Source organism: Topomyia yanbarensis, chromosome 2 (assembly GCF_030247195.1).
Source record: "Topomyia yanbarensis strain Yona2022 chromosome 2, ASM3024719v1, whole genome shotgun sequence".
NCBI lineage: Eukaryota > Metazoa > Arthropoda > Insecta > Diptera > Culicidae > Topomyia > Topomyia yanbarensis.
In genome coordinates this window covers 359,220,158-359,364,336 of record NC_080671.1, presented here as the reverse complement: position 1 = coordinate 359,364,336, position 144,179 = coordinate 359,220,158, and the positions used below count along the sequence as shown (strand labels likewise).

The 144,179-nt window shown below is 39.8% G+C and overlaps 1 protein-coding gene across 1 annotated transcript; it reads left to right on the top strand.

Moving 5' to 3' along the window:
- Nucleotides 1–68,358: 68,358 nt before the first annotated feature.
- Nucleotides 68,359–140,749, top strand: LOC131680700 (uncharacterized). The gene is made up of 4 exons (XM_058961409.1): nucleotides 68,359–69,286; nucleotides 99,081–99,247; nucleotides 140,516–140,615; nucleotides 140,670–140,749. The coding sequence occupies exons 1-4, from the start codon at nucleotides 68,893–68,895 to the stop codon at nucleotides 140,747–140,749; spliced, it is 741 nt and encodes a 246-aa protein (XP_058817392.1). The 5' UTR covers nucleotides 68,359–68,892.
- The last annotated feature ends 3,430 nt before the right edge of the window (nucleotides 140,750–144,179 follow it).

Genomic DNA, 144,179 nt, shown 5'->3' with positions numbered 1-144,179 from the left:
TTACTTCGACTCGCAGGTCTAGATCACTAATTGTAAATCAAACATTCTTTGAATATATTGTACACTATCGACAATTCCAGAGGTCTCGAATGGCATTTTTCATAATTAAATGAATTTAATGAATATAAACGACGATAAAATTCTCGTGTTCATGATTGTGTGACGTCCCACTAATTAAATTATACCGTGCTATATAAAGTTCGACTGTACTCAATCGAACTTTATTCGCACAGCACACCGGTGACCAACTCGAGCGGTCGATCACCGAGGTCTATTGTCGACGCTGCACATTTGATGACGTGCAAGGCACATGGATACGGCGCAGCAAATTGTCACTCCAGGCGTCTAACGCTATGACCCTATGTACTATGTATCGATGTATGCATGGCAATCGTCATGCATATAAAAACTAAATATTGAATAAAATAATTCATTCTAAGTAAGACAAACTTACATGGCAGACCGTGGCTCGTATCCGAGCAGTGATTACCAGCGGCACGAACCCGCACTTGTACAGTAGATCCGCGAATCCTAACAGCTCGTTCCGTTCTCGCGTGTGTTAAGTGAAAATGGAGATCTAAAGACCCAACTGATTAGTAGTGATCGCACAGCAACTGCCAATAACTCCAGAAGAACTTATACAAATAAAAGTGAGGAGTTCCAGTGGTGGAAAATTCGTCCAGTGTGCTAAGAAAAGTAACCAAAAGAAAGAGAACTAGCCAAATTGTGAGATACGCCATTCCGTTAAACTACGACCAAGTGAATTTAGTGACCTGATGCTAAGTTACGACCAAGTGAACGAACCTTACTATTATCGAGAATGAGTACGTGACTATTAAGCATTAGCCAAGTTAACCGAGATTCAGCCGTCCGACCGCTACCCACTCAACCAGTGACAGTTAAAAAAATGGGGTCGCGTACAAGTAAAAATCCTACGGTAAGCGGAGATCCGCAAATAAATATAATAAATACGTTAGAGCAGCACGCGGTGTGGCAAGATGGCCAGGAGACTAAATATTGGATATTACTAACTATATGCAGTATACAATTAGCTTTTGTAATATACCAAGCCTACACGAAGTATGTGAAAAAAACAAGCTTTCAAAAAGGCGAGGAAATCGCTCGTCAACCTAAACCAGGTCTAACTCTTTAGGAATGGATAAATACGAACAATTAAAAATATTGAACACGAATATAAAAAAGTCTCAATATAACAAAATCACCAATGAAACACTCCAAACTAAACTAGAATTGAGCGAAAAACTTAAAACTTCAGTAGAGGAATACTTAGAAGAAAATTACGACCTGATAGAACCGCAAACATTCGCTAAAATCGCGAAAAATACACGTGAATGGAATAGAGAAATAAAAGAGATTCTCACACGAAAATTTAAAGACAACAAACCAAAAGACGAACTAAAGATGGTGTCTGTATTGGAAGTTATTAAAACAGCCTCATCGTTAATCCCTGAGTACGATGGCAGTGCTGATAAATTAAATGCAACAGTAGCGGCTATAAAAGCCCTATCGCCTATCATTAACAACGATAATCGCGCCGCTGCGATTAATGTGATTTTATCGAAATTCTCGAATAAAGCTATAGCAGCCGTCGGAGAAAACCCGGAAACTCTAGACGTTATAATAGAAAAACTTAATGAAAAATGCAGAAAGCAACAACAGCCTGAGGTTGTCCAAGCAAAATTAAATGCTTTGAGACAGACAAGTGACCTCAATAAATTCACTGACCAAGTCGAGAAATTAACACTAGACTTGCAGAAGTGCTATTTGGCTGAAAACATCCCCTTGGATGCAGCCGTTAGATTTGCAACAAAAGCAGGCATTAAAGCTTTGGCCAATGGAGTTCGAGATTCTGAAACCAGACTTCTGATAAAGGCAGGCAAATTTGAAAACTTGGATGCTGCCATTGGAAAAGTGCATGAGAATCAGCACGAGACTGAAGTCAGTGTATTGTACTTTAAAAACCACAATCAAGGAAATCCAAGAGGTAGAAATAACTACCGAGGCCGATCGAACAGAGGACAAGTCAACTCTTCCAGAGGCCGATCTAATATTTATAGTGGATATCAAAACCGCCCTTTCAATCAAAATAACTACAATTATCGGGGACACCAAAATGGAAATAGAGGCCGCGGAATCCAGAATCACCGCGGACAAAGTTACACACGGGGTGGAAATACTCGTCAACATAATCAAATATTTTACAACGATGCGGAAAACTGGCAAGGCCCTCAACAGCCACAGCAGCAGCAGAATCCACATGCTCAGCATGTTGGGGGTATAAGCAACCCGCAAGAACAACAACAGCAAACACAACAAGCAGTCCCATTATCCCAAATAAGGAACCATTGACCAGATACATTTTCAATATTCATACCAAACCAACTAATTTTATCAATTTAAAACCAAAAATTTCAAATTATACTTGTACATTTTTGATAGATACGGGAGCAGAGATATCGATTCTGAAACCCAATAAATTAAACCAAGACGAATTTATCACAATAACTGACAAATGCTTGATTACGGGAATAAACAATATCAAAACTGAAACTAAAGGTTCTATGACTACAGAACTGTATACTAGCGATGGTGTATCGCTATTACATAAATTTCATATAGTGAATGACGAATTTCCAATTCCGACAGATGGTATTTTAGGTCGAGACTTTCTCACCAAATATCATTGTAATATTGATTATGACACTTGGACATTAACATGCGCTACTAGCCTTGGTCCAATTGAAATAATAATTGAAGACACTTGTGAAGATACAATTGTCCTACCACCTCGCTGTGAGGTTTATAGACAAATAAATACGAAGAGCACCAAAGAAGATAACGTTTTACTGTCATGTGAAGTTCAACCCGGAGTATTTTGCGGAAACGCTATCGTTAATTCAGAACATGCAATAGCTAAATTCATTAACACAACAAATAAAGCAGTAATAATTGATAAAAATTTTACTAAACAGATAATCCCTCTACAACAATATATAATGTATACGTTCAAAGAGGTTGACCAGGAAAACCGAAATACAAATCTCATGAAAGAATTAAATATTGATGGTGTAAATGCTGAAGCCAAAGGCAAATTAATAGAATTATGCAAAAAATTTAATAATATTTTCTCTTTGCAAGGTGATATGCTAACCTGCAATAACTTTTATAAACAAAATATAAATATTACCGACAACACACCAGTATACATAAAAAACTACAGAACTCCTGAAGTTCACAGAGCTGAAATAACGAAACAAGTTAATGATTTACTCGAGAAAGGAATTATTCAAGACTCCACGTCACCTTATAACACACCAATTTTGTTAGTACCGAAAAAATCCAATACTAAAGATCAAAAGCATCGTTTAGTCTGTGATTTTCGTCAACTTAACAAAAAAATTATAGCCGACAAATTTCCTCTAACTAGAATAGATGATATTCTGGACCAACTTGGGAGAGCGAAATATTTTTCGACTCTTGATTTGATGTCAGGATTTCATCAAATCGAACTAGACAAAAACTCAAAAAAGTTAACAGCCTTCTCCACACATCAAGGGCATTATGAGTTTAACAGACTTCCATTTGGACTGTCAATCTCGCCCAATAGTTTTCAAAGGATGATGACTATAGCTTTAAGCGGTCTTCCTCCGGAATGTGCTTTTCTGTACATCGATGATATTATTGTCATTGGATGTTCTATTGACCACCATTTGAAAAATTTAGAAAGAGTGTTCACCAAACTCCAACAATTTAATCTCAAGCTAAATCCTGCTAAATGTCATTTCTTCTGTGCAGATGTTACTTATTTAGGACATCATATATCCGCCGAAGGAATTCAACCTGACAAGGAAAAATTCTCCGTGATTGAAAAATATCCGGTACCCCAAAATGCGGACGAAGTACGACGTTTTGTCGCATTTTGTAATTATTACAGAAGGTTCATACCTTACTTTTCTGATATAACCGCTCCATTGAATGCAATTCTGAAAAAGAATGCAGTCTTCAAGTGGAGTGAAGAGTGTAAAAATGCGTTTGAAAAATTAAAACAAGAGCTTATGTCACCAAGAATTTTACAATTTCCGGACTTCAATAAACAATTTATTTTAAGCACAGACGCATCTAAATTAGCATGCGGAGCTGTGTTATCTCAATTACATGGCGATGCTGAACTACCTGTTGCATACGCTAGTAGAATGTTCACCAAAGGAGAAAGTAATAAGTCTACTATAGAACAAGAATTAACAGCCATCCACTGGGCAATCAAACATTTTCGACCATATTTATATGGAAGACGCTTTTTAGTGAAAACTGATCACCGACCTCTTATATATTTATTTTCGATGAAAGAACCATCCTCCAAATTAACAAGGATGAGAACGGATTTAGAAGACTTCTCATTTGATATCGAATACGTGAAAGGCAAAAATAATACGGTACCTGATGCTCTTTCACGCGTAACTATCAATTCTGAAGTACTACTTGTCCTGCCAGTTCAAACTAGGTCTAGAACTGGGAAAATCGACCAAAACAAAATAACAGTTGATAATGCTACTGAGACTGATCACCTCAGGGCTTATGAATCTGTCAACAATATAGACGCTTTCAGTTTACCAAAATTGGTCTTTGAAATGCGCCATTCGATAATATCAATAAAAATCACATCAAAAACAAAGAAAAAAGAGTTAGCATCAGTGCAACTTACTTACAAAAAAAATGTTATAGATGTCCAAAATGCGTTAAAGCAAATAAATGAAATGGCCAAGAAAATGTCAATAAAGAAACTAGCGCTAGAATTAAGCAGCATTATATTCAAAAAAATGAACGTTCAAAAATTTAAAGAAAGCTGCAACGAAACATTAAAAGACGTCTGTATAATACTATATAAAAAAGCTGCAGTGATAAAAAATAAAATAGATATTCAAAACATCATAGCTGAAAACCACAATACTCTCTTGGGAGGACATGTAGGTATAAATAAACTATTGATGAAATTACGAAGAAACTATTATTGGACGAATATGAAGTCCACAATAACCAATTATGTCAAACAATGCATTCTATGTAAACAAAATAAACACAAAATGAAAACAAGTGAAAAATTTATTCACACAACAACACCTGCTAAAGTGTTCGATTTGATATCAATCGACACGGTAGGTCCATTTACCAAAACAAATAATGGAAATCGTTATGCACTCACTTTGCAATGCGATTTATCCAAATATGTAATTATCACACCTTTAGTGGATAAGCAAGCTATAACAGTAGCGAAAGCATTCATCGAAAGTTTTGTACTTATATACGGTTGTCCATCTGCAATAAAAACAGATATGGGAACTGAGTATAAGAATGAAATTTTTGAAAATGTATGTAAAATATTAAAAATAGATCATAACTTTGCAACTGCTTACCATCCTCAAACAGTTGGTAGCTTAGAACGAAATCATCGTTTTCTTAATGAATACTTAAGACATTTCATTAATGAAGAGCGCAATGATTGGGACTCATTTATTTCATACTATGCCTTTTGTTACAATACTTCACCCCATTCAGATATAAAATTTGCTCCTTTTGAACTTGTATTTGGAAAACCAGTTAACTTTCCATTATATTTGAAAAATGCAGACACTATAGATCCAGTCTACAATCATGAACATTATTATTCGGAACTAAAATTCAAAATTCAACAAACAGTTTCCAAAGCTCGAGGATTACTAAATAAAAACAAAGTTATGAGAATAAAAGATCAAGCCGATCAAACAAATCCATTAAATGTAAAAATTAACGACAAAGTTTGGTTAAAAATAGAGAACAGAAGGAAATTAGATCCAGTATATTCAGGTCCATTTATTATAAAAAACATCCTACATCCCAACATTGTAATAGAACATTGTGAGACAAAAGAAGAACAAACTGTGCATAAAAATAGAGTGATTAAATAACCACAAATCTAATTTTATTATGATTTGATAAGACTACTGTGGTTACCTTAAATTAACAAAATTAGAATAAGCCTAACCAGCAGCATGATACTAGCTCAAAAAAACAAGAAACTGAGTGAAACGGTAAAAACATTAAGCCTGCCAATGCGTATCATTAGTGGTAAGACCTTGAAAACAACTAAAACCTACAAAATATTATATACAGAAAATCATATATTTTCATCCTCGTAAAAGGAAGGGAACGATTGCATTACTTTCAGCACTTGCCGAGAAGTGCAAAATTTAATTATTTAGAAACAAAAAAAAAGTAAAAAAAAGAAGAAAAGAAGAAAAAATGGAAAAAAAATATTATAAAACTAAGATATGATTTTATAGGCATCTGGAGTGTATAAAATGATTTCACCTGAAGTCTCATCATTTTCTGTAGGGGATAGGTGTGACGTCCCACTAATTAAATTATACCGTGCTATATAAAGTTCGACTGTACTCAATCGAACTTTATTCGCACAGCACACCGGTGACCAACTCGAGCGGTCGATCACCGAGGTCTATTGTCGACGCTGCACATTTGATGACGTGCAAGGCACATGGATACGGCGCAGCAAATTGTCACTCCAGGCGTCTAACGCTATGACCCTATGTACTATGTATCGATGTATGCATGGCAATCGTCATGCATATAAAAACTAAATATTGAATAAAATAATTCATTCTAAGTAAGACAAACCTACAATTGAGAAAGGCACAATTGTACCGCTATGTGGATTAAAACAGGTTTTTACTTTTAACTATCGTAACGAAATACGTTGAAAACCGCTAATATGGCCAGATGAATTTTATATTCAGTATTACGCAATGAATCTGAAATATTAAACAGCATGTACATTCGTGAACCACATCTACACATAGCCAAACAAGCAACGATCAAGAAAGAAGAGAATACTGATTAGGGTATTGCGATTTTTTTAATTCTTACAGTCCTCCCTTTGACATTATGACAAATGTCAAAGTTAGCTCAGATGCCAAATTTCACATCATTTGAACAATTTTAGACCCCCGCTCATTTCGCTTGAAGTTTTTGCAATTGGTATGGTACTGCGGGAAAATATGGAGAAAAAATATATCAAATTCTATAACTTTCGAAGTGGCACTCAGAAAATTACAATTTATTCCACTTTTTCAAGGAAATAACCTTAGTATTCGAATGGAGACATTTGTGTTTCTCGAAAAATACGGGAAAGTGGGATACCAGGTCATTTTGTTCTCAAAAACTCCTATTTTTAATAATTTTTCTGCTCCGTGTTGCAAATCATACATATTTTGCAGTTTTTCTAATTTACAAATATCTCAGAAATTAAATGGAACCTTTGCGACCTTTTCCGAATACGAGAAGTTGGGGTTATAGGACCTTTAGTTATTCATATTATATTTTATCATTTTCTCGTGCATATATCTCTATTATTCTTCAATTAATTTTCATGAAATGTACCTTAGGGACCGTGTAAAGTTCTTAGGAATAATATAAAAATAGATTCGTTACCGGTAATATTCAGAAACATCATATTTTTTGACATTTAATTTCAATTCCACATTTTTATCATTGAATTGCACATATCAACTCCATTTAACAATTAATTATTATTTAGTGTACTACGTCTAGTATGAAACACGCTTAGATATTACATAAGAAAAGATTCGTTTCTGGAAAAATACGTGAAGTTGGGGTAAAACAACTTTTAATGAAAAAAAAGTGGTTTACAGAGTTAGTGTCAAAAAATTTCATGTTTCTGAATTTTACCGGTAAGCAATCTATTTTATTTTGTTCCTATGAATTTCTCACGTTCAATAAGGTATTTTTTTCTAAAATATTATTGAAGTATAACGGAGATATATGCACGAGAAAATGATAAATTTTTTGAACCATTCACTTCAAATTAAAACAATATGAATGACAAAAGGCCAAATATCTCCATTCAAATACTAAGGTGATTTTCTGTAAAAAGTGATATGAATTGTAATTTTTGAGTGCTACTTCAAAAGTTATAGCATTTACTATATTTTTCCTCCATAATTTCCTATAGAACCAATATCTAAAACTTCACGTGGACGTGGACGGGGGTGTAAAATTGTCCAAATGATGTGAAATTTTACATTTGTCACAGTATGAAAGAGAATTCATACATGAGTGATTTTTTGTAATGCCCTAATACTGATATACTCTCTCTCAATTATACGCACAACTGTTCAACGTTATAAGAATACGTAGATATGCAAGTATACGTGGATACATTCGTTGCTGTTTCTGTTTCCTCGTGATGTTTCTTCGGTGTCAATAGCGGCAATTTATTAGGTTGGGGTGAAGACTAGCGTTAAACTGAATTGTATTGTGATTCGTTCGGATTAAATTTGAATGAATGGTGAAAGCTCTGAAAATGATATATACGCGTCTCATAGTATTAGCATACCTGATTTGGCCCACTTCCCCCTCAATAAATAAATAATGTAAAAGTATATCATATGGGCAGACTTCCCATGAACATCAACAAGTTTGTACCTGTGTACACAATTTCGTGCACGCGTTCAACCTCAAACAAGCTTCGTTTCGATGTACAGGTTCGCCTCGAACATCGAACCCAAGCAAACGATGTACACACTCTAGTTCAAACATCCGTGTACGTACACCGGGTGCGTACACGAGAACGATTTGCACAAGGCAAAAAGAATCAACACAAGTCATGATGGGAGTGAGAAAGGGAAAATTGCAGTGCCACGAGCCTACCTACGTGTATGGGGTTCGGTTGTGCAGGCGAACATGTGCACGTGTTTTGGTACGAAATAGCGTATTCGAACTCGTACATAAAATGTGGGTTTGATATGAGTACATAACCAGAGCGAACATTGCGTACGATGTTTATTTGGGAAGACTGCATATGGGTCGTTCCGCGCAAAGTGATCAAGGCACGCGTAATCGACCGTTACGGATTTGAACCAATTTTGGAGGAATTGTTCAGCTAGGGTTAACATAGAAAAACCCACATTTGTGTGCCAATTGAACCTCCCCTCGGGCCATGGGAACACCCCCGTTATGACAAATTGGGAAAACCTTTGATTTTCTTTTGATTTATCTAAAATCAAACCGCAAGTTACTTTTTAAAGGAAATTGTTCAAGGAGTGTAGAAAAAAGTCGGTTTTCTATAGGAGAAAGGCAAACATATTATTTTTTTTGCGGCAGTGCTGCCAACTATGCGATTATTCCAGTTAAAGAATTTAAGCTCATTTTTCTCGCAATTCATATATTTTAATTTTGAACATTTTAATTCCATCGTGTTCCTTAGACATTATTACATAAAAATATTTATAATCTAAATATAATTTGAGCTTATCCTGAGATATACCGAAAAAACCCCAATTTCTCATATAAAATCGTAAGCACACATCGACAAAAATCTAACTGTAGAATACTGAGTTCACACATAATTTATCGTTAAGTATACGAGAAATGACGTTTTTGTTTTGCCTCTAGCAGATTAGGGTAGGTTTTTATGACCATTTGGAAATTTTCTCAAATTTTGTCGATGAAAAGGGAATTGTATATGGAGAAAACACAAGTTTTTACGTCAAAACAGTGTTTCTCGGGATTGGTTTAAATTATATTGACATTAGAAGTGATTTTTATGTGAAAATGTCTGAAGACCACGATAAAATTAGAATTTTCAAAATTAAAATATTTTTTTTTTATTTTTAATTATAGAGGTTTTGATTTTAGGGTCATTCGCCTTTTTCGGGTTAGAAAAGTCTCTTTTGGAAAAATCTCTAACCCTATGTGCGGCGTTGGGAATCGAACCCAGGTGAGCTAAGTACAAGACAATCGATTTACCAAGTATGCTATGCCCGCCCCTCGAAAAATTAAAATATTTGTATTGTTAGAAAAATTGACTTTTAATGTTTATCTGGAAAAATAGTTGGTAACACTTATGCCAAAAAATCAATACTTTTTCTAGACTCCTTGAACAATTTTCTTCTAAAAGTATCTTACGGTTTGATTTTAGAGTAAATAGAACCGGAGATATAACTTATATATATCATATAAGCAAAAGAAATGCAAGAGTTTTAAAAATTTATCAAAACAGGGGGTGCTCGACCCCGAAATGATTCAATTAACACAAAAATTTAGATTTCTTTATATTGGCCCTAGATGAATAATTGCTCCAAAATTGATTGAAATCTGTGAAGGACTTCAAGTTTTCATCTTTTTTTATCACTTCGCGCGGAATGACCAGTATTTTAATATATTTGAGATATAGGGGAACCCGGGGCTATTCGGACCTACCTAAGCAAATCGTCCTTTTAGGTGGATAAATGTGAAAGAATTTATCGGTCAAAGGTCCAAATTATTAGTTTGGTGCAATAAAAGTTCATTTGCGCCACTCCATGGAATCGCTAGGCGACGATTTGCAAAACTCTCCATGTTTCCATTCTTTTACAATGCAGGGGTAACTCAAAACGTATTTTTTTAAGATGGAATTATGTTTACATATGAAATATTTATTGGAGAAACTCCTTAATAAGCAAAAAAATAAATTTCGTTGCAAAACCTTAATCTGGTCATGATTGTCGATTGGCGCATCATGTAGTTTCTTTGTTGTGGTGTGTGCACAGGCCGCTGAACGGTGATTGATGGAATAGGGGGTCCGAATATCCCCATACGCTCATTTCGCAAAAAAAAAAATGGTGAGCGTCTTGAAAATATCTGTGTTTTCACCCAAACAAAAATCATTCCATAAAAAAGAAGCCTGAAGCTTTCCAAAACAGATACCTGTTATTTTTTTCACCGTTGCTTTAATCACGGTTTTACCATTATAATGATTTTTGTTTTGAAAATGGCAAAAAATGAAACACGTTGTTTCTAGAAAAAAACAAAGAATTAGAATTAGCTGCCAAAATTAATGTTTTTGAATGGCGGTTTCAAGAATATGTACGCTAGTCAGAAAGTCTTACTATTTTCGTAGAAATCGAGGGGGTCCGAATTACCCCTACGGTCTCAATAGCCCCGGTTTCCCTTATTGGTTTGTGTAACTTTAGCGAAGCCGTCATTGGCCATCACCGGTAGCCCGTTTACCCGATCAGAAACACATAACAGAAACATTTCAAAACTACATCTCGCACTGTTACTTGTTATAATTTTCTGTTATTTTAACTACTAACGAGACCAGATTTATGGCACAACTTACTACGATAATTGCATTCTGTTATAATCTTGTTATTTCATTCGGATCGGTTAGGGAGCCATGGACGCGTCTTGTGGAGCGTTAATCATCCCATTTTAGCCCTGTTTCTATTATCACCCTACCCATTTGAAGCCTTTAGTTGGAGCAGCGTCTGCAAACATAGTTCAATACATTGACTCAAATGGTAAGGCGATAATTGAGGCACTCGTTTCGAGTAATCAATGAGCTTAAACATAAGCATTTCACCGTTTCCAGTGTTATTAAATTAGGTTCCTAAACAATGAAATGGTGACCCTCCCTAATAGAGCCACTTTACCCTATCGAAAATATATTAAATTATGTATCCGACATACTTTCACATTAATAGCATTTTCTAATGCATAATTATCTCTCTAACAGATGTTCAGAGAGAATGCGTCTGTAAAGAAAATCGTTTAATCAGTAAGAATCAACATAATTGCGCGCCCGTATGCAGTAGCGTCTTTTGAAGCTTCCTCCTCGACCAACAAAAAAACACAAATGTATCCAGACATTACCCAATTAGTTGAGCTGGGGGAAACCTGTGTAAAGTTTAAACGATTTCTGTACAATTCTATTATAAGAAAGGTAAACACAATGAAACTAATCACAGCGAATGTAAAGACAATGAGACAAATCAACGAGAAACTCTCAACTGCAGAAGAAAAGTTTCCAGCAATCTCTTTGTAGAGTCTGAAATCGTTTGGAAGGAAATTTTCACTTAATAAAGTGCCACAAAACTCGTTACAACTTCTCATCACGTACAGTTAATTCCAATTATTTGTTTCTTTTCGATTGAGAATTACCGAAAATCACCCATTTTCACGTACCAACAATGTCTAGTACGATACTTTACTTTTCACCACCCACCCAACCCATCCGCAGCTCAAAATATTAAGCTGGCATGGGCAACGAATTCGTCTGAACCTCCGCGGTTCCTAGGGGCAACGTCGGTACGATGAAAACCAGCTGAAAGATCTTTCCAGGTGAATACCGAACAAGCCATGAACTTCAACCGGTAGCAGAAGAACAGAGCACACCCCCACGGATTCGTTCCCAGCACGGGTGAAGAAAATGAGCAAACCGTACTCATAGCATTATCGAGTTTCAAGATCATAAATCCTCATCACGTCAAAACAAAAGAAGGCGAATCGTGGAAAGGCGGCGTGGGAGGTTACAAAACGCAAAGGTAAGTTCGGCACAGGGTACCGCGGCGGTGCGCGAGCCGTCCAGCGTTGTTCAGCTTCAATGAGTGAGTGGGTTGTGTGTTTAGTGGCCTTTCACTTAGTAGCAGAAATCTGAGATGTTGAATTTTCCGTTTCGCTGATTCCGCGTGGGGCAGAAGAAGTTGGTCGTTAGGCAACCGTTATTATAGCTCATCTGTTGAGGGTTCCCGGGAAACTCCTTGAGCTGCAAACGAAACTAAAGGCACACGCCATACATAATTAAATTCATGGGCCAAACTTGGCTGTGCTTGCTGTCATGATGATTGAGTTATTTCGTTTCATATGTTATGATACAGGAGTAGTTTCTTGCGGTATTGGGGAAAGTATAATAGCATAAATCATTCATCGGTCAAAATCGTTTTGGTGTTGAATTTTATAACAGGCGTAATCGCAAAGAGTACACGCCCAAGGTGCTTAGAGTTCTAAGGTGATTCGTCTTTGGCAGTAACTAGGCGAGAAGTGAGGTAATCTTGCAACAGGCTACGGGGGAGAAAAATGACAGCAAATAACTGTGTGTGCAAACCAAAATCCAAGCAAACATATATCGAGATGTATGTAGATTCTTTACCGGTAACTATTAAACAATGTTGTTAGCTGGCGTTTGTGATTTTGGCTGATCGGCTTTTTTGATAATCGTATCACCTAGGAATAAAAGCTCCTTGTACACGACCCTGCAATATTGTTTAATTAAAAGATAGTTAATATTTGAGTTTTTAATTTGACACTAAGCCAACAGAATGCAAATGAAAAATCATCACCAACTAGAAGGACAATTTAAAAATTAATTAGATAATGAAAACTTCATTATCACTAAAAAGAACTTTATTTCCCAATTATTATGTGAAAATAGTTTCTTTTGAATGTTGACCATGACAGTATTTAAGGTGGTCCATTCGAGTGTGAAGAAGATCCACACACGCGGTAAGAATTGGCACTTGAACACAAACACCTTTCTGCAATCACACCTGTATAATTCAACACAAGCGGAGGTAGAGCGGAGCGGAAAGAGTGCCGGAACTGCTGTAGCTATTGGGGGAAGATGTCTTGACTTGTATAGGGCCGAAAAGAGCCGCGCCGTTCCCGGGACTTAAAATACTGACGAGTCCTACTCAAAGGTCCTCCTAAGGATCCTAGAACGGATGACAGTGGACCACAAGTCAGGAGCTGGACGAAAACCAGGAACAACGAGTAAAAAAGTTTTGGCTAAGATTCTGATTGAAAACGTATAACATGCAGAACATCCCAAATCAGGACGAACACCAGCAAAGTATTGTCAAAACGCGCGACCAAACACTCTACACGACCGAAGCTACTAACGAAAAACCGGATAAAGTTTATCTTTGGTACTGCGTCATCAATGATGAGACCAACATCAAAGTGAACATCAAGCAGTTGCTAAGACAGGAATATTTCACGGGTAAGGACTGCTGTGGATGACCGCTTCAAACGGAAGAAGCTGTCGAAATTCGCTGCGAAGTACCTGATTTGGCAGGCCATATGCACTTGGGGAAAACGTAGTGAACAATTCGTGGCCAAAAGCTCCATGAAATTTGAGAATTATAAAACTGTGTGTCTTCAAAAACTGATTTTGCCGCTCAGGGCGGCTGGCCCTGTAGTACTTTATTTTGCCGATAATAATCATGAGTCCAATTCTTGCTGTCTCCCTCTTAAAAGGCGCGAATGCCTCTCCCACGGCACGTTGATTGATCCCGATAATATCGATATCGTCCGCAAAGCCCAGGAGCAAGTGCGATCGTGTAATAGTACCCTCGAGCGCTATGTTGAACAGTGCATAATTCTACTGCAATCCATCCAAGGTTACGAAGGATGTCGAAATTTTATCCGCAACCCTTACACTTGATTTCGATCCATCCAGCGTTACACGAATCAGCCGTATTAGTTTCGTTGGAAAACCATGTTCTGGCATAATTTGTTATAATTCATTTCGTTTCATTGAATCGTACGCCGCACAGAGGAGTAACTAGAACAAATTCCTGGCCAATAACCAAAATATTTTTTTTTTGATTTACTATTTCGTTATATTTTTTACATACCTAAAAGCTTGCTGAATAACGTGGCAAAACTAGGAGCATGTCAAAAATTGTTAAAGATTTTTTGCATGGATGTAAAATGGTGCTATTTTAATTTTTAATCATTTTAATTATATATCCAGCAATATCGCTTCCTAGTGATAATGACTGTGTTAAGTAAGACAATATTATTGCAAACGTAGTTGAACACAGCCATTAGTATAACTTCAGCCCTAAAACTAACTGAAAGTATTAGTGTTGCTGTGCATTGCACCAACTTTAAAAAATACGTTTTTTAAACATTTTATTCCAAACTTGTATGACAAAAAAAGTTACATTATACGGTGAGATCCGGCAAAGTTGCTGAAGCAGTATTACAAAGCCAGATTCCAGCTATCCGAAAAACATAAGAACTCTTCCGATTTTGACCGATTCACAAATTCCAAGCGATTTGATAATATTGAATTTTTTAGTAATTTGAGGTACACCGAAATGCTGTAGGGCCAAATACTATGTTTTCAAAATGCATGTCTATGAAAATATGCTCAAGCGTCCCTTTTCTTCTCCCTTTTCCACTGATCAACTGTTTGTGCAAGTGGAAGAACAAATGTATTCACAAAGATCACCTCGAAATTACTAGTATTCGAAAGGATTTAGAAAATTGACCTCTGCACTGGTAGGTGGATAGATGCCAAATTGTTCTAAAAACTTGTTATTGTCTATTTTTGTTCATATTAAAGGATAATAAAAGCAATAGCAACAACAAATAATTTTGGCCAGGATTTGACCCCAGTTGCTCCTCTGTGCGCCGCCTTGAAATCTATGAACAGATAATGTGTCTGCAAGTTGTACTCCCGGAATTTATCGAGGATTTGTAAACTTTTGATCCGTCGTTGACCGATTCTCACGAAAACCGGCTTGGTATTCGCCGACGAAGGACTCCAATCCGATCTCAATCTATTGAACAGAAAACGGGACATGATTTTGTACTCCGAATTAAGAAGGGTTATCCCTCGGTAATTAGCGCACTCCAGTCTATGTCCTTTCTTAAAGAGGGGGCAAATGAAGCCGTCTAGCCAGCTAGCAGGCACTTCTTCTTCGTCCCATATTTTCGACATAATATGGTGTAGGACTTCATATAGTTGCTCAGTGCCGTGTTTGAGTAGTTCAGCCGGGAGCTGGTCCTTTCTTGCGATCCTTTAAAGTGGGATGAATGTTCAAAAAAAATTTGAACGTTCTAGATCTAGGTGAATTTTTTTTTTAAATCCGTAACTTTGAAGGTTTGACAACTTAGAGAAGTTTGTTAACATAGAACAGCGTATACCTTAACACAAAATTTTTAGTGATTAATTCTCATAGAGGTAATTATGGAGAATTGATTCTTCAAAAATAGTACGAGATTTGATGCCTACTGTAAAGTTGTTGATAATGTCATTTTAAACAATTTTGTTGAAAATTTGAAAGCTACATGAATGCAGTATATCGAGATATTTATAAATTGACAAAGTTCATGTTCCCAATCTGTCCCAGTGAAAACTCTTGTACTCCGATTAAATTTAATCCAAATTCTACTAGATCAGCGAAAAAAAACTAGCGCATAATTGTGCCATTTAGAATGCGAGCTGTTTGAATATTGAGATGTGTTATACATATTTCCTCATTTTACATGAGAAGTTCAATCTTTTAGAAGGATGCTTCTTTTAAAAATAATGGATAAGTCTATTCTCTAGTTACTAGGAAAACCAAATGATGGTTGTATTGAATTAGAGCGATCCAAATTGCTTCGGCGCCAGCTAAGTCATTTCGCAACACAGTTCACAGTGGCTCGGCTTAGAGCAAAAGGTGGACTAAAGTCAAAACATTGTCGTATCAGTACAAATAGGACGGTTATATGTAATTTTGATACGTTCAATTCGTTTTTGATATAAAAATTCATTGAAAATAAATGTTTACTATTCATTAGGGTGGCTCAAAAAATTTATCAAAACGGTTCATAAATTATTTGAAAAGTAACTGTTGTATTGTGCACGACATTCGTTTTTGATATTAAACCATGTTAGAAAGAAGAAATGGGTTACTCAAAAATAATTATTTATGTATAGGGGAGCCCGGGGCTATTCGGGCCTACTTAAGCAAATCGCCCTTTTAGGTGGATAGGAAAATTTACCGGTCAAAGGTCCTAATTGTTAGTTTGAAACCTCAGCTACATTTTGATGTCATAAAAGGTTCATTTTCACCACTCAATGGCAGCGCTAGGCGACGATTTGCAAACCTCTACGTTTTTCCATCCTTTTGCAATGTAGGGGTAATTCGGACCGTGATTTCTCTTTAATTTTTTTTTGCAATGGAATTACGTTTACCTATAAAATATTTATAAGAAAGACTTCTTAAGAAGCAAAAAAAATAAATTCCTTTACAAAAACTCAATATGGTATGTCACAGCTGTCGATTGGCGACCCATGTATTTTCTTTGCTGTGGCGTGTGCAATGGTGTGCGCAGCCGCAAGCCACTGAACGGTGGTTGATGGAATGGGGGGTCCGAATAGCCCCGTTCGCTCATTTCGCACAAATGTGTTGAGCGTCTCGAAAATATTTGCGTTTTCACCCAAACAAAAATCATTCCATAAAATAGGAGCCTCAAGCTTTCCAAAACACTTACCTTATATTTTTTTCACTTTTATTTGTTGCTTTAATCACGGTTTTTCCACTATAATGATTTTTGTTTTGAGAAAGGCAAAAAAAACTAAACACGTTGTATCTCCTTTCTACAAGGAACAAAGAATCAAATTCAGCTCCCAAAATTAATGTTTCAGAATAGCGGTTCCACGAATATGTACGATAGTCAGAAAGTCTTGCTATTTTCTGAGAAGTCGAGGGGTCCGAATTACCTCTACTGTCTTAATAGTCCCGGGTTCCCCTAATCGTTCAGAAAATTGTTTTATTCGTAATGTTCGTGTGCTGAATTTTTTAAAATATTAAATCATGTCCCCTCTCATTAGGGTGGCTCAATAACTGTTTTGTCGTAAGGTTTTATATTTTTTAGTAGTAATGATGGTGCACTGCATTCCTTTTTGATATTAAAACAATAGAAAAAACACTCATTAGGGAGGCTAAAAAAAGTTATTTTATCGATAAGGTTCTTAATTTTTTGTTGATTTTGGTATGCCGCATTTATTTTTGATATTCAAAAGAGTTAATATTAATCCCATTAGGGTTCTTTAAAATGATTGATATGTTTTAACGATTTAAACAGGATGATTCTAAATAACTTTGGAGCGTTGAATTCATTTTTAACGTAAATTGATAAGCAAAAATAATTTCACTAATCAGTAGTTTGGTTCACGCATAATGAATGTTTTGTGATAAAGTATTTCGGGGATGCCGTAAGTCTACCGGCATCCACTAGAAAAGTCTTGAAATGATTGTGGCTTCATATCCAATCGCATCACATGTGATTTATTCAAACAAATTTTATTTTATTTGGGTTATTCTGAATCGATTTATCTACAAAAGGTCGAGAAAACGATAATTTAAAGAGATACAGTTTGATTTCATGTTGATAAAAAATGCTTATGTTTATTAATATATTTAAAAAAAAATAAGCGTTCTGATTCTGATTCTAATGAAGATTCGTCCGATATGTTCTGCTTCATGGAATGGATACTATCAACATCTAAGTAATAACTCTTTCCACTCGGCTCCCCTCGTTTGTGCATTTGCAGAAACTTGACGGATTATCCTCTCAATATTATTTAAAAGCTGTGCATGTCGCCATGTCATTATTCTAGTTAAAAAATAATTATTGAAATTTTGTATCAATAAATATCACGCGTCTCCATTTTCAGTTTTTTTAAATTTTGATTGCTTATCATAAGTTTTTGCAAAACTTCCATGGGCTCACATGAAAGAACCTCTGGGAACTGCTCCCATGTCGTAAGAGGCGACTAACAACATGCTAGGAGTTCCTAGGCCGAGGTTTTGTTCCGTACCGAAGACTTAATCTGGGCGGACCTTAAGGTTTTCCATATTACCCTCTTTCCAGTCTGTATTTAGTGAATCACTGACATATACCTTTTCTGATTCGCCTTTCTTGATTGTGTACCAACGTTTTAAGTTTCTTCTGGCGGTTGTATATTAGCCGTAAATGACGAAATCTAATTCTACACTAAGTAACAGAATATATTAATATACCGGCACTTCCACGCCAAGGTTTAACTTCCAAAGCTTTGGCTTAAAAACCGTTTTTAAAAAATGGAAACTTTCATGCAGGAAATTTATTGAATTGGCCTAAGATGGAGCTGTCGAATTTCACAAAAAGCTTTTTATGTTGCAAGTGATCTGTAGTTGTGTTAAATTAGGTATTTTTCTATTATATTTGGAACCGTCTACCGACAAATCTACATTTACGAATACCTCCAAAAGTGACTTCTTGAGGTCTCATGAAGGCCTGACACTAGCTTTATGATACTTTTGCTTTTCTAAACAGTAATAAAAATCTCAACATTCAAGAACTTCACTTTGTCAGAAAATGTAGGGCCATCGGAAGCTAAAACTTCGTAAAATCGCACTCCTGGTCCTTTTTTCAGTGCAGTACTCTACGTCACTCGTTCAAATTTGCACCGCTCTTATGGTAGTCGGTATTTGCTAGTATTACTGTTCTCCCATCCATTCTGGTAGTCAAACGGTGGGATAGCAAAATTCTTACAAGTTTCCTATCTCATGCCTCCACGCGATTCTAAGTCTATTGATGACATTTGGTCCTTAGACCGCAGAATGAGAGGGTGCGAACAGAATGAGAGGGTGCGAACAGATCTAGTCGAGAAAACATTGCCGTAAAAATGAATAGTTGATCGGAAATTAGCCCCAATACGACTAATCTGACTAGTATCTATGAACACGGCTCAATACGTATTGAAAATTCGCCGCGTCTGTTTTTATGAACCTAATTTAAAGCTCCGTTATTGCTAACAAGCCCGTGCATCAGATTAACAATCCTTTATATTTCCCTTCAGTGTTCGGTATTATCGCTCGTATACTTGTATTCCACAAACAATCCGATATGGAAAATAAGAAATACTTTCCTTGATTTATAACATCTCGCGCTATTTTTGCCAGTATAATATGCTGTCACTTGGTAGTTTTCAAGCCAATAAATATATCGTAGAGAAGAAGTAGCGAGTTCTGTCCAAATACTGTTGCAATAAATAGTGATCCGGCCCATTACGCAGATAAGATTAGCTTTTCCAGGCAATACTCCCACGATCGGCTGTGTGGAGTTCAAATTGTTTTTGTTTAGGGAACATAGTATACTCTCGGTAGCCGGCTGCCCAGAGTTTAAAAATAACCAAAAACTAAACAAGATCATCTCTTTTTCGAGTGATCGTGCACTCGAAGACTAACTAAACAACTACCTAATAAAATATGCTTTACAGGTCGCATCGTTTGCTTGGAGCGAATCCTAGACCTGATACCCTTCCAAACCACCAACTCCGCGACACCTATGGAAGAGTCTGATGAATCGTCGTCCTTCCGTTAAGTAGGTGGAGCATCAACACTTCCTGTCTACCTTATCCTTTATCCTTCCCCGTGAACGATGGAGATGGGGGCGGCCGGCAATGATGGCTATCATGCTGTTGAGGTTTTAATATGGGTCGGATTGGTATGAATTCCTACTTACCACTTCCTAAGCAACTCTTATTAGATAATCAGCAGTCAAACATGATGAAGTCAGTGTGCAATCCGCCAAAATCATCGTCACAACGCAACGCAACGCAACGCAACGCAACTTCCATGGGCTCACATGAAAGAGAAAATTAAAAGCTTTTGAATGAGCACAGTGCGATAGCGGGCGTTCGTGGGAGTCCTAGCTGTTATGGCTTTAGAAGTTCGTGCTTCGTTAATTATCATGACAAACAGCTATTTTAACAATGAATAAACAAACTAGTAACTCATTTGTGGTGATTTTACGATGTAATTTAATCAAAGGAATAATTTCGCTGTAGTAACCTAAGTCATAGAAACAACTGTTTCTTCGCAAAACAATAATAACCGGATAAAGTTCCTATGAGCAAATTATGCAAAAACACTGGAGTTACATCCTTCTAAAAGCTGTGAAAAAATCATTTTTCATCCAAATAGCTAAACATCTAGCAAAATTGTCTCCGGTACACAAGCCAACACAAGAGAAATATCGATGAACATATCGCGTGACCTTCATTTCTGGACTTAAGTTTGGGCTCGTCCCACTGTACTCAGTTGAAATGGCTAACCCACTTTTTTTTGTACTCAGTTGGAATGGCTAACCCACATTTTTTTTCCGAAATCGACATTTTTGCATTTTTTGATAGTTGTAAGTAATACACGTGTACTGCTATTTAAGGATTTTGAATATAAATTTTAATTTTTTTGCTATTAGCAGTCAAAGCTGACAATGAAAGTAACCCCAGTACTATCTGGCGTCCAAAAGGGGCTAACCCCACATTGAGTCTTAACGAAATTCAAGTTTCTCGTTCGTTTTACGAGGTTTTAAGAAAAAGTAGTCAATCAATTCGCAATGAGTAAAAATTGTGTTGTAGCTCACATATCGGTGAACTCGATATAAAACTGCACGATATTTCAAAACCTGTAGGACCGACAAAATTAGTGTCTTCAGAAGGTATACTTATAATTACCTGATTAATTATAATTACTTTGCTGTAGACACCATCTTTCTACCTCGTTCCATTAAAAAAATGATAACAGCACCGCCCTAGCGACTGAATTCCGAACTAATGTAAAATGATCGAATGAAGCGCTAGATGTCACACAACAACTTTGCCAAAGACACCATAACTCTTAAACGAAAGATAAGGAAAGAATGTGTGAACTAAGGGTTAGCCCCTTTTGGACTCTAGGTACCCCGGGGTTAGCCCCCCGAATTACGAAAATGCTCGTAAATTGAAAATTAGTACATGTAATGTAATGTACATCTTATCTTCTAGACAATATGGGTCAATGAACTACTACTGTTAATTTGGAAATGCGGAAGTTTTTTCCATTTCCTGTAAAAAATACAAAATGTGGGTTAGCACCTTTTGAACGCCAGCCATTCAATATGTAGTAAAATTTTGTACGCAAAATTGATCGATCCACAAATGCAAATAGAGAATGGCTTCAGAAAACTATTTCATTCGCCTGGTGAAAGGGTCCATCGCACTTTATGTGTCCTACTAAAAATTTGGAGCATTGTATTCAGTAAGCTAAAGTTGAAAGAAAAATCAGAATGTTTCATATAAACGAAGATTTTCTCCTTAACTAGTGTTATCAATAATATTGACAAAGCTGACTCATTGGATAGAACAGTTGAGTTTTGTTGTCAATATATTTAGATGGCAGTTAACGTACTCTGTTTTCCATTTTACATCTCGATAAGCTTTTTTTTGATCAACATAAATCGAAGAGCTCGTTCAGGATTATCATTTCTCTATGATGTTCTGGTTAATTTAAGATCCATAGATGGGAAAAATTGTTTCGGTCATTAAATTTGCTTCCAGAAAGAACGCACTTAAACACATCTAATTCATTGCTTCGGCGAAGGGGTTGCTGGTTTCGATTACCTGTCATCGCTCATGAGATAAACAAGCAAGAGGTTTTCCAAGACATGACAAGTTTAACGACCACTCATCAATTTTGCATCCCGCGTCGACTGTGTGTCGGCTGGACGCAAAGCGAAACAACAATCTCGCTCGAGTGTCTACTCATCGGGGGGTGAAATCAGCACATCACAGCAGACTTTCCACATGCTCGCAGTATGTACATAGGTACCTACAACTGATCAAAAGAGACCGCAGGCATTCGCTTTTCCCGCCCGCATGCAGGTGATTACTCATTCGCCGCGCCTACTGCTTGCTTCACGTCGCTACCGACCACTGCAAATCAATCATTTTATAGCTGACGTTACAGGTTCAAGCCGAAATTGATTCCGTGCATTAACAGAGATTTCCGGTGTCAGCGATTCGCAACACACCGACTCGAGGGTAAACAAATGCCACTCCTCCGGGAAATAGCTTCTCGGATATGAATGACCACATGCCGGTCCGACCGCTACGTCGCAATGAGCCGGCAGATGTGCGTTTGTGTAGCGTATGTAGATACTAAACACGTAAGTTACCGGTGACCGAGTGCGAACAAAGTTTTTTTTTACTTTGTGCGGCGATTCGTTCACACTTTAACCGCAGAAATTAATTGGCACTGACAGCTCGATCGCAAACAGATGATACGGAAGGATTTGATTACCCCATAATCCAAGCGCGACGGCAGCATCCAAAACGGGCCCATAGCGTACCTGGGTAAAGCTTGGCGACAAGGCTCGCCGCAACGATAGTGAAAACAATACGAACCTTTACGGGCCCCTGACGTGAACAAAACAACTATTTAAATCGGTAGGATGCGAATGACTGACATTGTTGTCAGATAGTTACCGTATCGTGTTGGTGGAATGAAAAGAGAAAAAAGTGCTACGGAAGTACACGATAAACCCGAATGGTCTGAATGCCTTATTATTTCACTGGTAGAAATATTCTAAAGCAGAAGAAAAAGGAAATTATTGCTGAATTTTCTTCAGTTAGAATATGGACACAAGAAAACAGCGCTATCTTAAAGTTTGATGCAAGAAATGTTCAATAGTTATAGTGATGATATTATATGGTAATTACTGAAAAATAGGAACAGAAATATTCCGAATTGCATTTGATGAAATAGCGACCATTTATTGTCCTTAACCATTATGTTGGAAACCCTCAGCATCCTGTAAATCATCGAAAAATCTCATGCAAACTTCAGACACTATGGTCCGATAGCTAGACTTGATCGATTCGCTTCAAATTTGGACCAAGCACTCCTGGTGGCACTAGGAATCAATTCAATGGGGAGCCGATGATGGTATTTTTTCTTGTCACTCTAGTACCCATTCATGAACTGATAGCTTGAATAAAATTGCATTTCTAGGTGAGTCGAACAGTATTTTTATTCTATATATTACACGACTGACACCGAAATGAGTTTTACCGCCCATATGTATAGTATCGAGAAATTTTGATGATTCGCTTTGAAACCAATTTTGGAACTACAGAGTATGTTTCGAGAACCTTGGATTTTCGAATTAAGGTAAACGATTTGCGCCGGTTTGACATATTATCATGTACAGATATTCGCTTAAGAATCATTCCGAAATCTTGGTGAGCACAACCGCTTTCGAGTTCGAGGAAGTTTCTTTTAAACATGACGCTGTCTTTGTTTATCAAATTCAACGATTTTTTTTTTAATTTTAAAACTTTCACTAGTTATTTTTTGTGACAATATCATAAAATGGTCCAGTTAATTGACCGGTTTAACGACGAGATCTATTGCAATATGTCTTCTTTCTTTGGAGATATTCGTCGCTGGGTTTAGTTGAAAAGAAAACCGCGATTTTACGAGCAATTTTTAACAAGAAATTTACAAGCAATTATTAACAAGATATCCTCACACAGTAGTGAAATTTCACCAGCCGAATGCATTTCGTTAAAGTTAGCCAAGTTAGTCGTATGCCCCAAATTCATGTAAATATAGAATGTTAATATTACACTTTTCAAATAAAAAAAACTAATGCATAATACCTAACAATACATTTATACGTTTTATATTTTCATTTTAAGCTCTCAAGCTCTGCAACATACAGAAATTTTACATACAGCAAGAAGCATTTGGTTTTTTGACATTGAAAATGTCTTACTGAGGCAGGGTGTCATTCTAAAATCTAAAACAAAACGTTGTCACGTTTTTGCGTCACTATTTTGAACGCTAATAAATTTGTTATTTATGAACGGATTTCCGTCTGGTTTTCACCAAACAATTCGGAATTAACTGAAATTATGTTTTATTGCTATAGTATTTTTGTATTTCAATAGCACAGTATTGAAAAACAAGCAAAAATGAATAGATCTCGGAAAACGTGAAAACTCCCATACATCAGTCAACCTATCGCCGGCAGAGCCGTCAATAGGGGGCACCTTAGTGACTCAAACCAACACGAAAAGTTATAAATGTGCCGCGTACCTGTTTGAATCAGTTGTCGCTCTTTTGCCAGACAAGAAACATCGTGCCTATAGTGTCTCGTACGACAGATTTGAGCACCCAGCACACTACGCTTCTATGAATGACGTCATCCTCGACTATTTAAAGAATTCCTCGAGCGAATTCATTCTCTCGTCGAACGTCGGGCCGGAACAGCACTAGCAAACAGCCATGTTAACAATGCGCTGCGATGAATGCTGCATTTGATCACTGCTACCGCTGGGGGTGGGGACGACGACAGGTCTAGGCATCCAGCAGCCAAGCGCTCGTAATATCTCCTTTCCATGGCTCTGATCGGCTGATTCAAGAACATTTCAAGCCTATTAGATGTATTAAGAGGTTACACCACCGTAGAATTTCTTAAAAATCGAAAAAAAAAATTCGTCTAAAATATGCTTTAAAGTCTTGAAAAATGGGGTGGGTAAATATTCTCAAAGAGTTGTACTTTCAAATAAAGTACTAATTTTTTTCGATTGTTTGAAAAATGAAAAGGTATGTAACCCCTTAACAATACAATTGTATCCAAGTATTGAAAAATAAATTAGTTTAATGAACAAACATTAAGTTTTTGAACCAATGCATTAGCATTGGGGTACGGATGTTACATTTGTGACGATACCTTTTTTGTTTCGGTAAGTCTCCACAGTACACGAAAAATTTCTCACTCGTATCAGACGTAATCCTATCTTTGATGGTCTCAAGAATATAATCATTGAACTGAATAATATGCGAGATATTTAACATAGAGCTAGCAAATGCATCATTCTTTTTTATGAGCTGTTCCTCATGGCATATATTTTCTTCTTGAAAAACTACGCTATGAATGTAAGCAAGAACTAATCTAAGTTAATGTGTGTTATTGTTATTGTGGACCCAGAAAAAAATTTCGAAGGGGCCTGAAATTTCAATTTTGAAATGTTCATTGTACAATACGTAATACGTAATAGCTCTTTTATTGGCAATCAGTATTGATAGTCAAATTTGGTTTGGAATGAATTTGAGTTTCTAACGAATTTAAAATTTCTCAACAAGTACAAAAAATACGAGGAGAGTGCGGATCCCAAGAACCCTCCTCCTGGATCCGCCACTAGTCATGGGCAATTTATCTATTGGTCGTCGAGTCAGTCTGCTACTTTTATTTGAGCAGCAGAATAAAATGTTAAATTTGCTCAGCTTCCTGACTAATTCTACAACTTAAAAAAAAGTTCAAACATTCACACTTTTACCGCCCGAGGTCTTTGCCCCCTAAAAATAATTTTCGTTAAGCGGATAACGTGATAATTTATGCCTAACGTCCATTATACCAATCGTTCATAATGATTATCTTTAGTTATACGTAACGTGTATTATGCCTAACGCCCATTATACCTAACGTCTATTAGTCCCAACATCTTTATGCCTAATGTCCACTACGCCTAACGTACGTATACCAAACGTCCGTACTCCGACCGTATTAATGCATAATGGGGTACAGCCTTTCACAACCCCTTAACAATTGTCTGTACATTTTTTTGTCAGAAAAACGCATAAGCTTCTCTCATGGCAGCTCGACATAAACTACAAGGATCTTCCATAGAGAACCGAGCTGGTTGTTTTTTTTTTCTAGGAAACGTCACCCAGCTCAACTTTAGTTTTCGCAAATGGGTAGAATGATCGCCCAAATTTTGACATTTAAAGGATCTGGCTCGACTCTAAAGGTACTTGGGGAGACGGAATTAGATATCTGATAACTACAAACACTCAAATGATCTCTCCTCCCGTCTACTCATCCAATGGGAGGTTGTAGATCCACAGGTTCTTGAAAATTTTGAAAAGATTGTCGAGTTTCGAGCAAACCGCATGGAACAATGGGGACCTGGGACGGTGACTGTACACTGAAGTTTTTTTATGCTGGGGATACGTACCGCATAAAAAACGCATAACTTTGAAAATTCGCATAAAAAACCTCATAACTTTGAAAATCCGCATAAAAAACACATAAGGTGTGAAATATTTTTCAATATTAGGAGCGGCCATAGTACTCAAGGAAGAGCAAGGATTTGAAGTAAGAAAGTTTAGAAAAGCGTGGAGTAGGGTCATATGAGCAAGCTTAGGGTTTCCCGGCTACATAACTCTTTGTCTTCTGCAACGCAGGAGTCAGGATCAAGCGTAAAGTCACTTAATGACTTATGCTGTAGGAACCGTGACTCCCCGGAATCGCAAGACTGACCTCGGCACCTAACCGACCAGCATCGAGATAACGATTTCTAGGAAAATTTTAACGTCGGGAAATTTTTCCGTCAGAGTAGACTAGGCCCACCGCCGGGAACTAGTTCGAGTAGATCGGGAAGTAGCTCCGCAACTGAAAGTCACTCTCTACCCAGAATGGCAGGACCGACGTCGGCATCTGCCCGGGTAGCATCGGTTTCGGAAGATCTTCCACTGCCGGGGAACTTGAATCATCGGGGCACCAGTAAACCGGACGCAATCCTCCACCGGGAATCGCTGGACTGACCTCGGCATTTTGCCGGACTGCATCTAAGGAAGAATAACGCGTCCGTCAACGGTTGCGGGAGACATTCTTTCGTCGGGGAACTCTCCGCCGAGATAGGCTAGCTCCACCGTCAGGGACTACGCCGAGTAGCACCGAACGCGACAAACCACCAGGGTCGTCGGGGCACCAGTGAACCAGAAGCCATCCTCCCCCGGAATCGCAGGACTGACCTTGACACCTAACCGACTAGCATCGAGATAACGGTTTCGAGAGAAATTTCAACGTCGGGAAATTTCTCCGTTGGAGTAGGCTAGGCCCACCGCCGGGGACTAGTTACAGTAGATCGGGAAGTAGCACCGGCAAATGGTCGTTGGGGCGCCCGTGAACTGGAAATCACCCTCCACCCAGAATCGCAGGACCGACCTCGGCATCTGCCCAGGTAGCATCGGTCTCGGAAGATCTTCCACTGCTGGGGAACTCTTCGTCGGAGTAGGAAAGATCCACCGTCAGGGACTATTCCGAGGAGTCCGTAGTGAATCGCCGGCTTGAATCGTCGGGTCACCATTGAATCGGACGCAATGTTCCACCCAGAATCGCTGGACTGACCTCGACATTCTACCGAACTGCATCGAAGCATGAATAACGCGTCCGTCAACGATTGCGGGAGACATTTTTTCGTCGGGGAACTCTCCGCCGAGGTAGGCTAGCTCCACCGTCGGGGACTACGCCGAGTAGCACCGAACGCGACAAACCACCAGGGTCGTCGGGGCACCAGTGAACCGGAAGCCACCCTCCAACCGGAATCGCCGGATCGACCACGGCATCCAACTGGTCAACGTAGAGGAGGGCATGTAGAATGTTATGCCGTGCAGGACTGATATGGCGGTTATGAGACAAGCAAAATCTAGCACGACCAGCTAGACCTGGAATTAAGTGAAGTGCATTAGCACGCCTCCCCCGAAGTAGTCATTTCAAATGGGATCAGGCAAATGTCGGACTTCTTGGTGGAGTTTAGAGGAACAGGGTTCAGAGTTATCTTCTCTGTTCAGAGTCCCTCACTCTGGCACACGATGGACGAAATCGGAAGTATGGTCTAACTACTGAACGTATGCCAAATCGGCGTAAAAGCTTTACCACCAAATGAAAAAAATACACGCGCAGAGACTTTTTTCCGATCTCGCCGAACTGAGTAGAATGGTATAAGAGATTCGGCTCTGCAGGCCTTGGTTAAAAAGTTGAAATTCCGACCGATTGCATAACCTTTATTATGAGTAAGGTAAAAGGTTTTCAGTCATTTTCTGTTTTTATTTTCACTGACATCATGAATGCTTCTCATATCCTTAATCCAGACTAGTAATTAATAATCTAAAATAAAAATATGAACATTGTATGTCTTTTGTTTGAGCCTGTGCACTCACGAGGATCTATCTTTCGATAAAATTCGATAAAAATTAAAAGGAAGCTGCATACAAAGAATCCGCATAAAAAACCGCATAACTTTAAAAATCCGCAAAAAAATTGCATGAAAAAGACTTCAGTGTATTCCATTATCCCTAAGGCATCAACGAAAAAATGGTTCAAGAGATTGGATGTAAGTCAGGGTTTCATTCGTGTGTTGTCCAGATCTCACGTACAATCACCACATGTCCGATGCTCCTCTCTTGCATATTAAGCTTACTGCTCTTTGCTTTTATGGCGAGAGTTATCAAGACATCGAGCACGTTGCTTGGTCGTGTGCGGAATATCGTTGTGCTTGGTTCCTTTTAGATGATTCACTATAGTCCCCAGGAACACCACCCAAGGTTCCAGTTCGTGACAATCTACCATTTTTTGATAACGCCGATCTAGGAAAAGTAATCCGAACAATTTCGCAAGATTATAATTTCTTATTAAATTCAAAACTTTTTGAGCGACTTAATGAAATGTCACAAATAATCCTGTTAAGACAGATGTCTTCCGTTTAATTCCACTATAGAAACAATAATGAAAAACTTTTGCTTTTCACTATCAATCAGATACTAGTATTTCAACTACTACGTACAGTCTTCTTCAGTGTTCAATATCAATCTAAATAAAATTGCTATTTTGCCTTTTACACAGAAAACAGGTAGAACGATCGGTAGGTAACTAGATGCGTGAAGCTGATTGTTTTTTGTGTGCGGGTGTAGCTAGATCGATACCAGGACACGTGTTAGTGAACTCGGGTGATTTCGTAGTTATACTGCCTAAGCTCGACCCTCAATAACAAAAGACAAAGATTAAGCCCGTACGACATTAGGCTTGTTCTAATAACCCTGCCACTTCTAGTTTTCCGATCTGTTTACTTCACACCCTTGCTCTCACTTGAGTACTATGGCTCTAATTTTCATAACTTTCCCTACCCAGTAGTCTCTAGCTAATTGAATGTCGTGAAAATGTAAAACAGAAAATGTGACTAACATATTCGAAACAAAAAAGGAAAAAAGGTGTAGTTTGAAAAGCCATGAATATCCGTTACCTTGATCTCGATTGAGTAAAGACGAAGGGGACTGCTTGAAAATTTCCAAACTCTCAGCTACATCTAATTTCCAGGGATTGGAAATTTGTCGTTGAATCTTTATATCTTCGGCAGTTAGGTCGTGTATTTTTAAAAAAGGCGTGTTCCGCTACCTTAGATCTGAAGTGAAAAGGTACATTTTTATCAGATTCCCTAGAAGCTTTAGAAATTTCAGCGATGTGTTTTTTAAACCGGATTTCTAATGTTCTCTTGGTTATTGACCAATATAAACTTTATCACAATGAGAACATGCCATTATATCTTAGATTTGCAGACATATATTCCAGATTTGCTTGGTGTGTATTGGATCTTTTGTGGACCCAAGTACACTCAGGTTTTTTTACGCGGGGGATACAGGCCGCGTAAATGAAAACCACGTAAATTTCAAAATCCGTGTAAATGAAGACCGTTTAAATTTAAGAATCCGCATTAATGGGAGCCTCGTTAATGGATACCGCGTAAATTAAAAAATCCGCGTAAATGAAAACCGCGTAAATTTCAAAATCTGTGTAAAAACCGCGTACACAAAACCGTGTAAAAAAACCTGAGTGCATTGATTTTAGTTGGTAATTTCTACTACTGAGGAATTCTACGAAGGTCCGTCCGAAAATCTCTAAAATCGTGACCGACCATCTTAGATTCCGATAAAACTATACAGGTTCAACCGGCATGGAAGACTAAACATTTTCCACAGTCAATAAGATTATTTTGACTCAAGCGTAATTTTTTATAAGGACGTAAACGTTTCTACGTGCAATAATTTCATTTTTTTTTTGTTCGATTACACTATTTTGTACAGTGAAACTATCTGAGAACGAGTTACAGGTAATGAAAACTTCTGCACGAAAAAAAATATACGCTGAAAAAATGTTGTGTCATTTTTCACAAAAACAAAAATTTACGATAAAAATTTAAATTACAAAAAAAACAATTTTTATAACAATTTGAAAGCTATACAAAAACAACCAAAATATAATTCAACTATATAGTTTAATCATCAGATCCTATGGTTGAATCATATTTTGGTTGTTTTTGTATAGCTTTCAAAAGGTTTACAATATCGCCTTGATGTAAATGGGAAAGCTATAGGAAATGTTATGGACCTTACGAAAAACTAATTGTTGTCGATGGAGAAACGCGAATAACTTCTGAAAAGGTCGTAATAAAACAAAATAATTGTGTTGTTGAAACAAAATTTAAAATTTCTCGAGAACTACTGCATTTCAGAGCTTTTTTATTTAAAGTGGCGTTTAGAATCATATTCAAAAATAAAATTGTATTTTTGACTGCAAATAGCATGAATTATAAAAATTTGTCAAAAGTTGTTGTTAGGAAAACTTTTTTATTAACAGCTTCTCCACGATCACTGAAAAAGCTTGTTTTATGTCTTTAAAAGGATAAGCATGAGACTTTTGACAATTTGTGATGGGGTAACGCGAATAAATTTTAAAAAGGACATAATTACATGTTTTTGTTGGAGCAAAATTCCAAATATCTCGAAAACTATCGGATTTTGGAAGATATTTGTTAAATGCATTTTGATTTAAAATGATACTTAGAATTATATTCTGTAAAAAAATTACAGTTTTGTATGTCAATTAGCATGAAATTTAAAAACATGTTTAAAGTTATTGTTAGAAAAACTTTTCTGCTGATAATTTCTCCATCATGAAACCATATTCAAAATGTTTCCTTTCTTTTTAGGTTTTCGTTGACAAAATATAAAAAAATATAAAAAATGGGTTTTTTGTAATTTAAATTTTTATCATAAATTTTTGTTTTTGTGAAAAATGACAACATTTTTTTCAGTGTATATTTTTTCGTACAGAAGTATTCATTACCAGTAACTCGTTCTCAGATAGTTTTACTGTATAAAATAGTGTAATCGAACAAAAAAAAATTGAAATTATTGCACTTAGAAACGTCTACGTCCTTTTGAAAAATTGCTCTTGTATCAAAATATTGAAATTGCCAGAAAAAATCACGGAGATTCATAAACCGAACACAAATGTAAAGTTTCGTTCGAATCGACGATGGTCATATTTTGCGGTCGGCCGGTTTTCTGTTATTGTGAATTATTGATTGAATGGTTTGCTCTGGATACCTAATAACCCTACCTATTTCGAAAATAAATTCTGTTTCTTTAATTTTTGCTTCCTCCCCCAAAAGGTAAACTAAGCATTCTATGAACCATATGATGAAAAGTGCGATATGCTGATAAGAATGGTTTGAAGTATTTGGTATAATCCTTTCAGTATTCGTAGGATTCCCATATATTTCGAAAGCCAAGGACCCTCCCTCTCTCTTCACCAGGACATCCAGAAAGGTCAATGTATTATCTTTCTCTGCCTCATGTGTAAACTTAATATTTTTATGGATGTTGTTAATGACTTCCAACATTTGGGGTAAATTTTTTCGTTTGATGATACAGAAGATATCATCAACGTACCTCCACCAGCGTTCTGGTAACATACCTTTTTCTTTCAGACATTCCTCTAGATTTGCTAAGAATGGTTTTTATATCTGCACTGTAAAAAAATAATAAGCGCACGCATTTTAAGTTACCCCGGGTATCCCATTGAATAATGTAACGAAAGTGGCCGCTCTACCTTTCGCCATTATTCCAAAGATCGAAAAACTCTTCCGAATTAGAAAAAAACTGATTGCGATATTTTGTATTCTTCTTCTGATCTGTGGAAGACTAAACAGCAGTGTCGGATCCAGGAGGAGGGTCCTGGGGGTCCGGACCCCCCACCCCCCCAATTTTTTTTAACGTGTTGAGCAACTTTAAAATAGTTTCTATTTTATTTCGTTCTAAACTCAAAATTATTCCAAATCAGATTCAACCACCAGAAAATGATTTTAATTAAATGAAGCTATTACACATTACATATTCTACAACGAATATTTCAAAATAGAAATTTCGGACCCCCTCCGAATTTTTTTTCTAGATCCGCCACTGCTAAACAACCACGATTATCAATTTTTACCTATCGCATTTGAAATGATAACCTTAAGGATTGTTAAATTTATTGAGATTATATGATCATTTTACTTATCTGACAATATTACCGAACATATTGTGTGAAAGTAAACACAAGTCATGAATGTAGTTTCGTTTAACAATTTAAAATTTCATCAATTCGATTTAGCGCCATATTCGCGTGATGCCATAGTACTGCCAATAGTGGCAGGATGCCAGATTAGGGCAATCTTCTGATAATTATGATTTTCTCCTCGGGTGAATGACCTATAAGGTTAAAACCCGCCTTCAATAAAATCAATCAATCAATCAATTGATTTTCTCCTATCTTGAACTTACTCTGCTACGGTAAAAATTGACACTGAAATATCCTTGCCCAAGGAATTGGAGGGTTTGTCGTAAGTTTTGTCATCCATAATGATACAACTCAATTTGATGAGCAACTGCAGGTAGTTGAATGCAAATCACATGTAAAATGAATATTTTATTGATATTCTATATAAGAGAATAGAATTTTTGTTTTATTTTGGATTTTTTTTTATATCTTTATTTTAGAGGCTTTAAGGCTTGAGCTGGTTCACCTCTTTATTTTGGAATTGTTTTCACCAATAAAAATTCAAAATTTCATTTAGTTTTCAGTGACTATCTCAAGTCATCAGAATTAATTATTTTTGCATTCAACTTCAGCGTTAAGCAATTTATGAATGGTCTCTAACTGGATGGGGCAACTAGCACATGAACAGCGAAAAGAGAATTAAAATAAATTGTACTGGAACAATCATCACATTATTGAATTGAATATTTTCAAAACGCAGTAATTTTCTTCTCGTAAAACTTTTTTCTACGATGAAAATTACCCAGAAATTGACGCTAAATCCCCCATACCTCGCATTCCAATTTCGCCACCAATTACAGTAAGTGCTCAAGCGAGTGTCAAGTCTGCGATAAATCTCCACCTAGTGGATCCAGATTGGAGCTATTATCGCATTGATCGTAAATCGATAGCTTTGTTGGGAGCACGTTGCGAGTGCGACTTGTTACATCATCAATTTAATTTCCCTGCAGCGGCAGTAGCACCGAGATTGTACTTTAGAAATAGCTTGTTTCTGCACAAAAATAAACTAACATCAACAAACAGACATTCTTACGGTATGTCGCACAGAGGAGTAACCAGAACATCTGCATGGACAAAATCCAGAATACTTTTTTTTAATTTCAATTTTATTATATTTTATTAGCATACCTAAAGGCATACGCCATAATGTGCTAACATTAGGAGTGTAACATAGTTTGTTAAAGAATTTTTCAAGTTTGAAAAAATGAGATTCTAATCATTTTCCATTCGATATTCATATTACTTTCTAGTGATGGAAACTGTTATAAATGGGACAATATTATTACCAAGTTCATCATAACCTCAGCTAAAAATTACCTGAAAATAGTAGTGTTACTGCGTATTGAACCAATATAATTCCCTTTTTTACATCTTTTCTCAAATATAAGTGACAACATTTTTGTATCATACGGTGAGATACGACAAAGTTGTTGAAACCGAATTATACAATTCAAACTCATCCAATCTTGTCCGCCTCAGAAATTCCAAGCGATTTGAAAACTTTACGATTTTTGCTATGAGATAAAGTATCATATTTGAAAAATTGTATCTCTATGAATAAGCACACACACGCGTCCCTTCCCTTCTCCCCCTTCCGCTGATCATCTGTCTATGCCACAATCTGAATACATAAATGTATTCACACAGTTCACCTTGAAATTATTAGCATTAGATGGGATATAGAAAATCGAGCTCTACACGGGTTGGTACCCAAACTGGTTATTGGAGTTATCACCTGTTTTTAGTTCAAATATAAGACACCTTAACACCAATAGCAGCGGGAAATAATTTTGGCCAACATTCGACCCCAATTAACCTTCTGTGTAAAATGCGGCGGCAACGAAATTATATACAGCAAAGGAAGTAATTAGTCAAGATGCAAACAATTAATCGGTAGGCAATTGCGCCATTTTGCCAGTACTACGCGTTTTTAGATCGAGGAAAGCAAACTGTTTCAGAACGAATGAGTGGATTGACTTTCAGAACCATCATTCATTCAATTGATCGATATATTATGCAAGCAGATGTTGGATCCAGCATCTTTTTTCTATGTAATTTAGATGCGACAGTTCTTTTCCAACCCTAGTTGATTTAGTCCTAGTATTCAGATCACTCATCTGCCATGACAATTCCAACCAGTTACGAACCTGCATAAACTTGAATGTAAACGAATTTCTGGTTGATTCCACTCTGTCAAATCATGTCCACCCACATGTGTGTGTGACCGGAATATATTTGCGGGCGGCCAACAGAAACAATTTGCATAGTTCTTCACACTTTTGACGTGTATTTGTTACCCTGACCACAGTGGAAAAGTTCTATCAAAGCCCATCGTAGGAGTAGAGAGATTGAAATTGGAAAAACAATGTCACACTTACGACGTGTGGGTGGTTTCTTTTCTGTATCTACGTTGCTTGTTCGTCCAGTTGCGAATTTAAATCAAGTTCTGGACTTTAGAGGATACGGGATTTTTGCAGTTGCACTGTTTATGATAGATTGCTGACCAGTTCATGCTAGAATTATTCTATAGATATAAGCAACATCGAAATACGATGAATTGGTCTGTGTTAAGTCAGACCGGACTAAGTGACAATATATTGATTTCGAGAAAAAGTTTAAAGTTTGAAACGCACATCCTTTATGTTATAATTGGAAAATTATTTATAATTCTTGTTTATTGTTACACATTTCTAATCTGGCAAAAGTCGAGCGTAGCTGAAGAAATTCTCTATCCAGTGCTATCATTATCTCATTTTTTACGGTTTGGGGACATAGTCCAGTCTGACTTAACACCGACCAATTAGGGATTTGATAAACGCACAACGCAACCATGTCAAAACATAACAAGCGTTATAACTTATAACCAATAGTACAGCCTACTTGCTACCGTTACGTAATTTATGAATGGTCCCTTAAAATGCATGAAACGTCGAGATTTTATGTTATCCAGAAAATCATTTTTTAATTAAAATCCACTATTGGGACTTTGCTGATTTCACTACTTTTTTAGAACTCGAATAATAATTTCTTTTTGTGTATATAGTTGTCATGTCGTGTGAAATAAAAATGTGATATATACATTTGAAATTTTAATGAATATAAACAACGCAAAAATTCTCGTGCTCATGATTGAGAAAGGCACAATTGCACCGCTAGGTGGATTAAAACAGATTTTTTAGTTAAGAGACTTGTAGTGATTGATTGAAGACCAATAGATCAACTAAGATTTGGTTGGTAAATGACTGGGCAATGCGTAATATAGACCCGGTGGATCGCCACAGTGATCCTTAGCCTCTTGTCCAGTAACTCCTATCCCTACCTCCACGCGGTGCCAGATGGGGTACGAGTAACCATAGGAAAGATCGGGTAATCAACCCCGGTAGGACCATGGTCGTATGCTGACATGGAAGGGGGGCTCCTCTTTTCGGAGGGTGAGTCCATCCGAGCGTCTGTTCCCCATGTTAGGGGCGGCTCAAAACAGCGTCTGTTCTCCAAGTTAGGGGCGGCTAAAAAGTCATACGCGACAAAATAAGGAATACAAATGGAAACTCGGAACATGCAACTGCAGGTCACTCTGCATTCCAGCTTTCGACAGGATAATCTACGACGAACTCCAACCACGCAACTTTGAAGTCGTAGCACTGCAGAAACTTTGCTTGACAGGACAAAAAGCATGGAAAAACGGGCATCGGGTGGCTACTTTCTACCAGAACTGAGGCACCACCAACGAGCTGGGAACCGGCTTTGTAGTTCTGGGTAGGATGCGTCAACGCGTGATTGGATGGACTCCGATTAACGCAAGGATGTGTCAGCCTACTTTCTACTTCTGCCGCAGTCAGACGTACAATCGAGCCAAGTGAACAACAGGACACTCGATCTAGTGTGCATTGTCTCGAGAACAAAGGAAATATCGGATTATTCTTGTCACCATGAGTAAAGTTGACAAAAAGCTCTACTCCGACCAAACGCTGCGGTCGTTGACTTCAAATTTTGTTTAAAACGACCGAGTTTTAGTGAAGTGGAATACCTTCTGAAGGTAAAAATGCAACTTAGGCTTGCGGAAGTCTTGTACCTTCAGTATCATCATCTTCGCAATGTAGTGTTAGTACCATTCAACACGTTAGCACAAGCCGAGCGTTTCGTTTTGAAGAACAACTTAAAACACGTGGCTGAAAGTGACAACGTTGGAATTAAGATTCCCGTATATATTGAGAATGATTATAAAGATGTAAGGTTATATGACCTATCACCTCGTACACCTCCTGAGCCAATTGCAAAATGCTTGTCGCAATACGGAGAAGTAGAATCCGTTACACCTGATACTTGGCGAAACATCTTCCCGGGTACTCCAAATGGCGTTTTTGTAGTGAGGATGCAGGTTGGCCTATTCCCTCCTACTTGGCAATAAAACTCAAAACTCACGGAACTACAATTATGCAAACTACGCTATGCACCCATGAGAGGAAAACTCCTACGTGCAAGTATTGTAATCAGACAGCTCATCATGGACAACCTTGCGCGGAAGATGCAGAGGAAAATGCATCTCAATCGATTGCCAACTCATCTACGGCAAACCAACCTAAAACAGAGTTTTCAATACCAATGCCTGAACCACAAACGGTGTGCAAATTTGTGGCTGCTGTTCAGACCATAATGACAACCGCAAAAGAATCATCCAGCACCCCAAAAGCAACTGTAAGCAACATCGGCAACGAATGCAGTAACAATGACGACGGATTTACACTGATCAACAATAAGTGCAAGAAGCAAGGGAGAACATCTGATCCCGGACACCAAGCCAGCTTCAACCGGGACGTGAAAAACAAGAGAGAATTAAATGACCCCCCTGGCGCTATTTGCCAACAGACCTCGCGAAAGAAGGTAAAAAGTTGCGCGCACGAGATCCAATTAATTAATTCTTGTTTGTATTTTTATTTCTACATGTATTGTAAACGTATAAAAGATCCACGGCTCCGTTAAGCTACCGCTATGAGCCGTGTCAAATAAACGAATTATAAAAAAACGCAAGGATGTGTAATCAATGGCCGTTTCTTCAACTACAACATCATCAACGTACACTGCCCACACGATGGGAGACCCGACGACGAGAAGGAAGCGTTCTATGCGAAGCTGGAGGAGTTGTACGACGGCTGTTCGCAACGGGACGTGAAAATCGTCATCGGTGATATGAACGCTCAGGTAGGACGGGAGGTAATGTTTAGACCGGTAATCGCGCCAAACAGCTTGCACACCGTATCGAATGACAACGGCCAACGATGCGTGAACTTTGCAGCTTCCCATGGCATGGTAGTCCGAAGTACCTTCTTCCCCCGCAAAGATATCAACAAAGCCACCTGGAGATCACCTGACCAACGCACCGAAAACCAAATCGATCACGTTCTAATCGACGGGCGATTCTTCTCTGATATCACCAACGTTCGTACCTACCACAGTGCGAATATACATTCAGACCATTACCTAGTTGCAGTATGCATGCGCTCAAAACTGTCGACGATGTACAACACTCGTCGTAGTCGGACGCTAAGGCCCAACATCGCAAAACTTCGGGACGCTGGGGTTGACCAAAACTACGCACAGCGGATGGAAGCAGCACTACCCACGGAAGAACAGCTGGGCGCATCTACTCTTGAAGATGGCTGGAGGGAGATCCGTTCCGCCAATGGAAGTACTGCTATAGCGGCACTAGGTACAGCGATTCTGAATCGAGGAAACGACTGGATAGATGACAAATGTAAGCAGTTGATAGAGGAGAAGAATGCAGCACGGGCGAGGATGTTGCAGCACGGAACGAAACAGAATGTGGAGCGATACAAACAAGCACGGAACAGGCAAACCTCAGTCCTTCGGAGGAAGAAGCGCCAACAGGAGGAATGAGATCGCGAAGCGATGGAAAAACTGCACCGCGTAAACGACACACGAAAGTTCTACGAGAAGCTGAACAGTTCGCGCGAAGGCCACGTTCCGATATGTGCAGGGAGTTAGACGGCAACATTCTTACGAACGAGTGTGAGGTGATTGAGAGATGGAAGCAGTACTATGACGAGCACCTAAACGGTGAAGCAGCAGAGGACGAAGGCGGTATGGCAAGGGATCCTGGAGCACGCGCAGAAGACGATAGGCTGCCGTCCCCTGATCTCCAAAAAGTCAAGGAGGAGATCGGTCGGCTGAAAAATAACAATGCTGCCGGCGTAGATCAACTACCCAGCGAGCTGGGAGGAGAAGACTCTTCCGGAGGAGTGCATGGAGGGTGTCGCATGCCCAATCTACAAAAGGGTGACAAGTTGGATTGCTACAAGTACCGCGCGATCACACTACTTAGCGCCGCCTACAAGGTCCTCTCCCAAATTCTTTGCCGTCGATTGTCACCATTTGCAAGGGAGTTCGTGGGGCACTACCAAGCGGGATTCATGGGTTCCCGCGCCACCACGGACCAAATTCAGCAAGTTCTGCAGAAGTGCCACGAATATAGCGTGCCCACACAACATTTGTTCATCGATTTCAAATCGGCGTATGACGCAAGCGATCAAGCTGTGGCAGATAATGCACGAGTACGGTTTTCCGGATAAGCTAACACGATTAGTCAAAGCAACGATAGAACGGGTGATGTGCGTTGTTCGAGTATCAGGGACACTCTCGAGTCACTTTGAATCTCGAAGAGGTTTACGGCAAGGTGAAGGTCTATCGTGCCTGACAATGCTACCAGCAGAGAAATTCAGAGACGGATCGTGGCGGGAAATCGTGCCTACTTTGGATTCCGGAGGACGCTCCGGTTGAACAAAATTCGCCGCCGCACGAAGTTGATTATCTACAAAACGCTGATTAGACCGGTGGTCCTCTACGGCCGCGAGACCTGGACTATGCTCTTGGAGGACCAACGCATCCTTTCGAGTTTACGAACGAAAGGTGTTGCGTACCATCTATGGTGGCGTGCAGATAGAAGACGGAACGTGGCGCAGGTGAATGAACCATGAGTTGCATCAGCTGCTGGAAGAACCATCCATCGCGCATACCGCAAAAATAGGACATTTGCGGTGGGCTGGACACGTCGTAAGAATGTCGGGCGACGACCCGGTGAGGATGATTCTTGAGGGCGACCCCACAGGAACAAGAAGACAGGGCGCACAGCGAATAAGATGGATCGACCAGATAGAGGACGACCTGCGGACCCTTCGAAGACGGCTGGCGACAAGCAGCAATGGACCGAGTGGAGTGGAGACGGCTTCTGCATACAGCAAGAGACAACAAGGCTCTAGCCTGAACGGTAAGTAAGATCAACTAAAATCCCAAAACTCAAAAAATTCCACTAGTATCGGAGTATTCCTCGTACCCTAACAATTAGTGAAATAAATAATAGTTTTTTTTTACTACAAAATCGATGTTTTCAGCTCTAAAAATTGCATTTTTTAAAACAAAAATTTATGGAATTAATTACGATCAGTTGAAAAAGAAATAAGAAAATCAGTCCCGGAAGGCCTTATATGCAGTGGACTTCTCCGCGTACAGGTCTGAGCACTCTGTGTCCCACCATGGGGTGGGAGACAGTCCATTAGTGTTCGCGCTGGGTACTGGTTTAGTCTGAGCTATCTTTAGTACTCCTCCATAGGGGTTTTCTCGATATAGACAAATTATATTAAAATCGTGGAAGTTGATATTTCTATCGGAAGTTAACCAAGTTTCACATAGTGCGAAAGCATTACATTTTAAACTGATTAGTAAAAATTTCAAAGAATTGATTTTCGGGAGGATACATCTGCAGTTCCACTGTAAGACAGCGTTCGAATAGTTTGATAACTTAACCATCGAAGGATACGATCGCTGCAAGAAGGGGCAGTCAACTGCTTCAAAAATGTTTGCACTATAGGAAGAAACGTAGCAGAATGGTTTCAAGAGGATCGGTAACTTTGAAAGCTGTGAGAATTGGGTCCTCTATTTCAGAAAATTTCATTAGTCCATTATTAGACTGAGTGTCCCTAGAAGTGGTGGATACTCCTTATTAGAATTGAAATTTCCAAGTCTTGGAACAAGTTGCTTCGGCTTTAGGGTATCATTTCCGTTTGATTTATTAAATGTAGTTGACGCACCCTCAGGACTCCTTGGTACCCTTACGAGACAGTCTAGAAGAAGCTAGATTTTTCTTCTTCCTGAATTCGCTCGGGTTAACAAAATTCTTGCTCAACACAAGCTAAGGAATTTTTGAAAAGGACAGATGACGTAGCATTCTTTAGCTTTTCTGTATAAGAGCGCTTCGGACGATCCTTAAGGAAGCCCGCGCTGCTTATACGCAAGGTAGGATTTAAGACCATACGGAGGGACCCCGCAGTAAATACACTTTTCAGTTTCTCTAGCGCAAGCGTCATTCTCACACTCTCCCTCGCATTGGCCACATCGTTTCTTATCGCCACAATAGGTGGCTGTGTGGCCCAGCTGCTTGCAGGTGCTGCAGTTCATTACCCGCGGTACAAACAGGCGAACAGGTAAACGAACCTTTTCCAGGAAGACATAACTGAGAAAAGAATACCCGGTGAAAGTCACCCGATGCGAGTACGATAGAGAAGAAGTTGTCTTATTATCCGCAATTTTTGCTGAATTCAATTGCTTGCCTTCCAGAATCTTCACATGTTGAAATGAGGAATCCTTAAAACAACGAACCTCGTTCTTGAACAGGTCTTCGCATTTAAGACCCGGTTCGGCGACGATCCCATCGATCTCCACGGCCATACCTGGTACATATACTATGGAATGTTTCGTAAAACGCTCGCAGCAAGCAATCTGATTTGCCTGGTCGGGGCCATTCACGCTCCCGTGAGATTTCCAAAATATTCAGAGATTTCCAGTTTGGGACTGTCTGGATATTTTTATGCGAGGATAATTGATACAAAATTAGAGAAGGAAGTGATTTTGGGAACATCAGCTATATCCAATGGATCATCAGGGAGACTATCAACAAGATTTAATTTGTTCTCACCCTCGGCCATTTAGCCACGAAGTTATACAGGGAATAAAATATATGAAGCAGCGGTAAAATGGTAAATACGCAAAAAAAGAAAAAAAGCAAACTAATACTCCGCTTCGCCCGCGGCGTCCGTTCGTCTTCGCCGGATCGATTCACTGCACTAGCCGGCCACTGAGAAACAATGACTCTTGCTCAGGCAAAAGCTGACCTTCACTTTACTTGTTTTACTATACACAGCGAAAGCAAATGATCTGCTTCGATCAAAAGCTCGGGAACGAATGTGTACTCAGAGGTTGTTGGAATTAGATTCGTCACCAGTCAGACTTGTTTGCGCATTGCACAGTGGTCCGAATCCAGAATTTAGGATGACAAAAACATTTGTGACTAAACTGCTGGTTCTAGAGATTTCATGTCTTCGGAACAAATGATCTGTGTCAATTGGGGCATCTTTTGAGATGGGTAACATTAGGGTGGTCCTTATTGTTTGTACGATCTGAAAATTATTTTCGAAATAAGAAGAGTTAGAACAATGAAGTGTTCCGCAAAATTGTAGTACAACCTTTTTCAAGCAACTTTGCTGAGTACGTCATATTTATAACTTTAATGGTTTTAATTTTACAGCTATTAAAATGTTGTGTGATAGGGTATCCCTAACAAAATCAGTTTTTTCGTTAAAACTTTTTAAATAATTTTTTTCCGTCAATAGCGTCTTCACAAAACTTTTTGAGCTCATTGAGACAAATATTATTTGCATAGACATATTTGAGATGGCTCATTTATTTCAAAAGTTATGAGCATTTTTAGCAAAAAAACACAACCTTTTCAAATGTTGATATATTAAAATGGAGCAAGTGAAATTGATTTCTTCTTTTTGCATTCGATAGACCACAATTAATAGTATGTTTTATGCAAAAATCTGAGAGGTCATTTTTGTTTAACTCATTTTATTTTAGTTTGAATATTGAGAATATTACTACTATTTGTAGCACTAAAAGTAAAACGGTCAGTGTAACCTAGCAACTATTTTTAAAATAAGATCAGATAGATAAACAACATCTCAAATAAAACCTCTCGAGTGTGGCGAAGGGCCCGCTGAGTTGCTTCCGATGTATTTCGTTCCGCCTGAGCCGCGGAAAACCTTTCCAGCACTACGCCATAATGTGGCGAAGAGTCCGCTGAATTATTATTTTAGTCGCAGCCTTGGTAGAATCCATTTGGGAATCGGAAAACCTTCCCAGCACCCTGCTTAAGTGCGGCGAAAGGCCCATGCATGCTGTTAATTTGTCACGAGTAATCAAGATCCGGGTAGCATCCGGAAGATCTAGAAATCTGGAACATTATTTGACCTATTTTTCAACAAGATCATAGGGTCCGAAGTAAGCAGCAATTTTTAATACATCGTCAATATTGGCAACGCTGCTAAATTTACTTGAATGGTTTTCTCGAAACTTGCCGATAGACTTATTCCTCGTTTCTAATGTCTCAGTGAAAAGGTTTTAGAAACGAGGAATGAGTCTATCCACTAGTTTCGAGAAAACCATAGAAATAGAGAGAAAAATAAAAAAATAGCGTAGAATGGGGTCAAACAGGTACGGGTGTACAATAAGTATAGGCTAGTATATTTGCAATGTTATTGCAGAGGTAGCTCGTGTTGCGTGAATGCAGAGGTGCTCGTGTTGCGGTAGAGAGCATCGTTGACGACTATCATTTCGGCTGTTGCCGTGAAGCAGCTGTATTAGTTACGACGTCGTTTATGTTATCGCGTGTTGTTCTGCGGAAACGAATTGTCTTTCGTCCTCAGTACATTACATTTAATCAACGTAAAAAACATCAAGTGAGTTGTTTCTTACGTAAAAATTAATGTTGAACAAGAGTATTGTGTTGGTTTTTTGATATTTTTGTTTTTGAAAAAGATTCGGACATCAACATGGAACATACGCTACCAACAGGAAGAAAAGCATGCTTGACGATAGACGAACCAAGTACCAAAAGTTTATAAAGGGTTGGAGATAGAGGAACCAAGCGTACTCGTGATCGTAAATCATTCTCGTTGCTTCCAAATAGCCTGCAAAATCTTGGGCGTTTATTTTTGCTTTGCTATTGATAACGACGAGAATGATACCTAATCGTTCCAATAAATCTGCATTCAAACCCGTGATCTCACAAACTCCATTCAGCAAAAACTTTTCTTGTCGCGTTGCCATCATTAGAATTGCCTCCACTGGGTAATGGCTCATAAATTCGAAGGCTCGATCTTTTCTTTAACGATTTGTCGTCTTTCCAACACGCCACTTTGGTGTTTCCTTCTCAAAACGTCGTCATCGACCACCGATTCTTAACATTTCCTTTCGATCATGCCCATATGATCCTGCCTAGCTCTAGCTTTCCGTTTTAAGTTTACGAATGATTAACTTTAGAATACCTATCTGTTTTTCGATTTTAACATCTTTCGTTTCTCTTATTCATAAATTTTTCGAAAATAGCTAACAAAGTTGATACTGTAAATTAAAATATGTGTGACTAGGATGGCTAGCCAAACATCACACTACGTTCCCGCTGTTCAGATGGATTGATACACGACTACATTAGAAACAACAACTCAGTGGGCCCTTTGCCACACTCGGGCAGTTTTATTTAAGATTTTGTTTATCTATCTGATCTTATTTTAAAAATAGTTGCTAGGTTACACTGACCGTTTTACTTTTAATGCTACAAATAGTAGTAATATTCTCAATATTCAAACTAAAATAAAATGAGTTAAACAAAAATGACCTCTGAGATTTTTTCATAAAACATACTATCAATTGTGATCTTTTGAATGCAAAAAGAAGAGATCAATTTCACTTGCTCCATTTTAAGATATCAACATTTGAAAAGGTTGTGTTTTTCTGCTAAAAATGCTCATAACTTTTGAACTAAATGAGCTATCTCAAATATGTCTATATAAATAATATTAGTCTCAATGAGCACTAAAAGTTTTGTGAAGACGCTATTGACGGAAAAAAATTATTTAAAAAGTTATAACGAAAAAAACTGATTTTGTTAGGGATACCCTATCACACAATATTTTAATAGCTGTAAAATTAAAACCATTAAAGTTACAAATATGACGTGCTCAGCAAAGTTGCTTGAAAAAGGTTGTACTACAATTTTGCGGAACACTTCATTGTTCTATCTCTTCTTATTTCGAAAAAAAATTTCAGATCGTACAAACAATAAGGACCACCCTAATGTTACCCACCTCAATTGACATAGATTATTTGTTGCGAAGACATGAAATCTCTAGAACCAGTAGTTTAGTCACAAATGTTTTTGTCATCCTAAATTCTGGATTCGGACCACTGTGCTCAAAGAGGACCTACTAACTATTGGCAGGCGCATCACATGGTTTAACGAGTCAATAGTCGTGGAGATCTCGTTGTCATAGCCGACGGCGGTAAGCGAAGCAGCTGGGTACGTGGACGAGTGATCGAAATCCAGCCCGGAGCCGTTGGAAGAATAAAACGGGCCAGCGTGTAGACTACGGCAGGAACTATTAAACGACCAAGTTCAAATTTGGCTATCTTAGACGTAGAAGATTCTTGTAAAACAGGCGCTGGTACGCTACGTTACGGGGGGCGGAATGTTACCACCGACAATTTTGCCAGCACTGTCGACAAGTAGCTCTAAGATTCGAATAGGCAGTTCACTTACTAATGATACGCGAGTTAGAAGCTACTTATATATTACAAATGGTGAATTTAACTTATATAAATAATTTATATTTCGATGATAAAAATTTCTCTTTCGAAATTGTAAAAATGTGATTAAAGGTACGAATTTAAAAATAAGAGATCATTAAAATTAACATAAAAGGAGCTAGTTACAGAAATTACACGTGAAGACCCATCGTTATGTGTGAATCTAGCCTTACTCAGAGTAACTACACTAAAATTTTAAGATGAATTTATGACCTAGATATTAAATAATAATTACGCAATAAATTACAGCTTGAGCTGAAGTAGTGAATTATGTATTTCGTCTGCTAATCGAAGGTGTGGAAACCACCCCCTATTGCACGACAGCAAGAGAAAAACATATTTTTCCTGAGATTACTGTGTTATAAAAAAAAACTTCGAAACCAATTATTCCTTTGATCATAAATGAACTGGAAAAAGCTGCCCTGTAGCAACTTTCCAGAACAATCATACCAATTTCTTCCAGTGAAATGAGCCTCATTTGACAAAAAAAGACCAGCCAGTCTAGCAGATGTCGCTTTGATGTACTATGTCACCAGCTCACCAATGTGGGAATTTAATATGCGGATTCCAAGAAAATCTTGTCACCAAGGTTGCACGGAACACCAGCGGAATCGTTCGAGCAGTCTGCCGCCGATCAAAGAGCCATTTCCTAAGAAAACCTTCGTTCGACTGTCACCGGTAATGAACCCGCTCGATCTTGATTCGAGCTTTGTACCCCGCCCCAGATAAGAACAATTCAAGTGCAAGAGATTACATACTTTAACATAACATGGGCGGGTGTGCTTTGATCGTTCCATGCGCATAAATATTAATGAGCCACGCTGCAACGCTATTCAGGGATGAAATGAAAAATGTCCACACCCTTCAAATGGCTGGCTAACCAGTTAGGATGCATTCAAGCACGAAACTGGACCAGATGTTCCGGAACTGATACTATCATTACACTTTCCGCTCAGCTTGTTTGGGTGGAAAGAGGGGTGAACCTGGCGGCCTGCCTGGCGCGTTGGTGGATTTCTCCCGTGGGTAAGCATGGGACCGGAATCCCATTTGAAAAGGCGATGATTATGTGCATCATTACGTATGCATTTATTTTTTACGTAACGAGAAAGGTATTCTTCAAGGAAACCACCTACTCCACAGGGGGGAGGAGGCTTATTTCACTTTCCGTGAAAACTATTGGGTGCACCGAGTTTTCTCGTGTAGTCAGCATATCGTCGAGAAAGTAAGAGAAAAGAAACACTGTGAATGCCAAGCAAATCTCATAACCGGGCACTGAAGGATAAATATCCCAGGTCGTTTGTTGGCCGTCCGTACCTACCCGAGTCTGCTGGAGTGTATACACACAGGATACATTCCCGGAATAAGTTCCTTCCGAGTTGGTTCTACTTGCTACCGACGACGTTCAAGGCTGGGCGAGGCTTGGCTGTTGGGTTGGAGAGAAAAAAGAAAGAAATATATCATAGAGACCGTAAACTTTGTTTCAAGGTGCGGAAAACTCCAGCAACGGTAGTGAAATATGTTTTAGAGCTTCCATTCTGTTTGTTGAAACACATTCAGTCAAATAATATTCACGATTTAAAACTATTACTCAAATATATTTATCTTTCCTATCGATATATTGGTGTTCCACTTCGTTTTCCTCGAACGGGTTTGGCTAAAAAGTTTTTCTAAACATAGTTATATATTGCATGTTTAAATTGAATGCAGTTTTAGATGGTAGATATGTGAATTCTTGGATTCAGTAGCGTAGGCAATGATTATAATAAATAAATAATAGGGGAGAGTGTGGATAAATGAACCACTTTTTATCAGGCTCGTAGCCAGGATTTGTTTTCGGGAGAGGTTTAAAAAAAGAAAGCATTAATTAATTAATCCTGATGACTAGAGATAGTCACTGAAAGCTGAACGAAACTTTTTAAGGGTGAGAACACATCCAATACAAATGCAATAGAAACTAAGAGTTCCAAAAATATGTTCGCAGATTCATGACTGGCTATAATATGTTGTAGAAACATTCATTTTGAGTGTGATTTTTTTCATTTATTGACAACGCTAGAAAATTCCAAGTGTCCTAGAGGTATAGATAAGCTGACCAACTCTGACGAAAAAATCTGTACACCATACCGCAACGAAGCGAAATCGTTCACCACGCTCAGGCAAACTGTCCGCACAGTGTACGGATTTTTTCGTCAGAGTTGGTCAGCTTAGGTATAGACGACACCAAATTTGAAATAGAAGAAAAAATAAAAAACTGTCCCAGAACACTCCACTGCGAAGTTGCTCATCAAATCATGATGACGAACCTTACGACAAGGCTAACTTCCCCATTTTCCGGGACAGATACATTTCAGCGTTAAGTTCAAGTTTACCATCCCAAAGTAGGTTTATAAGGAAAAAATGTACAATTATCAATGAAATTTCTAATCTGTGTGGCTATTTGAAGATGTGGTGAAACAGTTCAACTGTGATCTGGCGTCCTGCCATTATTAACATTCGTGGCATTACGCACATTTGGTGCTGTATCATTTTAAAGATACTTAAAATTTAAATATGAAACAACATGGACAGGTGTACATTCATGGTATGTGTTCGGTAATATTGTCAGACAAATAACAAATTTAAGAAACCTTAATAATAACAACGAATTTAACTAACCCTTAAAGTTACCATTTCTACATGCGATTATTATTGTAGTTAGAGTAGTTTGATTATTCTAGTTCAGAAGAATTTCCCGATCCCTTGAACAATGTCATGTGTGTGACCTAACAATATTATTTTTCTCCATAGAAAATATCATACGTTGTTTAGTTTTAGACAATCTTGCAAAACCAGTTACATAATTTAGCTTGTATGCATTGTTTACAGAATTTTGTTTAATTTTTACCACGTCGATCTGTCTAGATGACTAAATTTTATAAGCAAGAAGTGGTGCTAGGTCTAAACACTGTGGCTAATGACTTCCGGTGTAGGATCAAGTATTCGTGATGTGAAACATTCGTTAAAATTTCTGCAGTCGCCTTTATTCAGTGCGTCCTTGTCAGTCGTTCAGTACTGATAACGGCCAACAAAGTGGAATACATATGTTTCAAATGCTGTTTTTGGGGTGATAATTCAGGAGAACCGCTAAACACGTTATAACATACAGTTTCCAATGCCATTATCTGAACCACAATATCATCTGTTCATGCAATAATGGCAAATGCAAAAGCTCCGTCTAGTACCTCAAAATCAACAACCATTACCATTAGTGCGGAAATTATTACCAAGGACGGAGTGAACCGCAAAAGCAAGAACCAAGAATGAATATCTAATCGCGAACATTTTTTTTACAATGGTGAATGCATTTACGCACTGACCCAGTACACGTGCTTAGTAGTTGCCAAGCTACCACACGGAAGTGTACTGGAGTGTCGGGCTCGACCAGGACTAAACTACCTTACGGGTAATACCGACTAAACTCCATTGGGCTCCGCCATCTTTCCCCCAGGAACTACCACCCGGCATCACTTCTGGGAGATGGCAGTACTTAATGTACTCACTCATTCTCGCTCACGCACGCACGCATACAGTATGAGGCTTACTTGGGGGCTCGCTCTGCCACCTCATGTGAGTCTTACTTGGGTGCTCACCCCTGCCGCCTCATGTGAGGCTTACTTGTGTGCTCACCTTTTACAAACCATGCGAGGCTGACATGGATGCTCACTCTATCACCTGATTCACTCTCAGTCATACCACTCTAGTACACCCTGTCACTCACCCTGGCATCCCATGTAGGACATTTTTCTAGGTTCCTACTTCTGATATGCCATGTGAGTCTGACTTGTGTGCTCACCTCTAGCATACCATGTGAGACTGACTTGGACGCTCACCCTACACTCCTCTGCCACGCCACGAGGTATCAATAGCGATAGGTACCAACATTCTACGCAACGACCTTCCCATCTCGGCATGGGCAGTCCATACATACGTTTATTCATTCACGCTTCTGCCACGCTTCGGTGTGACTACCGCGGTTGCCACCTGCTGCGCCACACTTGCCTCAGCATGAGCAGACCATTCGCTCACTTCTCCGTGCTCAACCCTTTCCGCTCTAACTAGCCAATCACAAGTTAGTCATGCTTGTCGTCTGCTACTCGGCGCGCCGACGTCGAAACGAGGACATACGAACAGTATGTGCTCCGCAGTTTCGTCAACACCTGGGCAGTCAGGGCAGACGGGGGCCTCGGCGTGCCTAAACCAGTGTAGGTACTGTCGGAAGCAGCCATGGCCTGACAGGAATTGTGTCAGATGGAAGTAAACTTCCCCATGAAGCCTACTCACGCAGCTAGATATGTTAAGTATCAGCAGGTGGGTCCACCTACCTTTTGAGGAGTTATCCTACTCGCGCTGCCATCTGGCGACCCAAGCCACCCTGGTACGCTCTCGGACTCCTCTAGTGCCACGCAGCTCAAAACACTCCTCGTTTTCCCGGATGACACGCATTGGTATCATGCTCGCTATCACGCAGGATGCATCGTGTGATACCGTGCGGTAGGCAGATATCACTCTGAGGCACATCAAGCGATAGGTGCTCTCCAGTTTCCAAAGGTAACTGGTTACCCCCAGTGCTCTCGCGCAGGACGGGCCGCCGCACCTAAGGATAGATGCGACAACGCCTGCCAGTAGCCTACGTCTACTGGCGCACGCCTCAGAGCTATTGGACATCATCATCGATAATGCCGCAACAGCCGTCGAAGCCCTCTTGCACGCATAGTCGACATGGCTGCCGAAGAATCTTCAGACTCCGCTTTAAAGTGATCACAACTTATCCCACTTGAATAACTGCATGTTGTACTGACTTGCGGTTGTTGACGATACCCACCTCCGTCTTACGTTTAGCGAGCTCCAGGCCTCTCGCGCTCATCCATTCCGCCACAGTGCGGATCGCGTGTGCTGTAATTCTACCTCAGGGATTGACTCCCCGTAGATCTCCATGGTTACGTCATCGGCGAAGCCGAAGAGCTTGACACCAGGAGGGAACTGTAGTGTCAGAACCCTGTCATACATAAGGTTCCATAATACTGGGCTCAGAATCGAGCCTTACGGAATTCCTGCGGTAATAGGAACGCTTCTCCGACCGGCATCGGTCTCGTATAGTAGTACACTGTTCTGGAAGTAGCTTTCCAAGATCCGGCACAGACCCACCGGCAGGCTAAGCCGGTGTAACGAGAGCGCGATGGCATCCCAGCTTGCATTGTTGAATGCGTTCTTCACATCAAGTGTCACTAACGCACATTATCGAATACCTCGCCTTTTCCGTTGGATCGCTATCTCGGCGGTCTTTACCACTGAGTTGATAGCGTCCACCGTTGACTTACGCTTTCGAAAACCAAACTGATTGCTTGACAGGCCGTCCGTGCCTTCTGAGTATGGGATTATCCTGTTGAGGATGATCCTCTCTTGCAGTTTGCCCGTCGTGTCGATCAGACAAATTGGTCTGTACGGCGATGGGTCGCCCGGCGGCTTCTACAACAGTACCAACTTCTGCCTTTTCCATCTATCGGGAAAACGGCACTCGTTAAGGCATCTCTGGTACCTCTTGGACCGGGAACCGTCCCGTTGTACAAATTGCCGCCATCCTAGACTCGTCCACCACCCAATTGCCGCTATCGGCATGGACGTTGTACAGGTTGGATAGGAGGGCGACATCTATCCTCGACTCCGAGATCGTCTGCCACAGCAGCTGCTGGGCAGACTGCCTCACCGAAGAGACACGAATGTCAACCCATAGCATGGTTAGAGTCTTATCGGCCTTCTCTCTTCCCATAGTAGCTCCTCCAAGGAAGGTGAAGGCCTCAGTTTGGGCGCCTTTATCGGCCTTCTCTCTTCTCGCCATCCGCCTGATCTAAGCGTCCTGTTCATGTCTTGCGACTTGAACAGCCTGGCGGAGCCCCAGCAGGTTCTGCTTCAGTTCCTTGCAGATGTTCTGCTTTCCACTTGTAAACTCGATGATATTATCGAGTTGCTTGACTACCACCCACATCGCGGGTAGTAGCCGCCGAGCGTGTTGATAGGGCTATCCCCTACTACCACTGAAGAGACTCTGGTGCTGTTGGTTGCAGCTACCGTCGCTCCGCTGTCCCCCCCCCGTCTGGGAGGAGACCTCGCCAAACTTTCTTTGGAAAAGGGGTTCACCACCTCCACCGCCAAACTCATGTTTACGGTGTTCTTAGTGTTTTCCGTTTTGTTCCTACGAATAGCTAGGGTCGCGAAAGTCAACCCTGTCAGAGCCCCGCTTGACAGGATAAGGGCAAAAATACTGTTGGTTGCGCCCTGGTGCCCCACATGCTCCGTGCACGGCTTGGTATTTGTCAACCCTTCGGATCCCAGCCCTTGTTTTACGTAGAGTTGGGGTTCGAAGTGTTGATTCCTCCCCTCCATTCATCCCTCGGCACGGGTCGCGTCACACCTTGCATTGGGGCATAATACTTACGGTTCGGGTTTTGAGGCCCGCCTGTTGGCACCCTCTCATTCCGATGCTACAACAGAAGGCTGTTAGCACCCAGCCAACGCCGGTCTAACGATCAAATGTTATCGATAGACTCACGTGAAGGCATGAGATATGAAACTTGTGAGTACGATGGTATCTCACCATTTGACAGCACAACTGTTTATAATCGCCTCTTACGACATGGGAAACAGAAACCCAGTGGGTCAATTCTTTAGAGAAATACTGCAAGAGATTTCAGCCACCACCGGATACCACACGGCGCGAACATCAAGAAGGCAAAGTGTACTACAACGAAAGAGAAATGAACGACTACCAAGATACGGTTGGAGAGGGGGTGGGTGTAGCGTAGTTGGTAGATCGATTCCCTTGTACGCAGCGCACCTGGGTTCGAGTCCCGACCTCGCACATAGGGTTAGAAATTTTTCATAAGGGATTTTTCTAACCCGAAGAGGCGAAAGACCTTAAGGTTAAAACCCCTATAATCGAAATAAAAAAAATACGGTTGGAGAGAAAAGAACATCTCCACGAGAAAAAGTCAGTCACGTGCACAAGTTCTGACCATTTACCATCAATAGTTGATTTTTAGTTATAATTTTTCCCACCATTGCTCCATTTAGTTAACGCATTACGCCGTTTCCTATATGCGGATTATAAAACGCAAATATTACCTAGAGTAAGAAAATCATATTTGCTGTATCGATTTTGTTGGCTATTTTCGGCAAATTTGAGACTAAGAGAAACGAAAGCAGGAGACTTGGGTGCAACGCCTAACTCCTACTCTGCAGAAGGCAAAGAATTCTTCACATTTCCTTTCGATCATGCCCATATGAGCCTGCCTAGTTCTAGTTTTCCGTTCTAAGTTTATAACTGATTCGCTCTAGAATACCTATCCGTCTTTCAATTTCATTGCTTTCGTTTCTCTTAGTCTCAAATTTGCCGAAAATAGCCAACAAAATCGATACAGTAGAACCTTGCGGCAATTAAAACATAGTAACAGTAACAAAGCAGATAAATCTACAAAGTTTGTAGCATATTTGACTACACAAATATTGATTTGGCAAGTCATGGACTTTTGGACAATGAAAATATTACTTACCTTATTTGAATTTTGTTCGACCGGAGCGTCCTCCGGAGTCTAAAGTAGGGACGATTTCCCGCCAACATCCGTCTCTGAATTTCTCTGCTGGTATCACTGTTGGCGGTTACCAGCAAGCCCATATACAGGAATTCGTCGACCATCTCCATTTCGTCACCGTCAATCCGAGAAGGGGAGGTTCACATTGTCGTCTTTAGAACTTCTTCCTCTCATCTATTTTGTCTACGAAACGTTGATGGCAAGTCCAATCCTGCTGGCTTCAGCTTTCAGTCTGATATATGTTTCCGACATCGCCTCAAAGTTCCGTGCCATTATGTCAATGTCGTCGGCGAAGCTAAGAAGCTGGACGGACTTCCTGAAGATCGTGCCACTCGGGTCTATCCCCGCTCTCCTTATTACACCTTCTAACGCAGCGTTGTACAGCAGGCACGATAGACCACCACCTAGCCGTAACCCTCTTCGAGATTCAAGGGGACTCGAGAGTGTCCCTGATACTCTAACAACGCACATCATCCGACCCATCATCGCTTTGACTAATCATGTTAGCTTATCCGAAAAACCGTACTCGTGCATTATCTGTCATAGCTGGTCATCGATTGTGTCATACGCCGATTTTAATTCAATGAACAAATTATTTGTGGTCACGTTGTATTCGCGGAACTACCGAACCTGCCGAATCGCGAATATTTGGTCAGTGGTGGCGCGGGAACCCATGAATCTCGCTTGGTAGTGCCCCACGAACTCCCTTACAAATGGTGACAATCGGCGGCAAAGAATTTGGGAGATGACCTTGTAGGCGGCGCTAAGTATCCAACCAACTAGTCACCCTTTTTGTAGATTGGGCAAACGACACCCTCCATCCACTCCTTCGGAGGAATCTCCTCATCACAAATTTTGGCGATTACCCAGTACAGCGCTCTAGCCACCACCGTATTTTAATAGCTCGCTGGGTAGTTGATGTACACCGGCAGCTTTGTTGTTTTTCAGCCGACCGATCTCCTCCTTGACTTCTCGAAGATCAGAGGCCGAAAAATATAGATTCCAACTATTTAATTTATTAAAGGAAGAATTTAAAAAAAATCGAATTTTGAAGAATTGATGTTGGTAAATATGTTTGGAAATAGTGACATATTGAAATTTACACAATTGCAACCTTTTGTTTAGTCAATTTTCAATGATCCAATAACGTTTAAGAAATCATATTTTTTCAACTGTTTGCTATATTTCATTAGAATAAAATTTAACTGTAATGTGTCCTTTAACAGGCCAACGAGGGTACCCGGGTACCCACAAATTGAAATGCTCATAATTATGGTTTCCTTCAACCGATTTGGACACTTTTAGATATTTTGGATGCAGAAACTCGTCCACTTTTTGAATCTATAAAACTGAACCGGATGAATGGATCTGGTTCTTGGTAATCCGGATTTTTCAGAGTAATATTCCAGTACTAGGGTATGATTTGTAAATTTTAATAATGTCTTAGCAATATGAGTATCAAAACTCTTCAAATTGTCTCGGAAGTCTGTTATTTGTTGTTACGGGACACTATGGCAGTTTGAAAAATGGAATTGGAATGGAATGGCCACTCACGGCCCCACAGGAACCTGCCCTGGAGTGTCCGTTCCGAGGTCAAATCACCAAACGGTTCCAAAACCACGAGATATAGCCTACTGATGCAATTCCAAGAATTTTGATACCCATATTGCTAGTATTCCATTGAAATTCACAAATAGTATCCCAGCACTGGAACATGCTCCGGAAATCCGGATTCCCGGGAACCGAATGATGTAACCCGATTCATTTTTATCAAGTCTAAAAGTGGATGAGTTCCTAAATCCAAAACACCAAACAGTATCAAAATCGGTTGGAAATTGCCTTAGTTATTGGTATTTCAGTTTTGTGGGTACCCGGGTACCCACGTCGGCCACTTAGTCACTCTCCTGAATTTCCAACTGCATAAAAACAATCCGTTCCTAAATACCTGAACAAAAATCATGATTTCGTGAACTAAACGATTAACGAAAATCGTGTCCAAGTTCCTAAAATTATGGAGAATAATTCTCCTATTCATGAAACTACATATGTTTTCAAAAAACTAGTTCGTGCAAAAATGTACATAGTATTGCATTGCAGTTTTTGGTTGGGTTACTATAGTTGTTTCCTGGGCATGTTAAGTTTTTGTTATGATATTTGTTCATGCTTTGGGAAACGAAGACGCTTAATTTTTACCCATATTTGGTTTGTAGTATATCAGCTAAAACGATGTTCATGATTTTGAGAACTTTGTCGCGACGTTACTGTGACATTTTATTCATTAGTCGGCGTTGGCATTGATCAACATACAGGAATCAAAAATGATTGCACAATATAGATCAACGTGTTAATCCCATGCATGTTGTTCCAACGACATTTTAATATCTTACATAGTTCTAATCAAGAGTATATACAACGAACGATCTTTTGGCAGGAAAAAACAGCTTATCCATTTGTGTTGGATTTGCAAACACTGCCCTCATATCGATAACAAAACACTCAAGTTGTTTGCATTTGTTTTCTTTCTTTCTGTATTTGACATGAGATGTTGGAGGTGAAATCAAACAGCAGGTCCAGTTAAAAAGTATCCAACCAACCAATTACAACCGTAATGTATGGTTTGGAAAATTTAGTTAGTTCTAAAAAATGATATGGCATTACGAATCGCAAGCCAAACAAAAGTCAAGTTTTTTTAATTTCTGTTGAATTCGGTGAAATTGATCAAATAAACATTGATGGATGCAATTAACGCTTTCTTCGTCGAAAATCTTTCCGTGTGGAATATACTGTAGACCGATAGACTATGTACAGAGAAATATGAAACTATTTGCAACTTTCAATATTGGAGATTGCAGCATTTGCTGAACTAAACCAACTTCAATCGAGCCTATTTAAGACTGAATCTAATAATCTAATTTATCTTGACTAGATAAAATATCGACGTGGAAAACAATTGAAATTGCTTCTACGAAGGGTAAAGATGTGGATTTATATCTCTTTCTTCCTGAAATTCTGCCCTGCAGCGGAATAATGAGCAAAACAAGTTTGTTTATAAAATTCTCTTTAGCCCTTTTGAAGAAATAATATTGAATTATGATAAGAAAATTTCCATCCAAAATCTTTTCAAGGCAAATTTCTGGCAAAACTTTAACATCAAAATTCCCTTAGTATTCATCATACTAATCAAAAATGTTGGAAACAACTTCACAGCAGGTAATAAAATAGGTGATTCTCGAAAATATCTGCTTAATACAGCTATCCTGTAGCTCCGAAATAGAAAAACCTGCTTTAATCCACCTAGCGGTGCAATTGTGCTATTCTCAATCATGAACACGAGAATGTTTGCGTTGGTTTTATTCATTAAAAGCTTTCAAATGCAAATATTACATTTTATTATTATACATGACATGACAAATATACAAGAAAAGAAATCATTATTCGAGTTCTATAATTTTGTAAAAGAAAAAAACAACCACGGTAATATTGAACTGGCAAAGTCCCAAAAAGTCGATTTTTATATAAAAAAAAATTTTCATTGTAACATAAAATCTTGACGTTTCATACATTTTAAAGATGTTTGGCATCAAAAATACGAATTCGATTTATGGGGTCCCCCCCTTGAAAAAATTTTTGAGTTCCGGCTTATATGGGAATTTCATATGTGACCGGACAGTTCAGTCTATATTTCCGGAACCATATAAGCGATCCGTGCGAAATTTGTTAGGCATCTGTGGGATAATATAGCTATCATTTGGGACTAAGTTTGTGAAAATCGGTCCAACCATTTCCGAGAAACTGATATGAGTTTGCTAGTTTTGAAAGATGGCCGCTTTTCTCGAGCACTTTCGGAACCTTCTATGGTGGTCAATGTAGTCAACGAAAGTTTGTTTGGCCATTGGTGACCTAGAACTGCAAATTTAAGTTGTTTAAGAGACATTTTAGCGAAATTTTTACCTTTTTTGCTTTCATCGGAGTATCGGTATGAATCACAACTTGCTATGTGATCGCACGCCACAACCCGTAACTCTGGAACCGGAAGTCGGTTCGGGATAAAGTTTAATAGCCATTTACGGGGACGCAACCTTTCACTTGAGACTAAGTTTGGTTGATTCGGTCTAGCCATCTCCGAGAAACCGATGTGACTGTTATTCTGAATTTGGATCCGCCGGGACTTCCGGAACCGATGATGGTGGCCAATGTGACCAAAAAGACTTTTAATGGCTGTTAGTGACCTAGTACTACAAATCGAAGCAGTTGTGGTCACATTTTGGAAAAGTTTTCACCATTATACATTCATTGCAGAATTTATTAAAATCGACATTTTCTACGTGATCGTATTCATCACCCTGTAATTCCAGAACCGGAAGTCGGATCCATTAGAAATTCAATAGCAGCCTATGGGAACGTTAGTCGGTTTTCAGAGCAATTGCAATACCTTTCTATTGAGAAAGGCAAAAAGGGCCGTTACACAATAACACGAAATCCCTCCCATGAGCGGCTGTAATAAATCGCACAGTCTTCAGTATTAGCTGTCAAGCAAATTGATTCGGGTACGGTTTTCTAATCTCTGGCTGCTTTTCAACTACGCTACAAAGCAATCTTTTCCAATCCCACAACAGCCCCTTTTCCCGCTGACGGAATCTCAGCAGAATAAATATTACCGAGAGACAATGGCAAAACAATCCAGTCTCGCCATCTCATGCCGAACGCCTGTGAAACGAAAATTGGGAAAGGTCTGCTGGTTAGAGTAAGGAAAAAAGATCCGACATATTATTTGTTAACCTCACTCAAATCGGGAGGAAGGAGGAAATAAAATATGAACTTTGTGTAAACAATGTGTCATTTGAGACTCTAGCTGTATTACAATCAACCCGAGGAAGTTTCATGATAACTCAATAAGGCACTCATCCGACGCGTGCATATAATGGACCATCCATTTTTAAATTGAATGTTTATTGTAGACAAACTAGTTCACATAAACAAACATGGTACCACACTATTTCATAGATAACAAGACGGACAGTGGTCTGCAACCCAGAGAAGACGATTAAAAATATTTGCTGGCTTTTATTGACATATTCGCGCATAGGTGCCTTCAGCAAAGTTTTATGCAACTTGATAGCACTCCCATTTTTAGCAACTATTTCTTACTCATCAATAAAAATAATGTTCCTTCCGTGACCTTATAAAACAGATGATTTGGAGTAATTTTTGCTCAATTTATTTTTTAACTATAGGATATTTAAAAGGGCGATGTATATATATATATATATATATATATATATATATATATATATATATATATATATATATATATATATATATATATATATATATATATATATATATATATATATATATATATATATATATATATATATATATATATATATATATATATATATATATATATATATATATATATATATATATATATATATATATATATATATATATATATATGTGTGTGTGTGTGTGTGTGTGTGTGTGTGTATGTTGGTAGGCATATCGTAAATTACTTACTACATGACACTACATGCAATGAAATTTATTGTATTTTAAAGTACTAGTCGATTAAAATATCATTCGAAAGAAACCATATAGGAGGTTAAAATGAAGCCACACCTCTGATAACTGCATATCCGTCAAGCCCCTTCCAAAATACTCCAAAATGTCGGAGTTATACCCCGTTTTGATCAGTCCCTTGGTGCTAAAATTCTACTAAACTGCTAAATTGACAAAACGGGGACAATGACAAAATCGGGGCTTTATTTCTTTACAATAATCGGAAGCTGTTAACTATTTTTCTTTAGTCCTAGACATAGTCTCATAACCGCTACCTATTAGTTAGTATTAGTTTCTTTTTAGGGGAGGGGGGATGTAAGGGTTTCAGCATGAATTTTTTTTCAGAACTTTGCGGAAAGCGAATTGATCAAAACTTACGTACATTGTAGTATATCATTTCAATAACATTCTGTAATTTGTCTACGCAAAAATATCGACTCAGTGACGAAGCTTTTTGTAGAACGTCTCTGGAAAAAACATGATTTGCGGTGTTACCATTCAAAAACTACTTAACCGATTTCTTTCAAACTTTGCATACACATTCTATGTAACAAAATACCTAACCCCTACGTTAAGTTTTTTGATAGCTTTTCAATTAAGGAGGCTTCTTACTCATTTTAAATAAAAAAAATATTTATCACGAAAAATTCCGCCTTTTTATGAATTGGGGGCTGTTCGGCCATCCATGGAAGCTGTCCTTTAATGTCAGCTCCTTCCACCGAACAGCCTAGATATGTAGTGTAGTGTCGGTAGCGATTGTTTCAACCGACTAAGAATTACTCTACGGACTACCTCTTCCGGTGGTAAAAACCCACCAAACAGGGAACCCCAATTTCATAGTGTCATGCGACCCGTGATATGGGTAAAATTGTTGAGGGGGTTTAAAATATTCTCAATGGTGAACGGAGCCTGAAAAGAGCCGGACGAACTCCCCAGTATGCTGCATTAAGCAGCGGAACGTTCACTCTACGCACTGAAGTTTTTTCACCGATGATCCGCTTAATTTTGCCGATTTTTTGTTGGCTGGGGGTTTGCTGAGACTCTCGGCTGATGGTAGTTCGGTGAAGTTTTGTTGAGTTTCTAATATCAAATTTCGATGTGTACAGACGAACCTGCCCAGAGGCCGTGTGGTATCCGGCCAAGAATTGAGCTACTGGGTTCCTGCTCCCATGAGGCGTCTGAAAGGAGTCCCTAAGTCAAGGATAGTTCCGTGCCGAGGACTTGATGACTGGAGGGTCTAAAATATGCCAGACGCGCACGGAGCACGGTTTTGCCCTTACTGTGTTATGTGAATTTCAGACACAGTGGGACATAATTTTCTTCGCAAATCGTGGGAATCAAATGATTGTGTCCCATTTAAACCTGATATGGCTCGCTATATGCGTTAACGTCCCAACTCGCTTGGTATCCTCTAGTTGTTGTGCAATTTATGTTGTAAATGAAATGTACAGTTCTCTAATCAACAATAGTTAGAATAGCACAAATCAATCTCCAGCATAAACGTACAGCAACTATGAATTTATCTCGACTCATGCAGGAAGGTAAATTTTCCATAGCATTGGTTCAAGAACCGTATTTCCATAATGGACCTTTGATATACCAAATTAAAGATTAGACTTCTGGGCAAATGTTATGTTATTGAATTGTAACATGAATAAAATGGAATTCAATGTCAATCTTGGAATGTCAAGATCACGAGCCGTAGCACGTAAAGATATTCCCACTTGCAATTGCTCGACGAATACTATACTCATAACGTTTTTGTGTTTTTCGTTTGTAATCATGAACCATTGTGCAAAAAAATAATAAAAAATGACAATAAAAATATATTTGAATTTGATAAACAAACATTTTCTTAGCAAAAAGCGGTCGGATTTACCCCACTATTTAGAGGTTGGATTAGCCCCACCGCGCCATTTTTCATTACGATGCAATTAAAAAAAATTATGAGAAAAGTTGTACTAATTTCATCAATGCACCTTGTAGGACTTTAATCAAAGAATTTAAATCTACTTACATTTTTCATGCAATCACTTTAATAATCAGATTTATCCTGTAGTCAATGATGCATAAAAATCAAATCAAAAGTTGTAAAAACACACTTATTGTCGTTTGAACATCTCAATGTAGACTAATAAAATGCTGTCATACCACCATTATGATTATTTTCGATGCTCTACTCGACAACATTGATATTAGTTCGCGTAGTGCTTCCGATTTTCGATAACAAAGGGGGGTCGGGTTTACCCAACGGTTGGATGTGCCCCACCTTACCCTACAAATCTCTATATTCTGAATGGGGGAAACCGACCAGGAGGGAGGAGGTGTATTCATAGTAGCATCACACAAAGGAGCTTGTCCACTTCGTACTGTTAAAATGACTAGGGGAATCCCGTGGCGGAGGGCTGAGCTTGAAAGAATGAAGAAGGATACGAGAAGAGCTTGGAATCGGCGTCAGCGTGGTTCCAGGGCTTTCAGGTCAGCTCGTAATGTATATAAGAAATGTCTTAGATCTGCAGAGTGGGCTTGCTGGCGAAACGTATGCACTAATGCAGGTTAAAAAAAATTCTCTCGAAATCGAAAGATTTTCAGATGAACTTCTTAAAAACCAGAGATGGTGTTTATGTGACGGACGAAAAAGATGTTCTTAATTGTCCCCTCGACACACACTTTCCAGGTTGTATCGATCCGGAGCTGAACAATGTTCACAGATCTCATTCTGGTGATTCGGAGTCGTGGGTGTTAGCACGCAATTAATTACCATTGGTCAAGTGGGCAATTGACAGCTTTGTTCCACACAAATCACCCGGAAAAGATGGAATACTTCCCGTGCTACTGCAAAAGAGATTTTATATTCTCAAACATGTCTTGAAAAAAATTATGCTTTCCAGTCTTGCTACCGGGTATATCCCGAAAGCATGGAGTATCTGGGGTTGTATAAACGCAATGCTTAGTAACCGCATTCTTTGCTCGTCGCTGCGACAGGTTAAGATACGAATGTTGAGTATTTGAGGTTGTACTCAGGGTGGCGTTCTGTCACCTTTGTTATGTAGCTTGGTTGCCGACGGCTTGTTGAAGAAACTCAATGAGCTTCCAACCTACGGGTTTGCTGACGATTATCAAATACTAATTACTGGGCTTTGCATCGGAACAATATATGACTTAATGCAACAAGCATTAAGAGCTGTCGAACAGTGGTGTCGATAAGTTAAATTAGCAGTTAACCCAAGCAAAACTTCAATGGTTCTTTTCACGAAAAAGCGAATAACAACCGGGGCTCGTCCCTTGCAGTTCTTTGATTCTGAGCTACTGTGTGCAGATCAAGTCACGATGGAGTTATATTGGATTCCAAACTGAATTGGTCTGCTCACATTGAGTTCAGAATCAAGAAAGCGTGCATAACCTTCGGGCAGTGCAGACGAACTTTTGGAAAGACCTAGGGTCTCAAACCTACACACCAAAAAATCTGAATTTTATCGTTGACGTAATTCTAAACTTGCCACAATCTAACAAACCGTAATTTACGAAATGACGAAATATAACCGTGTTTTGTTTAATTTTACATGAAAGAAGTATTTTCCATGCGCAGTTCCATACAATTATACTCTTCAACATTTTAAATACACGCCTTATGTGGAGTAAAATTACATGACTTGCAAAAGTCAACGCATGTAAAATTAAAATCATACGTAAAACTATGTCATTTTTTATGCTCTTATATGTCATGGTCAGGAGACGTAAATTTACACGATTTTTTCTAGGTGTGTACATACATCTATTGGATTTACACGACAATTGTACGTCCAGTACTGTCATACGGATGCCTTGTGTGGTGGCAGAGGGGAAAGGTGATGACAGTCTAGTCAAAGCTAAACCATCTGCAAAGAATGGGGCTCATGGCGTTGATTGGTGCTATCACCACAACTCCGACTGTTGCTCTTGAGGCACTTCTGAATATCAAATCATTACACATACACCTCAAACAAGAAGCACTATCATGTACATACATACTGCAGGTTACTGGGCTTTGGAACAGTAACCATGTTACTCTTGCTACCAGTCATACACGATTGTGGTCACATATGGTTACATGGGGTGAAACTATTCTTGCCCCAGCGATATTACACTCACATGTAGTATTCCTTACAGGACATTCCATGTGAAGATGCCCTCTCGAGAGGAGTGATTATCTGGTTATATGGAAAGACAACAACAAACGCGAGTAGTCTGTTACACTGACGATTCTCTGATGAAGGGACGTGTTAGTGCTGGTGTCTACTGTCGTGAAATGAGATTGGAACAATCTCACTCAATAGGTAGATACTGTACTGTATTCCAAGCAGAAATCTTTGTAATTATATGCGGGGTATAATCGGCCGTTCAACTGAGTTTGGCAAAGTTATAAACTTCTGCTCCGCTAATCAGGCTGCAATCAAGGCCCTTAGCTCAGACAAATCACGACAACCCAAATCAAAGAACTAAGCATTGTCAACAATATCTACCTTGTCTGAGTGCCCGGACATTCTGGTATTACTGGAAATGAATGGGCTGACGAATTGGCCAGGGCAGGATCATCAATGGACTTCGTTGGTCCTGAGCCCGCCCTGCCAATTTCGACAAATTGGGTAAGGGAAAAAATACGGTCCTGGGCTTCGTCCAAGCACCGTAATTATTGGAGAAATCTACAAACGTATCGCCAAACAAAGACGTTTCTAGAACAACCGTGCCCAGTGATTTGATTTTTCGAAGCTCCACTGCGGCATACTGACCAGGGCTTTAACCGGCCACTGCAAACTGAATTATCACATGGCAACTATTCAACGCGCTGAGTCTTTTTCATGTGATCTTTGTGAATCCGACTAAGGAACCTCATATCATCTGATATGCATCTGTCCAGTAGTAGCGCAATTGCGATTTCGAGTTTTCGGCCGTCCTTATATAGACGAAACCATGTTTGGACGACTGAAACTCTGAGACATACTAAAGTTTCTTATCCAATGTAGTAAGGAGCTTTAAGCTTACTCGCAGGCGAGTTGAGCTTGTGAGGTTAAGTTACCTGCTGTTTGTTTTTGTTTTTGTGCTGTTATTTTTCCCACCCTTCCAATTCTACTTCCCCACACCTCATTCTCCTTTCCTTCCGACGAGGCACAAATCCTCGACTACATCCGGGGAACGTGCCATTTAAGCCAATATATTCCTGATAGGTATTTTTTACATAGAATGTGCATGCAATGTTTGAAAGAAATCGGATAAGTAGTTTTTGAATGGCAGGTAACACCGCAAATCATGTTTTTTTTTCCAGAGACGCTATACAAAAAGCTTCGTCACCGAGTCGTTTGTCGATATTTTTACATAGAAAAATTACATAATGCTATTGAAATGATCCACTACAATGAATGAAAGTTCTGATTCGCTTTACGGAAAGTTCGAAAGAAATCGAAAAAAAGTTCTTTTTTTCACGCTGAAAACCTTACCCCCCTTAAGGGGATCTTCCTGTGCTGATGTGATTTTTTTATATTTTGCATTTTTTGTATCCTTAAGATCTGATAGAGCACATTAAACATGTTTTCATATGAGGCTGACAAAATCGGGGGCTGATAAAGATCCCTCCGTCTTACTTTACCAAAAATCTTCAAAATTTTTGGCATTGGAAAAAAATTTAAGAAATGCAAAAACGGTGTCAATAGCGAAATTCGTGCAAAAAACTTGTTCAAAAATCGTCTAAGCATTTTGCCTTCAAAGGGCTTGCATTCAATTTGAAGCGATTTTTTCACGATTTTCAAAATTACCGCGGTTTTTTTACATGGTTTTGTTACGCGGTACGAACCCCGCGGATAAAAAAACTTTAGCGCATATTATTTTTAAATAAAATTTCGACTTTAAACTACGAAAATATTTCGTATTGGGTTCCGACTCAAGCACGATTCTATCGGAAAATAGAACTGTGGGCTCGGATATACAAAATGCATCAATCGCGATATTTAGGCGCACGCATGTATGAGACGAGGCATTTCACGTGGATATATCTTGGTTTGAGCGAGAGCAAAACAAAACGGTAACCTTATATCTATCACCTTTTCGAAATTAGAAACAGTAACCGAGTGGATCAACTCCTGGCTGAGATCCTTCCATCCAGCAAATGATGCAAGCAGTTTAGACTGAAAACATCTATTCGCATTTTCTGTGCTAAACACAGTGTTCAAAAAGTATCCGAAAAGTGATTTTCTAAATTTTAATGATTAGGTGGCCCACAACCGGAGACAGCTTCTCCTAACAATACCTATAGCTTTCTCATTCCAAACTGAATCAATATACTTTCTTCAGCGGAAAGTAAGGAACTTGTCACACCTTTAGAACGGTATACGTATAGAACAAATCATACAAAGGATCGAAACGAATAGACAAAAATCAAAACCTGGCCAACAACCGGGGACATTCCCCTATAATTTAATAACTTACTCTTCAATTACCAACTAGATCGTTCACTTTCACAAGCACACTCACCGGAAATCAAGTTATGGAACTGGCAATGCAATAAAAAATAGGATATGTAGTCATCCTGCAGTAGAAAAAGGTCAAATAATATATCGTGGGATGATATCAACGTTATATGTCTATCATACATTTATTATATACGTCCACCTCAAATTTATTATATACATCCACCACAAAAAGACAGAAATATGTATCCGAACACAGTGCTAAGCACTCAATAAACAATTTTTTCGAGTAACATGGATTTTTAACTGCAACAGCTCACATGATTTTTGTTTTTATAGCAATGACAATGTGTCACAGTATAGACATTCTTTTCAAATCAATAGTCATATCTTAAATGTCAATACAGCACACTGGATCTAACTATATTGCTACTCAATATAAAAAACCTATTTTAATCCACCTAGCGGTGCAATTGTGCCTTTCTCAATCATGAATCACGAGAATGTGTGCGTTGTTTATATTCATTAAAAGCTTTTAAATGCATATATTACATTTTATTATTGTACATCACATGACAACTATATACAGGAAAATAAATCATTATTCGAGTTCTAAAATTTTGAAGAAGAAAAAACAGCCACGGTAATATTGAACTGAAAAAAGTTGCAAAATCGGCAAAGTCCCAAAAAGTCGATTTTTACAAAAAAAAAAATTTTTCGAGATAACATAAAATCTCGACGTTTCATGCATTTTAAAGATGTTTGGCATCAAAAATACGAATTCGATTTCTGAAATTTCATGGGGTCCCCTCTTCGAAAAAAAAAAAATTTGAGTTCCGGTTTATATGGGAATTTCATATGTGACCGGACGATTTAGTCTATATTTCCGGCCCCATATAAGCGATCCGTACTAATTTAATCTGGCGATGATTCGGATAAGCTTGGTTTAAATCAGAATGCATTGAATTGACAAACACTTGTAAATGAGCTCGATTACACTTTGTAATTCAGGAACCAGAACTCGGATCCACACAAAATTCAACAGCAGCTGATGGACCTTCCATTTAAAATCAAGTTTGTCAAAATCGGTTCAGAAAATTCCGAGAAACCGATGTGGACAAATCAACAAATTTTGTTTTGTAACCATACTCTTCAACTCGTAATCCGGGACAAGATGTCGGTTGAAAATCAAATTCAATAGCAACCTATGGGAATAGTATACCTTTCATTTGAATCTTAGTTTGTAAAAATCGGTTCAGCCATCTCCAAAAAACCGATGTGGACATTTTGTTAACAAATCCGCACATACACACATACATACATACATACATACATACATACATACATACATACATACATACATACATACATACATACATACATACATACATACATACATACATACATACATACATACATACATACATACATACATACATACATACATACATACATACATACATACATACATACATACATACATACATACATACATACATACATACATACATACATACATACATACATACATACATACATACATACATACATACATACATACATACATACATACATACATACATACATACATACATACATACATACATACATACATACATACATACATACATACATACATACATACATACATACATACATACATACATACATACATACATACATACATACATACATACATACATACATACATACATACATACATACATACATACATACATACATACATACATACATACATACATACATACATACATACATACATACATACATACATACATACATACATACATACATACATACATACATACATACATACATACATACATACATACATACATACATACATACATACATACATACATACATACATACATACATACATACATACATACATCACGATTGAGAGTGAATCAGGTGATAGGGTGAGCACCCAAGTCAGCCTCACATGGATGGGTAGGGCGAGCACAAAAGTAAGCCTAGCAAGGAACGTAAAAGGTGAGCACAAAAGTCAGCCTCATGTGGGAGTGTTTGAGAGTGAATCAAAGTGTGATTGAGAGAGCACCCAAGTAAGCCTCACACAGGATGTATGATCGCGTGAGTGAGAGTGAATGAGTGCACTTAGTACAGCCATCCCCCCAGAAGTAATACCGAGAGGTAGTTCCTGGGAGGAATGATGGCGGAGCCCAATGGAGTTTAGTCGGTATTAATGGCTGGTCACCATTCGAGTCCGACACGCCCCCAGTGCACCCCGTGTGGTAGATTGGACCCTACCGTTAGCACGTGTACTGGGCTAGGACATAAAGGCGGAGGGGCTCTGATGCAATACTCAGCTGCATATTTTGCCTTCCATTTGAGACTTGGTTTGAGAAAATCGGTTCAGTCATCACCGAAGAACCGATGTGACTTTATTTGTGGAATATGCCCGGAATTCCGGACTTCCGGAATCGTCGATAGTGGACAATATATTCAAAGAATGTTTGATTGGCAATTAGTGATCTAGATCTGAGATTAGAAGTAATTTGGTGACCATTTCAATAGTTTTTAGCCTCTGAGGTATTACGATTGTACCGATTTATATGGGAAATTCCAGTGTATCCTTACTAACACCCCTGTAACTCCGGAAGCAAGAGTCAGAACAGAATGAAATTCAGCAGCAGTCAATGGTATTACTGTATCTTTCATTTGAAATCAAGTTTGTAAAAATCGGTAGAGAATTCGTTGTGGAATGGGTGTGATATTAGCTTAGGAACTTGGCGGGTTCCCCGGGGGCGTCATAAACTGTCATAGGTGGCCAATGTGGTCAAAGCTGCTTTGATTGATCATTATTGATCCAGATTCGCAAACTAGAGTAATGTTACATCAATTTTAACATGTTTTACATCATTTGAACATCATGGTGGTACCAGTTTATATGGGAATTTGCTGTGTGACCGCACTCTTCAACCCGTAACTCCGGAACCGGAAGTCGGATCAACTAAAAATTCAATAGCAGCTTATGGGAGCGTTATACCTTTCATATGAAACTAAGATTGCGAAAATCGGTTCAGCCATCTCTGAGAAAATTGTGTGAGTTTAAATGACACACACACACATACACACACACATACACACATACATACATACACACACACACAGACATTTGCCGATCTCGACGAACTGAATCGAATGGTGTATGACACTCGGCCCTCCGGGCCTCCGTTAAAAAGTCGATTTTTACAGTGATTGCATAGCCTTTCTTTATATGAGAAAGGCAAAACAATTGCTTGCGAATGACATTGCTCATCCCACAAACTCCCAGTCTAATGTTTACTTTGTTTCTATTCTTTCAGATTCATTTCTAAAGGAAAACTCGTGCATCACCATGCCATACTGAAGTGTTTAAACCCCTCGATTCGACGAGCCCGTCGGCATTTCGAAAACGTTAACCGTCAGACGTGTGTTATTTTACATATGATTTCCGATGCTTTCGGCGCATTGAACAGTGTTTTCTTTCATATTTTCTTTTATTATTTATCAAGAAACGTAAACAGTCGTGATGCGCACCACCAGAGCGTGAGTGTACCAATAATTGAATCATTTCATATAACCCGCTCGTTTCTCTTCGATGAGAAATGGTAGAAACGGGAAATTGTCTCCATGATCGAGTACCCGAAAACCGGTTAGCAATTGAAACGCGATGAGTCGAAAATTTCGCCGAAAGTCGAGCTTCGGTTTCGCGAGAGAGAAACCGCGATCCTGCAAACAAAACAACATCATATCAATTTATCCACCAGCCGCGAAAAACTTCAGCGACAAGGGCAATAAAAACATCGTCACGATTTGAAAACCCCAGCACAGCACAATCAAGGGCCGTCATACTTTTCCACATGAGGCACTCGGATCGGGACAGTACCAGCCAAAAACTGCTGATTCCCGCAGTTTTTCTTGTTGTTGCCCTGTGCAGATTTTTACAACCAGTGGAGACACGTGCCCTTCAGTTCTCGTCGGGTGAAAGTTTGGAGAAAATCGGTCGTGAAGATAGCGGTATCGGTAACAGCAATAGCAGCAATATTGATCAAACGATGGATCCTAGTGAGAGGGTTGAGCAATCCAAACAGCGGGGAGATGTTCTGGTGGTGGTTCAGCAGCATTCGCCTACGAGTATCCAGACGTATCAAAGAGAGTATCGAGATTTTGTTAAACTATTCATCCCGGACAAACGCGCCGAGGATGATAATGATGATGCGCTGGGGAAAGGAGTTCGGTTTCAGCGCTGGAAAGGTAAGCCGACGATTATGTAATTAAATTTAATTATAAATATAGCAAAACGCAACAACCCTTGTTTAACCTTGTTTCCGACCGTTAGTTCAATTATGGAAGCGGTGGAATCTGGGTTGCTTGATGGTTCAGTTTTCCCCGCTTGCTGATCTGGGAATGGTTTTTCGTTTCCTGTCATGACTTTAATATTGGATTTCGCCGTGGCACATTTGAGAATCATTAAAGTTTCAACATAGGCATAAGGGGTTTATTTAGTGGGTGTATTTCGCTTCTGGAAATAGAGGAATATAGAGAGTATTTAGTTTAACATTGAGAACCTCTTGAAAGGTCATGCAAAATCTTTTTTTTTTCAAATTTCTGAGCCGTTACAGAGTTATTAAACGTTTTCTTTCCTACCTCTCCTCTACCTGAATATTGCATATTGCTACTTATTGGATTGCTAGCTGAAAACAGATTCGATTTCAATACATCTCATCAACAGGAATCAGAACATATTGGCTCTAATGGCACGTTCCCCGTACGTAGTCGGGGATTTGTGCCTTGCCGTGTCTTCTCATCATTTCCTGAGTGGAAGGAAAGGAGGAGGGAGGAACTAGAATTGGAAGGGTGAGGAAAATAACAGCACAAAAACAAACATCAGGTAGTTCAAATCGCCAGCGAGTAAGCCTAAACCTCTTTACCACATTGGATAAGAAACTTTAGTATGTCTCTGAGCTTCAATCGTCCAAACATGGTGCCGTAAGGATGCCGTATGTAAGGACGGCCGAAAACTCGAAATCGTAATTGCGCTACTTATGGCAGTTGCATATCAGATGATATGACGGTCCGTAGTCGGATTCACAAAGATCACATGAAAAATACTTAGCGCGCTGAATAGATGCCATGTGATATTTGAAATTGCGATTAAAGCCCTGGTCAGCATACCGCAAGGGAGTTACAAAAAAATTAGGAGATTTTTCGAAATCACTGAGCTCGGCTGTTTGCCGGACAAGCTCTGATGGAGGGCCGATTGTACCCCGCGAAGATTTCTGCTTGAAAAACAATGCCGTATCTACCTAGCGAGTGAGATTGTTCCAATCTTATTTCACGACAGTAGACACCAGCACCAACACGTCCCTCCATCAGAGAACCGTCGACACCACTGTTCGACAGCTCTTAATGCTTGTTGCATTAAATCAAGGATTGTTCCGATGTAATTAGTATTTGGCAATCGTCAGCAAACCCGTAGGTTGTAAATTCAAGCTCATTGAGTTTCTTCAACAAGCCATCGGCAACCAGTTTCCATAACGCCACCCTGAGAACAACCGCAAATACTAAACTTCCGTGTCTCTGCATGTTTCAGTGCCGGTTACTAAGCATTGTGTTTATCCAACCCAAGATGCATACAGATACCCCACGAACGCGCGTTGACACATTGTCAAAAACACCTTCAATGTCTAGGAATACACCCAAGCTAGATTGCTTGAGCGAGAAGGCCTTCTGAATGTTGTAAACAACATCGTGAAGCAGAGTGATCGTGGATTTCTCACACTGATATGCATATTGCATTTTGTACAGTGGGTATTCAACTAAACTAACGTTCCTGATGTGATGATCGATTATCCGTTCCAAAGCTTTAAGAAGAAAAGAACTTAAGCTGATAGGCCTAAAATTCTTGGCTTCTTCATAGCTTAAGCGCCCCCCTTTGGGAATGAATCGAGTTATTTCTCGCCATGCCTTCGGAATATACTCGGTAGGAAAACTGGAAAACAAAAGCTTTTTCAAGACAAGAAAAATTCCATCTTCTCCAGGCGATTTGTATGGAGCAAAGCACTCAATTGTTCACTTGACCGATTCAATGGTAATTAATGTAGGTGCTAACGCCCACGAGTCCGAATCACCAGAATGAGATCGTGTGCGTCGAAGAGACAATTAAGAACGTCTTTTGCGTCCGTTACAAAAACACCATTCCTGGTTTTTAAGGAGTTCATCTGAAAATCATTCGATTTTGAAAGAATTTTATTTAACCTGCTAGCCTCGTTCAGACTAGAGATGCATAGGTTTTGCCAGCCAGTCAGCTCTTCAGATCTAAGGCCGCTTACAGAGTGGCCACGAGAAGCTGAGCTGGGGCTGGTACTGACATTGGGATGCGAGATGCGAGAAACCTGCTTGCTGCAAACCAAAGGTATTATGTCAGAGTAAATGCCGAACGGATCTGCGCCGACTGCCTGCTTTTACTCTGACAGGCTCCATTTGATATGCTGCAAGCAGGTTTCTCGCATATTGCATCGTACTGTCAGTACCAACCCCTACTCAGCTTCTCGCCGCCACTCTGCAAGCACCCTAAGACATCGCCTACCTTCACAATGAGCCGACCTGAAAGTCGCCGGTTCCAACCTCTTCTCGTATTCATCTTCATTCTTTCAAGCCCAGTCCTCCACCAAGTGGTTCTCTTAGTCGATTGAACAGTACGAAGTGGACAAGCTTATTCGTAGGATACTGCTAGAATGAGTTTGTCGCATCCACGACGTCATCCAAGTCGTCTAGTTGACTAATTGTTGGAAAATATCCATGAAATTTAGTCGCCAAGTTTGCCAAAAAGAGGTTCCTGTTTGCAGATTTAGAATTATGAAGGAAACATCAAAATGATCGAAAAATATATATTTATGATCAGATAGAGACGGTTCAGTTTCATTTGAAACCTGCCAATTTCCCAGCTCATGCGAAATTCTTTCAGATTGATGTCTGAGCCGCCCAAATGATATGATGAGCATTTGCGTCACTACCGATAATGAGCGAAAGCCCAGCTTTTGAAATCATCAGAATGAGATGATAGTTATGCGGTAGATATGCTGAACAATATGCATACTTTATAACTATGTTACCGACCGTCAGTGTAACTGTAACTACACAGATATTTCGAGTTGTGAGCTCCGATATGAGACGCGTCAGTATCCTTATTCGCAAGTATGCACGAACCAAAAATTCCGATGCGTAATCGCATTAATACAGGGTAGTTGCATATCAAATGATATGATGTTCCGTAATCGGATTCACAAAGATCACATGAATAATACTCAGCGCGCTAAATAGTAGCCATGTGATAATTGAGTTTGTAATGTCCAGTCAGTGTCCTGACTAGAATACTGCAATTGTTGCTGGAAAAATGCAACAAATTCTTTGACATTTTCGGACTCACATCCGGCAGAAACATCTTTGTTTGAACGCAAGTTTTCAAGCTACCCCAATGGTTGGCATGTTCGGATGCTGCCCAAGAGCGAATCTTGTGCTTTATCCAACTTATCGACAGTGGTAGAACTGGTTCAGGACCAATGAAGTCAGTCGAAGCGCCAGCTCTAGCCAATTCGTCTGCCCATTCATTTCCAGTAATACCGGAATGAGCAGGTACCCATAGAAGGTAGATAGCATTTGAAAGGCTAAGTTCTTCGATTTGAGTTCGACATGCGATTTCGATCTCGAATCTGCCGAACTAAGTGCTTTCAGGGCAGCCTGACTGTCAGAGCAAAAATAAATTCTTTTACTGCAAATTCCCTGTTAAGGTGATGATTGTACGCCACACAGAATCGCAAAGATTTCTGTTTGGAATACGGTACAGTATCCTCCAAGCGAATGAGATTGGTGTAATCTCATTTCATGACAATAGACACCAGCATCGGCTCGGCCCTCCAACAAAGAACCATCAGTATAACAAACTACGTATTCTTCAAGTTGTCGCTCCATCCAGCCAGACACTCATTTCTCCCAAAGAGGAATTGTCACATTGAAAGTTTTAAAAGGAAATCTACATGTGAGTGTAAAGTCACTGGGGGGCAAGTGTATACTCATCCCAGGTAACCATTTGCGGCCACAGTCATGTATGGCTAATTGCACGATCTATTGGGTTACCGTTCCAGAGCCCAGTAAGCTTAAGACGGTATGCACAAGAAAGTGCTTCTTGCTTCAGAAACACATGTAGTGGTTTTATGTTCAAGAGTGCCTCTAGAGCAGCAGTAGGTGTTGTCGAGAACGCACCAGTCATCGCCATCAAGACCATCCACTGGAGATGGTTTAACTTTGATTGGATTGTCATGATTGTCATGATCCAATGAATGGACTTGGGTTTAAGTCCCCAAGATTTGCCGAATGCCCGTCTACATTGGCCGAAGGCCATGCAAGCTTTCTTGATCCTGAAATCGATGTGAGCTGTCCAATTAAGTTTTGAGTCAAGAATTACTCCAACGTACTTAACTTGATCTGCGATAATAATTTCAGAGTCAAAGAACTGCAATGGACGAGCTCCGGTTGTAATCCTTCGTTGCGTGAAAAGCACCATTGATGTTTTATTTGGATTAACTGATAGCCCAACATGAAGACACCATTGCTCACCAACACATCAGGCTTGTTGCATGATAAAATCAAAAAGTGCAAATACCGGTGATCATTATATGATAATCATCGGCGAAACCATACGTCGGAATCCCAAGCTTATCAAGTTTCCTCAACAAGCCATCGGCGACAAGGTACCATAGAAGTGGTGACAGCACACCACCTTGAGGACATTCGCAGACTTTCAGTTTCATTATCTCAACTTGTCTTAACGAAGAGCACAGATGTCGATTGCTAAGCATTGCGTGTATTCAGTTCGTGATATATGAAGGAACTCCATGACCTCGTGCTACTTCTAAAATGGATTCGAAAGACACGTTGTCAAAAGCACCTTCAATATCGAGAAAAACTCCTAAACTAGGTTGCTTTTGTGAAAAAGCTTTTTCAATGTCGTAGACAACATTGTGTAACAGGGTAGTAGTAGACTTCCCCCGCTGATATGCATGTTGCATTTCATGCAGCGGGTGCTCGCCCAAGCTACCATCCCGAATGTAGTGGTCGATTAAATGCACCACTGATTTGAGAAGGAAGGAGGTCAGACTGATCGATCTAAAGCTCTTTGCCTCCTCATAAGTGACGGGCGCCTTTGGGAATGAATTTGACAGTTATTTCCCGCCATGCTAATGGAATGTATCCTGTTGCAAGACTACAAGTAATAACCTTTTTCAAAATATACTTGAAGTGTTCCTATCCTTTTTGTAGTAAAACTGGAATAATTCCGTCCTTTCCCGGAGATTTATACGGAGAACAACTTTCAATCGCCCATTTGATCGGTTCGGTTGTCACAATTCTACGAGCAAATGCCCAAGAGTCAGAACTACCTGAAATAAACTCAGAGGCAGTCGTCAGTGATGGCTCCGTACAGCCTGGAAAGTGTGTGTCAAAAAGACAGTTGAGTACTACATCTTCGTCAAACGAGTATTCACCATTAGCAGTTCTAATCGAACTGATATGAAAGTCTTTCGTTTTCGAAAGTAACTTATTTAATCTACTTGCCACGTTGAGACTTGAGACATTTGTGCTGAGGCTTTTCCAACCACTTCGCTTAGAAGATTGAAAGGCATTTCTGTATGCTTTGCGAGCCAACTTAAATGCCTCCGACCCGTTCCTGCGTCTGCGATTCCAAGCTCTTCTACATAACTTTTTGAGTCGAACAAGTTCGGTACTCCACCAAGGTGTTCCTCTAGAAGCACGCATAACTCGAAGCGGACAAGCCTCTTGGTATGCTGCTACTATGAATGAGCTTGTTTTATCGACGACCTCTTTCAAGTAACTTGGAGATTCAATCATCGGAAGATACCCATGAAACCTAGTCGCCAAGCCCTCTTCGTAGAGGTCCCAGTTCGTAGATTTGATATGACGATAGGTGACGATATCTAGCGAGACGTTTAAATGATCAAAGACGATGTAGCCAGTTTGCCAACTCATGCGTAATACTGAGAGAGAGAGTTACATCTAACACCTCTCCTCTGCCAGCTCGTGCAAATGTTGAGCGGTTTCCTGCATTAAGAATGTGCAGATTTGTACTACTTAAGTATTCTATTAATTCGGTGCCTCTCAAATTGATATCTGAGCTGCCCCAAATCATATGGTGGGCATTTGCATCACTGCTGATTATGAGAGGAAACCCATTTCTGCCACAGTATGATACAACCCTTTTGAAATCATCAGAATGTGATGCTTCATTATGCGGCAAATATGCCGAACAATAGACGTATTTCTTGTTTATGTTGTCAACAATCATATTTACCGTGACAGCACAAATATCGCGAGTAGTGAGGTCGGATATAAGACAAGCGTCAATAGCACTATTCGCAAGTATACATGCACAAGGCATTTCACGTTTTTGTTGAAAGCTACGAAGACGGGGTTAAGTAGCTTTCCAACATACAAGTTTCCTTTATGGAAATACGGTTCTTGAACCAAAGCTATGGAAGCTTTTCCTTCCTGCACAAGGCGGGATAGATTCATAGTTGCTGTACGTTTATGCTGAAGATAAATTTGTGCTACTCTAACCATACTCGATTACAGCACTACACATTTCATCATCACCAATTGTTGTACAGCAACTAGAAGATACCAAACACGTTTGCTTATAATCGCCTGTAGTGAACCCCGAATCGGATATTAGGGACATGACCATCATTTGAATCCCACGATTTGCGAAGAAACAAACGTCCTTTGTGTCAGAGATTCGCTTACCACAGCAAGAATAAGACCGACGACACTCCGTGTGCGACTGGCATATTTTAGTCCTGCCAGCCATTCAGTCCTCGGCACGGAGAAACACCTTGACTTGAGGACTCCTGTTTTTCAGTCGTCTCTTACGACATGGGAACAGGAACCCAGTGGATCAATTCTTGGTTGAAATTCTTCAACCCGCCGGATGCCATACGGCCTCTAGGCTGGTTTTGTCCGGAGAAAGATAATAGACTGTTATCAACCTCCTAGTAGACCACAGCAGTTATCTTTCGGTTTTATATGGATTCATACTCATGGAGGGTCATAGTACAAAGTTCAATGAGGTTTTGCGACCAATTGATTTTTAGAACGGGTATGACAAGTAGATGATGGAAATGATGTCATTTTGGAATCAAAAACGTCAACTTCTGATCGTGCCATCTGTCTGCCAAGTTCCTACAATCGGGTATTTTTGGAACGGGTTTGTTGAATAGGTAGCAATTGAAAGTTGTCATTTTAAATTTTCAAGTTGTGTCATAAATTCCCACACTACTTTTACAGCTAGGTAAGCTAGAACAAAGTTTCATTGGCCTACCGATCGCCTTCATCTAGTTTAATTCGCCTAGCCGTCTCCTCGTTCACTGGGTTGACTTGCGGATATAAGAATCTCCTCAGCTAGTTTAAAAATACCCATATTGTTAGGACCATAGACAATTTTGCTTTACCAGTTGGTACCATTTAAGATTGTAAGATGCGTTTACCGTAACTTGGGATACGAAAAAGGAAGTGTTGATGTGGTACTTACTTAACGGAAGGTCCCGACTCAGTGACACTCCCGTAAGTGCCACGGATTGGGTAGTGGGTGGGTCGTAAGTCAGGATTTGCCTAAAGCAAGTGATGCGACGGAGAATATATTTTCGTGCATAAGAAGTTTGAATAGTTTATTGACTGTAGGATACGTAAATGTTCTAGATGTTAAACTCTGGGTAACCGTTTATCGTTTTGTTTCATCGAAAACAACTTGAATTCCGGACAGCCGGCTGTCGGCAGAGTTGTCGACAATATTAAATGGATCATAAAAAATTAGTTTAAAAGTTAACCATTCATAAATTATGTCACGCAAATATTGCCCAATACTAACTAACTTTCTCTCAAATTATCACGCTTCTTATCCCCTTGGTCTAATACGAGCCAAATGATTTCAGTTTTTCATTCTTTTGTAAGAGCACAATACTCCTGCTGCACTAAAAAGTGTCCATGTTCTATCGAATTTTCTATATACATCGTGCAATCGTACGTAAAACGGCCGATTGCGTCAAAGCACATGACGTGCTTCGCATCCCATTTATGTCACTATTTGCCATGGCTCTTCCCCCTAATAGCGTGGCAGAATTTATAAATGGTCCTTTATAGGTATTATCACAAGCATATTGAGATCCCGTAACATGAAACTTTCCACCTCGTTCAAATAAACGATGCGATATTACAATGAAGACGCGAAACAGAAATAAACGATATTAATACCATGCACGAATCAAACACACTCCGTCTCCAAATAGTACGTACTTATTCTTAACTCAGTATAATTGACTGACTATGTAATGGACTAAATGTAAACCATTCAATGGGACTATAAAACATTTGTTCCTTATGTTGATATGATTGCCGCAAATTGGTAATTGGTTTTGAATTATTCTAGCGAATTGTCAATATTCCCTCATACATAATTTAAAAGTTCACTCAGAGAAGACCATTCGATTCCTAGTTGGTCAAATAAACACTAAACAAACAAATAAATTAGTTTGCTCAGTCTAAAGAAATGTCTGCTCGATTGGCATCAACCGGCGGATACGTGTTCCCATACAATGTCATCAAATCAAAGAACCTTTAAAATTACATGCGACAAAATATGAATATAACGAAATGAAGACTGCTTAATTGTTTGCATTAAAAAAGATCGGAAAAAATTAGTTGCATTACCAAAGTGGTTCATTTTCAAAGATAGCGCTGCTGATGAATCACTATAAAAATAGGTGATAAGGGTCGCGGACGAAAATAGCTGACCACCGCCCACCATTTAAGATTGTAAGATGGCACCAAAAGTTGCTCTCTGACATTAATTCTTGCACTCCATTTAGTAAAAATTTAACTTACAGGATCTACAAAGTTTTTTTTTTATTCAAATCGTTTATTTGATAAGGCACGTTGCTTTAGCTTAAAGGTGCCAATTTTGTTTTGTTTTACATTTTAAATTTCTTAAAACTAGGGGATTACATATTGATTTTTTTAAAATGAAACTAATGCGATTTTATAGCTATCTTATATATCTACACAAGGGGATAATATTGTTTTCGTAAGATTAGGGGGTCATTTAGTTTTTGTGGCAATATGGTTTGACATTTTTATCAGTGAGATTATTGGAGCAAATAATGTTTAATTAAGGGGGACAATTTTTTACGAGTAACTTAAAACTAGGCATAACTAGAGGGCATGATTGAATTTTGTAAAGATTCGTAATTATAGTTATTTTTGTGGTAGTAGAGTTGGGCAATTTCAACGAGATTATATAATATAATAGTTAAAACTAGAAGAGACAAGAAGAGCTAAATGCTTCGTGATGATATTGGGGGGGGGGGGGGGTAGGGGTGTTACTTCTGGGTATAAGAGTCAGGGGAGGGGGGGTAGACAAAGATGGCAGGGAGAGAAAATTATTTCAGTTTCAGGCATCGTGAGATCAACGGATGGATCACAAACTCGAGTGGCCTTCATCAGGGGAATCATGTACTGGGACGCCGGGTGGTCCTCCTCAAGATGGCAGGGGTTTTTCCAGACGATTTCGTAGTACGGCTCAGATGTGGATCGGCTACATTTCGAGTTAAGCGTGTTATGTTCGTGCCGTAGGTCCCGTGTTTGTTGGCTCATTCGATACAGATGGTTTGATACAGGTGGAAGAGCGTTCTGAGAATGATAAGGAGATAACAAGGGGCAGTTAGACTTGTATATTGATGGTTTTCACAAAGGTGTATATAAGGGACATATAGAGAACATCGCGGCTTGCCAGCACATCTCGAACCGGGACGTTGGTTGGTCTTCCTCGGGCCCGCAGGGTATCCATTAGCCGAGACCTAGCGGAACTGTACTCGGTGCACGCCCAGACAATGTGCTCGATGTCGTGATAGCCGTCGCCACAAGCGCAGATACCACTATCCACGAGCCCAATACGCCGGAGATGTGCATCCAGCGTGTAATGGTTTGCCATGAGTCGGGACATCACACGAATGAAGTCACGACCCACATCCATCCCCTTGAACCAAGGTTTCGTCGATACCTTAGGGATTATCGAATGTAGCCACCTTCCCAGCTCTCCACTGCTCCACGAAGTTTGCCAACTTTCGAGGGTTCTCTGATGAGTAATACTGAAAAATTCGCTGAAGCAAATTGGTCTTTCGTAAACGTCTCCTTCTAAGGCACCCACCTTAGCTAAGGAGTCTGCCTTCTCATTGCCCGGAATGGAGCAATGAGAAGGGACCCATACCAAGGTAATCTGGAAAGAGTTGTCAGATAAAGCACTCAGTAGCTCCCGTATTTTCCCCAAAAAATACGAGGAGTGCTTGCCTTGTTTCATCGAGCGAATAGCGTCAATGGAACTGAGGCTATCCGAAACGATGAAGTAATGGTCTGCGGGTAATGTTTCAATGACTCCAAGGGTATACTGAATGGCAGCTAGTTCTGCGGCGTAAACTGAAGCAGGGTCACTGAGTTTGTAGGAGGCGGTGAACTTTTGATTGAAAATACCGAAGCCAGTGGACCCTTCGAGGTTTGATCCGTCAGTATAAAACATCTTAGAACAGTCGACTTCTCGGAATTTATTATAAAAAATGTTTGGAACCACTTGTGGGCGTATGTGGTCCGGAATTCCACTAATCTCGTCTTTCATGGATGTGTCGAAGAAAACAGTAGATTCAGAAGTATTTATGAAATGCACACGGTTGGGATTGTAAGAAGAAGGGTTAATATTCTGCGCCATGTAGTCAAAGTACAGGGACATGAAACGGGTCTGAGAATTGAGCTCAACAAGCCTTTCGAAATTTTCAATCACGACCGGGTTCAAGATATCGCATCGAATGAGCAATCGATATGAGAGTTCCCAAAATCGATTTTTCAACGGGAGAACGCCCGACAGCACTTCGAGACTCATCGTATGGGTCGACTGCATGCGCCCTAAGGCGATACGCAAACAACGATACTGAATTCTTTCGAGTTTGATGAAATGTATGTTCGCGGCGGAGCGAAAGCAGAAGCATCCGTATTCCATTACCGACAGTATCGTTGTTTGATACAACCTAATTAGGTCTCCTGGGTGGGCACCCCACCATGTTCCGGTTATTGTACGAAGAAAGTTGATCCTTTGTTGGCATTTCTGTTTCAGATACCGAATATGGCATCCCCAAGTACCTTTCGAGTCGAACCAGACCCCTAGATATTTTACTGTGAAGACCTGAGCGATAGTTTGACCCATTAATAGAAGCTGTAGTTGTGCTGGTTCACGCTTCCTTGAAAATACAACTAGCTCAGTTTTCTCCGTGGAGAATTCGATACCCAGCTTAATAGCCCAAGCAGACAAATTGTCCAGGGTATTCTGTAATGGTCCTTGTAGATCGACAGCTTTGGGTCCCGTAACAGACACCACGCCATCGTCTGCAAGTTGCCTTAACGTGCAGGAATTGTCAAGACATTCATCAATGTCGTTGACATAGAAATTGTATAAAAGGGGGCTTAGACATGAGCCCTGGGGAAGGCCCATGTAGCTAAATCGTGATGTCGATAAGTCACCATGCGAAAAATGCATGTGCTTTTCCGACAACAAGTTTAGTAAAAAGTTGTTTAAAGTCGCTGAAAGACCATGCTGGTGCAGCTTCTCTGAAAGAATGTTGATCGAAACTGAATCAAAAGCCCCCTTAATATCTAGGAACACTGATGCCATCTGCTCTTTGCTAGCATAGGCCATTTGAATTTCAGTTGAGAGCAACGCAAGACAATCGTTCGTCCCTTTGCCTTTGCGAAAGCCAAATTGTGTATCTGACAGTAAGCCATTTGCTTCGACCCAATTGTCGAGGCGGGATAGGATCATTTTCTCGAACAACTTCCGGATACAGGATAGCATTGCGATCGGACGGTACGAATTGTGGTCGGAGGCTGGTTTTCCTGGTTTTTGGATGGCGATGACCTTCACTTGTCTCCAATCGAGTGGGACAATGTTAGCCTCGAGAAACTTATTAAATAAGTTCAACAAGCGTCTCTTGGCAGAGTCAGGCAGATTCTTCAACAAGTTGAATTTGATTCTGTCTGGCCCCGGAGCTTTATTGTTACACGACAAGAGAGCAAGTGAGAACTCCACCATCGAAAAAGGTGTTTCGTTCGCGCTATCGTGAGGAGACGCGGCGCGGTAAATCTTCTGTGCCGGGGCGGAATCCGGACAAACCTTCTTGGCGAAATCGAATATCCAACGGTTTGAATATTCCACGCTCTCATTAGTACTGTTTCGATTTCGCATACGTCGGGCTGTTCCCCAAAGAGTGCTCATCGATGTTTCTCTCGTTAATCCGTCGACGAACCGGCGCCAATAATCGCGTTTTTTGGCTTTCATCAAACTCTTCATTCGCTTGTCTAACGTCGCGTACTGTCGAAAACTGGCGGGTAACCCGTCGTTCCGGAAGGTCTTAAACGCGGCGGCCTTCTCTGCGTACACGTCTGAGCACTCTTTATCCCACCAGGGATTGGGAGAACGTTTTTGTATGTTCGCGCCGGGTACTGGCCTAGTCTGAGCTTGATTCGCGCTGTCGAGAATCAAGCCAGCCAAAAAGCTGTACTCTTCCTCCGGAGGAAGTTCTTGGGTAGATTCGATGTTGTCGGATATCGCGGCAGCATAGCTCTTCCAATCGATATTTCGTGTGAGGTCATACGAAATATTGATTGATTTCAATGGCCTTGAACCGTTATTGATTGAGACTACAATCGGCAGATGGTCGCTGCCGTGGGGATCAGGAATTACCTTCCACGTGCAATTTAACCGCAGCGATGTTGAGCAAAGGGACAAGTCTAAGGCGCTCGGGCGCGCTGGAGGAGCAGGAATCCGTGTCATTTCACCCGTGTTTAAAATTGTCAAATTGAAGTTATCGCAAAGATCCTGAATTAAGGAAGACCGGTTATCATCATAGAGGCAACCCCATGCTGTACCGTGAGAGTTAAAGTCTCCTAAAACTAGTCGCGGTGCTGGCAGGGATTCTAAGATGTCTTGTAGCCGTCGGTGCCCAACCGCGGTGTTGGGGGGAATATATATGGAAGCTATGCAAAGGCTTTTGCCTTTGGTTGTTACTTGACAAGCGACAACTTCAATACCTGTTATCGAGGGAAGGTTAATTCTGTAGAAGGAATAGCACTTTTTGATCCCCAAAAGCACTCCTCCATAGGGGGTGTCTCGATCCAGGCGAATAATATTAAAGTCGTGGAAGTTGAGTTCTATGTCGGAAGTTAACCAAGTTTCACATAATGCAAATGCATCGCAACTCAAATTATTTATTAAAATTTTGAAGGAATCGATTTTCGGGATGATACTTCTGCAATTCCACTGTAGAACAGTGATCAAATCCGTGACCTCGTTCGATGAGTTAGCCATCGAAGGATACAATCGCTGAGAGGAGGGGCCATTTAGCAGTCAACTGCTTCAAAAATGTTCTCACTGTAGGGAGAAAAGCTAACATAAGACTTTTAATAGGATCAGTAATATTGAAAGTTTTTATTATCCAGTCCACTATGTCCGAGAGTTTTACAATTCCAGTGATGAGATTACTCTCGAACTGAAACAAAGGAACACTTGGGATTTTTGATGTTCCTGGAAGTGCTGGGAACTCCTTCTCTGAGCTTAATCCTCCGAGACCAGGAGCTAATTGCTTCGGTTTGATTGCAACACTTCCAATAGATGTGACTTTCGGAGCCCCCTCAAGGGACACCTTCTGGCCTTTACAAGGAACTTTACGAGAGGAAGTGTTCCTCCTCTTCCTATAAATTCTAGGCACCCTAGTAGATGTTCCCTCTTGTGGGTTACCAGCCTCGCCCTCGTCAGGAGGCAAGTGAGTATAGATGTTTGCTGAGGATGGTGGCGTAGCATTCTTTAACATTTCTGCGAAAGAATGTTTGGATCGTCCCGCAAGGGAACGTTTCAGTTTATCCCCGCGTAGTTTGTACGCGGGACATGCCGAGATATCATGCAGACTCTCCGCACAGTAAGGACACTTTTCGGCTTGCCTACTGCACGAATCATCTAGATGATTCTCCCCGCATTTTCCACAGCGGGCCTTGTTGCTACAATGGGTGGCTGTGTGACCCAGTTGTTTACACTTTGTGCAATTCATGACCCGCGGCACCAACAGACGCACAGGCAGACGAACCTTGTGCAAGAGGACGAAATTTGGCAAAGCGGTACCAGCGAAGGTCACCCGATAAGAGTTTGATTGGGGGTACGTTTTTGAACCATCCCCCGCAACTACTACTGAGTGCAAACGTTTGCACTCAAGTATTTTAACTGGCTGAAGTAAGCGGTCTCTGAATCGGCCAACCCCGTACTTCAGCAGATCCTCGCACGTCAAACTCTCATCGGTTACGACGCCTTCGGATTGTACTCTTACAGCCGGAATATACACGTTATAATCCCGCGTAAAGTGCTCACAGCAAGCAATATCGTTTGCCTGCTTTGAGTTGGCTAGCAACACCCTTATCTTGTCCGAGCGGACCTTTGAAATTTCGGTCACAGCCGAGAACCGTTCCGTCAGGTCTCTAGAAATCTGAAGAAGATTCAGTGATTTAGTCTTGGGCCGAAAGAAGACCACAAATGGACCAGTTGAGAGTTCTGGATAGCATTTGGGCCGGGGGGAGCCTTAGAAGTTGAACCCGATTCAACTTCCATTTGACCATCCGGAGAGGGAACCATAGAAAACGTCAACGCACGGGGTCAGCGCCCGCGCAGACGGAAGAAAGCAATAAATGTGTTACAAAAGACAAAAACCACTTAGCTTTAAACTGGTGTCCAACGACGAACCGATCCAGCTTATATAGCTGGCTATTGTTTAATCCTCACACGCGAACGCGACTGAGGACCGAACCGAACTGGCAAAATAACCTTGAATGCGGATTAAAACTATTCTTTATCGCCTCACACAGCACTACGGACTAGAAAAAAACAACCTCTGTCTCGATGGAGAGCTCGAAAACGAATGATCTACAAAGTTCGTGTCTTCAGATGATACAACTTCGTGGTAGACATCGTCTTTCTATCTAGTTCCATTAAAATTAACTTTTTTAACTCGAAGTTGGTAAATCGATTGCCTTGTACGCAGCTCACCTGGGTTCGATTCCCAATCCCACACAAAAGGTTAGAGATTTTTCTACGAAGAATTCTATAACTCGAAAAAGAGACGAATGACCGTAAGGTTAAACCTCAAAATAAAAAAATAAGTTGAAAAAAGCGAGTTACTTCATTTTAATCGACAGATACCATATTCCCCATCTCCTCCGAATTACAAACATCCTCGTCAAATGAAAAGTAGTACATGTGATAACCTTATTTTTATAGCCACGTGAACCATTGAACTACTAATAAAGTAATGTATTCTATTGTTTTGAAAATGCGGAAGTTTTTCCTGTTTACCGTAAAAAATGAAACCTATGTGTTACCCCCTTTTGGACGCCAGAAATTCATATAGTTTTAGATTGTCCACGGTTTTAAGGTTAGACAGAGAAAGGGCAAAAATTAAAAACGAAAAAAGCAGTTTTTTTCACACCGTGTGTTAGATCTTCATAAAAATCAATCAGCTTATGTAGATTGTTGTTACAGTACTGCTGATTGATTTTTATGAAGATCTTACACGGTGTGGAAAAAACTGCTTTTTTTGTTTTCAATTTTTGCGCTATCTTTGTTCAACCTTAACATGAACATGAACAAGCAAACGACATCAGGATGATATCAAGGCGGACAACATAATTGGCAGAATATGTGGAGACGAAAACTTGTGGAATGCTACTAACAGATACAGATACAGATCATCGCTGTTGTGCTATCTTATGACATTTAGCACATTTCGAGAAAAACGATTTTTAAAGTTTGAGATTGAATATCTTAAAACTCATAAATGATATAAACAATTCAAAGAAGACAGTTGACGCGTCTATCTATTCTGTATTAATATCTCAAATACTACGAAGATCGGTTGACCATGTTGTCAGTTTTTACTATAAATGTAAACAAAAGTCGAACTCACACGTATCATAGGTGTGTATTGATGACAAAATTTGTATGGCGTGTCATAATCATGCTTGGAAAATTTTCCATAGAAAAAAATCAACAATTATTAACTTCTATTTGTATCTTTGGCTTCATTTGGTCTATAAACAATCGGTGAGATGCATTTTGAAGGAAATAAGTCAAGGAATCTAGAAAAAATAGTCATTTTTGGTTACAGTGTTGCCAAATATGCTATATTTCCTGTTTAAAGCTTAAACTGCATTTTTCTCACAATTCGTGTATTTTTATTTTGAAAATGGTTATACCATTTTGTTCTTCGGATAGTTTTACACATAAAACCAAGGAATTTTTATTCTCAGGTGATACGATCCTCAAAAATGGCGATCAGCCATGTTGGTTTTAGAAACAACAGCTAACAACATTGTTTACTAGTTCTCTCCATACGTTTGCTTGGATTTCAGTTGGTAAACAAAGTTGTTCGCTGTCATTTTTCTTCCCCGCAGCCTGCTGCACGCTTACCTCACTCTTCACCTACTTACTGCCAAAGACGAATCACCTTAGAACTCTAAGCACCTTGCATAAAACCATCTTTTACATCAAGATAGTTTGAGCCAATCTCCAGACACCAGAGATGCATGAAGCACAGCACGAGAGCCTAACACGAGCTGAGCGGCCGCTTTGAACGAACTAAAAGCAATAAGCACTGACACCGCTCGTGCTAGGTAACCTTCGTGCTCGAGCTGTACGATTCGAAGAGCTAGCACAACGAGTTAGCGCGATAAGCTAGCACCATGAGCCAGCTCGGTAAGCTGGCACGAGCAAGCCCGGTGAGCTAGCTCAGTGAGCTAGCACGAGTTAACTCAATGAGCTGGCACGGTAAGCTTGTCCGATGAGCTAGAACGGTGCAGTAGTGTAAGCTATGGAACGAAAGAATAGGACAAAGCAAGAAATATGCGTTGATGAATGTGCGACAGGTTGCTGAAAAAACGATGCGGACATCATTACTCACACTAACGCGTTGTTTTTTTATTCTGCTTTGCTATAGCTGAGCTATAGCTCCGTGCAGCGTGCTAGCTATCACCGTGCTAGCGAGGGATCTAGCTCATCGGTGCTCGTGCTACTTGCTAACTCTAGCTCATCGGAAACCAGCCAGCGAAAGCACTAGCTCAATGAATTTAAGGCTGACACATTATGAGTCAGTGCAAAGCAATAGGACACGGAGCAGCACCGTTCTTGTGCATGCCTGCCAGACACACTCATTTGAAGCAAAAAATTAAAAATTCTCAGTGCTTTTCTCGCTATGTCTCAGTAACCAAGCAGAATGTCAAAAATCTGAAAACGCCACTTTGTAGAGATTTTTTAGGCAAGTAATATGGCACATCTAACTCAGTTTGCCCCAAAATGACGTTTGTCAAAAGATAGCACAACAGCGACGAGATGATGTCGGTCCGTCAACGGAATTGGAGAGAGAGAGAGAGAGAGAGAGAGAGAGAGAGAGAGAGAAGTAGTAACTTGTTGCCCAAGTAAACGGGATAACGGTTTCTGAAGAAATTTCGACCAATTTCTGGAGAAAAATCTCTCGAACAGAGTGGGGTAGAGTTGCTGCTGACGTTTATGTGCGTAAATCTTGATAAAACTTGTATCTAAATGGCTCAATGTACGTAGAAGAACTAAGGACGTCATGTTATGAAAGCTAGAAGCATCAGGTCAGAGACTAATTGAGACGGCGGACTCACGAGTTTCCCGTGGCTCAAGAGGTACTTCAGGTAGTACTAGACGGTCCCTCGAAATGTCAAACAGAAAACGCGTTGATCATCGAGGATGCTTTGCATTTCTTTGCTACGTGTTTTTATTTTTCCTGCCAGGCTATTTGTTGTTTACGGAGCAGTGAAGCAGTTAATTGTAAAGCTGCTTTTTATGGAACTAACAAAACTTTTCATGAAACTAACGGTTTCCAATTGCCAGTCGCCCGCTCCACAGACGATTGTCACAGAATCATCCCTCAGTAATGGTTGATGAATTCTGAACAATTTTGGTTTTTCAAAATATTTTGAAACAATATGCAAAAGTTCCATAGTTTTCAGACAACAGTGTGACAGTACACCCGGGAGAGGAAAAAATACCGCCGAGACATTAAAAGACAAAAAACCCAAAAACGAAATACAGGCCATATTCGATTATCCGTAGTCTCGATTATCCGTAGACTCGATTATCCATAGAAAATGATTCGATTATCCGTAGTACGACAATCCGAACAAATTGTTTCGATTATCGTCACATTATATTTTCTCAAGCTACATTACACATTTATAATTCATTATTTGCTGCTAATTACAGTTTCTGAAAGAATAAGCATTTTCTAAAAAATAATGAAAACTTCGTAGAAATACAGAAATTTTAATTATATAACATATAATTTTGAATTCGATGCTACGACTTACATATTTTCGTACACCAATCAATTGCAATTGATACTAGCTACAGTTTCTGGAAGACCAGTACTTTATGTTTTCAAAAATATTTACAAAAATGCGTAGAAATACAGAAATATCGCCGATTTTGTCAGCCCCATTATGTATTGAGAATTGACAAAATCTGAACATATATGTTTCATATGGATTGGGACTAACTAAACCCCCACTCAACTCTTTGGAATCAGTCTATTATCGCATCAGCTAAAAAAATCGAAAATTTTTAATCACTTTAAGAACATCGACATTTTGAATTCTTAGCACAGTTAAGTAAAAGACTTTTGCTTTAATCCCAACAAGTAACATAGGAGAATCAAACCACAAGACTTTATCTTGAATGTGGCTGACAAAACCGGGTCAAAAGCTGACAAATTCGGAGGCGGACAAACACGGGGACCAATACAACAGGATCTTCGCTGCAGAACAGCGCTAATGATTCGTTACGAAGTAGATGCACTGAACATCTATTAAGTGACTCGGCTACGTAGAACACCGAACGCTGGCCAAATGAAGATTCTGGATGATGTTTCCACCAAGCAAACAAGAGAAAAAAGTTTACTGTACGATGATGTATAACAAACTGAATCACTCAATGTGTTTGAACATATTTATAGCTAAAAACTTTCAAGAACACAGAATCAGCTAGTTTCTGAGTGGCTCTCCAAAGCCCTAGAGCGCATGACGACGATTTTTTTTCATAAAACGTTTATTTGACACGGCATTTGCAAAAGCTTTTTTACGCCGGGGTTTTTTTTACATAACATGTTACAAAGGTTCTTAAGACTATCACGTTATAAAAAAAAATCACTTTCTAATGCTAACACTGAGGATAATCATCATTTTGAATGTTTTTAATTATACTCTATTTTCTTGAATTTCATTGTAAACCTATTGATAGTTTTTCTGTAATCTTTGTTTATTTTTTTTTCTTTATTTATATCGTTTTATCTAACTTAACTAACTGCGAAGAAATCTAAATTGATTGTGGGTAGCAAGGGAAAAAAAACTAGAAACATTGTGGGGATAATTATATTTGAATATTTATTGTTTTCAGGAAATGATAAATATGACTCATGTATGTAAGATCTCGTAAAGCGAGGATATCACGAACAGGTACATAGGGTGGTTTTCTTCTGGCTCGTAAGGAGTCTATTAATTGGGATCCGGCTTCACGATATTCAGTGCAAGACCAAACAACATGTTCAATGTCTTCGTAACCCTCTCCGCAAGCACATTGATTATCTTCTGCGATCCCAATACGGTGGAGATGCGCATTCAACGTATAATGGTTGGACATGAGTCTAGACATTACATGAATGAAGTTTCGACTTACATCCAACCCTTTGAACCATGCCTTCGTTGATACTTTAGGGATAATTGAGTGCAACCACCGTCCCAGATCTCCATTGTCCCATGATGTTTGCCAACTAGTAAGCGTCCTCTGACGAGAAGCGCTATAAAATTCATTGAAGGCAATAGGTCTTTCATAGATGTCACCGTCCAGCGCCCCTATTTTGGCTAAATTATCCGCTCTTTCATTACCCGGTATGGAACAATGAGCGGGAATCCACACTAAGGTAATTTGATAAGATTTATTTGTTAATTTAGTTAAGTATTCTCGTATCATCTTCAAAAAGAACGGAGCGTGATTATCAAGCTTTAATGAGCGTAGTGCCTTAATTGTGCTGAGGCTATCTGTGAGGATGAAATAATGACTCGGAAGTAAAGTATCAATGATTTCCAGACTATAGTGAACTGCTGCTAGTTCGGCTGTATAAACGGAGGCAGGTTCTGCAAGCTTGAAAGAGATCGAGGTGTTATTATTGAAAATACCGAAGCCAGTGGCCTCATTGATTCGTGACCCATCAGTGTAGAACATTTTATGGCAGTCAATGTGTTGGTATTTACTTATGAATATTTTAGGGATCTCCAGAGAGCGCTGGTGATCCGGGATTCCACAAATTTCCTCTTGCATGGACGTGTCGAAAAATAAAGGAGAATCGGGAGTATCTAGTATATTAACACATGTCAGAACATAACTAGAAGGCGTTATTTCTTGTGACATGTGATTGAAGTACACTGTCATGAATCTGGTTTGGGATTGAAGCTCGACAAGTCTTTCGAAATTTTCAATTACAAGTGGATTCATAACCTCACATCGTATAAGTAAACGAGAGGAGAGATCCCAGAATCGATCTTTTAAGGGAAGAACTCCCGCTAGTACTTCAAGACTCATCGTATGTGTCGATTGCATGGAACCTAAGGCGATTCGTAAACAACGATACTGTATTCGTTCCAATTTAATAAGGTGAGTGTTTGCAGCTGAACGTAAACAGAAGCACCCATATTCCATTACTGAAAGTATCGTTGTTTGATACAATCTTATCACGTCACTTGGATGAGCACCCCACCAAGATCCGGTTATTGTTCGGAGAAAATTTATCCTTTGTTGGCACTTCTTTATCAGATACCTAATGTGGCCTCCCCATGTACCTTTAGAATCGAACCAAATTCCGAGATATTTAAAGGTCATGACTTGGGCTATCGTTCTACCAACTAACTGAAGCTGAAGCTGAGCTGGATCACGCTTCCTTGAAAAAACAACCAACTCTGTTTTCTCCGTAGAGAAATCGATGCCTAACTTCAAAACCCAACTTGATAAATTATCCAAACTATCTTGCAGTGGTTGTTGTAAATTTATGGCTTTTGGTCCTGTAACAGAAACCACGCCATCATCTGCAAGTTGCCTTAGAGTGCATGGGCTGACAATACAATTATCAATGTCATTCACGTAAAAATTGTAGAGAAGGGGGCTTAAACAAGAACCTTGTGGGAGGCCCATGTAACTTATTCTAAATGTTGCCAAATCGCCATATGAAAAATGCATGTGCTTTTCTGACAATAAGTTGTATAAATAATTATTTAATATTGGTGAAAGACCACATTGATGTAGTTTCTCTGAGAGAACATCAATGGAAACAGAGTCGAATGCTCCTTTTATGTCTAAGAACACAGACGCCATTTGTTCTTTTTTTGCGTAAGCTAGTTGGATTTCTGACAAAAGTAGCGCCAGACAATCATTCGTTCCCTTTCCCCTCCGAAAACCAAACTGGGTATCTGATAGCAAGCCGTTCGCCTCAACCCAATTGTCGAGACGTCGTAGGATAATTTTTTCCAACAATTTCCTGATGCAGGATAGCATTGCAATCGGTCGATACGAGTTATGGTCGGAGGCTGGTTTTCCGGGTTTTGGAATGGCGATAACTCTCACTTGTCTCCAGTCGTGCGGGACAATGTTCTGCTCAAGAAGCTTATTGAATAAATTCAACAAGCGTCTTTTTGCTAGGTCAGGCAGATTCTTCACCAAGTTGAATTTAATTCTGTCTGGACCCGGAGCATTATTGTTGCATGAGAGGAGTGCAATTGAAAATTCCATCATTGTCAAAGGCGAATCTATGGAATCGTTACTTGTGGGAGCATCGCGAATGATTTTCTGCGCAGGAGCAGAATCTGGACAAACTTTCTTGGCAAAATTAAATATCCAGCGATTCGAAAAATCTTTGCTTTCATTAGTTACGTTTCGATTCCTCATTCTTCTGGCTGTGTTCCAAAAAGTACTCATTGATGTTTCTCTTGACAAGCCATCAACGAAACGTCTCCAATAACTAGACTTTTTGGCACGACGGAGACTGTCAAATTTGTTTTGCAAAATCGAATAATTTTCAAAGTTCGCACGTGTACACCCTTTCCGTTTCATAATTTCTTTGTAAGCAACTTGTTTAGCTTCATATGCATCCGAGCATTCTTTGTCCCACCAGGGATTAGGAGGCCGGCTATTCATTATCATGCCAGGATTGCATTTCGTTTGGGTTTGTTCTGCTGCTTCAATAATCAAACCCGCTAGAAATTCATATTCTTCGGTAGGTTTCCGTCGAAACAAGAGAAGTGGAAATTAAAGATTGGTATTTTTTCCAATCAATATTTCGTGTCAAGTCATAAGGGACATTGATTGAATTCGTGAGGCCTAATTCACTGTTAATTGAAATAACGACTGGCAAATGATCGCTACCGTGAGGATCAGGTACAACCTTCCACGTGCAATCTAACCGAAGTGATGTCGAGCATAGAGATAGATCTAATGCACTTGGTCGTGCGGGTGGTCTGGGAATGCGTGTTGCTTCGCCTGTATTTAAAACTGTCATATTGAGCTCGTCACAAACATTGTATATCAAAGAGGATCGATTATCATTGAAGAGGGAACCCCACAATACTCCGTGCGAGTTGAAGTCTCCCAGTATCAGCCGCGGAGCAGCCATGGATTCCACTACCTCAAAAATCTGACGTTGTCCAATTTGAGCTTTGGGAGGTATATATATATATATAGAAGCGATAGACATGTCTTTGCCTTTAATATTCGTTTGGACAGCTACAGCCTCAATGCCCGCAAACAAGGGGATGTTAATTCTATAGAAAGGATAGCACTTTTTAATTCCTAGAAGCATTCCTCCATATGGGGTGTCTCGGTCTAGGCGAATAATGTTGAAATCATTCAAGTTGAAATTAATGTTTGAGGTAAGCCATGTTTCACATAAAGCAAAAGCATCGCATTTCAAATTATGCAGCAAAATTTTTAAGGAGTCAATTTTAGGTATGATACTTCTGCAATTCCACTGTAAAACAGTGATGGAATCTTTCATTGGAGGAGGTGAATTACCCATTGAAAGATACAATCGCTGCAAGGATGGGCCATTGAGCAATCAGCTGCTCTAAAAATGTTCTAATTGTTGGGAGGAACGCTGAAAGTATACTTTTTAGTGGTTCAGAAATATTGAATGCTTTGAAAATCCAATCAACAATTTCAGAAAAAATCAATAAACCTATCCCCAGTTGAGGCTCGGAGGAAGTTGAAGTTTTATTAGTTCCAGTAATGGTGTTCTGTTTGGATTGTACATTACCAAAACCGGGAGGGACTGGCTTCGGTATTGCATCGGAATTCTTTAGCTTTGGCCGCAATTTATTTGTTGGAGGAGAAATTTTAAGGCCCTTGCTTGGCAGTTTGGGAAAAGAGGATTGTTTTCTTTTCCTGGATCCTCTAGGTAAAACAAATGATGTACCTTCGGACGCTTCGTCAGAGTCAGACTCTTTCGGCAATAGAATAGCGTATCTGTTTTCTGGGACCGTGGGTTCAGGAGTAGCATTTTTCAGTATTTCTGCATAAGAGCGCTTAGATCTCTCCTTCAAGGATCGTTTAATTTTCTCCTCCCGCAATTTATATATGGGACATGCAAGGAGCTCGTGTGAAGTTTCTCCGCAATGTAAACATTTTTCTAAGTTTTTATTGCATGTATCCTCTTGATGAGGCCCCCCACATTTGCCACACCGTACCTTATTGGAACAGTAAGTGGCTGTGTGGCCAAGCTGTTTACAATTGAGGCAATTCATCACACGAGGGATGAAAAGGCGAACGGGGAGACGAATTTTATTAATGAGAACATGGCTAGGCAAAGCAGACCCAGCGAAAGTTACACGAAATGAATAGGATGGTCGGTAAACTTTTTTTTCTTCTTCTCGTTAGCTTGTCTAATGTTATCAATGCTAACTCGAAGTTTATCTTTATTTACTTTCACGATATCTGTTACAGCAGAAAATCGTGAAGTCAGATCCCGTGCAATTTGCACAAGGTTTAATGGATTTCCTTTCCGCCTGAAGAAAACCTGCCAAGGTCCAGAAGACCCTTGGGGGTATAATTTTATTCTAAGGGGAGTTGAGGGAGGGGGATCAGAAGAATTTTGCTCTTGTGAAATGGAGGATTCCATCTCACTATCCTCCATCTCGCCTACCATACACAGTAAGTAAATTAAATACTAACACTAGCAAAATTATATTAAAATCTACCTGTCCTTCGAAGAGTTGCAGATTCTCGCTGTCTCCCTCTGTCACGCTCGGGTTGAACACAGCGCAACCACCACTACCAAGATGGAGCCGCTGTTTACCTGTGGGTCCAGGGGTATTTCCTTACTATGCAGCGTGGCTGGGTACACAAATACACAAAAGCCCGTTTCTGCACTAGCACAGATGAATAAGTGATGATGAAGCGAGACGCTTCACCAACGAGATGCAGCTCTGTCTCACTTAGCGCCGACTGTATACAGCGTAACCACTACCACCACCAAGGTGGGGCCGCCGCTTACCTGTGGGTCCAGAGGTATTCCCCTGCTACGCAGTGTGGCTAGGTACACAAATACTCAAAATCCCGTATCTGCACTAATACGGATGAATGAATGATGATGAAGCGAGCCGCTTCACCAACCAGATGCAGCTCTGTCTCACTCCGCCGCAAGCGCCGGTTGTATGCAACGCAACCACTACTACCACCAAGGTGGGGCGCCGCTTACGTGAGACTTCGTTGCCTTCGCACCAACATTCGCTTATCGCGTGGTACCACCACCAAACGACCGCTCTCGCAGCCAACAATCCTGCCTGTCTCCGCACCAACACGGCATCAAATACTGACCTGGTACACAAACTTCTAGCCTATTCACGGCTTGCACAGCCTTGGTTGCTACAACCAATCAGCAAACACAACCTTTCAAGGCGAAGGCTAAAACTGTTATGATGACGACGATTATGATGCTGCTGCTGATTGAACAGCGCACGATCCTTGGCGTCGCGCGTAAAAAAGTTTTTTTACTTGTAACGTGTGCAAAACTCATTTTTTTAGAAATCCGTGTTTTAAAATCGTCCAATGCTAGTCTTTCGTTGGACAAACGTTAAGCGACGCTCAGCAGACCGTTCAGCAGGCGTCCATTATTGGACCTGTTTTGGACGGTTTTGAAACAAATTTTTAGGCTTCTCAGTGGAATCTAGCGTGTTGCTTCTCTTAGGGCCGATTTCATCACCTTCTCTTTACGCTTAAGTCGGATTTAAACGTACTGGTAAACCTGATTTAAACGTTAAGCGGGGGTGAAGAAATCGGCCCTTAGAGGATTCCCAAAGTTTTGTTGTTATATACAAACCAGTAGTGCATAATCATATATTCAGTTGTTATTTCTGTCTGAATTTACCGAAACCAGCATTAAGAAAACTGAAGTTTCACGCAGAGAATTTAGTTTTATGCCGCATGATTATTAGAGCAAACATAAGTATCTCCATCAATCGAACACAATACTTTAAAATAAAACAACTTAGCTATATAACTTCTTTTTCGTACATGCCTTACTATCACTTTATAGAATATAAAGTGATCGATATTCGTTATTAAAACGGTTTGATCAAAAAAATGTTACATGAGTCATTGATGCACGTACTTTAGATACTGTTTTTCAACATAGGGTGGGTGCTCCTATAGTTTAGGTGTGCCAATAGTTGCAGTAGTGGGTTATACGCCTAACTAAGGTACCAACCATCAAGAAATATTTTTTATCGATTCATCGCACTAAAATTATGCGACAATAAAACTATTATCCTTGAAATTTGCTCAAATAACTATTGAAAAAAATGATTTTCTTAGAATTTTGAGCTCTCTTGCACCTATAGTTGATATGATGTACCCATAGTTGCAAGCAGACTTCCCAAATGAACATCGAACACCATGTTCGCTCTAGTTCTGTGCTCATCTCAAACCCACATTTCATGTGCAAACTCGAACGCGCTAATGCGTACCAAAACACGTACACATATTCGTCTGCGCAACCGAACCCCATGTACGTACGTGGTGTTCGTACACACAGGTTCTTGACACAAGTTTTTTCTTTCTATCACTCATCATCACTAGTGTTGACTCATTCTGTTTTGTGTGTGCCTTTCTTATGTACGCGCACGGTGTACGTACACGGTGTTTAAACCTAAGTTTGCACAACGTTCTCTTGGGTTCGGTGTTCGAGGCGAACCTGTACACAAAGGCAAAGCAAGTTTGATGTTGAACGCATGCACGAAATTTTGTACACAGGTGCAAACTTATCGATGTTCATGGGAAGATTGGTTGCAAGTCCCATAAGAAAGCAATGGGTTTTGCAACAATAGGAACCGAAATTAGCGATTGCACCACTATTGGTACATGTGTTCCTATAGTGGTACAAGCGGTTTTGAATACATAAATTGGTTATTAAACCATCTTTATATTTTTCCAATGAAGTAGGGAATGAAAGCTTTCGTTACACTATTAACATCGCCCATAGGTCTATTCATCGATTTTTTATCAAACGTTTTCCTTAAATATGCGACTATTGGTACATCCACCCTATAACAAATATATTTCACGAAGAAAAAAATCATTTGTTTTGATTCGATTATCCGGGTAATTCGATTATCCGAAGCGAAATTTGTCTGTACCCTACATCGTATTTGGCCTGTAGTGCAAAATCTCACGACGCTAATCTGTCTGGGCATTTCATGGTGCATCTTTCGTGCACCGAAATGTCTCAGACGCCATCCTCATAATGTTAACGGCTTCTTGGCCAACACCTCATTCAGCAATTTAAATGCACACGAACTGCGTTTGAAATAAAATCCCCGAACGGTGTAAAACTTGCCAGATTACGTGTTGCTTCACCTGTGGTTGAAAAGCTAATAGATGTCAAGCTCGCACTTTACGTTATCAATGATATTTCTCCTTTGAAAATTAACATATCATCAATTCCGCTTCAGACATGTTCCGCCTAATTTTCTAGTCGGTTTCCTCCGCTCTCTGTGGCGTTGCGGAGAAGAAAAACGGAGACATTTTTGCATGTAAACAACAGATGCATGCAGCGACGATCCTAGCAACGGTCAACAAATATTACCTGCTACCAACTTTACAAGCCCGGAGATTACTACACGCCACCGAAAAACTACCTAAAATTCAGTACTTTTGACTCAATCTCGTGGTATCGTGCAGGAAGGTAAAATTAGGTAAACCGTGTTGAAGGTAGTTTCCATTTAACTACGGCAAAAATCAACCTTGAGTTTAATTTACTTAAATTTAAGTTGAATTTACCTAGTATACCCCACACAACTTAAAAGTACCTTACTGCACGGAAGACCTCGATTGAGTCGAATCTCTCGTTTTATGTTTGACAACACTAATAAGTGCGAAAGCGACGCACAGCTCAAAAGTACCTAAATTTAAGTTAAAAGAACTTATTTTATGGTTGCGTGTACATTGGTTTGTCAAGGTTGGCAGAACTGACGAGACCGTGATACTTCTCTACTACTTCTGAAGATCTAGTACACAATATACCACGGAATTTCGAGTTTTTCTTCGTCAGTTGGTAGTCTCTATTAGTCTCTATTAGTCAAATTAGGTATTTTTCTATTATATTTGGAACCGTCTACCGACAAATCTACATTTACGAATACCTCCAAAAGTGACTTCTTGAGGTCTCATGAAGGCCTGACACTAGCTTTATGATACTTTTGCTTTTCTAAACAGTAATAAAAATCTCAACATTCAAGAACTTCACTTTGTCAGAAAATGTAGGGCCATCGGAAGCTAAAACTTCGTAAAATCGCACTCCTGGTCCTTTTTTCAGTGCAGTACTCTACGTCACTCGTTCAAATTTGCACCGCTCTTATGGTAGTCGGTATTTGCTAGTATTACTGTTCTCCCATCCATTCTGGTAGTCAAACGGTGGGATAGCAAAATTCTTACAAGTTTCCTATCTCATGCCTCCACGCGATTCTAAGTCTATTGATGACATTTGGTCCTTAGACCGCAGAATGAGAGGGTGCGAACAGAATGAGAGGGTGCGAACAGATCTAGTCGAGAAAACATTGCCGTAAAAATGAATAGTTGATCGAAAATTAGCCCCAATACGACTAATCTGACTAGTATCTATGAACACGGCTCAATACGTATTGAAAATTCGCCGCGTCTGTTTTTATGAACCTAATTTAAAGCTCCGTTATTGCTAACAAGCCCGTGCATCAGATTAACAATCCTTTATATTTCCCTTCAGTGTTCGGTATTATCGCTCGTATACTTGTATTCCACAAACAATCCGATATGGAAAATAAGAAATACTTTCCTTGATTTATAACATCTCGCGCTATTTTTGCCAGTATAATATGCTGTCACTTGATAGTTTTCAAGCCAATAAATATATCGTAGAGAAGAAGTAGCGAGTTCTGTCCAAATACTGTTGCAATAAATAGTGATCCGGCCCATTACGCAGATAAGATTAGCTTTTCCAGGCAATACTCCCACGATCGGCTGTGTGGAGTTCAAATTGTTTTTGTTTAGGGAACATAGTATACTCTCGGTAGCCGGCTGCCCAGAGTTTAAAAATAACCAAAAACTAAACAAGATCATCTCTTTTTCGAGTGATCGTGCACTCGAAGACTAACTAAACAACTACCTAATAAAATATGCTTTACAGGTCGCATCGTTTGCTTGGAGCGAATCCTAGACCTGATACCCTTCCAAACCACCAACTCCGCGACACCTATGGAAGAGTCTGATGAATCGTCGTCCTTCCGTTAAGTAGGTGGAGCATCAACACTTCCTGTCTACCTTATCCTTTATCCTTCCCCGTGAACGATGGAGATGGGGGCGGCCGGCAATGATGGCTATCATGCTGTTGAGGTTTTAATATGGGTCGGATTGGTATGAATTCCTACTTACCACTTCCTAAGCAACTCTTATTAGATAATCAGCAGTCAAACATGATGAAGTCAGTGTGCAATCCGCCAAAATCATCGTCACAACGCAACGCAACGCAACGCAACGCAACGTCAGTTGGTAGTCTCTATTAGTCTCTGATCAGGTCACAAATCTTCAAAGTGAGAAGTTTCTATACCAACCAATGGTAAAAAAATCAAAGCAATGACATCATTGATATTTTTAGATCGATTTAAAATAGATACTTGTGTCAATCTAAACTGAATAAGAAACCTCCTATTCACAAGTTATATTAGTTTTTATCGTTACCCTTTCATAGTCTCCTGCTATGAATTGCCTCCTTGTGACAGTCTATCATCATCTTGGATTAAAAACTATCTCTTAAATCCATCCATAATCCATAGCATAAATTACATCTCCCAAGCGAAAACCGTAAATAAACAAATCTTTTCCGCCCTATTGCTCATTCATGCACTTTTGAAACGCAAGGACCTCTTTCCAGACTGTCGCCAACAAGAGCAAACTAGCTGCTACATTTGTATACATACATTCATACATACACACATTTATTATGGAATGTAATTTCTTTATCGTTCTAACCTGCCCCATTCAACTGTAAAATAATCCAATTTGGACCAAGCTAAGTTGAAAATTCTGATTCATCTGATGACCATTGCTTTCAATGTACATAAAAAAGTGAAATGCGTAGGTGTCTGTTAGGTACAACTGCATCACAAGTTTTACAAAGCTCGTACCGATCCTGCCAAAGAAGTATAGGAAGCCATAATCCGGCCTTCTCTTCGAAAGATAAATTTAGACTTCATTTTGCCCTTCGTACTCTACTTATTCCGGCTTCTTTCATTGCTTTCCTTTTATATTCAACAGATATGGTCAGCTTCGAGCGCTGGCTGTCCGATCCGTCCATCTCGACGGTGCTCTACACGGTTCACGATGGAAGTGACAGTTTCATCGGATACTGCGACAGCTTATCGACCCATTTGTCCGTGCTGTACGGCAAGACGGTCCTGTTCTGGCCCTGCCCCCGGATGAAGGTAAGTTTTCTCTCGGAAAGCCGAAACTGGTTTCATTATGCGTCATTAGTGTAACGGCTGCGTCAGCCTGCCAGTAGGAAATGAACCCAAGTAACATCCTCATTTTTTGCAATAGTCTGGCTTCCTTGAACGGAGTAGTGTTGGTGGGTTGGGGCGCGATACGATAGCTCAAGCTAAAATGAAGAAAGGGTACATGCATAATCTGAAATAACCATGTTTAACCCATCAGCTTTAGTTTTATTTTAATTTTTACTACATCGAGCAACACGTCCGGGAGCGATTTATTTCTGTCATACTAATACAACGCAAGCATGGCTATAAGATCTCTGGTAGAAACTTTTTTGCATTAACTACGAAGGAAACGGCTGTTTTGAACGACACATTCCGAATGAAATAAAAGATAAAACAACTGATACATTGTTTAAAATTTATCCTATCTAAATTAGTAATTAATAAATATACTCAACCTGCAAGTAAGCAGAACTCAAAAATGTAACAAGCAAATATATTGCATTTTTCAAACGTGTCCATCTACGAACCTTTTATTTTTGGCTTCTTACTAAAATTGTCTCAATGCAAAAATTAATATTGTTTTCTCATAATAACTACTAGTTACTAAAAAAACCATTTCCTATATTCCTTTCATCACCAATCACTGAACCCGTCTGCGTTAGTATATACCCACGTTATGCTGACACGGTAGACTGGACTTGCTCGTTTTGCGGACTGCTTCCGACCAGGCACCCACCCCTTTGTGCAATAAAAAATCTATCACATCCCGGGTTATGAGGTTATAATCTTCACTATTGCAGCAAATCATAGAAAATCTTCGTTTTCAATTTACTACCACTCATACCAGTAAAGTAATCTCTTTGCTTGCCGGGAAGATTATTTGTAGCGTTTCATGCGTTGCGTTGCGTTGCGTTGCGTTGTGACGATGATTTTGGCGGATTGCACACTGATTTCATCATGTATGACTGCTGATTATCTAATAAGAGTTGCTTAGGAAGTGGTAAGTAGGAATTCATACCAATCCGACCCATATTAAAACCTCAACACATGATAGCCATCATTGCCGGCCGCCCCCATCTCCATCGTTCACGGGGAAGGATAAAGGATAAGGTAGACGGGATGTGTTGATGCTCCACCTACTTAACGGAAGGACGACGATTCATCAGACTCTTCCATAGGTGTCGCGGAGTTGGTGGTTTGGGAGGGTGTAAGGTCTAGGATTCGCTCCAAGCAAGCGATGCGACCTAAAAAGCATATTTTATTAGGTAGTTGTTTAGTTAGTCTTTGAGTACGCGATCACTCGAAAAAGAAAATATTTAGTTAAGTTTATGGTTTTTTTTAAGCTCTGGGTAGCCGGCTACCGAGAGTATCCTATGTTTCCTAAACAAAAGCAATTTGAGCTCCACACAGCCGACCGTGGGAGTATTGCCTAGAAAAGCTAATCATATATGCGTAATGGGCCGGATCACTATCTATTATAACGGTATTTAGACAGAATTCGCTACTTCTTCTCTACGATATATTTTAGTTGAAAACTACCGAGTGATAACACTTTATACAGACAAAGAATTATGATAGCGCGAGATGTTATAAATCAGGGTATGTATTTCCTATTTCACGTATCGAATGATTTGTAAAATACACGTATACGAGCGATAATAACGACCATTGAAGGGAAATACAACGAATTGTTAGTCTGATACACGGGCTGGTTAGCAATAACGAAACTTGAAATTAGATTAATAAAAACAGACGCAGCGAATTTTCAGTTGTATTGACCCGCGATCATCGACATTAGTCAGATTAAAGTCTTGTTGCGGCTGATTTCCGATCAGATATTCATTTTTACGGCAGTGTTTCCTTGATTAGATCTGTTCGCACCCTCTCATTCTGCTACTATCGGCAGAAGGCTGATAGCACCCAGTCGTCGCCGGTCTAAGGACAAAATGTCATCAATAGACTTAAACTCATGTGGAGGCATGGTAGACTTTTGAGAACTAAATTTAAGAAACGGAAAACAAATGCAGCTCGAAAAAAGAGTAACTCGTCTCGGATGGTTCCTTTTCCAATAAGAATGTCGAGAGGTAAGAAAGTGCGCATTCTGCCACATAGCAGTTTGCATTAAAACAACTACTTCCGGTGTAACAAGATAGTAGATACAGATACAGTTTTTAAACTACTATCACGATAGATAATCGCATGAATGCGAGATTTTCAGATAAAAGGAACAGATCGAATCAGGCAATAGAGTGAAACCTGTTCATTGGTTTATTATAAAGATTTACACCTAATTTCACTGTTGTGAAAGAACAATGACACTGTATACCCTACACGAGAACTTCCAGCAGAAAGTGAAAACTGTTATTCCAATGGCATGCCTGTATATTAAGCTTCGACACTCAGTGTTAACACACATCGCAAAAACTCATTGATAGTAGGGTGACCATACGTCCTGGTTTCCCAGGACATGTCCTGGTTTTTCGCTTACTGTCCTGGTGTCCTGGGAAGTCGAAGAAAACGTTTGATTTGTCCTGGTTTTTCATCTGTAAGCCAAAAATATCTTTCTTTATTGAATCTTCGAGTTATTCAGACTTGTCCAAATCGCAGTTATAACCGATCACAAACAGTTTAATTCACTCGAATCTTCCATTTGTACAATCCTATCAGTTTTAATCTCTCAATAGTACCTCGTTACTTCTCTTCACAACTTTCTTTTCTTAAAGGATATTTAAGAGAGAAAGAACGAGATGTCCGTTTGCTAGGGAATTTGGCAGCCGGACAAATTGAATTGCAATTACAGTTGTGGACCAAACTCTGGCCGCTAGTAATATGAATGAAACAATGATTACCAGAACTTCCTCTCGGCTTAAATCAGCTTTCAATCCGGGAGAAGATATATCGACGTTTTAGTGACTCTGCTTCTTCTTAGGTTCTCTTGCCAGTTGCATTTGTTCGTCTTATTCGAGATCCGCGAATGAGTTTCCAATCCATAAAAGGGAAATGGGAAAACATCCATAACTTTCGTGGAATAAGCAGTACCTAATCCACGATTAAATGGATGCTGAACAGCGACCAACCTGTCGAGTTTAGTATCCTACATAACAGGGAGTATGGAATGTGGTACTTAAACTGATATTATGGCATATAGATCGGAATATTTTTCATATAACAATCGTTAAAACGGAGAAATTTGTAATCAACGGTAGTTTTTGCAAACGTTTTGATCCCAGTTCTCAGAACTGAAGATAGTGGTTGTCCTTGGAGGTTGTCAGGTATTTACTTTTACATCAAGAATAGCGCAGGGAAGCTACTTGGGACTGTTGATGTGTTTGCTTTACTTCAATGAAGTGTACTTAGTGCAAAAACTCATCGCCGGTCCTGTACAGATGATCTTAAAATATTTCGTCTCATCCGCTCAATGCTGGATTGCCGATTAAATTAAATGGTAACGGGGGCGATAGTCCCCTTTCGACTGTCCTGGGTTTTTACTCGCCTGATATGGTCACCCTATTGATAGTGACGCACACTATAAACTACCCAAAGCTAACGGTACTCGTTACAGATTCAGCTTGTGGAGATAAAATATTGAGTGATGCACTCTGACACTTTGCCAGTGCAGTCTGTGTATAAAGTGGCCGTAGCAACGGCGTCCTTCGCGTTCACTCGTTGACACACACAACCAGCACAAACATTCAATCCTCGCTTGCAGTAGAAACAAAAGGAAAATTAACTCCCGCATTTTCAACGCACACTTGTCTCGCGACTTGGACCGTCACAACCACACGTTTGTACTGTACATATCTCGACAAACACACGACTACGGCCCAAAATCCAACAGCCAAAATCCACCATGAATGGAAATTCCGGACAAACCGTTACACGCCAATCACAGATGTTGACAATAAACGAAACAGAAAAGTTTTCTCTTTCATAAACTGTTGTGAACCGTGTTCGACTAGTAACGGTCTGTCCGGAACCTCCACTCAAAGTGGACCCCGACAGTTGGCCTCTAGGCCGCAATCACATGCTTGTCGAGACATGATCTCAGTAAACCTATGGTATGGTACATGCTCGATGCAGAGCGGGCTCTGGCAAAACCCCTCGCATAAGCCGAAACATCATGTACATACGCTTTACCCTACGTGAAAAAATGGTACAAAAATCATACAGAACTCGAAAAGTGTTCACTGCAAGCCCGAAAACGCATTCAATATTATCACACTCGGTAAGAGTTCAGTTTAAACCACTCAATAAACAAGCACACTCCGATATGATCTAACCACGAGCTACATACATACACAGACATACTCTCTCTATCATCTCTTCCACGTTACGCACACGATGTCTCGCTTCCATGTACTGAACACTGTTGCAGTGACTGAGCACGCATGGACACGAAATGAGAGCGCTCGAGTCCATTCCATCAAACCCTCTCCAATTTTCCTTCGATCCAATCACAATGGCACCATCGCACGTGTACTAGACCACAGCAATCCGAAGAAGACCAAGCAAAAAATACGATTTCTTCCGCGCAGCTAGCAACGCTCAAAGTACGCTTCACACTACACATACATTTACCTCAATGGAACAGAGCGTTGCACGTCACGTTACAGTTCCGCCAGGATAAGGTTATATTTCTCTTGCACGCATTCACACGTTACGTACGTTAAAAAAATCCGTGCTGTTGGTGCCGTGTTCGACGCTTCCATGGGCGGTGCATGCAACTACTTTTGGCGTGCTGTGCCGGTGGCAGAACACCAACGAATCGTGTAAATGGTATGTAAAGCAGAAACAAAAGACTGAAGCTCTTGCGTACCGTATCTCCAACGCCACTCTTTTTTAAGAAAAAAAAACTTCCACGACACCACACATTCATGTCATCATCCTACATTAGATCGAGCTAAGAAATAGTGTACATATACAATATAAAAAAAACATAGAAAAATACTCCCTTTTGCATTCCATATCACTCAATATTCACAGTTGGTTTATGTTCTTCATGCATGGCGTCACTGGACACACAAACCGAAACCGCCAAACACAACACTTGGTAACAATATTTGCCATATTTCTACACTTGACAATCTCAGTGCTTCAAGACCGAAAGATATCATAGTTTTTTTTATTCTTAAACCTCAAACACGCACTATCCGGAACACCACTTCCCTGATCTAACTAGAAACGACGCGAAGCCACGGTGCTACACGTCCTCTCTCGTTGAAAGCACAATGAGAACCCGGGAAGATTATTTGTAGCGTTTCAATTGGAAAAGCCGATATGAATAGATAGCAAGTTTTTTAGTTATGGTGAAAACACAAAGAGCAGTTCGTGGCGACATATAAATTTCGACCAAAGCAATTAGCTTTAAATATTAAAACAAGTAAGATATTTGCGATGGATTAGATAAAGATCCATGTTTTCGATCACTCCATTCTGGCATTTTATCACTTTTCGCGAAACTGGATTATCTTTCTATTCAGCTTCGTTGAAAAAATAGAACAATTGTGTCCTTCCCGGTACAATATGTCGCAGCTGAAGAATTTACAATTGAAGTATGTCTCCCAGGGAAGCTTTTAGCAAAGCTATCGACCCGACAACAAGAGTTACAGGCCAGAGATACTTGACAAACGGCAAGAGCCCTTCAGCGGATCTGGTCTCTTCAATGGGGATTCCATCAAACAATACGTCCATAGAGAGCTGTTGATGCTGCAGGTGGATCGCAATATCGAAACCATCACTCACCGTGATTGCTACAGATGCAAATTGAGTCAACACCGAAATCAAATTACTGCGGATAGCTCGAACTGTGTGTTGATGGATTCTGACGATGGCACATCTCAATGAAACCTACTTTACGTTGTGAATTGTGTGCAAAGGTCATTATTCGGCTAAAGCTATGCTTAGATTTAATTGTCGAAACAACCACAAAATTACGCAAAAAGATTGAATTGAGCTCTGCTGCTAATATTTATTTGCTCTAGAATAGCAAAATTTTACTAGAAAGCGTGGAAAATGATTATTATTTTATTGATATCCAACCCCAAAACAAAATTATTTTGTATGGAAAAATGGTGATTAAATAAAATTTAACATCATCAAAAATATTTTCCAATACTACTGACTTATAAACAATTTGAAATTATTTTCTTTTGAAGATCATAAGCGTTTTCGGAAAATTGTGGGCATATATTAAGCTTAACTCTACTCACGCACAAAATAAATCCGAAGTCCTTAACTATAGTTTTCAAATCTTTCCAAGCTCACATTTGAAGGTTTTCTTATGGATAACTTTTTGAAAAGGAAATTTAACTATATCACTCTTCTAAATTTGAAACAACTTATTGCCCATAAAAAAGAAAGCTGTTCCATAAACATTTAAAACCATAATTAGAAGATTTTTTATCAAAGCTCTGTGGAAAATATATGGATATTGGAATTCAGCATTCATTTCTATCATACAGCTAGAAAGTTTTGTTTGACAAGTTGAAGTTGATACTATGATGATGATTATACGCTCATTCTATCTATCAAAATTGTAATCAACCAAAGAATAGTAGCCAACTATAAAACATGACCATCGCCGATTCGAACAAAACTTTGTAATTGTTTTCGGCTTACGAATCTCCATGTCTCCTCTGCCCAGTCAAAAAGAGCAAGTTGCTGGCTAAGGGGCTATTTGCCAACTCGGATGCGCTAATTGCCCTTCAATTTGCCAGCAATTTGCTGGCAATTAGGGGGCTATTTCAAATGCAACATTTGGGCGATTTGCCGCCCTTAAATCGCCCCCAAATCGCCCAGGGAACGCGTCATTTAATCGCCCTTAATTGCCTAATATGAAAATTACAAATAATACTTATTTTCGGATTCATTATCTACTCACATAAACTTACCAGTATACTAGGTAATCACGATCAACTTATTGGAAGAATCAATGGTGAAGTTGGTATTTCACTCCAAAACTTACCACAATCTGACTTTCATTAAGACTTTAGGTCAGAGATCTTGTTCCACTGTACTTACACACGATTTCACGATTTCCCACATTCGTTGGCTAAATGAAGTGCACTAGACAAACAAAATACAAGCGAGAATACACCAATTGCTAAAAAACATTTTTAAACTTAAAAGCAAAACATGAACCGCCATGTTTGAAAAACGCAAAAAACAACCAAGTCCATTTCAGCCGTTAGGAAATTTGGAAATGTTCGTCCGCATTTTTTTGACCGTGTGTCAGTTAAAACATTTTGACGCAAGATCAACTTTTCAATAAGGTGTAGAAGTTTTTGCATGCATCAATTTCAAAACAAATTGTCCGAGTCTTGTCCTTGTATCCGAGAATAAGTTTTAAGAGAATAAATAGTCCTGTGCAAAAAATATGCACTGAAAAGAGACGTGACATTTTCTGCAAAAACAAATACGTGCACACCAAAAAATAATGAAATTTAAACGACATGTAAATCGATACGAATTTATACAAAGTGTGAATCAAAATTTTGATTAAAAATTAAGTTGAATTCGATGCACTCAATGGGAGCATCAAAAAGCATATGATTTTACAGTTTCATTCGTGTAATATTACATGTCATTTATTTTACAGCAACATTGGATTCAAAATACATTAAAGTGCGTTGGTATCCCGTTTAATGAAACTGTAATTTTCAATGAACGTGTAAAATTATAACAAAATTCCTTGAAGAAAGCACGAAAAGTTGTGTGTATTTGTGGCGGAACTAAATTTTACATTTATATTCGTGCTCCAAATATGTGCATGAAAATAAATTGAAAATTGCAAAATATTTTTTTCATATAATGGCATATAATAAAAATTGATTGGAGGATAATAGAAATATATGATCCATAAAATTATTAAATTTGCTATGAATGACAAATGTCCTAGAACATGAACTTTCGCAAAGGTTTCGTTCGCTTTCTGAAATCCTTTATACATACGAAAAACTGTGAAATAAATATGATTTGAAGCGGACAGCAGAATGGCTATTAGGAACGAAGGATTTTTGAGACAAAATTCCCAAAACTCCAACTTCTGCCATTTTTTGAGAAATGACAGTATTTCCATTAAATTCAAAAATGCTTTGGTATAAACTGTAATTTGTCACAGTATGAGAGGGCGGGCTTCAAGATTTCAAAAATGGTTTTTTTTCAATGCCCTACTATGCATACTAAAGAACCTTTATCCTAACTTACTAACTTAGATTCAACCAGTCGCAACATTTAAGTCGCACTCCGTGATTACCTACTTTTTACCTTTCTCATATATAAAAGTTATGCAATCGCTGCAAACATCTATTTTTTAACCGAGGCCAGGAGGGTTGATTCTCACATACCGTTAGGGTTCGCAGTACCGACCCTTTTTGGCGAGAACCGGTACTACGGTACTGTAGCCCTCAGTACCAGTAAAGTACCGGTACTTGAATATTTTTTTAAAAAATTCGAAAAAGGCTTCAAACCTAAAAATTCGAAAAAGGCTCAAACTGATGGTCTTATTCTCAGATGATTGATTTGTGCGGATCAAAAAACATGTATTGTTTTTAATTGCTTCGGAATGGCAAGACTAATTCCACAGAAGATACTTTTCGTACAGGGCACCTTCTTTTATTTCGAAATCTAGGCCACTTTGAAATCAATAACTGATAAGTGGTGCGACTTTCGTCTACTTGAACAGATGGTATATGTATGAAACCCTATTAACAACAGTAAATCAAAGCGAGAATGGCAGTAAATCCGAGCAGGTTAATCGCTTTTCCTCTCTTGCTTTTCTGAAAATTGGTTTCGACCTTTATGTCGTTTGCCTACTATTCACTAATGCATATCAAGGCTCCTTGCTTTCCTGTAAACTATGGAGTTTTGCTGAATTTTCCGATCACCAATAATTACAAATCGCCGCATTTGAAGAAGGGGGTCACCAAGTCTATAACTGTTAGCTACTAAATCACTGTTCGTTCTTTTATAGATAAAGGTTTAAAAGCAAACCAAATACAGACATGACTTAGAGAATAGTCTTATTACGCGCCACCCAGTGAATAATGAAAACCAATCAGAATCTCGTTAATAAAACTTTAACTTCTAGAATTATTATGATGATGGCCCACCTCATTCCCACACAAATGTGTTATCTTAACGATTTATCTGGAAGGAAAATTAATATAATTAAACGTTATCTTGTAGACCGATATTTTGAAACAGATCCCCCGCCAGAGTTAACATATTTGTCATAAAAAATTGTATAGTACCGAAAATACCGGTACTGGTTTTTGTTCAGTACCGGTATTACGGTACCAAAAATGGGTCGGTATTCCCGGGATTTTCGGTACCGGTATTACCACAACCCTACATACCATTCGACTTAGTTCGCCGAGATTGGAAAACGTCCGTGTGTGCATGTATGCGTGTGTGTACGTATGTGTATATGTAGCAAAAAAATGTCACCTCTGTTTCTCAGAGATAGCTGGATCGACTTGCACAAATGCAGTCTCAATTTAAAGGTATAGCCTGCTAATGAATTTTCAATTGATTGGACTTCCGGTTCCGAAGTTAAGGGTTGAGGAGTACGTTTACATTGCAAATACCCATATAAACTGATACCAGCATGGTGGTCAAATGATGCAATACCTATAGTGCTATTGACGCTTGTCTTATATCCGACCTCACAACTCGCGATATTTGTGCTGTCACGGTAAATATGATTGTTGACAACATAAACAAGAAATACATCTATTGTCCGGCATATTTGCCGCATAATGAACCATCACCTTCTGATGATTTCAAAAGGGTTGTATCATACTGTGGCAGAAATGAGTTTCCTCTCATAATCGGTAGTGATGAAAATGCCCACCACATAATTTGGGACAGCTCAGATATCAATTTGAGAGGCACCGAATTAAGTGAATACATAAGTAGTACAAATCTGCACATACTTAATGCAAAAAAATCACCCAACATTTGCGCGAACTGACAGAGAACAGGTGTTAAACGTAGCTCTCTGTTCTGACGGTGTAATAATACGCATGAGTCGGCAAACTGGCTTGTACCAAACGAGCTCGAACCGTCGTTACCTGATCATAAGCACATCGTCTTTGATCATTCAAACGTCTCGCTAGATATCGTCACATATCGTAATCCCAAATCTACGAACTGGAACCTCTACGAAGAGGGCTTGGCGACTAGGTTTCATCGGTATCTTCCGACGATTGAATCTCCAAGCGACTTGGATGAGGTCGTGGATAAAACAAGCTTACTCATAGCAGCAGCATACCAAGAGACTTGCCCGCTTCGAGTTATGCGTGCTTCTAGAGGAACACCTTGGTGGAATAGCGAGCTTGTTCGACTCACAAGAGCTTGGAATCGCAGATGCAGGGACGGCTCGGATGCATTTAGGTTTGCTCGCAAAGCATACAGAAATTCCCTTCGATCCTCTGAGCGAAGTGGTTGGAAAAGCCTCTGCACAAATGTCTGAAGTCTCAACGAGACCAGTAGATTAACCCTCCAGACTGTACGCAGCCATCACTGACGACTGCCCCTGAGTTCTTTTCAGGTAGCTCTGATTCTTGAGCATTTGCTCGTACAATTGTGACAACCGAATCGATCAAATAGGCGATCGAAAATTTGCGGGAAAGGATGGAATCATTCCAGTTCTACTACAAAAAGGATATGAAGCATATTTTAAAAAAGATTCTTACTTGTAGTCTTGCAACAGGATTCATTCCATTGGCGTGGCGGGAAATAACTGTCAAATTCATTCCCAAAGGTGGCCGCGCCACTTATGAGCTTTAAACCGATCAGTCTGACCTCCTTCCTTCTCAAATCAGTGGAACATTTAATCGACCAATACATTCGGAATGTTAGCTTGGGCGAGCACCCGCTGCATGCAGTGCAACATGCATACGACCGGGGGAAGTCTACTACCACCTTGTTACACAATGTTGTCTACAACATTGAAAAAGCTTTTTCACAAAAGCAATCAAGTTTAGGAGTTTTTATAGATAATGAAGGTGCTTTTGACAACGTGTCTTTCGAATCCGTTTTGGAAGCAGCACGAGGTCATGGAGTATCTTCATATATCACGAACTGGTTACACGCAATGCTTAGCAACCGACATCTGTGCTCATCGTTAAGACAAGTCGAAATAAGGAGACTGAGTGTCTGCGGATGTCCTCAAGGTGATGTGCTGTCATCACTTCTATGAAACCTTGTCGCCGATGGCTTGTTGAAGAAACTTAATGAGCTTGGGTTTTCGACGTATGGTTTTGCCGATGATTATCATATAATGATCACCGATATTTGCATTAACACACTTTATGATTTGATGCAACAAACTTTATGTGTTGTTGAGCAATGGTGTCTTCATGTTGGACTATCAGTTAACCCAAATAAAACAACAATGGTGCATTTCACGCAACATAGGATTACAACCGGTACTCGTCCATTACAATTTTTGACGCCGAAATTATTATCAGAGATCAAGTTGAGTACGTTGGGGTAATTCTTGACTCCAAACTTAATTGGACAGCTCACATAGATTTCAGGATCAAGAAAGCTTGTATTGCCTTCGGCAGAAATCTTTGCGATTCTGTGTGGCGTACAATCAGCACTTCAACAGGGAATTTGCAGTAAAAGAATCTATTTTTGCTCTGACAGTCAGGCTGTGCTGAAAGCACTTAGTTCGGCAGATTCGAGATCGATATTAATAATCGCATGTCGAACTCAAATAGAAGAACTTAGCCTTTCAAATGCTATCTACCTTCTATGGGTACCCGGTCATTCCGGTTTTACAGGTAATGAATGGACGGTCGAATTGGCTAGAGCTGGCGCTGCGACTGACTTCGTTGGTCCAGAACCAGTTCTACCATTGTCGATAAGTTGGATAAAGCACAAGATTTGCTCTTGGGCTGCATCCGAACATGCCAACCATTTGCGTAGCTTGCAAACTTGCGTTCAAACAAAGACTTTTCTGCCGGATGTGAGTCCGAAAATGTCAAAGAATTTGTTGCATTTTTCCAAACACAACTGCATTGTTCTAGTCAGGGCACTGACTGGACATTGCAAACTCAATATCACATGGCTACTATTCAGCGCGCTGAGTATTATTCATGTGATCTTTGTGAATCCGATTACGGAACATCATATCATTTGATATGCAACTGCGCTGTAGTAATTCAATTAAATATCGGGATTTTTGGTTCTCCATACATAGATGAACCTTTGTACAGAGAGCTGAAACTGATGGATATGCTATTGTTCCTAACCCAGTGTGAATGACAATATCTCTTCGGGGGTGTTATCGTTCGTTTATCTCAATATCCCTACGGGGGTTTTGATATATCCGCTCACTGCTTAAATAAAAATTCTAAATCTCTCCGGGGGGTTGGAAGTTTTTATTCCTGCTATTGTAGCACCTGAAGATCACCGCACCAGCATCCCTCCGGGGGTGCAGAATTGTTCTATGTCGTTATTTTCCTTAACCCTAACCTTACCACTTCCCCAATCCTTCCCATCAGAAAAAAGATGAATAGGCGATTCTTGGCAAGACACAAATCTCCGATCAACATGAGGAACGTGCCATTTGAGCCAGACGCTACTGATTCCTGCTACTAACATATAGATTCAACCAGTCGCAACATTTTAGCCGCTCTCCGTGATTGCCTACTTTATGCCTTTCTCATATATAAAAGTTATATTATCGCTCCAAACATCAACTGTTTAACCGAGACCCGGAAGGCTGATTCTCATATACCATTCGACTCAGTTCGTCGAGATCGGAAAATGTCCGTGTGCGTATGCATGCGTCACAAAAAAATGTCACCTCTGTTTCTCATAGATAGCTGGACCGACTTGCACAATCTTAGTCTCAAATAAAAGGTAACAACCTGCTACTGAATTTTTAATTGATTTGACTTCCGGTTCCGAAGTTGAGGGTTGAGGAGTGCGGTCACATTGCAAATTCCCATACAATCTGGTACCAGCATGGTGGTCAAATGATGCAATACCTACATATTAAAATATATACAACATTACTTAGATTTGCGCATCTAGATCACTGATGTCCAATCAAAGAAGCTTTGACAATGTTGGCCGCTTATGACGGTTCTTGATGCCCCCGGGGAGCTTGCCAAATTCTCAAGTTAATGTCCCATCTATTTCTCAGCGAATTCTTGATCGATCTTTACAAACCTGATTTTAAACGAAAGATATGATATGTTCCAATTAAAAGTTATTGAATTTTATTCAAATCTGACTATTGGTTCCGGAATTAACAATCATAATTCCTTAATGGTTCAAAATCTACTGAAATGAATTTCAAATTACTTCGCTTCGCAGTTCTAGATCACTGATGGCTAATTAAAGATGCTTTGAAGTTTTTGTTTTTTTTTTTTCAAATTGTTTATTTGATAAGGCACGTATGCGTTAGCTTAAAGGTGCCATTTTTTTATTGTTTTACATTTTGAATTTCTTAAAACTAGGGGGTTACACATTTCAATATTATTTTGTTTTATATAATGAAACTAAAAAAAACTTTACAGCTAACTTATACATATAAAAGAGGGTATAATATAATATTCGTAAGATTTGGGGGACGGATCATTTTGTGTGTTCTTTTTATAGTAATTCACTTTATGATTTTTATAAGGGAGATTGTAGGAGAAATTAATTATTAACTAAGCGGAACATTTTACAAGCTTATTAACTAGAAATAACTAGAGAGAGTGGTTCAAGGTTAGGGGGAATTAATTAGGGCTATTTTAAAGTAGTGGTACTGTTGTGCATTTCTTAACGAGATTAAATATTGATCAACTAAAACTAGAAGATAGGGGGGCACATAAGCTTTTGGGAGATATTCAAGGGGAGAAGGGGGTGAAGTCATACATCTGTGTATCAGAGACATGGGAGGGAGGGTGGACAAGGCTGAAGGGGGGGGGGGTCGAACGGATTGATCAACTAAAATTAGAAGATAGGGGGGCACATAAGTTTTGGGAAGATATTCAAGGGGAGAAGGGGTGAAGTCATACATCTGTGTATCAGAGACATGGGAGAGAGGGTGGACAAGGCTGAACGGGGGGGGGGGGATATAAATTTTAAGTTTCCGGCATCAGGAATCAACGGCCAGGATTACAGATTCGAACGGATGTATCAAGTATTGGGACGCCGGGCGGTTTTCCTCGAGCCGGCAGGGGTTCCTCCAGACGATTTCGTAGTACGGCTCAGATACGGATCGGAAACACACCGCGCTGCGCGTGTGATGTTGTACTGTAGATCTCGTGTTGTTGGTTCATTCGACAGATGTTTTGTCTCGTCTTGGAGTCGAATCAAACCATCGTTGGGGTACGGTAGGCGGAAGAGGGCACTTCTGGGAATGATAAGAGAAAAGATAGGGGCATTTAAATTTGGATATTGATGGTTTTGAAGAATGTGTATATAAGGGACATGAAGAGAATATTGCGGCTTGCTAGTACATCTCGAACCGGGACATTGGGTGATATTCCTCCGGCCCGAAGGGAATCGAATAGTTGAGATCTGGCAGAACAGTACTCGGCGCATGCCTAGACAACATGTTCGATCTCGTGATAACCGTTGCCACAAGCGCAGATACCACTCTCCACGAGCCCAATACGCCGGAGATGTGCGTCCAGCGTGTAGTGATTGGACATGAGCCGAGACATCACGCGAATGAAATCCCGACCCACATCCATCCCCCTGAACCAAGGTTTCGTCGATACCTTAGGGATTATCGAATGTAGCCACCTTCCCAGTTCACCATTGCTCCATGAAGTTTGCTAACTTTCGAGGGTTCTATGATGAGTAATACTGAAAAATTCGCTGAAGCTAATTGGTCCTTCATATATGTCACCTTGCAAAGCGCCCGCCTTAGCTAAAGAGTCCGCTTCTTCATTACCTGGAATGGAGCAATGCGAGGGAACCCAAACTAAGGTAATCTTGTACGATCTTACAGACAAAGCACGCAGGCGCTCCCAGATTTTCCCCAGAAAATATGGAATGTGCTTTCTAGGTTTCATTGAACGGAGAGCCTCGATTGAGCTGAGGCTATCCGAGACAATAAAGTAATGATCGGTGGGCAAAGTATCAATGATCCCAAGGGTATACTGAATAGCAGCAAGTTCTGCGACGTAAACTGAAGCAGGATCATTGAGTTTGAATGAGGTGGCGAGGTTTTGATTGAATATACCGAAGCCGGTGGAGCCGTCGAGGCTTGACCCGTCGGTGTAAAACATCTTGTTGCAGTCGACTTCTCGAAATTTACTATGAAAGATGCTTGGGATCACTTGCGGACGTATGTGATCCGGGATTCCACGAATCTCGTCTTTCATGGATGTGTCGAAGAATACAGTTGAATCAGAAGCATGAAAGAGATTGACACGGTTGGGATAATATGAAGAAGGATAGATATTTTGTGCCATGTAATCGAAGTACAAGGACATAAATCGGGTTTGAGAATTGAGCTCGACAAGCCTTTCGAAATTTGCAATTACTAACGGGTTCAAGATATCGCATCGGATGAGCAATCGACATGAGAGTTCCCAAAATCGATTTTTCAGCGGAAGGACGCCCGCCAGCACTTCTAAACTCATCGTATGTGTCGAGTGCATGCAACCCAAAGCAATACGCAAACAACAATATTGGATTCGCTCTAGTTTGATGAAATGTATGTTCGCAGCGGAGCGGAAACAGAAACTCCCGTACTCCATCACCGACAATATTGTTGTTTGGTACAGCCTGATCAGGTCTCCTGGGTGGGCACCCCACCATGTTCCGGTTATTGTACGGAGAAAGTTGATCCTTTGCTGGCACTTCTGTTTCAGATACCTAATGTGACATCCCCAGGTTCCTTTAGAGTCGAACCAGACCCCGAGATATTTGAAAGTTGGAACCTGAGCAATAGTTTGACCCATTAATTGAAGCTGTAGTTACGCTGGTTCACGCTTCCTTGAAAATACGATTAGCTCAGTTTTCTCCGTGGAGAACTCGATACCTAGCTGGAGGGCCCAAGCAGACAAATTGTCCAAGGTATCTTGCAATGGTCCTTGCAGATCGACGGCTTTGGGACCTGTAATAGAGACCACACCGTCATCTGCAAGCTGCCTTAGCGTGCAGGAATTGACAAAATGTCTTTAGTCAATGTCATTCACGTAAAAGTTATAGAGAAGGGGGCTTAGACATGAGCCCTGGGGAAGACCCATGTAGCTAATTCGTGATGTCGATAAATCACCATGCGAAAAATGCATATGTTTTTCAGACAGCAAGTTTAGCAAAAAGTTGTTTAGAGTCGGTGAAAGACCATGCTGGTGCAGCTTCTCAGAAAGAATTTTGATAGAAACTGAATCAAAAGCCCCCTTTATATCTAGGAAAACTGATGCCATCTGCTCTTTGCTAGCATAAGCCATTTGAATTTCTGTTGAGAGCAACGCAAGACAATCGTTCGTCCCTTTGCCTTTGCGGAAACCAAATTGTGTATCTGACAGTAAGCCATTTGCTTCAACCCAATTATCGAGGCGAAACAAGATCATTTTCTCGAACAACTTTCGGATACAGGGCAGCATCGCAATCGGTCGATACGAACTGTGGTCGGAGGCTGGTTTTCCTGGTTTTTGAATGGCGATGACCTTCACTTGCCTCCAGTCATGAGGGACAATATTATCCTCAAGAAACTTGTTAAATAAATTCAACATGCGTCTCTTGGCAGAGTCTGGCAGATTCTTTAACAAGTTAAATTTGATTCTGTCTGGCCCTGGGGCTTTATTGTTACATGATAAGAGAGCAAGTGAGAACTCCACCATCGAAAACGGTGTTTCGTTCGCGTTATTGTGAGGGAACGCGGCGCGGTATATCTTCTGTGCCGGGGCGGAATCCGGACAAACCTTCTTGGCAAAATCGAATATCCAACGGTTTGAATATTCCACGCTCTCATTAGTACTCTTTCGGTTTCGTAAGCGCCGGGCCGTACTCCAAAGAGTGCTCATCGATGTTTCTCTCGTTAGTCCGTCGACGAACCGGCGACAGTCGCTACGTTTTTTGGCTTTTATCAAACTCTTCATGCGCGTTTCCGCCATCGCGTACTGTCGGTAGCTAGCTGGCAGCCCGTCGTCCCGGAAGGTCTTATACGCAGCGGCCTTCTCCGCGTACACGTCTGAGCACTCTTTGTCCCACCATGGATTGGGAGGACGCCCGCGTGAGTTCGCGTCAGGTACGCGTTTAGTCTGAGCTTGAATCGCGGTATCGAGAATCAAGCCAGCCAGGAACCCGTGCTCTTCCTCCGGAGGAAGCTCTTGAGTGCACTCGATTTTGTCGGATATCGCGGACGCGTAGCTCTTCCAATCAATATTTCGTGTGAGGCCATACGAAACATTGATTGTATTCGGTGGCCCTGAACCGTTAGCAATATTAATTACGATTGGCAGATGGTCGCTGCCGTGTGGATCATAGACTACCTTCCACATGCAATCTAACCGCAGCGATGTCGAGCAGAGGGACAGATGTAAGGCGCTCGGTCGCGCTGGAGGGGCAGGAATCCGTGTCATTTCACCCGTATTCAAAATAGTCATATTGAAGTTGTCGCAAAGCTCATGGAGTAGGGTAGATCGATTATCGTCATGAAAGCAACCCCATGCCGTGCCGTGGGAGTTGAAGTCACCTAATACTAGCCTCAGTGCGGGGAGGAGTTCCGCAATATCGCAAAGCCGTCGGTGGCTAACTGAGGCTCTAGGGGGGATGTAGGTGGAAGCAATGCAAAGGTCTTTGCCTTTAATTCTGGTTTGGCAAGCGACAACTTCAATGCCTGGTGTCGAGGGGAGGTCGATCCGATTGAAAGAATAGCACTTTTTGATCCCCAAAAGTACTCCTCCGTAAGAGTCTTCTCGATCCAAGCGAATAATATTAAAATCGTGGAAGTGTAGGGTTATTTCTGGAGTGAGCCATGTCTCGCATAGGGCAAATGCATCGCATTTCAAATTATTTAGTAAGATTTTAAACGAATCGATTTTCGAGATAATACTTCTGCAATTCCACTGTAGAACAGTGATTAACTCCTTGACCTCGTTCGATGAATTATCCATCGAAGGATACAATCGCTGAAAGAAGGGGCCATTTCGCAGTGAACTGCATCAAAAATGTTTTTACTGCGGGGAGAAAGCTTATCAAGATACTTTTAAGGGGGTCAGAAATGTTTAACGCTGTAAGAATACGGTCCACAATGTCAGAGAAATTTATTAAGCCAGCACTGTTTTCTTTCTCTGGCTGAGATATGGGAACACTTGGGGTTTTTGATGTTCCTGGAAGTGCTGGGAACTCCTTTTCTGAGCTCAGGTTACTGAGACCGGGAGCGACTTGCTTCGGTTTTGCACCAGTACTTCATTGAGTAGTTATTTTAGGGGGACCATGAAGAGACACCTTCTGGCCTTTACGACGAAGCTTGGAAGAGGAAATGTTCTTCCTTTTTCTACTACTTCTAGGCACAGCAGAAGATGTTCCCTCCTGGGGTTCATCACAGTCGCCTTCGTCAGTAGACAAGTTGATAAAGATGTTCGTAGAGACAGGTGGCGTAGCTATCTTAAGCATTTCTGCAAAAGATCGCTTAGAGCGTCCCTGAAGGGAACGCTTAAGATTTTCCTCGCGCTGTTTGTACGCGGGACATGAAGGGAGATCATGTGGGTTTCCCCCACAGTAGAGACACTTTTCGACATCTCTACCACAGGAATCATCCGCATTTCCCACAGCGGGTTTTATTGCTACAATGGGAGGCTGTGTGTCCCAATTGTTTGCAATTAGTACAGTTCATGACCCGCGGCACAAAGAGGCGAACAGGTAGACGAACCTTGTCAAAGAGAAGGTAGTTGGGTAGGGCAGATCCGGCGAAGGTCACCCGATAAGAGTCTGAGTTGACGTATATTTTCTTGCCGTCAGCTGCGACTCATGCTGAATGCAAACGTTTGCATTCCAGTATCTTCACTGGCTTAAGCATGGGGTCTTTGAAACAGCTAGTCCCATATTTTAGCAGGTCCTTGCAATTCAGACTCGAATCGGAAACGACCCCACTGACTTCAACCCTGCTAGCTGGAATATACACCCTGTACTCCTTCGTAAAGGGCTCGTAGCCAGCAATATCGTTTGCCTGAGTTGAACTGTTAACCACCACCCGAAGCTTATCAGGGCGAATTTTCGATATTCCTGTCACGGCCGAATACCGATCCGTCAGAACTCGAGAAATCTGCAACAGATTCAAACACTTTTTTTCTTTGGTCCGAAGAAGATCACAAATGGCCCGGTGGCCGAGCTGGGATATACCTTGAGCCGGGGAGCCGATTTTATTTCGACGTCCATCTCACCTTGAGATGAACCGCCGTCAGGGGAAGTCATTTTTGCACGGGCCTATTGCCCAGTGCACGTTATTAAGACAACCAAGAAGGGGAAACGAAAACTAATACTTAGCTTGTGTAAGTAACGGTATCCAGGCGGCTTACTAGAAGAACACTGCTTCACTTCACTGACCGGCTAACGGTACTCAGAAACAGAAACACAAAAGAAGGGAAAAAATACTGAAACCTCAACTAGGCGTAGAGTGTGCAAATAACCTTGAACGCGGATTAACACTATTTGTCGCTATAGAGTGTACGGACCGATGACAAAAGACTTCTATCTCGACTGAGTGCTCGATAACGAATGATGCTTTGAAGTTGTTATCCAGTATCGACAACTACGAAAGTTCCTGGTCTCGGGCTTACTTCAAAATTAAAGTCACATCTATTTTTTCGATGTTGAGTGAACCGATTTTTTCAATCCAAGTATGAAATTGAAGGTATAAAATGCGATTGGTTACACCTCCAATCAACCCTCTTCTCCCCATATACCTTTTGAAATCTCGTTGGTCGCATTGTCCATCATAAAAGGCCCCGGCAGACCTTGGAAAAATGGCCATCATTCAAAATTACCAACCTCACATCAGTTTCTCGAAAATGGTTGAGCCGATTTTCGCAAAAGTAATCTTAAATAAAAGAAATATTATTATATTAGGCTGCTACGAAAATTCGTACGGATCGCTTATTCGGTATCTGAGTTATAGACTGAATAGTTCGGTCACATATAAAATTCCAATATAAGCCGGAACAAAACAAATTGTTTTCAAAGAGACAACGTGAAATTTCATAAATCGAATTCATATTTTTGATACCAAATGTCTTTAAAATGCATGAAACGTCGACATTTGATGTTATCTTGAAAAAAATGGTCCAAAAACGACTTTTTGGGACTTAGCTGATTTTACATATGCTATATTTCACCCTAAGGAGGAAAATTTGGTAAAAACCAAAATTTCTCACTAGGGTGAAAATTTGTTGGTAAAAACCAGTCTTTGTACAGGAGGGCACAAATCCTTATTTCATACTATGTTGCGTTTCGGCTTCGCCTCATCAGAAACCGACACTAACACATTGTCGGAATAGATTAGCGCCGGCTTGACGCAAATCCCTTAAAACTAAAACACACTATGTGTTTCAATCAAACGACTGATCAAACGTGATGTCCCGTTCGAGCAGAAGTTCTGTTTATGCCGATGAGACACAAGTGAAGCCGAAACTTGTCTTGGCTTAGCAGGCCTATGCGAAAGCACTATGCTATATTTCACCCTATGGAGGAAAATTTGGTAAAAACCAAAATTTCTCACTAGGGTGAAAATTTGTTGGTAAAAACCAGTCTTTGTACAGGAGGGCACAAATCCAAAACACATAGTGTGTTTTAGTTTTAAGGGATTTGCGTCAAGCCGGCGCTAATCTATTCCGACAATGTGTTAGTGTCGGTTTCTGATGAGGCGAAGCCGAAACGCAACATAGTATGATTTTACATAATTTTTCAATTTATTATTACTGTGGCCGATTCAAAAAATTATTGAAAAATATCTTAAGCGTTGATGGCATTTGAACATAAAGGATTCTTCCTACATGTAGTGCGAACAGTATTATTCTTTTTTGACCAACAGATTATAACGGTCAAACTAAGTCTCAAACCGCCGATCACTGGTTCTGATGGTTGAGTTTTCGATTTAGCCTTTAGAAAATTTAAGAAGTTAGAGTTATTTAGGGACAGTTGCCGCATCGAGAGAGATGCTGCATTCTCCACATCTCGTATATAGAGTCACTTTACTACGATAATATGATATTTTGGGTTTGTCCTAAATAGCTAAACCACACCAAGTTTCGATTCATTGATTCTCATCGGCTTAAATCAGAACTCCATTTCTTGCGGGACCACACGCAGGACTAAGGATTTGCCCACACCCAAAATCCGACGGGCATGTTTCTATTACTTTTGGGTAAGATTCTATTGTCTTTTCGGTAACAGACCAGGCAATTGCGCATTGCGGTATTAAACTCATATTCCCGCAAAGGTAGTAAACGGTGGAATGACGAATTTCGGTTGCTGTTCATGTATGCGCATCACACAATCAAACACTTTTGCAGTATGTGTCAACCTCGGCTCTGTTCGGATGTAGGATAATTCGATCGATTGCTATGATAGTGTTAGTACCGAGCTAAACCCACCGGAATCCTGGCGGATCTCAGACCAAATTCAGGCTGGAATCTGCCCCAATATTGGCAGAAACCAGCCAGAATTACGGATTTTTTACTGGGTAGGTTGGATAGTGGAATAAAAAGTTTGGGCGGTTTCCGGATCCGGCCTAGCTGCCAGATCCGGACCAGTCCCCAAATCCGGACCTCCCGGATCCAGACCAGTGCCCAGATCCGAACCAGTGCCCGGATCTGGACCAGTACCCGGAACCGGACCAGTACCCGGATCCGGACCAGTACCCGGATCTAGCCCACCCCCTTTTCCCCTTACCAAGTCCGGACCTGTACCAGACCCAGACCTGGTGCTTAGATCCAGACAAGTGTCTGGATCTGGACCCTCGGTTCGGATACGTGGATCCAAACCATAGGTCTTGCTTCCCATACATGACGGGAAGGACTATTCATGTTTTGTGCAGTCGCTACCCTGCTGTTAACGTCCGTGATAGAAAAGAAATTTCAATTTAACACCGGCCGAAGTACCCCACCACTATTTCTAGTCGTTTTTTTTTCTGGCTGTGCTTTGAAGCTAGCCGAGTGTGAGCCGATCTTCAAATACGGAATGTGTCGCGCAGAAAAAATCGAAACTCGTCTCTATCATCATTATGTGAGTTCAATTTTTTCCGTCAATTTTTTTTCACTGCACCATTTTGCTGCAGTTTCAGAAGCTTTATTAGTTGAATCACTTCCGACGAATTCTCGGTGGTGGAACACGAAGTGATATATGTACGGTGAATAGCTAGTTCAACGAAACGATTTTGGTGTCATTGTGCTGCTCGTGTGAACGGAAGTGATCTCAGCGTACAGGAGACTAGAAAGGCATTCGAGTAGATTCTACGTGATGGCGCGTGGTACGGGCCACTGCTGGATGGCAGCGAGCTGTTCGCTTTATCGGTCATCGTACAATGAGAGCGAAATCAACGCCACTGATAGACCCAGATGTGGCTGCAGTATACATCGTGGCTAGCAAGATCCAGTAGCAAAACTGACACTTCATCATCGTCATCAGAAACGAAACATCAATCCACAACCTACGCCAACAGGGCCATAATGCAGTATCATGTATCTGCGATTACCGGTGAGAGCGTTCTGATTATATTTTTTATACTTTCAAATGATTATGTAATTTTTCTGTAGTGGTAGTGATTTTATTTTATTGGATTACTTTCTATTTTTACTATCTGAAGTATATCCATAAGGTTCGTTATATGCAATTAATCCACGATATTTATTTATTTCAATATTTGGGTAGGGAGGGTGCATCAGGGTATTATACGAACATGGATTAGGGTACGTAGATCGCCTTTCTCTAGTTAAAAGATAATAATGTCTGCACTTACTTCCTAATTCTTCGGAATTATGTAGTTATTGTTAATATTGTTATCTGACACGGCACAGTAAGTTTGAGAGCGAGTAAGGGCGCTTTAACCTAGGCTCATTAGCCAGGGCAAGGTGTAAATACCTCTGTCCCATCCCAAAGGACCAAACAGGTGACATTAACTTTCTTAGCCAAGTCACTCCCAACGATTTATTATATTCCCTTTAAACTGAAACGGTCGGTACGGTTGTCCTCGTTTCTTCCTCCTTTAAGATTCAAAACAATTCGTTAATTAAATTATTCACTAAATGAATAATTCAATTGCCGTCTAATTTTGAAACATCTTCAAACCCAACTCTGCACAGTAGGCCTGGCCGTTTTAATATTTGCGACATATGAAAATATGCTTCAAATATTAATATTGACAAGAAAAAACAATACAGACTAACTGTAGTGTTTTCCAGGATGCTTTTCAATACTGGCTGTGTAAGGGTTAGAATAGAATAGAATAGAATAGAATAGAATAGAATAGAATAGAATAGAATAGAATAGAATAGAATAGAATAGAATAGAATAGAATAGAATAGAATAGAATAGAATAGAATAGAATAGAATAGAATAGAATAGAATAGAATAGAATAGAATAGAATAGAATAGAATAGAATAGAATAGAATAGAATAGAATAGAATAGAATAGAATAGAATAGAATAGAATAGAATAGAATAGAATAGAATAGAATAGAATAGAATAGAATAGAATAGAATAGAATAGAATAGAATAGAATAGAATAGAATAGAATAGAATAGAATAGAATAGAATAGAATAGAATAGAATAGAATAGAATAGAATAGAATAGAATAGAATAGAATAGAATAGAATAGAATAGAATAGAATAGAATAGAATAGAATAGAATAGAATAGAATAGAATAGAATAGAATAGAATAGAATAGAATAGAATAGAATAGAATAGAATAGAATAGAATAGAATAGAATAGAATAGAATAGAATAGAATAGAATAGAATAGAATAGAATAGAATAGAATAGAATAGAATAGAATAGAATAGAATAGAATAGAATAGAATAGAATAGAATAGAATAGAATAGAATAGAATAGAATAGAATAGAATAGAATAGAATAGAATAGAATAGAATAGAATAGAATAGAATAGAATAGAATAGAATAGAATAGAATAGAATAGAATAGAATAGAATAGAATAGAATAGAATAGAATAGAATAGAATAGAATAGAATAGAATAGAATAGAATAGAATAGAATAGAATAGAATAGAATAGAATAGAATAGAATAGAATAGAATAGAATAGAATAGAATAGAATAGAATAGAATAGAATAGAATAGAATAGAATAGAATAGAATAGAATAGAATAGAATAGAATAGAATAGAATAGAATAGAATAGAATAGAATAGAATAGAATAGAATAGAATAGAATAGAATAGAATAGAATAGAATAGAATAGAATAGAATAGAATAGAATAGAATAGAATAGAATAGAATAGAATAGAATAGAATAGAATAGAATAGAATAGAATAGAATAGAATAGAATAGAATAGAATAGAATAGAATAGAATAGAATAGAATAGAATAGAATAGAATAGAATAGAATAGAATAGAATAGAATAGAATAGAATAGAATAGAATAGAATAGAATAGAATAGAATAGAATAGAATAGAATAGAATAGAATAGAATAGAATAGAATAGAATAGAATAGAATAGAATAGAATAGAATAGAATAGAATAGAATAGAATAGAATAGAATAGAATAGAATAGAATAGAATAGAATAGAATAGAATAGAATAGAATAGAATAGAATAGAATAGAATAGAATAGAATAGAATAGAATAGAATAGAATAGAATAGAATAGAATAGAATAGAATAGAATAGAATAGAATAGAATAGAATAGAATAGAATAGAATAGAATAGAATAGAATAGAATAGAATAGAATAGAATAGAATAGAATAGAATAGAATAGAATAGAACTCGTCTCTATCATCATTATGTTCGCTTTGCTCGATGCGCAATACAATGACAAGCGAAGTGCTACACACTTCCAGACAATTCGACGCGTTAATATTTATTGAATAAGAATTGATGAAACATGAGTGCGATGCAGAAGAGATTTGAATGTGTTGGTATTGCCATTTGGGGAATTTTTTGTTGGGACCGTTTTAGCATGAAACGTCTTGCTATTAGAGCATTTTTTTCTTATTACCGTAAAGGTATTACGGCCGAGTTTTGGGTGCAGAAACACACTTTTTTCATTTTTTGCGGCTTGCGGCAATTCGGTGCTAGCTTAGTTCCGTGACTATGTTAGCGTCGAATTCTAATGAGAGGAACGAAAAAAGTGGATTAGGTGAATTACAAAAGGTTTTTATTAGGGGAACCCGGGGCTATTCGGTCCTACTTAAGCAAATCGCTCTTTTAGGTGGATAGCTGTGAAAAAGTTACCGGTCAAAAGTCCTAATTGTTAGTTTGAAACCTCAGCTACATTTTGGTGCTATAAAAGGTTCATTTGCACCACTCATTGGCAGCGCTAGGCGACGATTTGCAAACCTCTACGTTTTCTAGCCTTTTACAATGTAGGGGTAATTCGGACTTCCCTACGGGGCAATTCAGACCGTCATTTTTCTTAAAAAATTTTACAATGGAATTATTATTTTTTTTTTATTCATTTCGTTTATTTGATAGGCACAAATGCGTTAGCTTGGCGGTGCCAAATACTTTTGTTTTTACATTTTGGATATCTTAAAACTAGGAGGTTACAATGTTGAAATATATTTTTTTTTACAAAGGAAAAGAAAATTTACAGCTATCTTAAGACTAGAAATAAGATTCAATATACAAGAGAGGGCCAAAAGATTTTTTTATGAAAAAATTTAAAACAAGGGATTCACTTTGATATACAAGAGGGGGAGTAATAGTATTTTACGAAATATTTTACGGTTATCTTAAAACTAACAATATAGTTTAGTACACAAAAGGGGGAACAAATATTTATGAGAAATTTCACAGAAATCTTAAAACTAGGGATTCAATTCTATTTACAAGATGGAGGACAAGAGTTTCAATAAAGAGTAAAAATTATAGCTATCTTAAAACTAGGAATACAGAATACTAATTTGAATTTTTTAACTAAAACTTATGCTTGGTCAAGATATTCAGAGAGTGGCTTATTTCCGCATCAATGTAGCAGCAGTTGTATCAAGGACAGGGGGGAGACAGGGAAAGAAGAGCAAAACTTGCAACTTTCGCTCGAACCGGGGGGGGGGGGGGGGAGGGGGGGATCAGCGAAACAAATTTGCGCCTCAGTCTAGTATGTCGTCGAGTACCGGATTGGCGGATGGTATTCTTCGAACCCGCGGGGAATCCTTCAAAAGTCATCGGACCTCGAGTCGCTCTCGCTTCAGTTTCCTTCTATGCAGGCGTAGTGGTAAGGGCGACGGCGGTTACATAGTGGCACTCTGGAGCTGATCGGTTCCACAAGGCAGGAGGAAACTCTAAAAACGAGAAATAAAAGAGAGGGGCTAAATTGGGATATTTATCGTTTTTATGAAGGTATAAATAAGGGACATATAGGGGAAATCACGAGTTGCCAGCATATCTCGGACTGGTACATTGGGTGGTCTACCTCGGGCCCGAAGGGATTCCTTTAACTGAGACCTGGCGTCACAATACCCGGCGCATACCCAGACAACGTGTTCGATGTCGTGATAGCCCTCGTCACAAGCGCACAGACTACTCTCCGCAAGCCCAATACGCCGCAAATGCGCATCCATGGTGTAGTGATTGGACATAAGTCGGGACATTACGCGAATAAAATCCCGACCCACATCCATCCCCCCGAACCAAGGCTTCGTTGATACCTTTGGGATAATCGAATGTAGCCATCGTCCAAGTTCCCCGTTGCTCCACGAGGTTTGCCAACTGTTGAGTGTCCTCTGACGACAAATACTAAAAAATTCGTTGAAGCAGATTGGTCTTTCGTATATGTCACCATTTAATGCGCCCACCTTTGCTAATGAGTCGGCCTTTTCATTGCCCGGGATAGAACAATGAGAGGGGACCCAAACAAAGGTAATCTGATAAGATTTTTCAGATAACGTACACAAGGACTCCTGTATCTTCCCCAGAAAATACGGGAATTGCTTTTTAGGCTTCACCGCACGAAGAGCCTCGATAGAGCTGAGGCTGTCCGAAACGATGAAGTAGTGATCTGTGGGCAGAGTGTCGATGATCCCAAGGGTGTACTGAATTGCAGCTAACTCTGCGACGTCAACTGAAGCGGGATCATTGAGCTTGAATGAAGCGGTGATAGTATTGTTGAAGATACCGAAGCCAGTGGACCCATCGAGATTTGATCCGTCAGTGTAAAACATTTTGTCGCAGTCGACTTCTCGGAATTTATTATAAAATATATTGGGGATCACCTGCGGGCGTATATGGTCCGGGATTCCACGAATCTCTTCCTTCATGAATGTGTCGAAGAATACAGTAGAATCAGAAGTATCTAGGAAACGGACACGGTTGGGTGTATATGAAGAAGGATTAATGCTCTGTGCCATGTAGTCGAAGTACAAGGCCATAAATCGGGTTTGAGAATTAAGCTCGACGAGCCTCTCGAAGTTTTCAATCACCAACGGGTTCATAATGTCGCATCGGATGAGCAATCGATATGAGAGTTCCCAAAATCGATTTTTTAGCGGAAGAACGCCCGCCAGCACTTCGAGACTCATCGTATGGGTCGAGTGCATGCAACCCAAGGCAATGCGCAAGCAACGGTACTGGATTCTCTCCAGTTTGATGAAGTGTATGTTCGCAGCGGAGCGGAAACAGAAACACCCGTACTCCATCACCGACAATATCGTTGTTTGGTACAACCTGATCAGGTCTCCTGGGTGAGCACCCCACCATGTTCCAGTTATTGTTCGGAGAAAATTGATCCTTTGTTGGCATTTCTGTTTCAGATACCTAATGTGACATCCCCAGGTACCTTTAGAGTCGAACCAGACCCCGAGATATTTAAATGTGAAAACCTGGTTGATCGTTGCACCCATTAATAAAAGCTGGAGTTGCGCCGGCTCACGCTTCCTAGAAAAAACAACCAACTCAGTTTTCTCCGTGGAGAACTCAATACCCAGCTGAAGAGCCCAAGCAGACAAATTGTCCAAGGTATTTTGTAATGGTCCTTGCAAGTCGGCAGCTTTGGGCCCTGTAACAGAGACCACCCCGTCGTCTGCAAGTTGCCTTAGCGTGCATGAATTGGCAAGACAATCGTCAATGTCATTCACGTAGAAATTGTAGAGCAGGGGACTTAGACATGAGCCCTGGGGAAGACCCATGTAGCTAAATCGCGATGTTGTTAAATCGCCATGCGAAAAGTGCATGTGCTTTTCAGACAACAGGTTTAGCAAAAAGTTATTTAAAATTGGCGAAAGACCATGCTGGTGCAGCTTCTCTGACAGAATGTTTATAGAAACTGAGTCAAAAGCCCCCTTAATATCCAAGAAGACTGATGCCATCTGCTCTTTGTTAGCATAGGCCATTTGGATTTCTGTAGAAAGCAACGCAAGGCAATCGTTCGTCCCTTTGCCTTTGCGGAAGCCAAATTGTGTATCTGACAGTAAGCCATTTGCTTCAACCCAATTGTCGAGGCGAAACAAGATCATTTTCTCGAACAACTTCCGAATACAGGACAGCATTGCAATCGGCCGATACGAGTTGTGGTCGGAGGCTGGTTTTCCTGGTTTTTGGATGGCGATGACCTTCACTTGCCTCCATTCATAAGGGACAATGTTACCCTCAAGAAACTTGTTAAATAAATTCAACAGGCGCCTTTTAGCAGTATCAGGCAGATTCTTCAGCAAGTTGAATTTGATTCTGTCTAACCCTGGGGCGTTATTGTTGCATGACAAGAGAGCAAGTGAGAACTCCACCATCGAAAACGGTGTTTCGTTCGCGGTATCGTGAGGAGACGCGGCGCGGCACGTTTTCTGTACCGGGACAGAGTCCGGACAGATCTTCTTGGCGAAAGCGAATATCCAACGGTTTGAATATTCCACGTTCTCGTTGGTACTATTACGGTTACGCATACGTCGAGCCGTACCCCAAAGAGTGCTCATCGCTGTTTCTCTCGTTAACCCGTCGACGAACCGGCGCCAATAACTGCGTTTTTTGGCTTTCATTAGACTCTTCATTCGCCTTTCTAACGACGCGTACTGTTGATAGCTAGCGGGTAACCCGTCTTCCCGGAAGGCCTTATATGCAGTGGACTTTTCCGCGTACAGCTCTGAGCACTCTTTATCCCACCACAGGGTGGGAGACCGTCCATGGGTATTCGCGCTGGGTACTGGTTTAGTCTGAGCTTGATTCGCACTGTCGAGAATCAAGCCAGCCAAAAACCTGTACTCTTCCTCCGGAGGAAGTTCTTGAGTGGATTCGATTTTAACGGATATCGCGGTCGCGTAACTCTTCCAATCAATGTTCCGTGTGAGGTCATATGAGACATTGATTGTTTCCGATGGTCTTGAACCGTTAGCAATTGAAATCACGATAGGCAAATGATCGCTACCGTGGGGATCAGGGATCACCTTCCACATGCAATCTAACTGTAGCTATGTCGAGCAAAGCGACAAATCCAACGCGCTTGCGCGTGCTGGTGGTGTTGGAATCCGCGTCATTTCTCCCGTGTTTAAGATGGTCATGTTGAAATTATCGCAAAGATCTTGGATTAATGTTGATCTATTATCATCATGAAGACAGCCCCATACCGTACCGTGCGAGTTAAAGTCTCCTAGAACTAGCCGCGGTGCCGGTAAGGATTCCGTGATATTACAAAGCGTTCGGTGCCCTACCGAGGCTCTAGGAGGAATGTAGATGGAAGCAATGCAGAGGTCTTTACCTTTGATTAAAACTTGACAAGCGACAATTTCAATGCCTGGTGTCGAAGGGAGGTTAATTCGGTTGAAAGAATAGCACTTTTTGATCCCCAAAAGTACTCCTCCATAGGGGTTTTCTCGATCCAGACGAATTATATTAAAGTCGTGGAAGTTGAGATTTATATCGGAAGTTAACCAAGTTTCACATAATGCGAAAGCATCACATTTTAAACTATTTAGTAAAAATTTAAAGGAATCGATTTTCGGGAGGATACTTCTGCTGTTCCACTGTAGAACAGTGATCGAATCGGTGACCTCGTTCGATGACTTAGCCATCGAAGGATACGATCGCTGCAAGGAGGGGCCATTTAGTAGTCAACTGCTTCAAAAATGTTTGCACTATAGGGAGAAAACGTATCAGAAGGCTTTTAAGAGGATCAGTAACATTGAAAGCTGTGAAAATTAAGTCCACTATGTCAGAAAATTTCATTAGTCCGCTACTGGACTGAGTATCTGTTTGAAAAACGGGGACACTTGGGGTTTTGGATGTCCCTGGAAGTGGTGGGTACTCCTTGTTAGAATTAATATTTCCAAGTCCTGGAGCAAATTGCTTCGGCTTTTGTGCATCACTTCCGTTGGATTTATTGGTTGTAGATGGCGCACTCTGAGTGGACGACACCTTGGCACCCTTACGAGGCAATGTAGGGGAGGCTGGATTTCTCCTCTTCCTGGATTCCCCTGGGTTAACCAAAGATGTTCCCTCTCGTGGGTCGTCAGATTCTTGCTCAACGTTAGCCAAACCAGCATAGGGATTTTCGGACAGGACAGATGGCGAAGCATTCTTTAGCATTTCTGCATAAGAACGCCTTGAGCGTTCCTTAAGGGAGCGCTTAATTTTATCCCCGCGCTGCTTGTACGCAGGACATGATTTAAGAGCATGTGAAGGGCCCCCGCAGCAAATACACTTTTCAGTTTCTTTGTCGCAAGAGTCATCCTCATGCTCTCCTTCGCATTTGCCGCATCGTTTCTTATTTCCACAATATGTGGCTGTGTGGCCCAACTGCTTGCAATTGCTGCAGCTCATGACCCGCGGTACAAACAGGCGAACTGGTAGGCGAACCTTGTCAAGGAGGATGTAGTTGGGAAGAGAGGACCCGGCGAATGTCACCCGAAGCGAGCCTGATAGAGAGTAGGTAGTCTTACCTCCCTCGGTGTTTGCGGTATACAATTGTTTGCATTCTAAGATCTTAATCTGTTCAAGAGAGGGGTCCTTAAAGCAGCCAACCCCGTGCTCCAACAGTTCTTCGCATTTCAGGCCCGGTTCGGACACTACCCCATCGATTTCACAGGCCACACAAGGCACGTACGCTTTAAATTCCCGCGTAAAGCGCTCACAGCAAGCAATCGCGTTTGCCTGGCCGAGATCATTCACTAGAACACGTATCTTGTTTGCCCGAACACGTGTTATTTGAGTTACGGCCGGGTAATTAGCAGTCAGATCTCGAGAAAGTTTTAATATATTAACCGGTTTCTCTCCGGTCCGAAAATATACCACCCATGGCCCAGAGGAACCTTCTGGGTACTGCTTTATACGGGGAGCAATGCGAGTATTAGGGGGATTAGGGACTTCCATGATTACATCAGATGGTATTTCGCTCTCGGCCATTTAAGCACGAGGGCAGAGCGCTATATAAACGGGAATGTGTCTTATTATTTGATTACAAGGTAGAGTAAAAGTAGGGAAAAGGAAAGAAAGCAAACGAGGAAAAAAAATAAAGCAAAACTTATCTGCAAACAATGTCGATTGTTCCGCACCAGCGAAAACAATGTACTGGATTTACTGCCGGCACCAGCAGAATGGCAGCTAACGAACGAACAAAGGATGACCTTCAATCACTGAAATTTACACACCGAACACCACTGTGAAATATAACGATCCGTTCCGTTCAAAGGTTGGGAGACGTATGGAGAATTATTTCCACTGGTGTCATCGACCGTCCTCAGGATGCCTCCACACCTAACACACAGGTATATCCTCGGCTAAGCGACGACACTGGTAACGTTTCACATCTGACACCAAATTTAACCAACTTCACAATGGAATTATGTTTACCTATGAATTAGTTACAAGAGACCCTGCTTAAGAAGCAAAAAAATAAATTGCTTTACAAAAACTTAATCTGGTATGTCACAGCTGTCGATTGGCGTATTTTCTTTGCTATGGCGTGTGCAATGGTGTGCGCAGCCGCTAGCCACTGAACGGTGGTTGACGGAATAGGGGGTCCGAATAGCCCCGTACGCTCATATCGCACAAAAGTGGTGGGCGTCTCGAAAATATCTCTGTTTTCACCCAAACAAAAATCAATCCATAAAATAGGAGCCTCAAGCTTTCCAAAACACTTACCTTTTATTTCTTCATATTTATTTGTTGCTTTAATCACGGTTTTTCTATTATAATGGTTTTTGTTTTGAGAATGGCTAAACAACGAAACACGTTGTATCTCCTTTCTACAAAGAACAGAGAATCAACTTCAGCTCTCAAAATTAATGATTCAGGATAGCGGTTCCACGAATATGTACGATAGTTAGAAAGTCTTGCTATTTTCTGAGAAATCGAGGGGGGCCGAATTACCCCACTGTCTTAATAGCCCCGGGTTCCCCTATATAATTCGTTTATTTAGCTCGGTTCAATACTTCAGCTAAACATAGATTCATTGTATATATTTACATGATGTAAACAATAAAAACAACAAAACGAGTTTAAATAGTTGTCCGGCATATCTCGTCTGAACAACTAGTCATTATGCGTGGAGACTTGTTTACGAGGCGGAGAAATATTTGTTTTCCTGCCAGATGCGTCTTGGGAAACGCTCAAATCTATCTCGCTATTGTACACTTCCGTGTTGTCATTATTGTTGCTGTCTTCATGTTCACAATCAAATATTCTTCCTTTCTTTTTGCTCAAGCGGGTCACCGGTGTGATCCTCCTCACTGATGGTTATTGGCTGTTGATTTTAATACACTTGATGCAGCATTTGCAGTTGTCTATATTACCTGAGCAGTTGCCACAAATTTGACTACAGTTTGTGGTTCAGGTAATGGTAATGAAGATTTTGGGTTGGAATTTCCGAAGATGAGCTATCATCTGCAGTTTATGAGCAGTTCATAGTATACCGTCTTTTCACAGAACTGGCACGTATTAATTTTTCCTTTATATGAAAAATTCTTTGTATGATGGTACTATCGAATTATGTTTTGTACTGCATTGGCAGGTAGAAGAAAATGGATCGGACCACCCACATTCTCACCATTTGAAATTCCGGGAAGCACCTCCTACATGTGCCCTTGGCAATGGATTGTATTTCTTTTAATGACTACTGTGCAATTAAGTGATACCATATTTTGTAACCGAACTCGGATTTTTCCAGCGTTCATATATATGAGGATCTTGATTATAGCGTGGTCACACACAACCCTTTGTTTTAAATTATTAAGCCAAATTTATATTTTCCCTGGGCCAATTTGTTTTACAGTATCAGCACTAGAACAAGATTTCTATAAAGGCGACTTTCGTAAATCTAAGCTCCATTTTTACTCTTCGCAAATATTCCACATTACGAATGGTCGGTCTTAGGCGAGAAGACCGAGGGTCAATAGCCACCGTATTTGACTGAAGCACCACTTCTTGCTTCTGCGACCCACTCATCTCGGCAGGTCACCACGGCAAAAATTAAGGTAACAGTTTCTTTTGTTCTTCAGACAATGCACACAACAAAAGAGTGGGGTAAGTTCAAAGGCATCTAGTTCATCAAACTAAACCAGAGTTAGAAAGATTTTAAAACTTGGATCAATTTTCAAAGTCCATTTTACCCCTCTTCCCGTTATATATTGATATATGGCGCCAAAGCCTAACCCGTACATATACATAAAAAATGCTGAGAGTGTCATAAACATCGAAACACATCAATACGAAATCTCGAACAAAGGGATACTCGCTTTTAAAAATTGGAACTTTGACCTTTTGTTCCGACAAACGTCGCAGCCAATTCTTAGCGAACCAAATAATTGCTAGGCGAGCACTACGCTCACCGAATCGTTCCTGGTCGGAACATAAAGCATACTTTAAAAAGCATTATTCGCAATTATGATGTGGGAGGCGACTCCCACGGTTCTCTAGTGACGCGCTTGGCAAAGGCAGCACAGGCCTTTTTTCTCCTACATAGTAGAAGTTTCCAATTATGATAATAAATGACGTATTTCTGAAGGCACCCCTTATAAGCCGGATAATTTTTATTGCGACTCAGGCTTACGTCGATTTTAGTACAGTCCACCTTCAGCCTTCAGCATAAATTGCACAACTTACATACGACATCAACTATGCTATGATAAAAAATCACATTTAACAAATTGACATGGACGACTTCTGGTGTAGCATTATGTCCGGTCACGACTCGTTTTAAGTGGACCCTTTTTTTGATTTCCCCAACCTCTCGGTCCATCCATTTTCTTTAGTATAATGGAATACAAATATGCATGCAATCGTAACTAGAACATGTCGTAACTATATTACTACTTGATATCTTCGTTGGGATAGAAGTAACATTCCAGTTTCTATGTAGCGCTACAGATTGGAAGCAGATGAAAGAATAAACTTTCAATTAGAAATGATTTATTAAATCAACAACAGTCCAAGCCTTTATAATAATCTACATCATATCGGAGAGTGTATTTCTTTGAAAGTAGGCTAAAATTCTTCCCGCAAAAATGATAAATGACAACCAAAGTAGGTAGCACCGAATCATAATCTGTCTCGTGGGTGATCTTTTCCGCCTACTTCTACAGACACATTGCATTGCTAAAGGTAAAGGTGTGTACATTAGTATGTATCTGCAGGATAAATAATCGCGCTCGTTGATTCAAGTAGGGGAACCCGGGTCTAGTTGAAGGTAGGAATAAATAAGTTGGTGGGATTCTTTTTCCATCGTTTACACTGGGCAAGCAATGTTAGTATTTGACAACGCTAATGTGGTTTGTTTGGCAATTCGCTTTATTTGGTAGAAGGTTTGGGATATATTAGGCTTTTTTGTACGGGAAGGAAATTTTATTATTTCGCACTGGTTGTGATATTTATGGCGAGCTTCCGCGGAAAAATATATTTTTCAACATTGTATCAGAAAAGTTTAATATGTGCAACGTGCAGGTTCTGCTGTCACACCCAAATATTGGCTGACACTGGTGATAATTGCTAAGAAACGCTTAAAATGTTTATCCAGGAGTAATCTGGGCTGGAGGAATCGAAGGAGTAAAAAACTTTTATTGAAACCATGATTTAAAAAAAATTCAAAATAATAAGTGAAACCACATTTCTTTCATTTTCCAACCACTCACCTTCAGAAACGACTGTTAAGGCCGAAACGTCAACGTACAGCGCAATCCAACTAAAATCGGTTGTTTCCATAAGACACAAGGTGGGGATACCTCATTGTGGACGCCAGCTAGTACTGGGTTTACCTCCAGGATAATTTTCATTTATTATAGCAAAAAAAACTAAATTTCTCATTATAGCAAAAAAAAACAAAATTAAATCATTTTATTATAGCAAAAGAACTAAACATAATTTTCAAATTTGTCAAATGACAGTATTAGTGGATTACTTAGAACTACATATTACAAATGCAAAAAAGTCAAGTTCGAAAAAATGTGAGAAAGCCCTTTTTAGACGCCAGCGACAAAAAACAAAGAATTTTTTTTTAAATCTCTTATCTCCAACAATTTCACCAACCGCCACACGCATTTTTGTTTATTTTTACCTTTCTCCTATAGAAAGGCTATGCAACAACCCTGAACATCGCATGCTTAATCCCGGCCGTCTGTCATATACCATTCGACTCAGTTCGTCGGATTCGGCAAATGTCTGTGTGTGTGTGTGTGTGTGTGTGCGTATGGATGTGTGTATGTATGTGTGTAAGTATGTATGTATGTGACCAAAAATATGCACATCGGTTACTCGGAGTTGGCTGAACCGATTCCACTCAAATGAAAGGAACAACGTTCCCATAGGCTGCTATTGAATTTCATTAAATTCCGAGTTCCGGTTCCGGAGTTACAGGTTTAAGAGTACGGGCACACAGCAAATTCACATTTTTGCCTTTCTCCTATAGAAAGGTTATGCAATCACTCTGAACATCGTCAACTTAATCCCGGCCGGAGGGCCATTTTTTTGACTTATATAGGCTTTCTGTAATTCAACAGGGTCGTAGTTAGGAGGATACGGTGAGGCCCTCCCCCCACATCACTCACCACCCTTTCCTAAGCCGCCCTTCCCTCATCAAGTACCCATCTAAGCGAATAAAATTTTCTAATTCCTCTAGAATAAATTTTCCTAGTGGGTCTGAAAAACCAGTGTAAAATTTGGTTTGAAATGATTTTGAGTTGAGAAACTAATTTAAAATTTCTTAACAAGTTGAAAATTTTAGGCGGAGTCCGAACCTCCGAACCCGCCCGCCGCTTTCAGCGTCAAGTGTTTCAGCGTCGACATATAGCAACTCAAGTTCGTAGATACATTGTGCGTATGTAAAAATCGCACTGAATATTTAATAGACATTTCCACCATTATATTAAACATAACCAGCCATGGAATCGTAGTTTGAATAAATGAGAATGGCACAATTGCACCACTAGGTGGATTAAAACGGGATTTTTCTTATGACCTTGCTGGTGCAGCTTCTCTGACAGAATGTTGATAGAAACTGGGTCAAAAGACCTTTTAATATTCAAGAAGACCGATGCCATCTGCTCTTTGCGAGCATAGGCCATTTGGATTTCTGTAGAAAGCAACGCAAGGCAATCGTTCGTCCCTTTGCCTTTGCGGAAGCCAAATTGTGTATCTGACAGTAAGCCATTTGCTTCAACCCAATTGGCGAGGCAGGATAGAATCATTTTCTCGAACAACTTCCGGATACAGGAAAGCATTGCAATTGGCCGGTACTAGTTGTGGTCGGAGGCTGATTTTCCTAATTTTGAAATGGCGATGACCTTCACTTGCCTCCAGTCATAAATGACAATGTTACCCTCGAGGAACTTGTTAAATAAATTCAACAAGCGCCTTTTTGCAGGGTCAGGCAGAATTTTCAGTAAGTTGAATTTGATTCTGTCTAACCCCGGGGCGATGTTGTTGCACGATAAGAGAGCGATTGAGAACTCCACCATTGAAAACGGTCTTTCGTTCGCGGTGTCGTGAGGAGACGCGGCGCGGTACGTTTTCTGTGCCGGGACAGAGTCCGGGCAGATCTTCTTGGCAAAAGCGAATATCCAGCGGTTTGAATATTCCACGTTCTCGTTGGAACTGTTTCGGTTACGCATACGTCGAGAGTGCTCATCGCTGTTTCTCTCGTTAACCCGTCGACGAACCGGCGCCAATTGCTGCGTTTTTTGGCTTTAATTAGACTCTTCATTCGCCTTTCTAACGACGCGTACTGTTGACAGCTACCGGGTAACCAGTTGTCCCGAAAGGCCTTATATGCAGTGGATTTCTCCGCGTACAGCTCTAAGCATGTCTTCCATTATACTGAACGTCAATTATGCCTTACGTACAAGTCCCTAACGTTGCTATGCCTATCGAATTTTGTCCAATGGTGTACAGCCATGGATTCGTTCAATCGGTGTATGAATTTAGAAGTTCAGTGTGAATGAGAGTGACCAAATATCGAATGCAAATTACCGACAGAAAGCGTAGCCTACAAACAAACAACGCTGATCACATAACCTGGACGGACCCGTACATGCCAGTACTGTAACCAGACAGCCCACTACGGTAAAATATGCGCCGAAGCGGCTAGTGAGAACTCATCTACTACAAACACAACCAAATGACCAACCAATAACTGACGCGCCTCGTACCTTAAAACTAATTGCCAGTACCAAAAACGAAAGCAAGATTGGACCTAGTGTTTTCAAACACAGATTGGACAAAATTCAAGACAGTTTGGTGGGTTCATGTCTTTCGGCGCTAAGTTCACCGATTTAACCGCCTACCAGACCTGTACGTTTTTGAAGTAGTGACATAAATCAGGCCAAAGCAACGATTTTTGATCATGTTATCTCAAAAAAGGAAAAAAATATTTTTGGGAGCACTTAGTTTTGTAGATTTCCCGTTCATGATACCTTTCGTCACAAAAGATTCTCTACTTTTGCCGCCAGTGTATATGGCCTGCCAAATCAGGTACTTCGAAGCTAATTTCGATAGCTTCTTCTGTTTGAAATGGACATCCATGGCCAACTAATCCTTACCCATGAAATTTTCCTGTCCCTGTAACTGCTTGAAACTCGCATTGATGTAGGTCTCATCATCAATACATAAATGACGCAGCACCGGTATTTCGTTACCAGCTTCGTGTTTCGGAAACAAACAGCACCAGTTCGCCTCAATTTTGAAAGCTTAGACGTTTTTTTTTGCCCAAGTCCTGTGTCGAAATGTTCGGGTTCTACTTGAAATGAGTTATCTATCGGGTTTTTTATGGATTATTCCCAAATTTTCGTCTAGCTCCTGACTCCATCTGTTCCTGGAAGCTTTGATGTTTATCCTTCAGCTTTCCCAAGACGCGACAACCCAGAGTCCTTTCGCGAATGGTTTGCTAATTTTCTTCCATCTCGATCGGAAGCTCACGGGCAGCTGCAAAGGATTAACGGATGAAAACAATACACTCTAAAGAAAAACTAGGCAAAAGTTGGTTCATTTCGGTCAAATATGGAAAAATGTTAGGGAAGTTTGAAAGTGTAACAAAAATTAATGACTCACCCTTTAGGCCCAGAATTTTAATGAGTTTTGGATCTTTGATCTTTTTGGGGGTGTAACAAGGTTTCAGTAATTTTTTTAATGTCCTTTAAAGTTTACTTTGGAGATCTCAGTGTATTTTCTTCACCCAGTCAACCCACAAGTCGCAAAATAACTCTTAAAAGTTACTTTGGAAAATTATTTAAAATTCATGAAAACTTGGTTGTACAGAACTCTGCGGTAAACTTCGCAAAGTCGCGTCTTACCATACAACAATATATTGTTCACTATCAATGTTATTTAAAAATGAGAATTGCTTTTAACTAACTGTCTGGAAAAAAATGCTTTAAATTTTCAGAAGTTTTAGTTTCGAATTGAGCGTTGAATAACTGTTGAAACATAGTATTGTGAATTTTAATAACGTATTCATGAAACTAAAAATATTCTGGACTATATTTCTAATGTAACTCATTAGCTTAGAACAAAAAAAAACAATTATTTCAATAATATATTTGGGAAGAAAGCTCTCCACGGAAAATTTCAAAGCAGTTCTAGAATAATGGTTGGCCTTTGTAGAAAGTTTTTCAAATTCGTAGAAGACTGTTTTTGCTTCTGAATTTCCAAGATGAACATATAATTTTCCAGAATAAACAAAGCAGTAAATATAGAGCAAAGGTTTGTTCAAATAAGTTCGTGGTGGTGGTTGCTTAACTAACGAAGACAAATGGCACTGCTGATGACAAGACGAAGGACAAACGCATCTACATACCCACTCACAAAGTTTAGGTCGACATTGTATTTACGTATACAAATTTCACATGCATAAATGAATTGTACTACGGAGTTTTCTGTTTTAAAGATTTCAGCATCAGTAGCAGAAGATGGGTATAAATCCTACACAGCAAAAAAATGTGAAAATTCACTTAAGCGTATTTCATGATATCGCAGAAAAACTATTCGTGTAATTATGTTTCACGAATAAATTTACGCTAAATATCATGCACATAAAATGACCCCTGAAAATCGTGCAAATCTGTATGTTCCTATGGAAATTTACATTATTCTGCTCGAGACCTGTGCGCTATTCATTCAAATTGCAGGTAAAATATCTTATTTTTACACGATTTTATACGAAACGGTGTTGAGCAGAGAGAAAAACTAACTGCGTCATACACATACATGTACGAGCCGCAACTCAATGCGCTTGGATCGTCCACGCTCAAGCGAAGCTTATGTACGCCACTTTGCAGTCACGTTGTTGTGTGTCGCTTTAGCCTAGTCCATAAGGGGGTGTCTCTGGTGAGTCAATGATTGTTGGTTCAAGTCTTAGTAGTATTATTTAACGAATTTTTTTTTGATGTCGGTATCGTCACCAATACATACGTAAGTTATTTATAGTACGATTTGTGGCCAATGTAAAATTAATCACTCGCATAATTTTACACTATTAGTCGCGTTCCCTTTATGTGCAGTATATTTAGCATAATTTTACATGATTTTTTTTTTATCTGTGTATGCTAATCCAAACTCATATTGATTGACTTTCGCAGGGATGAATAAATAGAAACGAAACCCAATCCATAGTGTTTCGAATTGTGAACCCTTAGTTTTAATAAGATGGAAATGTTAAACCAAAAAAATGGAACCTCAAGCGAACGTATCATGTCGTATCAAATAAACAGACGGAATAAAAAAATCTCATAAATCTTTTTGATACAATTCTGAGAGTATGCCCGTTCATGCAATGTGTTACTTTGGACTACCTACCTAAATAAAAAGAAAAATTCAAAGCATCACCAACTAGCCCTGGGCTCTCCTACAGCTGTACATCAGTTTCACTTGTTCAAATATGCTTTGAAAATCTCTTAACGAGCATAACGGGAACTGATACCCAGCAGGGTAATTTTTTGTGGTTCGCTGCGATTTCTATACTGTTCAAGGTTACGCTACCTTTCTGTTGCTGCTGTTGTGAGTTCTGTGATCGCTTTGATGAAATAATACCTTGTGGGCGATGTATGTATGTATGTAGAATTATCAATTCGAATCAAAGGTAGTGCATGTAACCCCGTGATGCCATTCTAAGAGCTGCTGCAAAAGGAAAAGCAATACTAGTAACTCGTAGTGTTAATTGTTATGCTTATGCAGCTACGATAAAGGGTTAAATGCTATATTTCGTTTTGGTAAGGCGTTTCAAAACTAAATGGCTAATGACCAACTCTGATAATATTAAACTTAATTGAGCAATGAAACGTGTTGGTAATATCTGGCAGCTGCGCTCTAGTTTTTATTTCGCCAAAGAAACTATCACAGCTCAAAGCAGTGCATTCGTATCACAGTATGAAAATTGCCAGATGGCATTGAGTATAAAACTTTTATTTCTGACCCAAAATTTAAAACACCCCTTAACAAATCAAGAAGTACAAAGTCGCTACCCCGCCCTTCACCTTCTAGCATAATTAACATTAGTTACAATCTGCTATAGGTGAGATATATGAAAGTCATCCATGACAGATCATAAAAATTGTTAATTAACCAAAAAGTTTTTTACTTTTTCCTGCAGTCCTTATTTCCACGGCAGTATGGCTTACCGTTGAATCAGTTACAAGAAACTTACTTCATCTAATGCTACTCAAGAGCAACTTTTCACCATTCTCTTTTCACTGTGTATCGTTTCAGAAAACGGAAAAGTTCGTACCATCCTTCGAGACCGTTTCATTCGCCGTCAAAAGTATCTCGCAACAATTTAATTGGACCGAAGCAATCTTGTTCGCAGCAGGTAAGTGCGCCTATCTCTCTTTCTCCCTCTCTCATCCTCTTCACTACCGTGAAGCTTTTTCGAATTTGAGCCAGCAAACAGCCAGCAAGTGTGCTTTGATTCCCGATGGAAATTGTTTGCTCCCCGCTGCTTGATGCTGATTCGCAGCGTCATATTTCGAGAAAGATTCAATTTGTACCCTGCATACTCCGGGAAAGCTTTCGAATAACAAATTCTGCCTTTGCCACTTGGGAAAGCGACGCAGGTTGAATTTGGCGATTCGTTGAAAGTGAGACACAAGAAAGCGTGGAATGGATTATAGCAATGAATTCTAATGCTGCTCACCTTTAGTGAATTCTACGGCTGTTCTGGTGCTAACTAACCGATAATTGACAGTCTAAAATTCATACACTGAGCTCTTCTATAGAAGGATCGCAAGTCGTAACCGCGAAATATTATCTGAATGGCCAAAAGGAGCGATTCGATCTTAATAAAATGGAACTGAGAATCAATAATATAGAATTAAGAATTGAGAATTGTGTATTGATAAGTGATAAGTGACAAGTGACAAGTGACAAGTGACAAGTGACAAGTGACAAGTGACAAGTGACAAGTGACAAGTGACAAGTGACAAGTGACAAGTGACAAGCGACAAGTGACAAGTGACAAGTGACAAGTGACAAGTGACAAGTGACAAGTGACAAGTGACAAGTGACAAGTGACAAGTGAGAAGTGACAAGTGACAAATGACAAGTGACAAGTGACAAGTGACAAGTGACAAGCGACAAGTGACAAGTGATATGCGATAAGTGATAAGCGATAAGTGAAAAGTGACAAGTGATACGTAGGCATTGTAATTTTTACTTACTAATGCGAAAAGAAGCTTATTGGATATCCAACCTTTCTTAGACAAGTTGAGTCGTAAAATTCTCCACAAATAGCGGGAGAATATATATTCCTTGTTTTGACGTGAGTCTTTGTTTCTTCCATTTTCAAGAATTTTTATGATCGCGTCCACTGTAAAACAAACAGAGAAAGAATGACCGGAACGGTGAGAATGAAGAAACGGTGAAAATTCACCTTTTTAAGTGGTATTAGAGACTGTGGCGGTAATCATGATACTGTTGGGAATATGTGTTGGCATCATCACAGTTCCTCGATGATGGCGGAGTGGTTAACGCACCCAACTAGAAACTGGGAGATCGCAGGTTCGATTCCTGCTTGAGGACATATCTTTTCTCAGTGTTTCCTCTAAAAAGGTGAATTTTCACCGTTTCTTCATTCTCACCGTTCCGGTCATTCTTTCTCTGTTTGTTTTCCAGTGGACACGTTAATAAAAAGCGTGAGAATAATTTTCCCGATAAAATTTATCTGATTTATTCCTTTTCACCGGAGAAGGTGATAATATTTTAATTTCGTGAAAATTAATAATAATGTCAAAATGTACACTTCAATTCCAAGAAAAACGACAAAGAAGTACGATAGACTTGTTTTTTCATGTAGCGCCAGCAAAGGCAGCGAGCGCTAAAATGATGCCATGATAAACTCATTCGCTCATTCACCGGTGGATTAATTTTTTCGGAGCAATAATGCGTTGAATTTATCCCGAAAATTTGTATAAGTACATTTTGTGTAAAAATTATTTTATTGTCGAAGTGGCAAATTATCCAGATCATATGAGTAAAACTGAGAAGCGAAAATTGAGAAGTAACAAGTGAGAAGTGAGTAACAAGGAATAAGATGTGAGAATTGAGAAGTAAGAAGTGAGAAGAGAAAAGTGAGAAGTGAGCAGCGAGAAAAAAAGAAAAAGAATTGAGAATTGAGAAATGAAAATTGAGAATTGAGAATTGAGAATTAAGAATTAAGAATTAAGAATTGAGAATTGAGAATTGAGAATTAAGAATTAAGAATTGAGAATTGAGAATTGAGAATTGAGCATTGAGAATTGAGAATTGAGAATTGAGAATTGAGAATTGAGAATTCAGAATTCAGAATTGAGAATTGAGAATTGAGAATTGAGAATTGAGAATTGAGAACTGAGAATTGAGAATTGAGAATTGAGAATTGAGAATTGAGAATTGAGAATTGAGAATTGAGAATTGAGAATTGAGTATTGAGAATTGAGAATTGAGAATTGAGAATTGAGAATTGAGAATTGAGAATTGAGAATTGAGAATTGAGAATTGAGAATTGAGAATTGAGAATTGAGAATTGAGAATTGAGAATTGAGAATTGAGAATTGAGAATTGAGAATTGAGAATTGAGAATTGAGAATTGAGAATTGAGAATTGAGAATTGAGAATTGAGAATTGAGAATTGAGAATTGAGAATTGAGAATTGAGAATTGAGAATTGAGAATTGAGAATTGAGAAACGAGAATCGAGAATTGAGAATTGAGAATTGAGAATTGAGAATTGAGAATTGAGAATTGAGAATTGAGAATTGAGAATTGAGAATTGAGAATTGAGAATTGAGAATTGAGAATTGAGAATTGAGAATTGAGAATTGAGAATTGAGAATTGAGAATTGAGAATCGAGAATTGAGAATTGAGAATTGAGAATTGAGAATTGAGAATTGAGAATTGAGAATTGAGAATTGAGAATTGAGAATTGAGAATTGAGAATTGAGAATTGAGAATTGAGAATTGAGAATTGAGAATTGAGAATTGAGAATTGAGAATTGAGAATTGAGAATTGAGAATTGAGAATTGAGAATTGAGAATTGAGAATTGAGAATTGAGAATTGAGAATTGAGAATTGAGAATTGAGAATTGAGAATTGAGAATTGAGAATTGAGAATTGAGAATTGAGAATTGAGAATTGAGAATTGAGAATTGAGAATTGAGAATTGAGAATTGAGAATTGAGAATTGAGAATTGAGAATTGAGAATTGAGAATTGAGAATTGAGAATTGAGAATTGAGAATTGAGAATTGAGAATTGAGAATTGAGAATTGAGAATTGAGAATTGAGAATTGAGAATTGAGAATTGAGAATTGAGAATTGAGAATTGAGAATTGAGAATTGAGAATTGAGAATTGAGAATTGAGAATTGAGAATTGAGAATTGAGAATTGAGAATTGAGAATTGAGAAGTGAGAATTGAGAATTGAGAATTGAGAATCAAAAATTGAAAAGTGACAATTGTATGAACAAATGACAAATGACAAATGACAAATGACAAATGACAAATGACAAATGACAAATGACAAATGACAAATGACAAATGACAAATGACAAATGACAAATGACAAATGACAAATGACAAATGACAAATGACAAATGACAAATGACAAATGACAAATGACAAATGACAAATGACAAATGACAAATGACAAATGACAAATGACAAATGACAAATGACAAATGACAAATGACAAATGACAAATGACAAATGACAAATGACAAATGACAAATGACAAATGACAAATGACAAATGACAAATGACAAATGACAAATGACAAATGACAAATGACAAATGACAAATGACAAATGACAAATGACAAATGACAAATGACAAATGACAAATGACAAATGACAAATGACAAATGACAAATGACAAATGACAAATGACAAATGACAAATGA

Coding starts and splice junctions, on each gene's coding strand:
- LOC131680700 (XM_058961409.1), top strand. CDS start 68,893: ATGAGGCACTCGGATCGGGACAGTACCAGCCAAAAACTGCTGATTCCC. Junction 69,287..99,080: donor TCGGTTTCAGCGCTGGAAAG/GTAAGCCGACGA, acceptor TATATTCAACAG/ATATGGTCAGCTTCGAGCGC. Junction 99,248..140,515: donor GGCCCTGCCCCCGGATGAAG/GTAAGTTTTCTC, acceptor GTATCGTTTCAG/AAAACGGAAAAGTTCGTACC.